Genomic DNA, 144,179 nt, shown 5'->3' on the forward strand with positions numbered 1-144,179 from the left:
ACAAAGGGATTCTGCAACTACACGTCTGTCTTATTGTGGTTGTCCATTACCAATCACCCAGAAAATAATAAAAAATAGTGGATTTGTCGTAAGGAAAATGTTAGTATGTAGTTTGAGTTTGTTTCCTCACTTTAATTGCTCATATATTTTATTTTATTTTTTGTTTTACTTAATGATTAAGGAAGTGGTTTTTAGTGTATTGATATATATTTTTTTATTTTTTAAAAATATTAAAAAAATATGAAAAGAAAAAAAATACAAATACAAATTTGTGCTGGCTAGCATGCCCAACGGCAGCCTAGCATGACTCTTTGTCATTATGGGTTTATTTATTATCTTTTGTCAATTAGAGACTTGTTAGATGAAAAAATAAAAAATTATTTGAATCTCTCTCTTTCCCTTAACTGGGTTTTGTTTGGGTTCGAGTTGGACGATGACCTATTAATTGGAATTAGACCTGCTGGCAAGTAATTCTAATAATTTCTATTTTATTTTTTCCTTTGAGAAGAATATATATAGTATGTTACTCAAATGTGTTTCAGATTCGATTGATACTTATCAACATCATCATCCTCATCATCTAATAAGCACTTTTACTGTGCATATTATCATCATTATTAGTTTTATTTTGGAATGTGGTGTTTCTCTTTGGAGCTTTTAGTAGGCAAAACAAACTATGCCCTCTTCTGGGTATCCATTTGACACAATTATAAAAAGATCAAGAAAAAGGTGATTGCATTGGAATGTTGATTGAAAATATCAACCTCAATTCATTTTTGTTTATGTAAAGTTCTTACTCATTACTTTCATCTTTCTTGCATAATATCATTAGCTAGCTGTGTAAAGAATCATATATATATATATATATATATAAGGAAATTGCTGCAGTGAATTGGAAGTTGTGATTCAACCTACTGAAATGCTGCAGCTTCCTTTTTGCTATTCATCAGCCTGAGTTGTAAATTGGCCGTCTGGTTTGATTCTCTAAACCACAGTGTAATTCTCTCTCTCCCTCCCTCTCTCTAAGCATACTGATTCAGTACTTAAGAGTTTGGTTAGATGTTTCACTAATTTACTTCTTAAACATTAAGTTCAGGTCATTCTGACTATGTATGCTTATATGGTGCTACTTAATTGGTGCATTCCCATCCTAACATTGTCAAGCTGTTGGGATACTGTTGGGCTTGAGAGGATAAAGAGTTACTCCTTGTTTGTGAATTCATGCAAAAAGGCAGCCTAGAAAGACATCTCTTCAGCAGTAAGAGCTTACAAATGGAAATAAATTCAAATATCACCGTCCATATGTGCAAGCAATGTGCCCTAGCTGCACGAGTTTGATTGACCCATGTAAAACAAGTTTATTTGGTTCACCATATACCACATCTTTTTATTTATGCAAGTCGAGCTTATACGAGTTTGGTCACGAGTTTAGACTGAGTCGAATCGAGTTAATAAGAGTTTTGCTCGTTTAATATTCGAACCAATATTAATGTTTACGAATATCTCATTTATTAAATGAACTGAGTATTTACGAGCCGAGCTCGAACTGTTTACAAATTGCTCGTTTATTTACAACCCTTGTATAATATTGCGGTGGTGACTAGTATCAATTGAGTGAGAGTGTTAGCAGTGAAACAATAACCATGTATGATGTATGTGGTAGGTTTAGTGACTTGTGCAATTAACCATACATGATTGTCCGTGGTATTAATACTATAGAAGGAAAATTGATTTTTTTTTTTAAAAATAGATGAGGTCACATGTCCAACAGTAACCCATTCCTAATTTTATTAAAAAATCCTCACTTGTAGTAGATGCATACTGTGGAAACAAAACAAATAACACCTGAGAAATTACAAAAAATAATCATAAGAACAAAACTCGGGTGCCAAAAACCCAGATTAGACCAAAAAGACACAAAAAAACCAAGCCACGAAACCAATAATCCATTAACGTTTAATATAAGGAATGCTGAGTTTGTCCATGCGAATAATTCACCGAATAGAACCTTGTATGGAATTCTCGCCACAAAAATCAGAATTATAACCTTGAGTCCCTTGTTTCGCCTAAAAATCTGTGACTATATTAGCTTCTCTAAAAATATGACGAAAGCAAACATTAAGTTCACAAACAATATCTTTAACTTCCTCCCAAAAATTCCGTAGAAGGAAAATTGATAATGCATTGTTTATCAAAATAATAAACTCTCACCCTAAAGCTCTTTCTCCCGTTTGTAAAGAGTATTCATCTGTCATCATATATGGTTGTCAATAAAATTAGAGGTTGAGTCTCTCTTTTCTAAAAAAATAATAAGGCCTCTTTAGATTTTTGAACTGAGCTCAGCTCAAAAATAATAAGGTCTCTCTAGGCTCCGTTTGGATGTACAAAGCAGTTGAGTACACTTCACTTTTAAGTTGCTTTGGACATCCAAACATATAAATGAGTGTAGTTCAACTTGAACTCGTTGGTTGCGCCCATGTAAATAGCATCGGCAACTACCAAAAGGGACTTTATGGTTCCCCAGACATGAGCTGACAATTGACATCGGCTGAACGGAGCATTTCAAGTGCATTACTCATTGACATGTGTTGTTGGGCCCCACAACTCAAACCCACATGACATTTGTTCCTTAATCTTTGCGCCAGAATGAAGTGTAGAATTTTTTTTTTTTGCAGGTTCGGCGCACTGTGGGCAGACAATAATGTCAGTAAACGGTATATATTTATGATGGGTCCCAATAATTTTATAACTTTCCATAAATATATATAAACTCATCCTAACATCAAAACATATTTTAAACTCATCTCAAGTGGGTCCCACAAAATCACCTCAACTCACTACTATTCATAAAGAACTCATATCAACTCAGCTTAGCTTAACATCCAAACATAGCCTTAAAATTATTTGTCTGAGTTGAGTTTATTTTTGAACTGCCCTCAACATCCAAACAAATGTTTTGATGCAGACTGAATGCACTCTAATTTTAAACTCATCTGAGGGCCCCACAACTGACAAACCTGGTTTCAAGTATTTGAAAGAGGCATTTCACTATTCTCATTATACATTTTGTCTCATTTTTAAATAAAAAAATTTATAATTAAAAAGGATATATGTATAAAATAAGTGGTCAGCAAGCATCTACGTTGGCTTTCATAATTTTTACAAGTTTTTGTTTACAGGCTGCACCGATTGTAACACAAGATGTCAGGTGAATAGTGATAGTAGTACCCATATATTTTATAACTTCCCATAAATATATTTAAACTCATCTTAACATTCAAACACATTTAAACTTATCTTAGATAAACTCCACAAAACGTACTCCATTATCTCAACTCACTATTATTCATAAAAAAATTCAACTCAATTTAACTCAATTTAGCGCAACATCCAAATGCAACCTAAATTAAAAATAGTGCATTTAATAAGTAAGTCACAATTATTAATTTTTATTAGAATGTTTGTAGAGGCTATGCAATAAAGAAAGAGGTATTGCAAAATCATGTAAAATATAAAAATACATATTACAAGAATACGAGGGGCCAAATAATTCCCATCACTCACCAGTCATTGTCAAATAAAAAATAAAAAATAAAAAATAAAAAATAAAGGGAATTGGAGGGTTATGTTTTGTTTTGTTATGTTTTTTAAAATATCGAGTTGCTATGACGAAACAAGTCGTCTCTAAAGCTCATACACTTCGCCTTTTTATGACCCTCTCGGTTAAAACGCGTTACCAATAAGGTGATTCAAAGCGAGCCTTGTCACTGAAAATCTGAAACGGGTTTCTATATAAACTCCGTCCCCACCCCCGATTCCCGCTGAAACATCCTCGCTCTCTCTCTAATGGAAGCTGGCGAAAGAACATTCTCAAGATCTCATTCCCTCCAACTAATCTGCATCTTATTGGTAATTGTCTTCTATTTTTTAGGGTTTGCACGCCACGGATCGACGCCGATCCTTAGATCCTTCTATTTAATTATCTCCAATGGTTAGCCACGGTTGTAATCAGTCCTCTGGTTTGATTCTTCAAATTTCATTGCACCTAATAAAGAAGAAGTTTCTCACATTTATGAATTTGATTAATGAAAACCGTCAGTTGAATCAGTACTAAGTTTTATAATTATGCATTCTCAAAGTCTTTTCTATTTATGCATCAGTTTCTGTTAGATTATTGTTAATTTTTTAATCTTTCAATTAGGTTGTGTGCCATATCGCTCTTGTTGGATCAGATGTATTGGATACTTCAACTATGTAAGATTAGTCTTTGACATGAATATTTTTTTATTAGTACACTATACTTCATTTTGGGTCTTGTTTATTTTTTATTTTTTTCTGATTGATAGTGGTCTTTATTGCAATGTCTGTTATTTATTTCAGTCAAAGAGAATTCAAAGAGTTCCGGCCCTTGTATGACTGTGAGCAGTGCCGTTTGAGGAAGGTCTTGATCTCTTCTTTCTTATTTCAGTTTTATAATTACGATATCCCTTTCTATAGCTATTGATAATTTGATAGTCACAGAGCTACTTGGAGGTGTTTCATATCTTTGTAACTCTATTGCCATAATTATGTACCGCGTGGTATAATTAACTATTTACTATAATTGGCAACGTCCTAGAGGATGCTTGGTTTGGAAACCCTAGAAAACATAAAGGAAACAAGATGAAATGTAGTTTCTCCGTTTTTAAAACCTCAGATTTGGTTAAATAGTTAAGTATTCAAACCATCACAGAAGTTGGAGTTTTGGAATTTATTGCAGAAGTTCCATTTTAGTTCTTGATGAGATACAAATTTTACGAGGAGTTGGGGTAATATGTTTTGTTAAAACGTATGGATGTTTTCAATGAAGTGCAATGATAAGGGTTTGTTAGGTTGTCCTGTGAATCTCATATGATTCCATCTAAAATTTTATAACAACTGAACACAAACTCATGACCTCACTTTGAACCTTTTATGGGACAGCCAAATAGGCCTCTGAGGTTTTAGCTGCTACATGAGAGAGATCTGGAAAAGAGAACCAGTGTCTGTTGTAGTGGAATAAGAGTTTCTATCAAGTGTAAATGTCTTTTTTTTTTTTTAATAAGTAAACAGTAGTATTAATAAGAATAGGCATAACCCAAATACACAAGAAGGTATACAAGAGATAAGACCTATATTATCTAGGTCGCTAAAGAAGAAACAAGAAAATCATGTACATTTAGGCCATTAAAGTCTACAGCTATAGCCCAAAGAAATAAGGTGTGGAAAAATAAGGCTCGAAGCTCCTCTAGTGTCTGCTCCTTGTCTTCGAATGTCTGCTTGTTATGCTCTTGCCATATGCACCACATAATGCAAGCAAGGACCATCTTCCACACAACTTTGATTTGTGGACCACCACTCGGCGTCACCCAACTGGCCAATAGCTCAACCACTGTAGCAGGCCACCCAGTTTAACCCTATTCGACTGAACACTTTGCTCCACACAGCTCTAGCTGTCTCACAATGTAGCAAGAGATGATCCACTGTCTTGCTAGTATTCTTGCACATACAACACTAATCTGAGATAATTACTTGGCGCTTTCGCAGATTATCGGTAGTCAAAATTTTACCCAGGGCCACTGTCCAAGAGAAGAAGAGTGCTTTGGGGGGCGCCTTATTCCTCCATAGTCTTCTCCATGGGAAGTGAGTATTTGGTAGGAGTGTAAGGGACTTGTAGAAAGAACGAACAGAGGAAGTACCCTTACTTGTAGGTGTCCACCACAGTTTATCTTCTCGCAATCCATTCAGTTTCATAGAGTACACTAGGCTAAAAAAAAGCCTCGAAACTGTCTATCTCCCAATCTTGGACTGCTCTACTAAAGGTGACATTCCATTGGACTTGGTCTCCTGAATGAACCATGAGGTCCGCCACCAAAGCTTCTTGGTCACGTGCCACTCACTCTGAAACGGATGGGAAAGAGTCCTTTAGAGCCTCCTCCCCACACCAAATGTCCTTCCAGAATTTTATACGAGTACCCTCCCCCACCATAAACTTAGTGTGGCGCGTAAATGCCCCCCACCCTCGTCTTATTTGCTTCCAAACCCCGACACCATAGGACCCTTTCCCCTCTCTAGTACATCAATCCTCCCATAAACTGCCATGTTTGCAATCAATCACTAATTTCCAGAGGGCTTCCGGTTCCATATTCTATCTCCAAGGCCATTTCCCAAGAAGTGCCTGATTAAACGTTCTCAAGTTCTTTAACCCAACCCACCTGATTGTATTGGGCTACACACCTTATCCCATTTGACTAGGTGAAACTTTAATTCATCCCCCATCCCACTCCATAAGAACTTACGATAGAGTTTTTCAATCCGTGCCGCCACGCTAGTTAGAATTGGAAATGCAAATAGAAAATAAGTTGGTAAGTTAGAGAGAGTACTCTTGATAAGAGTCACCCGACCTCCTTTCCACAAATACAATCTCTTACACCCTGCCAATCTTCGTTCTATTATCTCAATAACTGTATCCCAAATAGATAAGGCTAATGATGCAGCCCCCAACGGTAATCCCAAATATGTCATAGGAAGAGAAGCGACCTTACACCCAAGTGTGTTTGCCAATTGCCGAGTAGTACTTGACGTTCCCAACTGGCACTAACTCTGATTTGTTGAAATTCACTCTCAAACCGGACACTGCTTCGAAGCATAGAAGAAGCGCCTTCAATGTCCTAAGTTGGTCTTGCTTTGCCTCGCAAAAGATTAGTGTGTCATCTGCAAATAGAAAGTGGGAAACCGAAATAAGGCATCTACTCGGCTCACCCACTAAAAATCCAGCCATAAAACTGTTGCTAACCACAACCGATAACATCCTACTCAGGGCCTCCATGATGACGACAAAAAGAAGAGGGGACAAGGGGTCTCCCTGTCTTAGGCCTCGAGAGCTGTTGAAGAAGCCCCCGGGGTTGCCATTGATCAAAACTGAGAATCTTGCCGTAGAGATGTACCATCTGATCCACATGCACCATTTCTCTCCAAAGCCACATCTCTTCAGTAGATAAAGGAGTAAGTCCCAGTTTACATGATCATATGCTTTTTCCATATCTAGTTTACAGATTATCCCTGCAATACCAGACTTTATTCTATTATCTAGGCATTCGTTGGCTCTTAGGACATAATCTAGAATTTGGTGACCCCTTACAAAAGCATTTTGTGGATTTGAAATAATCTTACCTATAACCGCCCCTAACCTACTAGCAAGCACCTTGGAAATGATTTTGTATACCCCATTTATGAGGCTAATGGGCCTAAAGTCCTTCACTTCCGATGCTCCAGTCTTCTTCGGGATCAAAGCAAAAAAGGTAACATTCAGGCTTTTCTTGAACTTCCCCGCCAAGAATAACTCTTGGAGCACATCATAATGTCCTCTTTCACTCCCTCCCAACATGTTTGAAAAAAGCCCATCGAAAAGCCGTCTGGACCTAGTGCTTTATCTTTCACCATTTTTTTGACCACATCATATACCTTCTCTTCCTCAAAAGATCTTTTCAACCAAGATGCTGATTGTGACTCAATAGAATCAAAACCAAGTCCATCTAATTTTAGCCTCCAACCCTCACCTTATGTACATAAATGTTTATAGAAACTCACCACATGTTCCCGGATCACGAGAGCCTTTGTGCACTCTCTACCATTGATTTTCAGGATCAAAGTGTAAATGTTACTGCATTGATAAGGAATTTCTTGAAGGATGCATTCGGAGGAGTAATGCTCCCCTCAAGGTTGCTTTCTTTGGTTGGCTGGCATCTCATGGGAAAAATATTGACTATCGACAAGTTGAGAAAGTGCGGCCTCTACATAAGAGATTGGTGCTTCATGTGCAAACACAATAGTGAATAAGCGGATCACCTCCCTCCTTCACTGTGAAGTAGTTAAGGCTTTATGGGATGAAATATTCACTTGGCTCGGTATTGCATGGGTAATGCCTAGGAGGTGATAGATTTATTGTCATGTCGGAGTGGAATTCGGGGCAATCGTCACATCATGGATGTTTAGAAGATGGTGCCTCTATGCTTAATGTGGTGCACATGGAAAGAGAGGAATGTTCGTTGTTTCGACAATAGGGAGCGCTCACTGGAAGGGTTTAGGGACTTTTTCTTTCATACATTGTTGCTTTGGGCATCATCTATTGTATTGAATGGAACGAGTTTTAATGACTTTTATGTTGCTTTTTGCAGTGCTTAGCTCGTAATTAGGCTCATTTCTTGTATTCTTCCTATGTACCTTTGTCATGTCTAATTACGTGGATTAATAAAATTTCTTTTTACTTATAAAAAAAAAAATATTGAAGGAAGGTGAATAAGGGTGGGGAAGATAGTATTATATAACTGAAAAATATGATTCTGAGAGCAGAAGTATGGCTAAAACCGTTTAATGTGGCTGGTGTACACTCGAGTTTTAGAAGTGCAACAGACAGATATTATGTTTTACATGCACAACCCTTCTTCACCTGCGCACTCACCATTATTCTGATTTTATTTTTGATCAGTAACAAAACATTACCTTTATGCAGAAGTTGTTACATTATACAAACTGTTGCATTTTATTGACCATATGGCCAAATGCTGGCTTAGCAGGAACAAGTTAATAATTCTGCTACAGGAGTTGGCAATCATCCAGATGAAAAGGTAATTTGTAGAGTTTTTCTTTTCTCAGTAGAAATAGTGGTTCTTATATTTATACATTTCACACAGGATATTGACATCATAGCAACATACACCGACACCTCTGGTGCTGTTCGAGTTAGTAGCGTGAAAATGAGGGATCTATCTGCGTCCTGGGTCTGGGAAAAACCTATTGATTCTAATCATGGTCAGTCAAAGAGTTCTCAGGTACTGCTATCTCATTTAAACATTGATTCTTTAAAAATGCATGTGGAATTACTCTATCATACTTAGCTAAAACAGTTTGAACAATTATGAGAACCACATGAATTACACATACAATTTAATTCCACGATGTTTTCCAACTAAGAGAAAAAACCATTAACTTCTCCCTTCGTTTCTTTTAAGTGGCTGACATAAAAAATTGAATTATTATCACCTCGTTACAGTCTCTGACTGACCATTTCCTTCTGATCCTTAATTTCAGAAAATGGAATATTCGTTTCAATCTGAGATGGGATCTGGAGAGAATGTGGAGCATTCTACTGATGAACATCAAGAAGGTGGAAGCCCATATCCTCAGATGTCATCAATGAGCCCAGTGAAGCTAATGCGACGGGTGAACTCAAGTGCTTTTGTTTTGTGTTCCCTAAATATATTTTGTGCAATCGATGTTGGTTTGTAACATGTCCTAGCCTTTCAGAAAATGCGGCAGGAAAGGAGGGATCTTCGAACTGCTCAGTTAATTCAACAAAATAAAGAAACTGACTACCAGATGGCAGCAGCAGCAGTTGAACGGTCGAAAAGCCTCGACACCACTGTCAAGGGAAAGTACAGTATATGGAGGCGAGATTATGATAATCCAAATTCTGATTCAACCTTGAAACTCATGCGTGACCAGATTGTAATGGCCAAAGCATATGCATACATTGCCAAGTCTAAAAATGAAAGTAATCTTTACAATTCTCTCACGCAACACTCCAGAGAAAGTCAGCGTGCTATCGGAGAAGCCAATTCTGATACTGAGCTTCACCCAAGGTATTTCTACTCTCTTTCCACTATTCTGAATACCAGGTGTAAGTGCTTGCTCTTGGTTTTCATGCAGTTTTTCTCACTGTTCCTATTTTAGTGCACTTGATCAAGCAAAAGCAATGGGCCATGTTCTCTCCATAGCTAAAGACCAACTATATGACTGTGCCATGATTGCAAGGAAGTTTAGAGCCATGCTTCAGTCAACAGAAGAGAATGTGAATGCCCTGAAAAAAAAGAGTGCATTCTTGATTCAGCTAGCTGCGAAAACAGTCCCTAAAGGACTGCACTGCCTTCCTCTGCAGCTTGCAGCAGAGTATTACCTGCAGGGTTATCATAAGAAACAGGACCGTGACAAAGAAAAGCTTGAAGATCCATCTTTATACCACTATGCCATCTTTTCTGACAATGTCCTAGCAACATCTGTGGTTGTCAATTCTACTGTGCTGCATGCAAAGGAACCTGAGAAACATGTTTTCCACATAGTCACAGATAAACTGAATTTTGCTGCAATGAGAATGTGGTTTCTTGTCAACCCTCCTCCAAAAGCAACTATACAAGTTGAGAACATAGATGATTTCAGGTGGTTGAATTCCTCTTACTGTTCCGTTTTACGTCAACTTGAATCTGCAAGAATTAAAGAATATTATTTCAAGGCAAATCATCCTTCTTCCATCTCTGCTGGGGCTGACAATCTTAAATATAGGAATCCAAAATATTTGTCCATGCTGAATCATCTTAGATTCTACCTTCCTGAAGTCTACCCAAATTTAGACAAGATCCTATTTTTAGATGATGATATTGTAGTTCAGAAGGATCTCACACCTCTCTGGTCCATTGATCTGCAAGGGATGGTAAATGGTGCCGTGGAGACATGCAAGGAGAGCTTCCACAGATTTGATAAGTATTTGAACTTCTCTAATCCAAAGATTTCTGAGAATTTCGATCAAAATGCTTGTGGTTGGGCATTTGGCATGAATATTTTTGACTTGAAGGAGTGGAAAAGGCGAAATATCACCGGAATATACCATCATTGGCAGGATATGGTACATCTTCGTCTCTCTTCTTCCTTCATGTCTCAAACAAGACTCCTCTTTCTCTTTTCATGTTATTATCATTCGCTCTCCATGTAAATTACTTATTCTATGCATTTCATTTGTGATAATAACTTTTAGTCTTGAAGTCGTGTATACAAATATCATGGTGATGGTAGCCAAAAGTGTGCAATATGCTTGTAATGCATTGGTATCTTTCGCGACTAAGGCTTGCAACTGATGTAGAAGATTTTTTTTTTTTTTGCAGAATGAGGATAGAACTCTTTGGAAACTTGGCACCTTGCCGCCTGGACTAATCACTTTCTACAACTTGACCTATCCGCTTGACCGGGGTTGGCATGTCTTGGGACTTGGCTATGACCCAGCTCTTAATCAAACAGCGATAGACAATGCAGCTGTCGTCCATTACAATGGAAACTACAAGCCATGGTTGGACTTGGCTGTTTCCAAGTACAAGTCTTACTGGTCGAAATATGTAATGTATGATAACCCCTATCTTCGATTGTGCAACATTAGTGAATAACATTTTTTCTTTTGTCCTGCTCACGCTCTTTCACTCACTTACACGTGTAATATTTGATCTAAACAAGAAAATAAATGCAAAATGCCTTATTGCTCCCATAGAATTCATCAATGTTCTCTTTTGTGCTATATGTTTCAGAAGTTACAGTGCAGTTTGCCTGAGCCATCTCATAAACATATATATATATATATATATATATATTTATATATATATTGGCTACATGTAACGCCTTCATCTGTTGTTTCCCAATTTCCTCTTAAACAGTATACAGGTGTTAAGAATAATGGAAAAGGGTTTGAAAATGGCTAATGAGAGGAAATTGATCCTCAAGCATCTGGTTCTCAAGTTCCACGTGTCGTGTCGGGTCCATGAAATGGCAAAGCAAACCTATACTCTGCTTACTATATGCTTTTGCAGCTATCCAGTGATGATGAAATCTCATTTCGACTATCCACAACAATGCATAGTGCTCACTGCGTTTAGATATACTGACTTCGTTGGAATATTCACTCGTTTTATTGTCAGGTCCATGAAATGCCAAACCTCATTAATACAAATATAAGAAGTGCTAGATTCATAAAATGATCTATTTTATGATAAAATGAATTTTACAACATCAAATTACGTCAATTTATTTCTTTAAAAGTAATACTACTCCTAGTACTGCTAAAATAATAATCATGCAACAATACTTGTGTGGCAAACATGTATTTGATGTTATGATTTGATTTTGGAATTTTCAAATTTTTTTTAAAAGACTAATACGTGTACTAGATTTGCTTGTTACACGATTTCATGCTGAGGAAATTACAAGGGGTAACACTCAATATGTAAATTATTTAATTAAAAATAATTAAGAATCTAAATTATTTGGAGGATTTTATGCTCCTCAGACGAAAAGTTAAAAAGATGTAAAGAAATTGGATAGGCTCCACCAGCAAAGTACAAGAAAAGTTCTGGAGAGGATATTCTCATCTGGACTTTGACAACAAAGGTTCTGAGTAACAACCCCGAGCCCCCATTTCTTCTGCCTTGCATGTGACTGAACATAGTGCCCGGTTTCCAAAACACGTCATCAACAAATTCGTCGGCTACTAAATACTAACTGATTATGAGAATCATTAGCGACCGTTATATGGAACAAACGAACGGAAGCAAACTCACCAAAGCTCTTCTCAAGAACACTAACAATCCCAAACTAGCATGGCACCTCTTCAAGCGCATTCTCTCCTCTCCCTCTTTCTCCAACTACTGTCTTCGATCCATACCCGTCATCGCTCGTATCCTTGTTCGTGAACAAATGCACCGCGAAATTGATAGCCTTCCCGAACTCCTTGACTCGCAACCCGTCGAAACGTCTCACCCTTGTCTCCTTTCCCTCGTGCGAGTCTTGGCCCAATCGGGTCTTGTTGATGAGGCTGTTTCCCAATTCAAATCGCTTCGAACCCGGTTCCCGGAAAAGCCTCCTCCCATATCTTTGTATAATTTGCTTCTTCAGTCCTCCTTAAAGGGAGACCGTGCGGATTTTGTGTCATGGTTGTACAGAGATATGATTGTCGCTGGGATTAACCCGGAAACATATACTTTTAATCTTTTGATACGTGCACTGTGTGACTTGGGTCTTATGGAAGTGGCTCGGGAGGTATTTGATAGAATGTCTGAGAAGGGTTGTCAACCAAATGAGTTCACTGTTGGGATTTTAGTTCGTGGGTATTGTAGAACCGGGCTTGCTACACAAGGCTTGGAGCTTTTAAATAAGCTGAGGAATTATAATGTTTTTCCCAACAGGGTTGTGTACAATACTTTGATATCTAGTTTTTGTAGAGAAGGTAGGACTGATGAAGCTGAGAAGTTAGTGGAGAAAATGAGAGAGGATGGTATCCTTCCAGATGTTGTTACTTTTAATTCTAGGATTTCAGCCCTTTGTGGGGCAGGGAAAATCCTAGAGGCTTCTAGAATTTTTAGAGATATGCAAATTGATGAAGAATTGGGGTTGCCTCGGCCAAATATCATAACTTATAACTTAATGCTCGAGGGTTTTTGCAAGGAAGGGATGTTGGAGGAAGCAAAGACCCTGTTTGAGTCTATGCAAAATGTTGGTGATTTTATAAGTTTGGAGAGTTATAATATATGGTTGTTGGGTTTGGTTAGGAATGGGAAGCTGTTAGAGGCACGATTGGTTCTAAAAGAGATGGTGGATAAGGGCATTGAACCCAATATCTACTCATACAACATTGTGATGGATGGGCTATGCAAAAATGGGATGCTCTCTGATGCAAGGATGGTTATGGGCTTGATGAAATGTAGTGGTATTCCCCCAGATACAGTAACTTATGGTACTTTACTACACGGGTACTGCAAGAAGGGGAAGATATCTGAAGCCAATAATATTCTTCATGAGATGATGAGTCGTAGTTGTTTCCCAAATACCTATACTTGCAACATTTTGCTGCACAGCCTATGGAAAGAGGGGAGAACATCGGAAGCAGAGGAATTACTAAAAATGATGAATGAGAGAGGTTATGGCTTAGATACTGTGACATGCAATATCGTGATTGATGGTCTGTGTAATATTAAGAAATTGGACGAAGCAATTGAAATTGTGAATGGGATGTGGACTCATGGAAGTGCTGCTCTTGGTAACCTGGGGAACTCATTTATCGGCCTAGTTGATGATAGTGGTAATGGGAAGAAATGCATGCCTGATTTGGTCACCTACTCAACAATAATTAGTGAGTTATGCAAGGCTGGGAGGCTTGATGAAGCTAAAAAGAAGTTCACTGAGATGGTGAGGAAAAACTTGCTTCCTGATTCTGCAGTTTACAATATTTTTATATATACTTTCTGCAAACAAGGAAAGCTATCATCCGCATTTCGAGTTCTAAAAGACATGGAGATAAATGGCTGCAACAAGACCCTTCAAACTTATAACTCATTGATCCTGGGCTTAGGAAGTAAAAATCAAATATTCGAAATATATGGGCTGATGGATGAGATGAGAGAAAGAGGAGTTTCTCCAAACGTTTGTACTTACAATAATATAATCAGCTGTCTCTGTGAAGGAGGGAGAGTCCATGATGCCACCTCTCTTTTAGATGAAATGATGCAAAAGGGCATCTCCCCTAATATATCTTCATTCAGAATATTAATCAAAGCTTTCTGCAAGCTGTGTGATTTTGCATTAGCAAAGGAGATATTTGAGATTGCTCTGAGTATATGCGGCCACAAGGAAGCCTTATATAGTTTGATGTTTAATGAATTACTTGCTAGAGGTGAAGTTGCCGAAGCTAAAGAGCTGTTTCAAGCTTCTTTGGATAAGACCTTTGATGTGGGAAACTTCTTGTTTAAGGATCTTATTGGCAAACTCTGCAAGGATGAGAAATTAGAGGATGCTAGTGAAATTCTTCATAGGATGATTGATATAGGATATGGATTTGATCCTGCATCTTTCATGCCAGTGATTGATGGCCTGGGTATAAGGGGAAACAAGCACGAAGCTGATGAACTTGCTGAGAGGATGATGGAAATGGCTTCAGCAGGTAGGGTGGAAAATAAGGTCTATCGAAATCAGTGGCAGAGAGTCCGTGGAAAACCCAAGAAACATGGGGCAAGTGATTGGCAGACCATACTTCACAGGTAAATGATTGGATAAGACTCATTTGTAATTTATTTCTTCTTTCTTTTCTTCTTTGATCTCATTGATCTCGTGATTTATTTGCACTAAACTTGGGTCATGTTCAGTTCATTTATTCATTTTTTAAGAATAAGCTTTAAAAACTGCTTTCTGCACTAATTTACCAGATTTCCTGTATTAAGGAATCCATATTATCTACTCATATAAAAACTTATCCATATTCGTATGAACAAGTACATCAGGGCAGTGTGATGGTCCATGTAGCTCCTATTTTGCAACGACTGCATGATGGTGTTTATCACCAGCTTGCATCAACATGTGGTACATTTGATTCCTTGGTTACTGATTATCAACATGTGCTCCAATTAGATGATCTGCAATTCCAAGCTATGAACACACTTTTTTTAAAAAAAAAAATCCAAGTTACGAACGTTACGGGGAAGTTAACACCCACACATGAATTCTGAATATACTGATTCTAGCAAACCAAACAAATATTATTATCTTAGAATTTCAATCTTGTTGTGATGGAACTAGGTTTAACTTACCCTCTCTTATCTTAAAACTACCTTTGAATTCATTGAGCTTGCTGACTTTGTATCTGCTTTGTATTCTTTCACAGAGATGATGGCAGTGCAATTACATTGAAAGCTCTTAAGCGGGTACAGAAAGGCTTGGGTCAGGGTAGTATATCAAGTTTGCAGCCCCATAAAAATCAAGTTCTTGATTATTAGGATGCTGATGATTGACTTTAACTCTTGGGGGTCAATGGTGCAGATTTTAAACTAGATTATAGGAGGTCTTTTCTAGACACACTGGACTCAAGGTGGGGGCGGATGGTTCCTTCATTAAATTTTGGCATGACATATGGTGTGGAGATATAACTTCGAGGAAGCTTTTCTAAATGCGTATAAGATTGCATGTGTGCAGAAGACTTCAGTGGCCTATCTATTGGGATCCTTTAGTTGCTCCCCTCAGTGGAACTTCAATTTCTTCAAAGTGGCTTATCATTGGGAAGTTGACTCCTTCACAGAATTTGTTAATATATTGTTCTGTGCTAGATTAAGTGATGGAAGAATAGATAAGACCCTTTCGAGGCCTTCTAAGAAAGGAAGCTCACTGTCTGCTCAATTTATCCCAGTCCTCACAACTCATGATTGTAATTCCTTTCCTTGGAAGAGTATTTGGAGGACTATGGTGCTAAAAGCATCTTTTTTGGCCTGCCAGCTTATTTAAAGAAGATTCTCATCTTGAATAATCTAAGGAAATGCCAGATTATTGTAGCTGATTGGTGTTCTCTGTGTAAAAGTGGTGGGCAATTTGTAGATAACTTGCTACTGTATTGCGAGATAGCTAGAACTCTTTTTGTTAGAGTTGGGTTAGCATGGGTTATGCCTAGAAGCTTGGTAGACCTTCTTGCAAACTAGAGAAGATTATATGACGGTTCACAACTTGTAGTAGTGTGTCACCAATATGCTCACTGTGGTGCATTTGGAGGAAAAAAGGAATGATAGAATAAACATTAATGGACTAAGTTTCCATGATGTCCTTATATGTTTTTAAAATTTGAAATTACATATTCCCAGATTCTATATAATTTTGAGGCTGGCAAGTATTTCGTATAAATAATGGATGTTCTCATAATGGGTGATAGGGTAGTGCAAGCTGTGTTATTTAAAAACTTCAGGGGCTAATGGAAGCAAGTGATAGTAGTTCATGGATGGAATTGTATTCTGGCATGATACGATTCATGCTAAGCCCCAAGCAAGTGCTTAAAATGGTACTAATAATTTCATAGCTCTTAATTTATTCCATCTAGAATACCCATAGATCTTAAAAAATAAGATCCAATATTGGTTTAAAAACTAAACAAAGAAGTGAACAGATTAATGTGATCATCATCAACAATCTCCAATTGATAAGCCGCTGTTCTAACAACTTAATTAGAACCCAAGAATCCCTGAATAACCTCTTATATATGTTCCTGAAAAACGACATAATTAAGTAGCTAAACGGATCGAAACTGGTGATAGTGTTCAAGACAGATCACTGCTACCAAAGGGACTTCCGAGATATGGATTAGAAGCATGCTGAAGGGAGAGTCTGAGTGTGTGACTTTGAGATGCTCTGAATATGTGTATGCACTCCTGAAGATCAGCATCGCATGCCAAAAGAACCCAGTACTCACGATCATCGTCCAAATATCTGAGATCCACTCTACTGATATAATCTAGATTGAGTCTCCTTGCAATCTCTAGCTGCAAATCTCCAAAAGTCCAATTTGGTTGGAATCTAAACCGAATTTTTTCATCACCAAAAGTAACTTTAACTCAAAAAGCACCAGTACCGCCATCTCCAGAATTATGGCTGCTGCTTTCTAGTAAAATGGGCAGAGTCTCAAGATCAGGAAGCCCGCCAAAAGATTTGAGGCATTCGGCTGCGGGGAGAAGGTTCTGTTCGTGTCGATTCAAGGTATGTAAGTCTGCATCACTGCAAGCCATAGGCAGCAATCCACCAGGCTTCTCTCTCATTAATGTATCTGCATTACTCAAAGCATTGATGGGTGTGCTATGTTGCTGTGCTGCAGTACTAGCACAAAAGCTACTGGGACCAAAGGTCTGGCTGCATGAAGAAGGCAGGGATTTTGAGTGAGTACCGGACCCATGGTTAAGTAAACTACTCTCTGGTATAGGGTTTGATTGCTTTGAGCCGTCACTGATCATTTTCATTGACGAGAAAGAGCCATTTCCAGGGGAGTTAAATTCTGGGAAGTTAGTGTAGAAAGACCCGATTTGAATTGCACCCTCAGCTCCTGGAACCGAGTCGATTACACTCTGGAGTTTCCTCAGAGAGTGGCCTACCTTCTTGATCTTTCGAGATGGCCATCGTGTAATCCCATGTTGCCTGCATATCCTTTTCAGGGTAGTCGGGCACACTGCAACCCAAAGAAAATGCTATATATGAGCAACATGTATACTTAAACTGGCAGATACATATTGAGTTGATCAAGGTTTAGAGTTCTTTCGTGTTACAGCTTAAATTCTAGTGAAGACAGCTTAAGAAAATTCTATAGAAAACTGGATCACTCCTAATGTTTTTTCATTAGAAATTCAAGTAATTTCAGTTCCATTAATTGCATCATAGAAATTAGAAATAAAACAATTACTTCTGACTTTACTAGTGATGGATATTTTCCTACCACCAATACTTTTAGCAGCATCTTTTAGGCTTCCTGCAAAGTATTGCCGGAGAACTGACAAGCTTATAGTCTTCTGTGTCTTGGTCCTCCTCTTCTCGCCTGTTTTTCTACCACTTGATGAACGCCGCCCGCCATAAGAATAAGAACCTCCACCACCATCAACACTACCTTTGGACCCAGAACTTTGCTGAAGTTGCCCAAATTCTGACAAGCCCTGCCCATTGAGCGAGGCCCCCTGAGTGTTATCCCAGTGAGTTGTCACCTTGAATTCCTCCTTGGGATCTTCTTCTTGGTACTCCAAGGAGATAGAGACACCTTTGCCTTTCTGCTGGACCTCCTTCATGTGGGCAATCCATGATGACTCTTTCGAACAGGCTTCTTTCAGAGGGGAAGATACTGATTTCTGAGGTTCTTCTTTCTTAATTCTAACATCATCTGAAGCAATAACCACTTCCTCAACTGAGTATATGACTTCATCCTCATCGAGTACTACTTTCTCTATTACAGCATGCAAACTCCGGCAAGCCTGTTGTAGCACAATGGACAATGAGTTGAGCATCTGATTTTGTTCTTCAGTATCATGGCAATCCTTTGGTAAGAAAAACTCCAACACAAAATCAGCTGAGCCGGTATAGAGGCTGCGGAAGGGGATTGCTACAGCAGCACGCAATCCAAACATCCTAGCATGGTGAGAGAGAGGATATTCTATCTTGCTAAAGGCAGACATATCAGTTGCAAAACATGGTTTGGTTGTGGTGAATGCAGTCCCGACGGTTCCTTGACCTCGAAACAGGTGGTACTCGGAGCAGGCTTCATGGAAGCCCAAAACTTCTGCATCAGACACAAAGCAAGCCGTATCCACAGTTGAAAGACAATGAGCATAATTCTCATCAGAATGCCGGCATCCACCTTTACCTTGTTGGAGACATGGGGCCCAAGTTAGAGCTAAAGGCAATCTATGTGTCTTGCAAACAGTTGCTAAAACCTCTACTATCTCGGCCAATGCTACTTGGTACAACTCGTCATAATTATAAGCCTGTTGAAGATTTATATAAGATCATGGATTCTGGGAATAATTTACAAAGTTGAAATACTCGAGAAATGCTGTTCATGTTAATCGATACCGCTCGTACTCTTACCTTTACACTTGGAGGGCTGAAGGATTGATAACTCCGAAGATCAACATTAGCCTGCAAAATGAAAATATATAGTACTACTTGTAAGAAGATAAAATGAAAGACATGCATTTACATCAATTGCAGTTACTCATCATCATGCATTAAATATTGCTCTACTGGTTGCTAGGTAGAAGGAATAGAAAACATTAATTATAAATGGAAGGGTGGTGCTACGTATCCAGTACTACCGATGGTGGCACCAAATGGCAATTTTTTTTTTAAATGTTTTTTTAAACCCCTTGAACATTTTAAAAAAATAAAAAAAATTCAAATTCATTAAAAAAATACTTTCTTAACTATTAATTAGTAAAAATAAATTTTAAAAAAAAAGGATTTATCTGTAGGTTTTGTAGGTGGGAGTAGTGTTTTCATTCCTGCACGATGATCAGATAGCATAAACGTTCTTGAAAGATATTATTTTAAGCTATATATTAAATAGATGATTACTTATATTCACAGAAGATCATAATTATAACCATTAATCATGTCACTACAACAAATATGGAACAAAAACCACGTACAGTTGGAAGCTGCTGATCATGTGCAATCAATGCAAGGATGCATGGCTTCCATGCAAGTGCATCTTCAAACAGGAAAAGCTACGAATTAAAATCATTTATTTATAATTATTGTAGATATATGGTGCAGTACTAGTAGATCTTGGTTGGACATTAAAAACCCAACCAACTGATCTTAAATCATTTGAATTAAGCTAGAATTAATGTCGTTTAATATAACAGGGACGTACGTGGCTTAATAATATATATAATTTTGTTTCAACTTAGTGCTACTTATAAATTAATAATGGATATTATATATATATATATATATATATATATATTAAAAAAAGAAGAAGGCCAGGTAAGAATTAGGAGAATGGAACCTGATCAAGAGCTTGGCAGATCACATTTTCAAGTTCTGGGCGATGGACGTTGATATTTTGATCAGCAGTTGTGACAATCTCAACAACACCCAAGCAAGTTCCACTCCCTCGTTCGAAAACAGGAAGGGCAAGAAAGCCTCGAACGCCGCGTGAGTACTGCTCATCATGTGCATAGTTAATTATATCATGTGGGTATTCGTCTCTTTTGAAGAAACGAACAATATCAGGAGTCCAATATTCAGGCAACTGTTCCCAGAAAACCTGATCTATATCTTCCTCAACTGCAAACTCATGATCATATGCCCTAGAAACATCTCTGTAGTTCGCAAGGCTCTTGCAGTTAGCTCCAAAGGAGTATGGCTGATCCTGAGTGGTGAGGAAATTATATCTGCCTCCCGATGATCTCCAGCTTATTGGCACCCATATCTGAATAAGCACATTCATGTTCTTTGTACATTCTGTCAAGTATCCAACGGCCATCATTAGTCTCTCTTTCACTGATGAACAAGGTCCCGGATTAGCCCAGCTTGGCCCAATCCACCATCTCCTGATCATCCCAAGTTCAGTGCCTTCTACTAGAATACCTTCAGATTCGGGAAAAGTTCCTTCGGTGGATTCTTGGTAGATTTGCTGGCTGTAGTACTGGTTGATGCTGAGATGACTGATAGAGTTTATTTCCAAAGGAGGCAAATAATGATGTGAAGGCCGGTACTCATGATTGAAAGCTTGGGCGGAAGCTGGTAGGGGGCCTGGAGGGAAAAGGTTTAAGCCTAGTCCAGTGGTCTCCAACCAGCATCCTTCAATCAAAAGTTCATCCATGAAACCCAATTCTGTGTTACTGATCATATTATTCTCAGAGAAGTTCCCGTATGTGGTGGAGTTGGACGTAAAGGCACCATATTCCATGTTAAATTCCCGTTCGATTTCCATATCCGGCTGTACGTACTTGGTTTGAAAAGATTCACGACCCGATCGATACACGTAAAGATGAAATACAGAAAGATCAGGAGCTTCCAGGAAATTAATGTTACTTTTGCCAGCTGATCAGTCCCAGAAACATCTAGCTTTTTCTTAAATGGAAATGATAAACCAGATGCAGAGAAGGCTTCAAGTTTCAAAAATCAATTAATCAAGACCCAACTTAATTAATGATCATCATCTCATGTACTTGTGATGACTAAAAATTAAGTATATTTTATGAACAATCAAGACACAAAAAGAAAATAGAAACAAAAAATACAAGAAGTGACGAAACAGAAAAAAAGAAAAGAAAAAGCTACTCACAATATTACTTTGTCGAACTTCTTGTAAACCTCGATCGGTCTTTGATCATCATGCTAGCATGCATAGAATTAATATGTGTCAGGCCGCCAGTACTACTTCTACTATATATGCGCGCCCCGTCGAGTCAGAAGAATCTAGCTAGCTAGCTAGCAACACGTACATGATGATGATCAACAACAAAGATTTTGGTAGACTGATCATCAGGAAATTAATTAAGATCAGTAGTACGTACGTATGTAGTATATAGTACTTGTTGCATGTCTTTGTGGAAAAGGAAATATGCATGCAAGCTGTTCTCCTGCTCGATCTAGTTTTGGTATCAACTACTAATAATGCCTCAAGCTAATTAAGTGATGATCTGTGCGTGTCTTGAGAATCTCATACCAGAAATTAGACATTAATTAAAAGAATTTCCTGTGCTGTTTACTTTAATTGGATGGTTCAAACACTTTGTCATGATGAATTTCTGTTAATGACAATTATATAAATATATATATATATATATATATTTATGAATCAAATATAATATTTTATGGACTTAAAAAAAAAAGGACATATATATATTATATTGCAAATCAAGATTAATAGTGCTCGATTGGATTTTGTAAATATAATAACAACGTCGATAGTTAGTTATTCATGTACATCGATCAATTCTAAAATATTAATCCGTGCTTTGATCATCATAAACGTAAAATATCAGGAAATTCATAAATTTTTTTGAGTTGTGTATTACTCAAAATATATCTTTCATCTTCAATAATGGTCTATTATATCAAGTTAATGCAGTTTGAAAGGGATATATATATATATATATAATTATTATAGTAATTAAGCAATTAATTTGATTAGTCATTGAAAATGACATCCAAATTATATATATTTTTCAAATAAAAGGTATCATGACTAAACTAATTATATATATATATTTAATTAACTCCCCATTAATTCATGAAACTTGCTAATTAAAAAGTGTTAAATTCTCTGTACTGATCATCCCGGCCACCACTTTCGTGCATATATGCATCATTGATCATGTCATTGATCGTCATGTACGTACGTAATATAAGCGGCGAATTGTTATCACAAATCAACCTAAATTATAGACTCACTTGCGTCCTCGATTACACACAAAAAGTGACCTTAATATATATATATATATATATATTGAATATATATGTTGAGGCTGACCCTAAGCGCATCCTCTTTCATCCTCCATACATATGTTTGATAATGAACGGCCAATTTATAATGATTTCACCTCTGATCTGACGTTGGTGTCTAGTCAGATACGATGAATTATTTGCAGCTAATTGACATTAATAGGCCGGGTCTTGTGTGCCAGAGGGAATTGTTTTTGTTTCTTGGTTTTGTTTTTCAATGTTTTCGAGGATAAATTTGGTCCCAGCATTGATTTTTTGAAACCAGATCGATGCAGAAGGCTTCAAGTTTCAAAAACCAATTCAAGACGTTATACCCAACTTGATCATCTGTTCATGTGATGTCTGCAGTCCGGACTCTAAACCACGACTAAGATTAAGTATATTTTATGAACAATCATGACATAAAAAGAAGGGAAATGTTATGCATTAACCCAACACCAGCACACACATGAAAGAGAGTTTCTCATTCTTTTATATATAAATATATATATATTTATATATATATATATATATATATATATATGAAGAAGATATAGAAACAACAAATACAAGAAGTGACGAAACGGAGTTGGAAGAAAAAGCATCTCACAATATTATTGGAGAGACTCTTTTATCTTCACCAGAGTTGAAAGACCGCGGGCATACCATACACTCGCCACCATGAGATCCCATCGTCTAATGAGATTAATATGGTAATCATTGCCAATCAAAGATATCTACTCTTGAGAAAACATCGAGACATTTGTAATATTTGTCATCGATATGTTAATCCTTTCATTATTCTTAAAGTAAATCTTGAAAATTTGATAATTGAATCCCTGATATTTGCGGAAAGAATTGAACTATCCTTATTAGCAATAATCCACGTCTATTATATAAAGAGGCAGTATTAGAAATCCAAGGTAACTTTTGATCCCTTATTACAAGGCAATTTGTATATATTTCTAACTTAGGCATTAGAGATGCACTAGACACAACAGACCACCATATTTTCTTGTCACAGATTAGTTGTCGAGATCAGTTGACGGTGAAATACGTACGTCCGAAACAATTACTTTATCTAACTTTCTTAATTGTAAATCTCGATCGGTTTTTTTTTGTTAGTAATTTTTTTTAAGAAGAGAATGATATTTCAATTTTATTTATAATCCTCACTTATGACAGATGACATTTATCGGTCTTTGATGAAGCATATAGTATTTGGATCGTGCTACAGCCCCCGCTGGGGGCTGTAAGTATATATTGTATGTGTTTTTTTTTTAAGTTATTTTTTATATAATATTTTTTAAAAATTAAAATAAATTTAGAACATCATTAAAAACACTTTCTTAATTAAGAAGTAAAAAAAAAAATTTATTAAAAAATACTTCCTTAATCACGAAGTAAAATAAAAAATCATAAAAAAATATTTTATATTTTACTTCGTGATTAAGCAAGTATTATTTAATAATATTATAAATTTTTTTATTTTTTAAAAATATTTAAAATCATTAAAAACATCTATATAAAAAAAATTAAAAAATACACATGATAAAATACACTAGAGCTCCAGCGGGAGCCCCCAGCGGGAGCTCCAGCATTATCCATAGTATTTATATGTCAGGCCACTACTTGATCTACTATATATGTATGTATATATGTATGTATGCATGCCCGCCCGTCGAGTCAGAAGAATTAAGCAATAGTACATGATGATCAACAACGTCAAATATTATATTTGAGAATCTCTTGGTGATCAATGGTGCGTACTTAAACATGATCCCAGAAATTAAACAACGTTAGAAGAAAGGCACAGAGATTAATCTCTCCGGCCTGTTTACTTTTTGCATGGTTTAAACAGTACTAATTAATTTGTCATGATCATGAATTTCTGTTAATTAATGAAAATTATATATGAATCAAATGAGCAATGCTAGATACAGTCCCCATTTGGGGACTGCAATACAAGTATAGGCAATTTTATCTTTAATTTTTTTAAAAATTACAAAATTATCCCTCCTGAAATGATGATTTTTCTCATTTAATAAAGGGCCTGCACATGCAGTCCCTAAGTGAGGACTGCAAATAGAATTTCTCGAATCAAATATAATAATATATGGACTATTATATATATATCTCAAATCAAGATTAATTAGTGCTCAATCGGATTTCCTAAATATAATATTAACATCACGTCGATCGTTAATTAGTTATTAATGTATCCATATTGTGGTTACGTACATCATTCTCTCTCTCTCTCTCTATCTTCCTATTACTTAAAAGCGTGTATAAGATGAACAGGAGTGAATAGTGCCGTCCAAAACCAAAACCAAAACCACGGCAAAATCAAGCAAGACCGCGTCCCTCTCTCACACGGCAAAATCGCAAAATCACACGGCAAAATCACAAATCTCGTCACAAATCACAAACCGAAGCAAAACCACAGCAAATCCTCCATAAAATCATCACAAAAATACACGGTAAAATCATAAAATCATCGTAAAATCTTCATAAAAATACCACAAATTAACAAAATCACCACAAGGCAAAATCACAAAACCGCAAATCTCGTCCCTCTCTGCATCCTCGAACGAAAACCACAGAGACAAAACAAAAATACCACAAGGAGATATTGGCGTCCGTGAGGCCGGAGGATATGAGCGTTCGTGGGAGCAAACGGCACGGAGATGGAGGCCGAGCTCGCTGGAGGGGGATGGCCGGTGGGAGACGAGACTACCATGGAGGTGGTGGCGCCGGAGGATGGCGTACGGCGGCGCAGCAGTATCAAACTCATTCGCGCTGTGCACAGCCGAGAGAGAGGAAGAGAGAGCGTGAGAGAGGGAGACCGGTGTGGGAAGACTCGCCGGAGTGAGGTGGTGCCGGTGGAAGAGGCGATGAGGCTCACCGACGCACGGCGGCGTCGGGCTGGGCAGACGAAGATTCGGCTGGGAGGAGAGGCAGCTTACCGCGTACGCGTGAGCCGAGGGAGGAGAGAGAGAGGGGAGGGAAAAGTGTGGGAGAAAAGAAAATATATAGGAATTTATTCACTTCTTTCATTTTGGGATCTTCAAAATGATTTAACAATAAAAAATTAAAATACTGATTAAAATATACATAAATATTAATTTAATTAAAAATATTGAAATAAATTAAATAAATAATAAAATTTTATTAAATATTTTAAAGAAATTAATCTCAATTCTTCATTTTAAATTTTTAGATTTGATCTAACAATAGAAATTTAAACATTAATTTAAACTAATTTACTAAATAATAAAATTTAAACAATAATAAAATTTTACTAAATATTTTTAAGACATTAAAATTATGTAAATAATTAAAATTTTAACATAATTTAAATATGATAATATTCTTAATTAATTAAATTAGACAAACGTGCGTGGGGAAAATGTTAGTTTTTAGGTTTTAAATTACAACCCTTCATCTTTATTCTTCAGATTTAATCTAACGATAGAAATTTAAATATTGATTTAAACTAACATAAAACAAATAACTAAAATATAAATATTTTACCATACACTTAAAATTAACTTTAATTTATAAAATATTAATTTTTCATCATTAAGTAAAAGATAAAATTTTACTGAATATTTTTAAGAGAATAATATTATATCATACACTTAAAATCAATTTTAATTTATAAAATATTATTTTTTCATCATTAAATAAATGATAAAGTTTTACTGAATATTTTTAATAGAAAAAAACTATATAATTAATTTAAATTTTTAATATAATCTAAATTCCATAATAAATGATGAATATAAATAAATAATAATTTTATTCATATATATTAAATTATTTTAATATTAGAAATTATTATTTATTTATTTATTTATTTAATTAACCAGACATGGCAAATGTGCTTTGCACGTTAGCCACCACTAGTATATATATATATATATCAAAAAATCTATACAATCTCTTACTATTCACACAACCTCCACACACAACACTTTGTTTAATTTTTATTATTTTTTTCTTTTATCAAATATTTAATATATGAATAATGAATAGAAAAATTAAATTAGTGTAAAAAGAATAAACTCAAAAAAAGTTTTAAAAAAATATTAAAAAATTAAAAAATCTTAAAAAAATGTGGTGTGTGGAGGTTAAGAGATTGTGTACCATTACTCTATATATATATATGGAACTTTGCTAGCTACTCATCATTCTCACACACCACACACCATACTTATTTTTATTTATTTAAAAAAAAAGTATGGTAGGTAATGTCTAAGGATGATGAATATAATTTTTCTATATATGAATCAATATTAATCTATGTTTTGATCATCATAATTAACTCGTATAATATCAGGAAATTCAAAATTTTTTGAGTTGTGTCACAATCTTTCATCTTGATCAATAATGGTCTATATATTATAATGAATTATACCGCGTACACTATCAAGTTAATACAGTTCGAAAGGGATATATATATATATATATATATAGAGAGAGAGAGAGAGAGAGAGAGATAAATATTTTAGCTACAAATGGATTACACAAAAGTAAACCCACAAACTGATATGGTTTGATTCAGTACGTCAAATTATAAAAAATTATTTTTATTATAAAATAAATCTAACTGATCACATGAAGCCATGCACATCAGTTTGTAAATTTATTTTTGTGTACTTTCTTTATGTATGTAGCACTTCTCATATATATATAATTATTATTATAGTAATTAAGCAATTAATTTGATTAGTCATTGAAAATGACATCCAAATTATATATATTATTCAAATATAAGGTATGATTACTAAACTAATTATTAATTTATGAAACTTGCTAATTAAAAAGTGTTAATTCTCTGTACTGATCCGCCACAGTAGGCCACTTTCGTGCATATATGCATCATTGAATATCATGTCATTGATCATCATCATGTAATATACGGCGAATTGTTATGTACAAATCAACTTATATATATATATATATTTATATATATGAAAAATGCTACTTGCAAGCGCATGGTGTAAAAGGCTTGCAATCAGCATAGTCATGTCAGTGTTTTCATTTTCATTCTCTCTTAATTTCGTTCTATCTCTTTTTAGAAATTTCGTTCTATCTCCCTCTTCTCGCCTCCAATCGACCGACCGATCCCTCTCCTTTCTCCTCCAACCGACCTCTCTCTCTCTCTCTCTCTCTCTCTCTCTCCATTTTGTTTCACTCTCCCTCTCTATATAAGCAGACAACCATCATTCTAAACAAACTTTAATTACTATTTTTATTTCTTCTTTTTCGGTATTTCTTTGTTTGCATTTGCACATAAAGTAACTAAAAGACTAGATTTTGTTTTGCTTTCTAACATTTTGGTATTTAGTATTGGATTTAAGGGAGTGAATGCGAACTCAAAGTTGAAAGAGCTCTCGATTTTATGAAGTTTCTCTAACTTTTCTTAATTTTAGGTTTAGGCTTTTGGACTAGTTCTATGAGTACAAGTGTCTGAGATGGGGGAACACCGAAAAGCACCCAGAGAGAGAGAGAGAGAGAGAGAGAGAGAGAGAGAGAGAGAGAGAGATGGAAAATGCGAGAGAGGCAGAGCTGGAGGCAAGCTCCATTCTAAAGCTACAACTCCTTTCAGTCTCACCCATGATGCAGTCAACAGATCCTTCTGGGATGCAAACCCCACCACTCCACTCCTCAGCCTTAGTCCCATTTTGTTGGGAAGAACCTGGCAAGCCCAGCCCTGCACCACTCTCACCAACCTCACTACCAAGTGCTTGGAACTTTCTCCAAGGTTGCTCTTCTATACAAAATTGCATTCCCTCACCATTGTCTTGGAGGGTCCTTTTGTGGGCAGGTCTCAATTTCAGTCTATTTCCTTTAAAATCACTTGTGGAGAGTGTGATAGAACAATCTTTGAATGTTGTGAAGTCCATAGGAAGAAAAAAGAGAGAGATAAAGAGAGAGGTTTTATTTTTCTTTCTTGCTTTTTATTTTATTTTTTTATTCCCCGTAAGATCCGATTACTTGCCGCTTGCACGCTCCCCTTGTACCCAATAGAACTGTATATATAATATATAGACTCAGTTGCGTCCTCGATTCCACACAAAAAGTCTTGTATATATATATATACACGTTAATTAATCAGAATCTTCATCCATATATATTTTATTTTATTGTACATCTAATTATTATATATAATATTGAATATGTTTGAGGCTGACCCTGCATCCACTTTCATCCTCCCCATATATACATACATACATACACGTATATATATATATATATACTAGGTCGGAACAACGTGCAAAGCACGTTTGCCTAGTTTGGTGAGACATCGATATTTATAATACATTAGTTTAGAATATAACATAATCCAACACATATTTATAATATCGATAGTTTTAGCAAAGTTGTCTCCAATAAGTTTAATACAAAACTAACAAAAATATCAGTTTAAAATATGAGTCCATTGATATTTTTACTACGATGCATCATTCTTGTCATCTTGTACTGCATCAATAGAGACGACGTTGAAATTCTTGTGTTGCTGTTGGTTGAGTCGATTGGGGTCTACCAAAAGTTCAATCATCCATTCTTTTTGTGAAACTTCTGCTACGAGATTTTCTATATATGGCAGATGCTCCTGCAAAGAAAATTTTTAATAGGCTTCCGTGATTAATAAAAATTTAAAAAATAGATGTGCTAAAAATTGATGTCTTGTAAATTAACACAAATCTTTGAATGCAATGTTCTTAATTAAATTACTATGCATGTTATAAATAAAAATAAAATTGGCATAACAGATAAGTATATAAAAATCAATTTAAATAATTTTTGTTATAATTTGTTTTTAATTGTTTTTTCGATAGGAAACTCAATATGCTCATAAATAATGTAGTAAACATGTCAAAAATTCTAAGATAGATTTTTTTACTCACAACAATAAAAGCAATGGAAAACAAGAAAACATACATCACCAGTATGATTCATCAGTTCAACTGCCGAACAACCAAATGCTTGCTCTACTTTGAGTAGGTCCAATAAAGCTCACTTTCGACTAATAAAGATATGTATTCTTTGCCTCTTTTTTAGGTTGAGGAAAAATTAAAGGATAATAATCTTGGCTCCAAATAGATAAGTTACACCTAAGTCATTTATAAAAAAAAGTGAACCATATTAAAAATATAATTTTTTTAGAATATATATTTTTTTATAAAAATTTAGATAAATTTATCTATTTGATACTCATATATAATTTATCAAAAACAAAACATGAAAGACCAAATCCAATTAAGTAAAAGTAATATTATATATAGTTATGACTGTCTAAACGTAATGTAATTATTTTATATAAGAGTAAGATCTGTTATTAAAAACTTAATTTTTTTATATAAATCTTGTAATTATTTATTATTTTTTTAAAAACTGCGAAGTGTTTTTTTACTTTACAATTATAAATATAATTTGTGATAGTCTTTTATATATTATTGCCTTTTATTTTGATTTAATTATTATTATTGTTGGTATTAATTTTTTTTTTTTTTTTGAGTTTGGGCTTTTTATAGTGGTTTTATAATTATCCATTTGAATTGGGCTTTGTGGGTATGATTTTATGCCCAGCCCGTATGAGAGAAAGGGGAGCCCAACCCGTATGAGAGAAAGGGAAGCCTAGCCCTTCTGAAACGGCGTCGTTTTCGCGCAGGTAAAATGAAACCCTACGTTTTCACGAGCCCGAGCCCTCCCATTTCTTCTTCTTCTTCTTTGTTCTTCTTCTTCTTCATGTTGCCGAAACCCTTCGGAAACGGCGCCACACGAATCCTCCCCTCCCTTCTGCCATTTCTTCTTTCTTCTTCTTCTTCTTCTTCCGCTCTCTGATGCGCCGCACGAACCACCCAGTCCCTTCTCCCATCTTTTCTTCTTCTTCTTTCTTCTTTCCTCTCCACGTACCTAAGTGTTGTGGTTGAACCTTGCGCCGCCATTCACCCACCCTCGCGTGGTCCATCGGCCTCACCTCACCCTTTGTCTTCGATTCATGGTAAGTTTTTTTTTTTTTTTTTTTGTGTTTTTAAAATACTTCAAAATCTAAATCGGGTTGATGAAAAAACCCTAATTGTTTTATTAGGCTTGCGCCACCATATCCATCTCCCGGAACTCACCCACCCTCGCGCGGACCGTCGGCCTCACCTCACCCTTTGTCTTCGATTCCCATGGTAAGTTTTTTTTTTTTTTTTGTGTTTTTAAAATACTTCAAAATCTAAATCTGGTTGATGTGGTTGATGATATTATGTAATTGTTTTATTAGGGTTTTTAATTTAAGATTTTTGTGATTGTGTTTGTGTTATTAGGATTTTGTAATTATTTATATGTTGTTAACTGGTGAAATCTGTATATATAGCCATTAATAGAAGAATATCCATGAACATACAAATACAGCAAAAGCAGTACCAATTTGTGTAATACCCTAACATTTAAAAAGTGCACTTTGTAATTTTTTTCAAAACTTGGCAACAATTTGGTAGTTGTACAAATGTAATAAAGTTCAGTAAACAATCTAGGTTGTTAAGTGAAGTGTATAGGAATTCATGATGCTGAGGAGAGACAACTACAAATTCAAAAATATATAAGCAGCAACTACCAAAAAATAGAATGAAAAAAAAAACTAATATTTAAATAAATTGTTTATAAACTGCATGACAAATGAATTAAGTACAAAAAGAAAAGGCCTTATGAGAAGTCGCAAACTCACCTTTGCAGTACTGGCAGCTCACAATCTCCCTGCCAATATTAAAAACAAAAAATGGATGAATAAAAGGAAACAAGAGGAAATGAAGTCAATAACAATAAAAAAAATAAAAAATAAAATAAAAATGGCAAATTATGCTGGAAGCCTGGAAGTGATAAAATGTTTAATAAGATGACAGTATGCATGAACAAATAATTACTTGGCTAATCTTCAGATTAGCCAAGCCATGTCAAGGCATCCTTCAGAAAGACTCGGCAGCAACTAAAACCTGGCCAAAGTTGTTCAATCCCACTGCTTTTGCTATATGTTTTTTTCCTAAGAAATCATCATTTTCACTTATTTCTACTTGTTTACCCCAAGATAGCAAATTAGCAATGCGGTGGATTGAACAACCAACAAGTGAAATCTATTCCCTTTTTAAAATTATTTTGACTGAAATACTTCTACTAAATTACAAAAATACGTATCCCAAATATATAGAAAGAAAGAAATAATACCATACACTTACTAAGATAAGAGCTAGAAATGTGCAGTTGATCCTCACCCAAGAACACCTCACAGAACTGGGAAATCAGCTGAAAACAAATCATCACCAGTAAAAACCAGCAGTAAACATAAAAAAACAGTAAAAGGAAAAAATGGTAGAGAAGAGAAGACCAGAATCTGCTTGATCCTTATTCACCTTAGTAAAGATCAGAATTTGTTTAGTTGGAAGTGAAGTTGCATGAGGAGCAAAGATCAGAATTTGTTTAGTTGGAAGTGAGGCTGCATATATGTGGTTGGGTTTGGTTAAGTTTGGCCTCTCAAAAGACATTATGTTTATAAACTGCAATGTCTCGTCTCCTCCCATACGACCACTCCAAGACCAAGTAAAAACTGCAAAACCAACCAAGCCAGACACAAGGAAAAAAACTCTCAAACCATATATGGAAAAAACTATCAAATATGCATGGATATGTTCTTTTGTTTTCAGCAAGAGTACAGTTTTTGTGTACATTTTTATTTTACCTTTCTCCTTAAAAATCTGTCTGACATGTATTTTTTTTTTTTGAAGAAAGTATGGCTGCCTGATAACAGCACAAAATCACAACGTGCAATTTTTTTCCTGTTGGCAGTTTTTTTTTTTTTTTGTTAGTCCAGAGTATTAGGTTATTTTGTTTTCTTTGGCAGCTTCTTTGGCAGCTTTTGTTTTCTTATCCACTGAGTATTAGGTTATTTTAAGTTTATTATTTTTCACCTTTATGTTTTGACAGTAATGTCAGTCCACCACTTTCATGTTTTTCATATCCTTTAGTCAATTTTGCAGTTATCCTTTAGGTTTTGACAGTTATACCAGTTGACTATTTTCATGTTTTTTTCGTTGTATGTTTTTTATTTGGGTTTATTATTTTTATCCTTTATAATTTGGTAGATATGTCAGCACAACATTTTGATGTTTTCCTGTCTACTTTTTCTGATCTGCAGGTTGAACCTGCTTTCTGATATGCAGCAAATTTGACAAGTCCCTTTCAAATGCATAAACTGCAGTGCAGTTGGGTTCCATGCATGTTTATTAAAGGTAAAGCATGATCATGAGGACACGACCTCAATCATAGTATATGTACATACTCATGATCATGATCATGCAAAGAAACTACTCATATACTGATATTAGCTAGGAAAAAGATTCCATATCAGTATGTACATATACTGATATGGAATCTTATATGAGTAGGAAGCATACTAATTTGGTCTTTATTAACAAGCATGCTACTTGTTAATAAGTGAGGCTGGTACCCTATTCATTTGGTCTTTAAGCAAGCATTGTTTATGATGGTTAATTGATTTAGATAAGCTTAGTAGTTTAAAATATGTTGATTATCTTGAAACTACTGTGACATATGAAAGTGGTGAAAGTGGTGCATATACTGTGACATAGGTAGTAAAGATTTGATTTAGATAAGCTTAGTTTCAAATAAATTATTTTTACTGTGACATAGAAACTACTCATATACTCATGTTAGCTAGGAAAAAGATTCCATATTAGTAATGTATTTGGCGTGCCACACTGCCAATAAACAGACTTCAAAAATGCTAAAGCTCAGTTTTGTAGTTTTTCACATTATCCATTAAGTATTAGATTATTTTGAGTTTATTATTTTTCTGCTTTCAGTTATGCAGTCCAGCACATGTATTTTCGGTGCATGCTTTTTATTTGGGTTGAACAACTTTTTTTATGTTTTTCTGTGTACTTTTTCTGCACTGTTAATGACAAGTCCCTTTCAAATTTTCGTTGCATGCTTTTTAACACTGCCAATAAACAGACTTCAAAGGTGTGAAAGTTCAGTTTTGCAGTTTTTCACATTATCTATTGAGTATTAGATTATTTTGAGTTTATTATTTTCCTGCTTTCATTTATGCAGTCCAGCACTTTCACTTTCATGTATTTTCGTTGCATGCTTTTTATTTGGGTTGAAAACCTTTTTCTCAGTTTCCTGTGTACTTTTTCTGCACTGTTAATGACAAGTCCCTTTCAAATGCATAAACAGGAATCAGCTGTAAAATTGGAGAATGAGGACTAACGATGCAGCTGTAAAACTGGAGACTGAGGACTAACGATGATTTAACAGAGCACTAACGGAAAACAAGAATTTCCGTTAGGCTCCGTTAAATAGCCACTTATATATATAGAAGATATTATATTATGTTTGATAATGAACAATTAATTATGATTTCACATCTGATCTGACGTTGGTGTCTAGTCAGAGACAATGAATTATTTGCAGCTGATCATTGACAATATTGGGGTCTTGTGGCGCCAAGGGAATTGTTTATGTTTTTCAATGTCCAGTTGAAGCTGCATAGGTCGATCTCACACATAATATTGTAGTACTGTCATTAAAGTTTTAAACCACTATACAGGTTCGAACTTAGGCCAGTTTAGATATAAAAATTATTTCGCGATATTATCTCATTTTATTATTATAATTTTTTTAAATTTATATAAAATATAATAAATAATTAAATTTTTTCAAATATTATAATAATATTATTATTATAATAATATTTTATTTAATTTTTAATTTTTATCTCTACTCACTATCTAAGTGGCACCTTAATTGCGTGGAGAAAATAAGGTCGTCATACACGAACAATTCTAACCTCAAAATAGGGGCTACTAGAAATAATATTTGCGGTAATAGAATGTGCAAATATCGCACAATCTCTTTAAAAAAAGTGAGTAAATACGATACCTACATGAAAAAAAAACTAATTTATTAATTGTGGATCTCGCTTTTTTTCAAAAGGATTGCACGGTATTTGTGCATTCCACGACTATATCTAATATTACTCTATCTCATCTTTGTGTAATTTTTCTATAAGTAGAGATCAATGCTTTGTATTCGAGTATAATTCAAATTATATGTAGTCCTAAAATATTCTGTCTCGTACTCTCTTCTCTATATTCTTTCCTATTATATTATATTTTCTATCATGTACCAATTGGAAATTTATTAGAGATGGATGCAGTTCATGTTTAGCAGCTAAGTACTATTTGTTCTTAATCTTAAGAAATGAAACATTAAGTATTTTTTAAGCAATAAAATATAAGAATTAGATTTAACCAGTCAAAATTAAAAGGTTGTCATTTATATTTCTACGTATGTACTCATGCATTCTGATAAAGATTATATATTTCTATATGGTTGTAAATCCATTTGAAATAGTCTTATATATTATAAACCATGAAGGTGAGAAAGTTTTTCGTTTTACCAATTAATTACAGATCACTATCGAATTATAAATGATCATCAGTAATAATCACATCACTTTGATGTGGATTCAAGATTTTCTTTTTATTTTGTATCTTCTTTTTTCTATTGGTGACTAATGTGTGAGGTCTGGAAAAATTCAGACTTATTTATATATATATATATATAGAGAGAGAGAGAGAGAGAGAGAGAGAGAGAGTTAGATTGATGGTGACAATTATAAAGGAATGAGATGTACCTCTTGATTTAATTTGGGAATTAAGAGGCTCTAATATTGCTAGTATGTCTGAAAGAAGGAAAACATGATTATCGGATCATGCTCCTCAATTTTATTCTCAGTAACCTATACCAAGATATTCATGGATATGATAGAAAGACTATTCATAGTTAGATATTCTTAAATTCACTTAATTACGAGAGTAATGTTAAATATAATCATATGGTGGAGCAAGCCCCACGTGCTCTCTTTTAAAAAAATTAGAGTCCGCCATTTAAAAATAAAATTTTTCATGTAAGTTTCATATTTATCTATTTTTTTTAAAGAAAATTTATACATTCTAGAACTGCAAATATTATTTTTCTATTTCTTATCTATACAATGCAATCCAAGGTGTGACAATAACTATATTAATGTAAAAAATTCTATGTGTGATCAACCCATACTCAATCTCATAAATATGTTTAAGATTTTGTGAAAGATCTAGTATCTTGAGTTAATTTGCCTGAATTTGGTACCACTCTTGCAGCCTGAAAGATAAATAAAAAAAGAAAAAAATTTTTCATCAGTCACTATTTATTATCTCACACCCCACACCCTATGAAAAAGTTATAGGTGTGGGGTATGAGAGTGAATGATGATTGATGCATTGCATTTCTCGTTAAAAAAATAATAAAAAATACAACCCTTGCAGCAGTACAACTGGTGTAGTGATGTGTCCACAATACTGTTCTCTGCGTCCATTCTAAAAATAAACATACAGGGTATGATGTTGAGTACCATAAAACATTCGAACGTGTCTTTCCTAATATCAATAGATTTTAGTCGGATTGACAGTTCACGATCCAACATCTTGAAAAACTGTTTGGCAATCGATGCAAAGTACATGAACAAAAAAGATTTTCTCTACTTGGGATCACGTACTCCTTTTTGACCAATGTAAAGTGGATCCCATCTTCCATGATTCTCTGTCTGTGACATTACTTTTTTCTTAATTTTCCTCGTATAATTTATAAAAGAGACATGGCTCGTTCTATAGCAGGGCCATTAATATAAACATCATGGTTCAACAAATACGGTTTGTGCTTGCTCAGTTCTTGTATGGCAGGTAACAGAAGTCTTCTAGAAACAAATGGTTGGAGCACTTTTCAAAGCAGACTAGGAGTTTGAAAATATCAACTGTAACTAGTGTTAACTAAATTAAGGCACATGAGGAAGTTTGATCTTAAGGAAAGTTGGTATAAAGAGAGAGAGAACTGGGGGAAACAGGCAATCAACATGATTCCTTGAACCAAACAGGAAATAAGCTTAATGACTAGAGAAACTGAAACTTGAATGACGTTCTCTGCCATAGTACAGAGGATCTTGCCATAGCTTCACACAATCACTATCAAGAATCAGATTATTCCAAAACAATGAAGAAAAATTATATAATAGTTGTGATGCAGAAATGTGCTTCCTGGTGATTGGTGACACGACTCTGAAGAAGCTTTTGAATAGAAAGACTAATCTAAAGTAGCTGAAGCACTATAAAAGTTATAGGGAACTGAGTTCACTGAAAATGAGTTACTGAGATAATTGGGTTCAACCATGTTTTATTTTGAGATGTGAAATCAAGTATCAAGTTCTTGACAGTTCCTTTGAATTCAGATGGATTAATGGGAAGCCACGAACGTGTAAAAAGTGGCATATAATCTTGTGTTCTCAAGAGCTCATTATCACACTTGTAAGAGATTCATGGAAGGGTTCTGAGTATTCCTGTGCAAGTGGCATAGAACAAATATAGAAGCAGAGAGAAAAGGCAGAAAAGATGGAGACTTAAAATATAAATTTGTAAGTTTTGAATTTCAATTGGAAAAGAAGATACATAAAAAGTTAACAGACCTCAGCTCCTCTTCGCCTGAACATCATTTCAGGTCAATAATCTTCCGCACCCGCATCCCCTTTTTACTGAATAAAGAATCTGTTTTTGGGGGATCATTGCTGGTTGAAGTGTTTTCCATAAACTTTATGTAAAACTTTTGTTACTTATCAAGACAAGATGATCAATGTTGATCTCTAGCAGTGTCAACTAACACTGGTTTCTGGAAAAATTTTCCAAATTCAGTTTTAAGATCCCAGCGGGACTGGTATTTGGAGGAGAACCCATCTTGGTAAAGCAAGGAGGTTGTTAGTTTTGCTTTGACACAACTTTTGGCACAACCACATAATAAAATGTTGATTTGTTTAAAAAATCTTTACTATTTAGTATTTTCTTCGACAGCTTTAGTGTTCTAATTTCAAAACAATAGTTGTATATATATTAGTTGTATCCGTACCAGCACTCACTTGAGGTGATCAGCTGGCTGCGTATCACTGACATAGGAGACCTGACTAATAAACCAAAGAAATGCTATAGACGATCATATGGCTTGTAACTCAGAATCCATGTGGATCAAGAGCCAAATCCGAGGTCAAAAGGCCAGACCTTACAACTTGGGGGACTGCGTCCCTAGAGTTGGAGCTCAAAATGAAAGAGATCATGGGCCCAGCAGTAGTAGTTAAAACTCGAAACCAGAGAGATGATATCCATATGATTTACATACCCAACAATGCAAACAAAAATAGAAAAAAGATCAAACTAGATGAGGAAAAATGTGTTCCTCCTTGATAAAGGCATTGCATCAACAGAGGGGATAACTTAGGCTGGAAGGCATTGCATCAAAAGAGAGAATAACTTGGGCTAGCTGGACCACACTTGCAAAAAATAGAAGAAAGTTATAAAGTAGAGGAAGGTTAGAGACAGGGCCACATATCACCATCCTTAGTTTTTGCCTTCTTGGTAGGATATTTTGTGGTGGGTTGCTTGGAAGCAAGCTTAGGGTACAGCTATATAGTGGTCATGAAAAGGTTATAGATTTTTGTCAAACCTATCCAAATAAGATAAGCACGACATTTTATGCGATCAAGGAAGAGCTGTGAATTTATATGAGGAATATGGATAAGGTTGCATGAGAATGTGTAAGGTTGAATTGGAAGATGGAGTGTTGTTGAACAGGGATGTTGATAGCTAGATAGTCAATATATCTAGGTAACTAGAATGATATTGGTGAAGTTGATGATGGCTAGGTGGTCAACATAGGTGATTCAAATAGAATACAAGATGGTGAGATGGAATGGCTCAAGAAAGAGAGGTTGACATGTGTCATCCTACATGTGCAAGCGGGTCCTACATACAACATAGAGGCTTGCTCCCCGAACACTCAATACCTTCAGTAGCTCATTGCATCAATCAAAGCAAAACAAATTAAGAACACTTATTACAACTATGAATTCTAGAAAATACTTCAAAATCTAATGCAAATTCCACGAAATGGGACTTGCATGCACATTATAATGATTTAAGGAACGTACCCAAAACATAGGGTAAGGACCGAATTGGTCAGTGTTATAATTTGCTGATGCCATGGCAAGGTTGTGGGAAATCTCTGCTGGAGCAATGGCCAACGGAAACCTTATGTTATGTGCAGCGACAATTAATCATCCCTGCAAACATGTTGAAATTAACCATCTTGCAAGGAACACCGTACATAAATGTTTCAAACACGCGCCCAAATCAAAGTATTAAGTGGAAAAAATGTGCATGGCATAAGCTAAAATGATTCATCAACCTCAATCTAGCTAATTAATAATCTCGGTGAATTTAGTGGTAATAAGATGTGTCTTTCCATATGTTGTTTGCATATGAAATACAAATTCCTGTCTCCCGATTGTGGAGCCAAAACAAAGACACATTTTTTCCATCAAGCCAAACACCCTCAATGTTAGAGAAGATACTAGCCCTAGATTACAACATATATATCAGTTTAGCAGAGAACCCAATTGACGTTAGAATCTGTACTCTATCATAGTCCCAGCCTTAAATCCAAAGTCAATCCTGAAGAAGCATAAGAAGAGGAGGAACCTTCTTCCACTGGGGCAGGCATATTCAAATCGAGGCTAGAACCCAGCTCCTTTGTTCCAGAAGGGCTGAGATCTTGTTGGCTTAGCATTGATGGCTCATCCCCTTTCTCCCAATGCCACCTCTTATGCCCACCCAAAGCTTGCCCACTTGAAAACACTCTCAAACAAATGCTGCACTTGTGCCCTGATCCCAAAACCATCACCCCATTGTCCTCCCCGCTATCCCTTTCATCGTGGCCATGGTGATCCTCAACCCTCTGATCACCATCGCTCCTCGTTATGGCGAAACACCCTTTCACATTCTTGTGACTCGCCCTGTGACCTCCTAACGCCCGGTGCGACCCAAATACCTTCTTGCAGCTCATACACTCGAACCGGCAGCTTGCCTCCTCGGCCGCATCCTCCTTGAGAAAAGACCCACCTGATTCTTGAACCCCATGATGATAACTACCAGAAACACTCTTGCTCTTACTCTCAATGCCCCCATTGGCCATCATTAACAAGCACGCTGCAGCTTCGTAATCCTCTTCAGTCATCATTACGGGCCGTTCCGAACTACTCACTGGCGGCGGTACGGGTCTGCGAAGATTCTGCGGGGGATTAATCCCGCGCCACTGTCGTTCCGGGTGGCACCGCATGTGCCCGAACAAGGCCTTCCACGACCAGAACTTCTTCCCGCACTCGCTACAAGGCCGCATGATCTTGGGCGCACTTGACAAGTCTGGTTTCTTCCCATGTTTCGGCTTCGAAACCACGCCGCTCGAGCTCAGCACCATCACTTCATCAATTCTAATCACTTTCGAACGCTTCTTGCGGCGGGTTTTGTCGTCGGAAAGATGTGGGGAGGAGGGAAAGCGGAGACCGGAGTCAGAGGTGTTCTTCTTCATCGAGATTTCCTGCGCGCCAAATTGAAAGGCAAAGGAAAAGAGAAAAATAGAAAATGTCGGAGGGATTGTATATGTAGGGTCGGCGGTTGCTATAGCTCTGCGAGGCTGAGAGAGAGAGAGAGAGTTGAAATGGGGCAGTTAGTTTCAGTTGGGAAGTGATCGAGTTTAGTGGTTATGTGTGCTGCATGGGTACAAATTACAGGGATGCCCAGGCGGGAGTGGTACGTGGGATTGAAACAATCGAGGGCGAAATAGTGAATTGGTATTGCTTTCTTGGAGGCAAAGGAAGTTCAATTCTGTACGGCCCTTCCGTGGATCTGATCAAAATCAAGTGTTTGAGACGTGCTCACTCTCAGACTCACTCCCCTGACCATTCGGATATCTATCTATATATAATGGAAAATTATATATGTTACCCTTTTTTTTTCACAAAAATAAAGATTGCCTTATTAAACCAACCACTTGAGGGTAATATTTTTGAATTCAGATAAAGCTATTATTATCATCTGTTAATTATTTGAATATCTTTTTTTTTGGGGTATGAAGTTTTATATGTATTGAGATTTTTATTTATTTTTATTTTATTTTTTTAACGTATGGTGTGTGACATGTCAAGTCAGAGAGACCTAATTAATCTAGAATAAATTGAATAATGCTATTATGTCATCTCATTTTGGCCTTTCATTTTGGCTACTCATGCATTTAGTTTTTTTTTATATTTATTTCTTTTACTTACTGATTAAAGAAGTGATTATTAGTGTACTGATATTTTTTTATATATTTTTAAAAATATTAAAAAAATATGAATAAAAAATTTTTTTTACGACACGCATAGCGGTCACTTTTGGGGAGACGCTTGTAGCCGATCGGGTGTTATACCCATTTTTACACCGACAAATGAGAAGTTTCCATGTATGGGTTTCAACAAAATAGACAATAGGCCTGCATAGCTGATCACGTTTTTATATTCTCTGTGTGCCCAATCTCTTCCCTTCCTCCCCCGTCTCCCACTCTCTCTCTCACACTTTGTGTAAAATAAAACTCCATTCGGCATGTCTTCTCCTCCCCCACCCTCGTCGGCCTCAAAACCTGATCAATACATCATCGGCTTGAGATTAAATAGAATGAAATTTCCAGTTCCCAATTTAACAGACCTTATCTCTTACACTTTGTTGTATCTGAAAAAACTCAGGTCAAAGGAGCTTAGAAGTTGTGGTCCTAGAGACTAAAGAAGCTAGATTCTTCCATTTATCTTGTACCAAAGTCATTGCAAACTAAGGTTAATCAATAACCGTTATAGCATGCTCCATCTTCTTCTTCCTCTCGCTAAAGCTACGGCATGAAATCAAGCTTGGAAGACAACACTGCATAGGCGTAATTGGTTTCTCATTTTTCTATTAAAAGGTCTCCATTTGGGGTTCTTTCACTATTACATACAGAGTTAGTTCCATATGGAGTATCATGTGTTGACTTTGGAGGGAGGTCAAGTACAGTTTGTTTAACTTTTATCTTTCCCTTGGAAATGTTCTGATTACCTGAGATGTTTTGGTCCTCAACATCTAGGTCTTGCTAGATGCTTTCTCAGAAAAGTTCAACCAATTTTTTTTTTGGGAGATGGCTTTGAAATGGAACCAGGAGTTATGTCCTCTAAATGCGCTTTGTTGACTCGAGGGGTCCCCGCAGAGAAGTTATGATGGACTGGAGTGTTGTCACGGGAAGGGGTAAAATCTACAAAACAATCAATGAATACAACAAATTTGATGGAGCCAATAAACTTATATTTCTACATGTCTATCTCCTACATTCTTTATTCCTTACACTTATCGCCAGAAAATTCCAGTTCTTGAATCATGAGATTCGTATCCACCACACATCGCCACAGAGTGAACGATGCCCTCCGTTCTCAATTCTCCAAATGATTTCTTCGTTTTCCGTTTGGTGCAAACTCAAGTCATCCTCGCCGATCTAACAGTCCCATCTGATCAATCTCCACGCCTCCTGCTTCTACGAATTGAAGGTCCCCCATTCAATCTGCTTCATTTACCATTTTCTTTCCCCGTTGGGATCTCTTGAAGGAGACGAAGATGGGTTGGAGGGAGATGGGAGAATGGACGTGCACCCACCGTAAGTAGGGGTGAAACCCGCATGGTGACGGGGGGCGAGGAAAAAACTCCATCCGCCCCGCCTCCCACCTAGGCCAACACATTGTATTTTAAAAAAATAAATTTGATTTAAAAATATTTTTTTAGATCTAAATTATAATATAATTTAAATAATAAATTAAAATTTATAAATATAAAAAGAACTTAAACTCATTAGAGTTAGATTTTGGATTGTCTTAGCCTCCTAGACTAACTTTTATATAAGAGGTCAAGGTAATACAATAGTCATCTTTAAGCAATGTGGGACTTACTACGCAATCCAATGACTTGAATATAATTTTAAATCTTTAATAAATTGTATATATCTATATACAATGTATTTATTTATATATATATATATAAAATTATATATGTGGAGCGGGGGCAAGGCGGGGCGGGGCCCCGCTGGGGTCATCCTGCCCCCCACCCCCGCTAGGCCCTCTCCATGTGGGGTGGGACGGAACCCAAGGGGGGGGCGCCCGCTGTCCACCCCTAACCGTAAGTCCAGTAAGTCTACCACGTGTTGCAATTTTATTGGCGGGTGTAAAAAGGGAATAGACAGCGGCTTCAAGCTTTTTCCTAAATTCTTTTATTATTATTATTATTATGTTGGGAACCTCTCTAAGTCAGGACTCTTCGGACCCACCCCTATAGAGTAAACCACAGTCTCGTGCACTGCACCCTCAGAAGTTTCCCTACACAGAACTGGTTAAATTGCTGGCTTTTCATCAGGAGTGTGGCCCGAAAGATTGTTTGCATCCGTGAGGTGTTGAATCTTGGACCTTGAAGGAAGTGATACATCAAGACCAAGACTTTCACCACTTGGGCCAACTCTTTGAAATTTTTCCCTAATCTTTGAACAATCTTAAAACCAAGAGTCAAAATTTCAATTAAGAAATACGAGTAAAGAGGAGGGTGTAGTCGTAAATAATTTTTACAAATGTACACTTACAAACTAGCATGACTGTACTTGAGATGTTAGATCTATTTTATAATAAAATAATTTTACAATTTCAAAAAATAAAATAATTTTACAATCTTGCGTACCACATAAACTCACATTAGTTTAGATCTATTGTAATAAAAATAATTTTAACATTTCACATATCACATCAAACCAGGAGTCGAAATTTCAATTAAGAAATATGAGTAAAGATGAGGGAGGGCGTAGTCGTTAATAAATTTTACAAATGTACACTTACAAACTAGTATGACTTTATTTAAGATGTTAGATCTACTTTATAATAAAATAATTTTACAATCTCGCGTATCACATAAATTCACATAAGTTTAGATCTATTGTAATAAAAATAATTTTAACATCTTACATACAACATCAAGTCACGTCAATTTGTTAATTTACTTTTATTAAATTTGTTTATAGCGAAAACATTTCTAAGAGCAAATTGATTTTGTGGCAAACTACGTAGACTAATTTTGTATTTATTCAATTTTAATGGACAAATGTTGGTGGTAGGGAATGGTGTTGGATGCTCGAAATTTCTTCATAGAAAGACGGTCAAAGCAGCAACCCTCTACAAGTTACTCCTTCGCTCGCCGTTATAATGGGAAAACAAATGAAAATGGAAGGAACAGAAGGGATTTCTAATTTTGTCTCAGAATATTCATATCTCACTTCATTTGGTTAAGGAAATATTATCTATATATATTGTATGTACATGAAATTGCCAGCAAATGCAACTCTAAAATAAGAGGTGGTATTGCCCATGCATAGTCTTCCTCATATTTTGGAGTCCAATTTTGAATATATAAATATATATTTATATAGACACACACACACACACCTCAAAAGCTTGGTTCCAAAATATTTTTACAAAAAAAAAAAAAGATGTATTATTTTTTAGACCTCGAAGGTGTCTTTGTTCCATCCTTCCTTGGTCTCTTCAACTCCTTTTATCTTTTTCCTACGCGGAACCAAGACAAAAAAAAGTCTTGGGTTAGAATATTGAGGAACTTTTTAAATTTATTCAAACAAAAAATGGTTGACATGACAAATATTGAAAATCCAGGAGGGTTTTGTGAGCGCAAAAATCCAAAAAATAAACAACAGGCAGTCACATAGAAAATATATGTAAATTGTGTGTATGTACACGAGACACAGACAGTGGAAGGGCACCAAAATAATTCGGTACAGCAAATGCTTGTAACTCACAATCTCACGGCTCTATCATAGCGTGTCCTCTCGCTTATTAACACGCTCAAAATGGAATGTTTGTCTGGACATCGAGTGCCTTTACAAAGGCTCTCGTCCAAATTAACGATTCTTACAAAGTCCAAATGAGCTTTATAGCCCGGAATTCCCCAAAAGTCGCTCCACCGCAGCATGGACATTCCCCGCCGTAGCACGCAGTGCCCTGATATTCTCCTGAGTATCAAAGAAACCCATTTCTTGGAGCTGTGAAAGTTGAGTTGCATACAGTTCCTCCGGGGGTACTACAGAAGTATAAAACAAATATCAGTGGCAAATTAACGGCTAGAATACCTAAAATGTGGTAAATGAAAGAATTCTGACCATCTGGGTTATTTGGAACGGTCAAACTCCCAGCTCCAAGACCTCCAAACATGTTCATCATCAACTCCAGTGCAGCAGCATTATTCGGTGCTCCTGTTAAAAGGCAAGAACATCAAATCAATGGAAACTTAATTGGAAAGGGAAAACAAGACATTCTCTTCTAAGTTTAAGTTCTTGTCTTCTGAAGTACCTGGAGTCCCACCAGTCCGAGCTTGATCCCTGCGAGATAAAAGCAAATCATATGTAAGGGCCAAAAACGGCATGATTTGATGACTGCTAGTCAACATAATGAAGAGAAACCTCTAAGAAGCACACAGGCTAAAAAGCCTAAAAATGCATTTGCATTTGGTATGTTCGATAAGTGACAGAATTAAAAAAGTCCAAGGGGATCTGTGTTAGCATTTGGAAAAGCGCTTACAAGTACCAAATCAATTATACTTGTTAAGTTCCTATAATATTCAGAAGGAAAAGGAGTTATCATAAGTAATTAACTGCATCTCTGGTAGGAAAGCCTTGATTTTGAACTAATCATCTGGAAAACAATCATGATTATCCATCAATAACTGTCCGGGAGCACAAAACCAAATAAACCCCTCACAACCTTGCAGCAAGTAAAGAAATGGCACCACTCAAGTAACAAAGAAATATACATCCTCACTTACAATGTTGATTGCTGTTGATTAAGCCGAGACGTGAGTGATTGCTGTAAAGCTAGCATTTGCTGCAAAGAGACACACAGAACAGAACAAAATAAAAGTCGTCAAGCATGGGTGAATCACCGTTAAACTTCATGGTGAACCCATTTGTTTTTTAGACAAGTAACTTCATGCATGTCACCAAATTCAATCAATCCCATATTTCTTAGCAGCAAAAACCTGTTATCAAGTAAAACATGATTGTCTCCCACCATAATTTTCTCTCACCAAAATGGTTTGAAAGAATATACCACATATAAAGAATTTGAGCATATCACACACAAGCAGAGAGAATGAGATTGAGACCATGTGGGTAAAGATGAACCTGCATTGTCTCGGGGTTAGTTAATTGACGTAGAAGATCTGGGTTTTGCATCATTTCTCTTAATTGAGGGTTTGTATCTACCATGCCACGTAATTGCGGGTTGAGGCTGAGAATCTAACATTCAAAAAAGCCTATTGAATACATGAAACAGCACAAATCTCAAAAATATGATCCATTCAGCCAAGATAATATTCTGTGTCATAGTACCTGATTCATATATTGGGGATTAGATAGCAAGCTTTGCATCATCTGTGATACAGCTGGGTTTTGCAAAAGCTGGTTCATTATAGTAGCATCTGGCATTCCATTAAGCATGTGCTCCATATTGGGGAGACCAAGCCCTCCAAGACCACCAATACCAGGTGCCCTTGCATCCCCGGCAGGATTTGGCTGCGTAGTTGTTGTCTGCGTACCTCCTGACATGTTATATGAATACATATGACAATTTACAATTTGTAATAACATCTTCAAACTATATTGAACAATAGGAACATAAAAGCACCGATTTTCTTTCAGGAAAGTAAGATATTCTATTCAAAGTAGTTATTCAAGTAATTAAATATTCTTGCAATATAATATAACTGAGCATGCAAGTAACAGAAAATTATTCTAGATTGGTGCAAGTAGATATGCATACCACATAGATAAGACCAAAGGGACAACCGTGGATAGTGGCATTAGCAACTAATAAATTGGTACCGATATGTCTATCAATCTCATAAATAAAATTCTTGTTTTCTGATAAAAAAATGGTACTGATATTCCAGATCCATAAATCAAATTTGCAGAACCTTTTCTTTTTGGGTAACAATGTCTTTCTTTCTCCTCTATAATGCTAGAGAGTACATCTGAAAGAGTAAGCAAGGGCAAAGCTCACCGGTGGTATTGTTCCAAGGGTTAGGGAGTGGGTTTGTATTTGGAGAAATAAGCCCACTGGTTGTTTCAGAACCAGTAGTCGAGGGGTTATTAGCACCATCCCTGACTTGTGTCCCACCTTGATTTCCGAAAAGTGCTGCAAACGGGTTTGAACTCGAATCATTTCCAGCATTTCCACCCATAGTTGTAGCATTCAGAAATGGTTCCTGAACATTTTCATACATTCTTCTGAGCATGTTAAATCCCTCTGGGGAAGATTCAATGTTGCTCATCGCCCTGTCAGTGTTTCGCATCATCTCACGCATAAGCTCAGGGTTCCTTGCAGCTTCTACTGTCTGTCGCAGAATCCCAGGGTCATTAAGTACGTGAGCAAGCTCTGGATTACGGTCGATGATCTCACGCATCTGAGGATTGTTCATAATCAAGCTGCGCATTAACTCAGGGTTGTTCATTAGGCTCTGCATGGCAGGCATGTTCATTATTTCCCTCATCATGTTTGGATTCTGAGTCAATTGTTGCTGCACTTGTTCAAACTCTGGCAGTCCAGCTCCAAACAAACCAGGAGCCTCCCCACTGCCTAGGGCATTGAAGCCAAGTCCAGGAAATAAAGATGCACCAAGATTTCCCAATCCCCCACCTTCATTTGAACCAACACCACGTGTAACACCTGGACCGTTGTTGGGACTTCCAGAGTTACCTGTAGAAGTTACGTTTGCAGCAGCAGCAGGAGTTGATCCAGCTGAAGCAAACCCACGAACCATGTGAATAGTGTGTTCTGCCTGCAAACCTTCAACAAAAAGGGGGGAAATGATTACCCTGAGGAGAAGAAAGATCCGTATAAAGCATATTGCAAATTCTTCTAATGATTCCATGTGTATAATACAGGAAATAAGGCTCAAATAAATTACTAAGAAACCCAATTTGTTTGATTGTGTAATTCAAGCAAGAAAAAAGAAAACAAAAAGAAAATCTCCTGCAGCTGTTCAAAAAAATATGGTGCAAACAATGATGGGTTCACATTTGCCTCCCCCTGACTCTGCCACCAAAAGAAATCGTGTCCTCAAGGTGAAATTACTGAAGATATCCTCAACATTAAAAGGCTATGCTTCTATCATTTATTATACCAAACCCAATATAATAGACCCCCAACGCCACATAGTTAAATAAAACTCCGTACCCTTCTCTATGATAGTCTACAGATGCATCTCAATCGAATCATAAACTTCAACAAACTTCAAAATCTCCGAGAGTTTCACAAAGCTCATTCAAGAAACGTAGCACGAACCAAAGAAAACAAACATCAGCAGCTCAAAATCTCAACAAAATCCACTTCACTTTCCTACCAATACGGGCATTCTACAGGAAAACCATTGACTAAAAATCTAAAACTAAACAACTCAGATAGAATTCTCAGTGAACTAAAAGAATTGATAAGCAATAGAAGATCTTATTAATAAGTGAACTAATAAAAAGGAGTATCCAATACAATGAAAAGTTGAAATTGAGATGACTCAACACAAAGTAAAATAAAAATTAAGCTCATCGATTCAGCATAAATATCAGGAACAACTGCAACCTCCAATCAAATTAAACTCGAGTAATAAAATAAAATAAAATGAGGTCGAAAGTCAAAACTAAAATTCTGACGAACATATCAAGGAATCGAGACACGTACCATAGCTTTCTAGGGTTTGATCATCTTTCAAGATGCGACCTTTGTAAATCAACCTCTGCTGATCAGCTAGGACGTCGCAATTCTGAGCCAGAACCGCTTTGAATGCGCTAACGGTGGACTGGAGGCTGGTCCTCACAGCGAATTTCGAACCGTTGGAGCACCGGATATTGATCGGCACCACTTGTTCTTCTTCACCACCACCACCGACTCTCGGCTCACTGGAATCACCCACGCCACCCATAGTAATCGATCGTTTAAAAAAGGTGAAAGCGAAAACACAAATCCGATGTGAATCAAAACCCCCCACCCCACCCCCCCAAAAATGGATCTGTGCGAGTGCGAGTGCGCGCGCGCGCCCTGGTGCAGAAGGAAGAAGTGGTATTCCCGAATGAAAGTTGTTTACAACGTTAATGATTATATGAGAACAAAATCGACGGAAAATATTAAAGAGTCAGAGAAAAACAAATGAATATTTGATTTTTCCCAAAGAAAAAAGACGGTAAGATTTGAGGCGGGGGGGAGGGATCGCTTTTATGTGGGGTTTGGAACTTTGGACTTTGCGTGCCCAATGCGAGAGAGACTGCTCTTTTTTTCTATCTTTTTCTCTCGAGAAACTAGTAATCGCAATGTTAGGAACACCACCCGTATCAAATATCATTTCTATTTGAATGGCTCAAAATTGGAGATTTTAATTTTCATAACACAAATCAACGTTTCAATCTTAATTTTATGACATCTTCGGCTGTGACATAACTTGACTGTTGTTAGGAAATTGTATAGTTTATTTTCAATTGAGAAATGATTTGTACAGGTCTCAAATAGACAAGCCTCATACAAGTCTTTGTAAAAAAGTAGACCCCACTTTAAAAAAATGTAAAAAAAATTATTCTTTATTAATGGGACCTATTGTTTTACAAAAAGCTTGAATGAAACTGTCTATTTAAAACTTATATCGAACATTACTCTTTTCAATTTCATAAGTTTTAACTCTTAATCCATTAATTTTAATTAAAAAAAAATAATGCTAGGTACAAGCATAAAATAGTCAATCTATGTTAAAGCCCTTTAAGAAATTGAATTCACTGTAAAAATAAATAAATAAACTAATTTACTTGAGTTCAATTTACTTTGAAAATAAACTCATTCATCACTTTACATTGTTTTCTATTGCTTTAGGGCGTTTGTTAGGAAACCTCACCCCGTCTTCATTTATCATATTTCTAGTTTAATAAAGTTAATTTGCTTAAATAATAATAATAATAATAAAGAAAATAAAATAAAGAAAAGTTGATTTCACTAAATTTTCAGCCTTCTAAATTTACAGAACCGAGTTTTCTGCATGATACATGAATAACTGATACTTATAAGAATTATCATCCTGCAAATCTCTCAAAGCTGTTTGCTTAACAACTACAGACAGTTGCTTATCAAGATTAGGCAAACTCACTGAAGTCTCAAGAGTCTATTTTTTGTTGAACCATCTAAATCAATGTAACTTCTTGAGAAATTCCAAATATAAGACGATTAGAAAACTATGGCTCAAACAGCAGAGAGTGAAACTCGTCAAAATGAGTGCTACTCCAACAAGGCTTGGCAGATAAAAATGTGTAGAGCAAGTAAAGCTTCTACCATCACCCAAAACAAGAACAACTAATAATCTTTTATAGGACATTAACAATAGAACTACATGAATATTAATGGAAGTCAGCTTGATAATATTTAGAAGAATTTTCCAAGAACATGTAACATTCCAGAATTCGAATCAGAATATGAAAGCATTGGCTATGCAGGACAATAGAGGTACAACATAAGAACATAGGGCAAAACAAATAAACTATGCAAGTTTTGGCTTCTAATTGAAGAAATTGGCTATGCCAGGTCTTTTAAGTTTTAACTTCAAATATGGTTTTGAGAAGCATTAGGCTATACAGAAATTACACGATGAATTTTACACGTTGACATGACTTAATATAATACATTAGATATAATTTACCATAAAAAGAGCTTTAACAATCTGACCAATAATCTTCAAGCACGTCAATTTGTAAACTTCTATAAGATTTATGTGAAGGCCAAGCATTTCGATAGGATGTCCATGTGGCATGTTATTAGTTGTATGGAACTCCATTTTCCTCCATTAGGCATATACATCAACCAAGTTACCAAAGGCATAGCCTGCCGAAGGGGTATTCACCTTGCTTTGAAGGACACTGCATAACTGCGTATAGACCAGAATTCATACATAGGAGATTTGGAATAATCTCCATTTTCAGTATCCACTGAAATCATATTAGGAGCTTGATATACATGAGTCATGACCTTGTTTCAAGTAAGGTTGTGCAGCATTTCTGATGCCTGCTTTGCTTTCCCAGTTCATTTATGTATTGGAAAATGAAAATCCAGGTGGGTTTCGTGAGTGCATACAAGAAAATCCAACAAATCAACAAGAGGATAGTCTCAGAAAATATTTGGAAATTGTGTATGTACATGAGAGACAGACAGTGAAAGGGCACCAAAATAATCCGGTACAACAAATGCTTATAACTCACAATCTCACGGCTCTATCATAGCGTGTCCTGATTAACACGCTCAAAATGGAATCTTTGTCTGGACATCGCGTGCCTTTACGATCCACTAGTCCAAATTAACTACTCTTACAAGTCCAAACGACGGCTGCCCAGAGTAACCATTAAAAAGGAAAAACCCAATAAGTTTATTGCCCGGAATTACCCAGAAGTCGCTCAACCGCAGCATGGACATTCCCGGCCGTAGCACGCAGTGCCCTGATATTCTCCTGAGTATCAAAGAAACCCATTTCTTGGAGCTGTGAAAGCTGAGTTGCATACAGTTCTTCTGGGGGTACTACAGCAGTAAAAGACAAATATCAGTGCCAAACTAACGGCTGGAGTGCCTACAATGTGGTCAATGAAAAAATTCTGACCATCTGGGTTATTTGGAACAGTCAAGCTTCCAGCTCCAAGGCCACCAAACATGTTCATCATCAGCTCCAGTGCAGCAGCATTATTCGGTGCTCCTGTTCAAAGGCAAGAGCATAAAATCAATGGAAACTTAATTGGAAAGGGAAAACAAGACATTATCTTCTAAGATTAAGTTCTTGTCTTCTGAAGTACCTGTAGTCCCCCCAGTCTGATCTCGATCCCTGAAAGAGAGCAGCAAATATGTAAGGACCAACAACGGAATTGATGACTGCTGGTCAACATAATGCAGAGAAACCTCTAGGAAGCACACAGGCTAAAAAGCCTATGACGCATTAGGCATATGGTATGTTTCATAATTCACAAAGAATCACACAAGTCCGATGGGATTTATGTAGAGCAGTGGCACTATAACCTCTAATTAATATCGAGAAGTGGCCCTTTCAAAGTCCAAAGAAAATAATCTACCCTGAACAATAGTGTGGTTAACAAGCCATGGAGAAGTGGGCACTTCTCAAAATCCAAGAATATCTTTTTTTGATAAGTAAGAAGAATTTATTGAACCACATAATTAGGCTTGGCTGAGATACACAGGAAGTATACAAGAGATGAACCTAATTACAAGCTAAGCGACGTGAAAATCAGCATAAAAGTCATGAAAACTAATCCCATTCATTATAATCGCCGAAGCCCAATTACAGCCTAATTACAATCGCCGAACCCCAAAGTAACAATGTATGAAAGAAAAAGTCCCTGAACACTCCCATCGATCGTTCCCTATTATGACCATTCCTTTCGTTCCAAGTACACCACATTAAGCATAGAGGTACCATCTTCCAAACAGCCGCTATTTGACGATTACCCTGAATTCCTCTCCAACATGACAGTAAGTCGACCACCCTCCTAGGCATGACCCAGGCAATACCAAGCCTAGTAAAGATTTCATCCCATAAAACCTTAACCACCTCACAGTGAAGAAGGAGATGATCCGCTATTTCTCTGTTTCTTTTACACATAAAGCACCAATCCATTATAAAAAGACCGCGCTTTCTCAACCTATCAATGGTCAAAATTTTCCCGTGAGAGGCCAACCAGCCAAAGAAAGCAACCTTAAGCGGAACATTACTCCCCCTAAGTTATGAACCAAACCAACAGAAACCATTTCAGATTTAGATAGATTCACCTCAAGGCCGAATATCTTTTACAAGTACCAAATCAATTATACTTATTAAATTTTGATAATATTCAGAAGGAATAGGAATTAGTAGCCATCAAAAGTAATTAACTAAGTTTCTAGTCAGAAAGCCCTGATTTGAACTAATCATCCGAAAAACAATCAATGATTCATTTTACTTGTAACAAAAAATCAATGATTATCAATCTTAACTGTATGGGAGCACAAAACAACAACCCATCACAACCTTGCACCAAGCAAGCAAATGGCACCACTGAAGTAACAAAGAAAGATACATCCTCACTTACAGGGTTGATTGCCGTTGATTAAGCCGAGACGTGAGTGACTGCTGTAAAGCTAGCATTTGCTGCAAGGGAAGCATGGAAAGGAACAAAAGAAATGCCAAGCATGGGTTAATCAATCATTAAACGTCATCATAAAAACATTTGCTTTTTTTTTTTAAATAAGTAACTTATGCACTTGTCACAAAATTCAATCAATCCCATATTTCTTAACAGCCAAAACCTGTTTATCAAGGAAAACATGATTGTCTCTCACCATGACCATGACTTAGAAACTCAGTCATAATATTAAATGGCATAAATTAATTTTAAAGAATATACCACAAAAAAAGAATTTGAACATATCAGACACATACAGAGAGAATGAGATTAAGACCATGTGGGCAAAGATGAACCTGCATTGTCTCAGGGTTGGTTAATTGACGCAGAAGATCTGGATTTTGCATCATTTCTCTTAATTGAGGATTCGTATCTACCATGCCACGTAGTTGTGGGTTGAGGCTGAGAATCTAACATTCAAAAAGGCCTATTAAATACATGAAACAGCACAATCTCATAAATATGATCTATTCAGCTAAGACAAAGTCCTAGTCGTAGTACCTGATTCATATATTGGGGATTAGAGAGCAAGCTTTGCATCATCTGTGATACAGCTGGGTTCTGCAAAAACTGGCTCAGTAGAGTAGCATCTGGGATGCCATTAAACATGTGTTCCATATTGGGGAGACCAAGCCCTCCAAGACCACCAATACCAGGTGCCCCAGCATCCCCAGCAGGATTTGGTTGTGTAGTTGTTGTCTGAGTACCTCCTGACATATTATATGAATACATACGAAGATTTTAATAAAGTAAAAGTTATAATTCACAATTTCTAATAACATCTTTGAACTACATTGAAAGATAGTGGCATAAAAGCAGTGATTTTTTGCTAGGAAAGTAAGATATTCTATTCAACATGGTTATTCAGGAAATCAAATATGCTTGCAATATAATAACTGAGCATGCAAGTAATAGAGAATAGATCCAAACATTCGAGATTGGTGCAAGTGGTATGTATACCACATAGATAAGAGAAAGGAGGCTCTTCCAACAACTATGGATAATGGCATTAGCCACTAATAAATTGGTAATGATATACCCATCAATCTCATCAATAAAATTCTTGTTTACTGATAAAAAATGGGACTGATCCAGATCCATTAATTAAATTTGCAGAACCATTTTTTTTGGGGTAACACTCCTTTCTTCTATAATGCTGGAGAGTACATATGATTACCAAAGCTGGAACATAAAAGCTTTGAAAGACTAAGCAATGGTAAAGCTCACCAGCAGTATTGTTCCAAGGGTTAGGGAGTGGGTTTGTATTTGGAGAACTAAGCTCACTGGTTGTTTCAGAACCAGTAGTCGAGGGGTTATTAGCACCATCCCTGACTTGTGTCCCACCTTGATTTCCGAAAAGTGCTGCAAACGGGTTTGAACTCGAATCATTTCCAGCATTTCCACCCATAGTTGTAGCATTCAAAAATGGTTCCTGAACATTTTCATACATTCTTCTGAGCATGTTAAATCCCTCAGGGGTAGATTCAATGTTGCTCATCGCCCTGTCAGTGTTTCGCATCATCTCACGCATAAGCTCAGGGTTCCTTGCAGCTTCTACCGTCTGTCGAAGAATCCCAGGGTCATTAAGTACATGAGCAAGCTCTGGATTACGGTCGATGATCTCACGCATCTGAGGATTGTTCATAATCAAGCTGCGCATTAACTCAGGGTTGTTCATTAGGCTCTGCATGGCAGGCATGTTCATTATTTCCTGCATCATATTTGGATTCTGAGTCAATTGTTGCTGCACTTGTTCAAACTCTGGCAGTCCAGCTCCAAACAAACCAGATTCGTCCCCACTGCCTAGCGCATTAAAGCCCAGTCCAGGAAATAAAGACGCACCAAGCCCAGCATTTCCCAAGCCCCCACCTTCATTTGGACCAACACCCCGTGTAACACCTGGACCGTTGTTGGGACTTCCAGAGTTACCAGTAGCAGTAGAATTTGCAGCAGGAGTTGATGCAGCTGAAGCAAACCCACGAACCATGTGCACAGTGTGTTCTGCCTGCAAACCTTCAACAAAAAAGTACAAAAGAAGGGGAAAATGATTAATCTGAAGAGAAGAAAAGACCCTTATAAAGCATATTGCAAACTCTTATAATGCTTCCCACAAATTAGTTACTGGGGATAAGGCTCAAATAAATTACTCAGAACCAGATTTGTTTGATTAAGCATGAAAAGCTAAGAAAAAAGGAAAAAACTTCTACAGCTGTTCAAAAAAATATGGCCCAAACAATGTTGACTTCACCTCTGCCTTCCCCTCACTCTGCCACTAAAAGAAAATCGTGTTCTCATGGTGGAATGACTGAAGATGACCTCGACATGAAAACACTATTCTTCTATCATTTTTTATACCAAGCCCAACATACTAATAGACTTCCAAAGCAACACAGTTTAATAAAACTTTGTACCCTTCTGTATGATAGTCTACAGATGCATCTCAATCAAATCATACAGTTTAATGTACTTCAAAATCTCCGAGAGTTTCACAAAGCTAATTCAATAACGTAGCATGAACCAAAGAAAACAAACATTAGCAGCTCAGAATCTTAACAAAACCCACTTCCCTTTGCTATCAAAACGGACTTTCTACAGGAAACCCAGTGACAAAAAATCAAATTAAAAAAATACTACGACAGATTTCTCAGTGAACTAAAACATAGTTTTTTTTTTTTTATAAGCAGAACTAAAACATAGTTATGAAATAGAAGATCTTGTTAATAAGCGAACTGAAAAGAAAAAACCAATATCCAATACAACAAAAAGTTGAAATTCAAATGTCTAACACAAGCAAAGAAAAATAAAAATTTAGCTCGTCGACTCCGCATAAATTTAAGGAACAACTGCAATCTCCTATTAAACTAAACTTAAGAAATAAATATTAATTAAAATTCTCTCGTACATATAAAGGAATCGAGGTACGTACCATAGCTTTCTAGGGTTTGATCATCCTTCAAGATGCGACCTTTGTAAATCAATCTCTGCTGATCAGCTAGGACGTCGCAATTCTGAGCCAGAACCGCTTTGAATGCGCTAACGGTGGACGCAAGGTTGGTCCTCACGGTGAACTTCGAACCGTTGGAGCACCGGATATTGATCGCCACTTGTTCTTCTTCACCACCACCGACCCTCGGCTCGCTCGAATCACCCTCGGAACCCATAGTAATCGATCTTTCAAAAAAAGCGAAAGCGAAAACACAAACCCTAAGTTAATCAAAAGCCCCCCAAAATCGATCTGTGATGGTGTGCAGAAGGAAGAATTGGTATTCCCGAATGAAAACTGTTTAATATGTTAATGATTATATGAGCACAAAAAATAAACGGAAAATATTAAAAAATCATACAAAAACAAACGAACGTATGATTTTTCCCAAAGAAAAAAGACGGTAAGATTTGGGAATGGAACAGAGAGAGGGGAAGGGGTGACTGGTGAGAGCGCTTTATTTGGGGTTTGGTCTTTGGGTGCCCAACGCGAGAGATTGGTTTTTTTTTTTTTTTCATTTTCATTCCCTTTTTGTTCTCTCGCGAAACTCTCACCCTAAATCCGAGATTAGTCAAAGCTTAATTTATCATTTAGTTGTCAATCTTAATTCCTTTATTTGGCCGTGACATAAATTACCGAATATTAAAAAAAATGATATTTACAATTTCGAAAACCTCAACAAGCCTATACAAATTATTTAATTAAATAGCTTAAACCTCTTAATTCATTAGTTTCTAGATTAAAAAAAAAAAATCATTAGTTCATGTGACAATTTGAACTTAACCAAGTCTTCACCTGTCTTTTGTCACCATGTTATATTTAATTTTGGGTTGTGCCAAAGGTATAGAGTACTTAGAAACCTTGGACTTTAGTTAATTATTTATTTATCTTGGTACATTGAGCATCTAAACCCATAAGAGAGGTCCAGTAGGCCTTAGGATTTCGGCCAACCCTTATTGTGCTAAAGCCTAAAACCCTAGGGGAACAAGGGGCACACACCCAACACACCAAATCCTTAGGCCACTTGTCACGCATTCAAGGTCCAATAAATCAAGACAAAATTGTGAAAATAAAGGGTGAGAGACGAGTTTCGATAACTTAAAAATCCTAGCACGCCAACCATGACAAAGGAGCAATAGATTTTGTATAACATCCTGGCCCAACACCGAGCTCAAGCCAAGCCCATATAAAATAAATCTTTTTTATTTTTTTAAGAAGCCCAAAATTAGATTAGTCGGGTAATTTTTGAAAAGATCCCGAACTCATAAATTATTATGATAAATTATAAGAGTTCTATTGGGCTTAATATTTGGATAAAAGCCCATTTAATATTTATAGACTAAGTGAGTCCTAATTAATTAGCAAGTAACCAAAGAAGTTCTTCTAAAAGCCTAGAGATATTATTGGACAATGGATTTATTTTAGACATGAGGATTAAGGTCCAGTTTGTTTACGAGAATCCCACCCATGATTTGTATTTGAAATGTTTGTTATCAATTGCAAACATATTAGGGTTACAACAATGGCGTCTCATTCTCATTAAAATTCTTAAACCCACAGCCCCGTAGATTGTGGTGGGTCTTATTTGTTTTCAAACCCTAATTCTGGTTATCCTTCACCATGTTCACCATGCAACATCATTCTCCCCCACGTTGCACTCCCTCCTTCACACCAAACCAAACCCTAAGCTGCCATTACATACACAGGGATCATATATATGGAGAGAGAGACTCGTGCATGTTGAGTAACATTGTTGAGCTCTCCTGCACGACGGAAGCCGCCCACTGCCTCAAACCTCCATCTCACAAAGCAATCTCCCTGCCCAGACCTGTGCGAGCCCTCTGTCGTCTGCCATACAACACCGGCCACCACCTCATCACATGAAAATCTACACATCTGCAAAACCACATTAAAACAACATTTGTTCTACATAACCAACCACTAGAATAGCTGCCCAACAAGCCACGACCACCACCCTTGCAGAAATCGTAAACCAACCTGCACCATGTACCAAAGCCCACGCTCAACCACAACAAGTCACCATCATTGTTTCTTTTCTCCTACCCACAGGCACCATGAGGCACCATTGCACCACACAGCACCACTGCATCGCAGACCCACAGCGATGGAGACCACGGCTTAAGCCCATAGGGAAAGGACCACACTTGACACAACCTCCAAAGACAACCCAGTGCTGCACCACCGTCCCTGTGCACTGCCCAACCAACGGCTAGCCACCATGCTACTCCTTCCATCGATACAAGATAGCCCCTGTTTCACCACATAGAAACAGAGCACAACTTCCGTTAAACACAGCTTCTCTACAAGCCATCCAGTCACTTGCTGCCCTTACACTGTAGCTAGGGGTATAACCAGTCCGATTCGGTCTGATTTTAGACATATTTTAGAACCCAACCGATATATACCGGTTTTGAGATTTGAATAACCGATTCCGCACCAGTTACAGCTCTAAACCAGTACTTCCGGATTTACCAGTTCCGGTCCAATTTTTTTGATATATTATATAGTATATATAATATAGTATATATATATTATAATATATAATAATATAGTGATAATATATTGTAGTATATTATAATATATAGTGATAGAGTATTAGTATAACTACTAATATAATAGATTATAGTGATAATATATAGTTATTTATATAAGATTTTAAAATTTAATATTATATTAATTAGTAATATCATATAATACAAAATTATATATAATATTAAAATTAAATATATATGAACCGGTCTGGTCCAATGTTTGAAAATGGAAAATCGGAACCAAACCGGTTTTGAGAAAAATGGAACTGGTACCGAACCGGACTTAATCCGATACTGAACCAAACCCACCGGTTCGGTCTAGTCCACCGGTTCCCAGGGTTTTTTTTTCACCCCTAACCATAGCCCAGCCATGAGACACTGCCCAGATCGATCACCATTACACCATAAGCTGTTCTCTCTCTCTCTCTCTCTCTCTCTCTCTCTCTCTCTCTCTCATAGTGTCGTGCTATCGCGCTCATGACCACCAATGACCTCAACCCAGCTCCCCACGCCGCTGCGTCTTTCTCCTCTCAGTGAGCTCTGTGACCAAACATATCTTCCTTTCATGTTTTCCAGCCTTGCGTGCAACCCGTTAGCAGTGTTTAGAAAATGGTATATTTTTTAAGTTCAATTACCTTGCTACCCATAGCGTGTAGGTCATGACAGAAAGCATTCTAGACTTGGACTAGGCTTTGTTCCGTGTGAGTTGGTATAAAATATGAAATGCATTTTTTATTTGGACTTGGTTTTATTGTAATGAGGAGTATAGCATTTTAAGTTGGGCTAGGCTGAAAAGAGATTTTCAGTGCAAATGCCTTAAATATATGTGTTTGGAAAACTGAAGTTGAACTTGTGAATATTAGATTTATGACTTTAATGTCAATATTATGGAGCTAATATGATTTTAGGAAAACTTGTCAAATTATTTGGAGAAATTATATGAAAATCAAAATATTTTGGAAAGGGACGATTTTTTTTAGGGTTCCGAGGTTTTTTTTAGTACATTAAGGGAATATAGATTTTTATATCTCAGGTTTTAATTATGAAGTATGTGCTCTGTTGAAAAATTTACACAAGTTATACGACTATTTTATAGGTGACGGTTTATTTGCCCAGGTAAGCTGGGTTTCTATGCTAAACTTTGCATAAAAGGAAAATGAACTGAGATTGATTTTATAAAAAATGTGCATGATATATTTTGAAAAGAAACATAAAAACAATCTCGGTTATGTGTTCTGCATTACTCATGAAATATGTATAAAAGAGAGTATTTTCTAACATGACTGGTGTAAACATGAGCAACATTTTGACATACTGTTTCTGAAATGTGCAAAAGAGCGAATATGCAATATGTGAATTTCGTACATGTTATATGAAGATGCTATGAATCCGTTTGATTATGTGAAAGTGATATGAAAATATTTAGTACTCTGTTTGATATGATATGGTATCTGAAAAATCTTTGGCATGACTTTCTGATTTGTTTTGATTTGCATTGGTCGAGTGATCCTTGTCTTCCCTAGGCATCTCATGATTGCTTTCTTCTAGAAAATCCTCCTACCATTCTTCGTGTATGAAAAGTGTCAAAATGTAATGTCTCAGTCCCGGATGGATTGAAAAGTTACTTCTTATCACTTAAAATCATATATCACATTATAGATAAAATCTCAAATCATATCTCACAGTATAGATAAAATCTCCAACCGCCCACTCACCAACCACCCACGTTTTTCATGCAACTTGTCAAAACCATGTGAGTTCCAAGAAAATTTGCATGAGAAAGTGGCTCATGGGGGAGCTCAAGAGACTAAGGCACATTCTACCAAGAGATTATGGTTTCGGCCAAAGAGGGGTTCACGCCTACCTAAGAGGTTCCAACCACCTTTTTACCAAGTGTCGTTCATGCAAGAGACTTTCTAGAAGATGGATATGATTAGAATTAGAATAGGCGCATTGGATAAAACAAAATCCCCGTCCTTAGGTTTCGGCCACCACACCACTCTCCCTCACACATGCCACAAGTCACTCACTTAGGATTTCTAAAATGATGTTCATGGGGAAGAGGGAAGGATGCCTAGGAAATGTTCCCCCCCCCCCCCTCCCCATAACTTATTTAGAGAAGCGGAAAAGACTTGTGGGAAATTGAGATGGGCGGCCAACCAACACACATGCCCTTACCAAGTGGCAAGCATGCTTACACTCACTCTCCCAATGATGATTAGGGTTTAGTGAAAAGGCTCTTAAGTCCCAAATTTTCATTGAACCTAGACATAGAAGAAGGACTCAAAGAGGCATTAGGGTTTCGGTTTTTGGAGCCCAACACGCCACTTGTCAAGAGACCTTTGAGTTTCCAAAAAAAATAAAGATATGGGAAGATGAAGAAGGGATTCGGCCAAATGATGAGGGAATGACACTTGGTGCCCATGTTTGAATTTCATCCATTTTCAAGGTGAAGTGTGAGAGGAAACTGAATGGGGCATATAAAAGATAGAGGCTTACAGTTAGAAGGCATTTTGGATACCATTTGTTAATGCTTTGCAATATGTTCACCTCTCACACGCCCAAATCCACTTCCTTTCCATTTTCTCTCCAAACAAACACCATTTCTCACTCTCTCTTCTTAGTCACGAGCAAGAAAGAAGGTGACAACCATGTTGTTAAGGAACACGTCACACGGTACCACTCTAACTCTCACTACTCACAAGTCACACTCACACACATGGGTGATGGGGTCATTAGGATTTCATATCCAAGGAAGACCACCATCATCATGCCCAGGTGTTCAACCTTTCTTTGAGAGAATTTCTTGAGGAAAAACTAGGGTTTCCCAATAGGGGAAGCCGAAACTAGGAGAATAGATTCCCATCTTGTTTCTCAGAAATCTCGACCACCTTGCACAACACGCACTTCACCCTGCACTCATACACACACCTAAGACCTTGCCGAGGTCAAGAAGAAAAACACGACCACCTTTAACCAATGATCTCTAGGCCGATTGCTTGGAGTTTCACCATGAGCAAAAAGAAGCCCTAGCACGACCACCCACGTTGGATTAGATTACGTCTTTTTGTTTCTAATATTTTGAACAAACACTTTTTATAGCTTGCTGGATCACATTTCATTACTTTGAATTTTTATAAGTAGACTCTCAACCTACTTTGGATAATATTTGTATATGTTGTGTAAACTTTGCATTCTTATGTGCTATTATATGAACTAATTGATTGAATATAATCTCTTGCTATGTGATGCCTTGTAATCAGATTTGCATGAAGTTTTTGCTATGTTTACTTGTTCATGATGTTTCAGATATACTTAGAGATATTAGTTCAAGTTACTTGTTATAACATGTTTGTGTAAGCCTCAAATGATTCGACCATGCATATGCATTCGGGTTTAAGATATTATTCTTTTTACTTTGGTATGTCTCGAATGTTATTGCCTTTGTTTGTGAATTGAGTATTCACATATTATAATATTTTTAAGCGGTAACATGAAATGTTCAATGTTGTATCATATGGTTATATGATTTTCGGCATTTACATGTTCACATGATGTATTAAAAGAAAAGTGTCACAAGTTTCATGTCACATATATTTGGATTGTGTATTCTTTTCAAAGAAAAGAGTTTATAGACGTTTTATCACGACTCCAAATGCTAGGACGGTGGAATGTCCTAGTGGAACTCCTATGTCCACTCTAGAGTGCGTAAATTAGAGTGGTAGCCCTTAGGTTGACGAAGTACCGTTGGCGAATCTCAAATAGATCCTTGTAGAAGGGATACTGGAGCTGCGTAGCACCTAAAACTAGTGGGTGCCACATGTGTTATATGTGGTGAAGGCGAAATGGCGAACTGACGCATAGTAAGGACTATGACCTAGTCACCACGATCAAGTGATTCGTTGGGTGATGCAGTAACTAACGGGGATCAACGATGCACAAGGGAGTCGTGAAGTGTCCAAATTACATGTTACAATACGTGAATAAGACAATGTGTTATATGTAACTGTAAAATGTGCTAATGACAAAGATATTTTATTGAAAGGTCAAAGGATCAAAGTTACATGTTTTTTAAAAGTTAAATTACATGAATTAAGTTTTGTGTCAAGTACATGTTAATGCATTCATATCATGGCTTGTCTTTATATACATATGTTATCTGTAGTATATTGTTTGTTTACTTATAGAGAGTTTTGAAATACCGTGGTAGTTTCCACTACCATTCTCAACTCGGAATGGTAAAAGTTGTTACAGGACAAGAGACCGGATATGGGGAAACGCAAGAGGCAGCACCCCCGATAATCAAAGAGGTCCCAAAGAGCCCTGAGCGCTTGGCAGAGCCATCCTTGGTGGGAAAAACTAGAAGCCGCTAATCAATTCATAACTGAAATGCTACAACTCTTTGAGGAATTTAGGAAGATAATAAAAAAAGACAAGGCGAAATAGAGAAGGCCTTATAAGATTTTGAGATGGATCCTAAAATTTGTAATTAAAAGAGGGAATGGTTTGAGTTGTTATCCTTTGGACCCTCTTGTATTTTGGGATGTTCAAACAATAAAATATTTTTGGGATATTTAAAGCTTGTTTGAAAATAGATCTTATTCTAAAATTCTCATCTCATCTCATCACATTTTCTTCTCAAACATGATTCAAATACAAAATTTTCAAACTAATCATTACAACATTTTCAAACTAATCATTACAATTTTTCCAAACTTTCAAATAAAAAATAACAAAAAATTCAACTTTTTCAAATCTCAAACAAAAATAATAAAATAAAACTATATTCTAATAATACTTTAACTTTATAATATTTTTTATTCAATTTATCTTTATTTTTCCAAAATCCAAAAAATACTCAACTCAAACTATCTCACTACTATTCACAAACTATCTTACTACTATTTAAAAAATTATCATCTCATCTCACTCCCCAAACGAGTTTCTATGGTACCATGATATTTTGCAAGATTTCTAAAAATCTTAGATTTACAAAAATTTCTACTGCGATTTATTGCATACTGCTAAAATTACATTAGGTGCATTACAATATAACTATCATGTACACAAATATATAACCTTGAGTTACATGTCCCGACACTTCAATTACCGTCCAATCCCAAGCGAGAGTTGGAAACGTCCTAGTTTCGTACAAGATTCACTTGTTATAATAAAAAATTATAAATTATCGATACAATTACAACTTATTCCAACTTTAAAATATTAAAATAATAGTTTTTTCTCTTTATGACTTTTTTTTATTTTTACAACACTTCTCAACTTATTTCAATTCATTTCATCTAATCATTATAACTTTGTCAAATTTCTAAACAAAATAAAATAAACAATTCAACTTTTTTAAATCTCAAAACAAAAATAATATTAAAAAAATATATTTTATTCAACTTTCACAAAAACAAACTTGATCTTAATTCAAACACATAATCTCACAACTCAACAGTTAAAATAACGGAAAATACCTAATTTTTAAACAAAGTTCACATTTTAAGGACGATTTTCCATACAAATAATAGAGTTGCACTTTAACATAACTTGCTCGTTCAGTTAAACCGAGATCCGAAGCTCATCATCCCAAGGCCTGCCATCCAAAACCTGAATTCATTTGTCATTAAAAGGAACCCGAACCAAACCCAAGAAACAAAGCACCACTTTACAAAAAATGGGAGAGAGAGAGAGAGAGAGAGCAAATAAACCTTGCTTCCATAGTTGCAATGCTTCAGCAGCTTCTGCATAATACATAAATAACTGATACTAACAAGAGTTATCATTCTGCAAATCTCTCAAAGCTGCTTTCTTTACGGTAACAGGCAGTTGCTTATCATGATTAGGAAAGTCACTTCCAGTATTTCCCATACCATAGAGTCTATTGTTTGTTGAACCATCTGAATCAAATTAACTTCCAAAGAAGGAAAATGGGAAATTGCAAATATAAAACGATTAAAAAACCATGGCTCAAAACAGCAGAGATGAAACTTATCAACAGAAGATAACTTTTATGAGATACAGGCTGCGTAGCATGGAACATACATGTTATTGATATTGGTTCCTATGAAAATGAGTATCAATTAGAACGTGTATTATTCCCACGTGGCTTTGCAGAACAAAATATCTCATAAGTAAAGCTTCTACCATCAAACAAGAACATGCACTAATCACCTTTTTTAAGAGGACATTAACATCGTAACGATATGAAAAATGCACATCACCTAACAAATTGAAACGGCAAAAAAAGTGACAGAACTTGATTGGGCAGCTTTAAGAACATCTGCGAACTTTTTTTTTTATAATTAATAAGAAGAACATCTGCAAGCTAACAGCATAAAGCTTTGCTACATATTAGTATGGAAGTCAGAGTTTGATAACAGTTAGAAGAATTTCCCAAGAAGCTTGTTTTGACAGAACACATAGCATTCCAGAATTCGAATCAGAATTGATACAAATTTCTCTAATTATATTCACAAGAAAAATCCAATAACAGCAATACTGTCAATTGAAACATAATACGTCTTGATTAAACAAGAGCATATTAATTTCTTGAGCAGAACATATTCCATTGCCAAAAAAAGCCAAATAATTTTCCCCATTGAAGTATCTCTAACCTTCATTTTAATATTTCGCTTGCCTAATTATGTAGTTCAAAAACCTAATGGAACAACTACACATTTTAATAATTTTTAAACAAATAAAGGAAGTAAAAGTACAATTAAGGAAACAGAGTATCTGGCATAGTCTAAGCACTTAGCATTACACTGACCAATAAACTGTCTTACCTTTTATGCTCAAGATGTTAAAGTGGGTTTCTACATTATCAAATGAAAACGAAGCACAAATACCTCACTCCTACCCACAAGGAAATCCCTAACCAACAACATCAAAGTGTTCTAGCTCCTGCCTATTGAACCCTTATACGCTCCAATCCACCAATGCAATAATATTTTCAATTCGATTACAATAAAAATTCCATCAATATGTTCAAATCACGTCTAAAATTAGCATTTTCCACACAAAAAACACCAGATTCACATGCAATCAATATTTTCTTCATTTTCCACAAAAAGGAAAAAAAAAACACCTAAAATTAGCATACCAACAAAGTGAAGCAACAATCCAAATGGGGAGATTTCAACCCAGAAAGCAAGACTCAGATTGAAGAAGATTTCGAATCAAAGGAGAGAGGGAAGGGCATTGTTGTTACCTTAGCTCATTGCAAGCACCTCTGAGAGAAATTGAAGAACTGGCTTCAAAGCTGGCAGCATTTGCTCTTACTAAATGAGAAATTTAACATATACACCCTAGAAAATGATAGACATACAACCTTTTTTACAACTATGTTTCAAATGAGGAGCATTTTTATAAAATAACTTTAAAAAGTAACATCACTTTACATAAATACCCTCATTTTAAAATATGGTTGTAAAAAGGGTTGTGCATGTATAATCACTCGCTCCAAGAGAGTTTTTTCAGCGCATACACAAAAATCCAAAAAATCAACAAGAGGTAGTCTCATAGAAAATATTTGAAAATTGTGTATGTACATGAGAGACAGACAGTGAAAGGGAACCAAAGGTACAGCAAATGCTTATAACTCACTATCTCACGGCTCTATCATAGCGTGTCTTCGCTTATTCACACGCTCAAAATGGAATTTTTTTCTGGACATTGCGTGCCTTTACAACCCACTAGTACAAATTAACTATTCTTACAAGTCCAAATGACTGTTGCCCTGAGTAACAATTAAAAAGGGAAAAATCCAATGAGGCTTATTGCCTGGAATTCCCCAAAAGTCGCTCAACCGCAGCATGGACATTCCCAGCTGTAGCATGCAGTGCCCTGATATTCTCCTGAGTATCAAAGAAACCCATTTCTTGCAGCTGTGAAAGTTGAGTTGCATACAGTTCCTCCAGGGGTACTACAGAAGTAAAAGACAAATATCAGTGGCAAACTAATAGCTAGAGCCTAAAATGTGGTCAATGAAATAATTCAGACCATCTGGATTATTAGGAACAGTCAAGCTTCCAGCTCCAAGACCACCAAACATGTTCATCATCAACTCCAGTGCAGCATTATTCGCTGCTCCTGTTTAAAGGCAAGGACATCAAATCAATGGAAACTTAATTGGAAAGAGAAAACAAGACATTATCTTCCAAGTTTAAGTTCTAGTCTTCAGAAGTACCTGTAGTCCTGCCAGTCTGAGCTTGATCCCTGCAAGACAGCAGCAAATCATATGTAAGGGCCAACAACAGAATGATTTTTTTCTATAAGTAAGAAGATATTTTATTGATATAGAAATAGGCAAAGCCCAAGAACACAAGAAGTAAACATGTGATTACACCTAGTTAGGAACTAGAAACGGTTACCAACAACACCATGAATTGATGACTGCTGGTCAGCAATAATGCAGAGAAACCTCTGCACAAAGGCTAAAAAGCCTATGATGCATTTGCATATAGCATGTTTCATAAGTCACAAAGAATAAAAAAAGTACAAGGGGATGTGTCTTAGCATTTAGAATATCTTTTACAAGTAGCAAACCAATTATACTTAATAAATCCCTATAATATTCAGAAGGAATAGGAATTAGTCGCCATCAAAAGTAATTAATCTCTAGTAGGAAAGCCCTGATTTTTAACAAGTCATCTGGAAAACAATCATGATTATCCACCAGTAACTGTACGGGAGCACAAAACAGCATAAACTCATCACAAACTCATCAAGCAAACAAATGGCACCACTCAAGTAACAAAGAAATATACATCCTCACTTACAAGGTTGATTGCTGTTGATTAAGCCGAGACGTGAGTGCCTGCTGTAAAGCTAGCATTTGCTGCAAGAGACATGAAACGGAACAAAATAAAAGCCAAGCATCAGTGAATCACCATTAAACTTCATGGTCATTTGTTTTTTCAATAAGTAACTTCATGCCCGGAATCTAGCATTTGCTGCAAGAGACACATGAAATGGAACAAAATAAAAGCCAAGCATCAGTGAATCACCATTAAACTTCATGGTCAAAACATTTGTTTTTCAATAAGTAACTTCATGCCCGGTCACCAAATTCAATCAATCTCATATTTGTTAGCAGCCAAGACATGTTATCAAATAAAACATGACTGTCCCTCACCAAAATAGTTTGAAAGAATATACCACATAAAAAGAATTTGAACATATCACACAGATACAGAGAGAATGAGATTGAGACAACGTGGGCAAAGATAAACCTGCATTGTCTCGGGGTTAGTTAATTGACGTAGAAGATCTGGGTTTTGCATCATTTCTCTTAATTGAGGATTCGTATCAACCATGCCACGTAGTTGCGGGTTGACGCTGAGAATCTATCATTCAAAAAAGCCTATTGAATACATGAAACAGCACAAATCTCGTAAATATAATCTATTCAGATAAGACAATATTCCTAGTCGTAGTACCTGATTCATATATTGGGGATTAGAGAGCAAGCTTTGCATCATCTGTGATACAGCTGGGTTTTGCAAAAATTGGCTCAGTAGAGAAGCATCTGGAGTGCCATTAAACATGTGTTCCATATTGGGGAGACCAAGCCCACCAAGACCACCAATACCACCAATACCAGGTGCTCTTGCATCCCCAGCAGGATTTGGCTGCGTAGTTGTTGTCTGCGTACCTCCTGACATCCGATTTTAATAAGTAAAAGTTACAATTCACAATTTCTAATAACATATTCAAACTACATTGAAAGATAGTGACATGCAAGCAGTGAATTTCTGCTAGGAAAGTAAGATATTCTATCCAACGCAGTTATTCCCGTAATTAAATATTCTTGCAATATGATAACTGAGCAAGCAAATAATAGCAAATAGATCCAATAAGGTAACATCAGAGATTGATGCAAATAGATATGTATACCGCATAGATAAGAGCAAAGGGGTTCTTCAAACAACTACGGATAGTGGCATTAGCAACTAAAAAATTGGTACTGATATGCCTATCAATCTCCATAATAAAATTATTGTTTACTAATATAAAAATGGTAATGGTATTCCAAACCCATTAATTAAATTTGCAGAAACTTTTCTTTTTGGGTAACAACGTTTTCTTTCCATTCGATAATGTTAGAGAGTACATATGAAAGAGTAAGCAAGGGCAAAGCTCACCGGTGGTATTACTCCAAGGGTTAGGGAGTGGGTTTGTATTCGGAGAAATAAGTCCACTGGTTGTTTCAGAACCAGTAGTCGAAGGGTTATTAGCACCATCCCTGACTTGTGTTCCACCTTGATTTCCAAGAAGTGCTGCAAACGGGTTTGAACTCGAATCATTTCCAGCATTTCGACTCATCGTTGTAGCATTTGAAAATGGTTCCAGAACATTTTCATACATTCGTCTGAGCATGTTAAATCCCTCAGGGGAAGATTCAATGTTGCTCATCGCCCTGTCAGTGTTTCGCATCATCTCACGCATAAGCTCAGGGTTCCTTGCAGCTTCTACCGTCTGTCGGAGAATCCCAGGGTCATTAAGTACATGAGCAAGCTCTGGATTACGGTCGATGATATCACGCATCTGAGGATTGTTCATAATCATGCTGCGCATTAAGTCAGGGTTGTTCATTAGGCTCTGCATGGCAGGCATGTTCATTATCTCCCTCATCATGTTTGGATTCTGAGTCAATTGCTGCTGCACTTGTTCAAACTCTGGCAGTCCAGCTCCAAACAAACCAGATGCCTCCCCACCGCCTAACGCATTGAAGCCCAGTCCAGGAAACAAAGATGCACCAGGACCAGCATTTCCCAATCCCCCACGTTCATTTGAACCAACACCCTGTGTAACACCTGGACTGTTATTGGGACTCCCAGAGTTACCAGCAGCAGTAGCATTTGCAGCAGCAGGATTTGATGCAGCTGAAGCAAACCCACGAACCATGTGAACAGTGTGTTCCACCTGCAAACCTTCAACAAAAAAAGGGTAAAAAAGATCAACCTGAGGAGAAGACAGACCGACCCTTGTAAAGCATATTGCAAACTCTTTAATGATTCACATGTATAAGCTACTGGAAACAAGGCTCAAATAAATTACCAAGAACCTAATTTGTTTGATTGTGTAAATCAAGCACAAAAAAGAAAATAAAAAATATATATATCCTGCCGCTGTTCAAACAAATACTGTGCAAACAGTGGTGGCTTCACCTCTGCCTTCCCCTCACTCTGCCACCAAAAGAAAATCGTGCCCTCAAAGGTGAAATGATTGAGGATGTCCTCCACATGAAAAGGCTATGCTTATATCATTTTTATACCAAACCCAATGTATTTATAGCCCTCCAAAGCCACACGGTTTAATAAAGTTTTGTACGCTTCTCTATGATAGTCTACCGATGCATTTCAATAAAATCATACAGTTTAATAAAACTTCAAAATCACCGAGAGTTTCACAATGCTCATTAAATAACGAAGCAGCAACCAAAGAAACAAACTTTAGCAGCTCAAAATATTAACAAAACCCACTCCACTTTCCTATCAATACGGACATTCTACAGGAAAATCATTTACTCTGAGAGTCAATGATTTTCCACGAACTAAAAAAATTGATAAGCAATAGGAGATCTTATTAATAAGTGAACTGAAAAAAAAAAAACAAATATCCACCACAATAAAAAGTTGAAATTCAAATGACTCTCACACGCAAAGTAAAATAAAAACTTAGCTCATCGATTCAGCAAAAATATTAGGAACAACTGCAACCTCCAATTAAACTAAACTTTAGCGATAAAATTAAATTAAATGAAGCCAACACAAAAAATTTCACAAGGAATCGAGACACGTACCATAGCTTTCTAGGGTTTGATCATCTTTCAAGATGCGACCTTTGTAAATCAATCTCTGCTGATCAGCTGGGACGTCGTAATTCTGAGCCAGAACCGCTTTGAATGCGCTAACGGTGGAATCGAGGCTGGTCCTCACGGTGAATTTCGAACCATTGGAGCACCGGACATTGATCGCCACCACTCGTTCTTCTTCACCACCACCACCGACTCTCGGCACGCTCGAATCCCCCTCGGCACCCATAGTAATCGATCGGTCCAAAAAAAGGGAAAGCGAAATAAGCAAATCAAAAGCCCCCCAAAATGGATCTATCCGAGCGGGCAGAAGGAAGAATTGGTATTCCGGAATGAAAACTGTTTAATATGTTAATGATTATATGAGTACAAAATCGACGGAAAATATCAAAAAATCATACAAAGACAAATGAATATATAATCTTTCCCAAAGAAAAAAGACTGTAAGATTTGGGAATGGAACACAGAGAGGGGAAGGGGGGAGACTGCTTTTATGCGGGCTTTGTCCTTTGCGTGCTAAATGCGAGAGAGTACTTTTTTTCTTTCTTATTTTCATTTTTCACCATTATTTTTAAAGAGTTATTCCACACAAAAATCTAATACCTCTACGTACTATTTAAAAATATATAAAATATAAAAATAAAAAAATAAAATTATATATTTTTAAATAATGTATAAGATATTGAACTTATGTCTAAAATTTTTTATTTTTAAATGATATTTACATCATCAAACGTGTAAACGTTTTCCAATTTTTTAAAAATTTGAATAAATCTAAAATTTATATAAAAAATTTTAATAATGAATTATATTCTTTTTTAAAATAATTGTTAGAGGCTTGTGTACTCTACGATTATATATAATATTATTCTTCTTTTAAATATTTGATCCAAAATTGAAATTTTATAAAAATAAATGAGTAATGATACATATAATCGTGGAAAAAGTAAGCGTCGCACAATCGTTTTAATAAGAAGTGTGGTCTATTATTAAAAAAATAGCAATGCTAGGTACAGTCTCCAAATGGGGACTGCAATGCAAGCCTAGGCAATTTTAACTTTAAAATTTTTTAAAATTACAAAATTATCCCTCCTAAAATAATGTTTTCTCTCATTTAATAATGTGACTGCACATACAATCCCCACTTGAGGACTGCAAATAGAATTTCTCTTAAAAAAATTAATTTTTTTCGTGTGTCTCATATTTACTTATTTTTTTCAAAAAGATTACGCAGCGCTTGCACACTCCAATACTGTAAATATCATTTCTTAAAATAAATTTATAAATTAAAATAATTTAATATAACACTCAAAATTATAAATAGATATTTATTATATCAAACCAAATTATTTTTTATTTTAATCCATTCATTTTATGTTATATGCTGCCGTGATATAAGGTACAGTTGTTAATACCAAATATCGAGTTTAAATCATACTTAAGTCAATCTTAATCCAACTTATTTAAGTAAACAAGCTAAAGTTCTAAACCTTAAACTCTGTTTTATTACTTTGGAACGGGATTCATACTTCATAGGCCATTATAAAAAAAAATTATAATCCCTAATTTACAGTCTTGATATAGATAGAGAACAAAATGGAAACATAATGTACCTAATAAAATAGAGCCCAAAATACATTAACAAGAAAAGAGAAATGATTTAGCAACAAAGAAATTTCGTAAAAATAAATTCACGAATTGACATGGATTGATGTGGTACATTAGATTATAAATCTATTTTTATTGTAAATAAAATAGATTTAAAGTATCATATGAAATCATTTTAATTTGTAAATTGATTCTTATAAAAAAAATTTGTGACTGTATCGTTTGTTTTTAGAGATGAGTTGAGATTAAAGTTAAAAAGTTGAATAAAATATTGTTAGAATATATTTTTTAATATTATTTTTGTTTTGGAATTTGAAAAAGTTGAATTGTTTATTTTATTTTGTGTGAGAATTTGGAAAAGTTGTAATGATGAGGTGAGATGAGATGAAATGAGATGAGATGTTTCCTGAAAACAAACGAGTTAAATAAAAAAAATCTCTCTCAAAAAAGTAAAACTAGTAGGAGAGGAATAACTTGCTCTTTCAGCTCAACTGAGATTCTAAGCTCATCATCCTAAGGCATACCATCCAAAACCTGAATTCATTTGTCATTAACAGGAACCCAAACCAAACCCTAGAAACAAAGCCTTGCTTCCATAGTTGCAATGCTTTAGCAACTTCTTTGGGAGAACATATGTTCATTACAGCACAAGGATGTTTATAACGAACTATTTAACGGTTAATAACATCTTATAAAGAAATGTTCTTCATGTAACAAAATTTCCTGCTGATAAATTTACAGAACCGAGTGATCTTCTTCTGCATAATACAAGAATTCCAAAAGAATATAGAGATGGGCATTCCTTCAAAAGCCGTTAATAAGGGGTTGCTGTTGGTTCTGTCCTAAAGCAATGCAATATGAAGCCGAGCAGGAGCAGTGACACTTTGCCATTGAAGTGAGCAAAGCCTTCTCCAGATATTCAGCCATGTGTGCTTGAACCAAATAAATAACATACTCCAATAAATTACTATCACAAGGCAATCTGATTGGTCCATTGCTGGGTAGTCCATACTCCTCCTCAGACATTCTCAAGAGCTCCCTAAAGACATTCTTGCTGAGATATTCCAAGGGAACCACAAACCTTTTATTGTCAGTGGTGTATACAACAAAATGGCCTTTATTGGCCACTGAAGACTGCAAACCTACATCACTTTTTGGACATGAAATCCTCTTAGGCTTATTTGCAGCCATTCTTTGCCACTTCTTTGCCATTGGGATTAGCCTTTTTGGGTTGATCATGGCTGCAGCTTAGAGTGAGGGTTCTGAATAAGCAACAAGTAAGAGGAGTCCTAGAGGTGTGATGTTTCAGATTCTGGATCTAGTGCTCTGTGGGAAGACATAGATGGTTATGATATATATCCACCAGGTTAGACAGCACCAAACTCTGCTGTTTCCTTTATGTTCTACTGATATAACGCATAGCCATGTGATTATCAAACCAAACCGAAGGGTGGGATTGTTGGGGATGTCTGGTCCCTATTGAGCAATCAACACTTCAGGGTAGGCCATTGATGTTTATCGTTATTCATGCTGTTGTTTTCTTCTTCCAAATCCATGCAACCGCAGTTTGGGCCCCAGATAAAAGCTATGATCACTTGCACATTTGTGAAATAAACACTTTTGTCAACAAGATCCAAGACAGCATGCATGTTTGTTTCTCCATTTTCCTATTTTTAGTGCCCCTCTTTCTTCCATCTTCTTGTAGCTCATCATTCCTAAATTGTTAATGAACTCTCAAATTTTTAATTTCATGTAACCTTGGCTACTGGAGAGGCCAGGAATATTCCTACAATGGTGTATCTAAGCACGTCCTTAAATTAAGATTCGGGTGTCAAGAAGTCCATATTCCTGAATTGGGAATAGACCCTGCAGAAACCCAATAAGCCCTTCCCCGAGCCCAAGCTTCAGAGAGACCCCAAAAAGTTTGAATTAGCTCTAAAAACGTGAATCTCTCAAAAGTTGCTTATCCCATGCTCATACTTCAACGTATATAAACTATTGACGCCCTTTTGAAAATCAAAACCAAATCACTAGAGAGGAAGCCACGGAAACCCGGAAGCTCCCACACTCTCTGCACAGCACCAATAGAGGCAAAAAAGGCTCTAGTTGTGAAATCAACACTTCTTCTAAAAGTTTAAACAGATAAAAAGATGTAGATTTAATTATTTATATTATATTTTTAACATTCTTCTCATTTATGAGTCAGACTCTCACTCAATAGACCAAGAGTAGAGTATAGAGTAATTCAAAATCTCTGTTCTAATATTATGTGAAAAAATAACCTTATTCTAAAAATTTAAATTGATGAAAAATGATCGATCTAATTATTTATACTATATTTGTATCGCCCTTCTCATTTCTCCATTCAGGCCTGTCTTCCAAATGACCCGCAAATTAATGCTTTCAACTGGTACTTCCTTCTCCAAGCTCTGCCATTGTTTTTTGTTGTCTATCATAAAATTAAAAAAAAAAAAAAAAAAAAAAAAAAAAAAAAAAAAAAAAAAAAAAAAAAAAAAAAAAAAGAAGAAGAGTAGTGATAAACACAACATTTTATACAATATTTTTTCACAACATATATTATAAAATAAAAATATTTTTATAAAATGATGTTAATTTTATAAGATATTTTACAAAAATATCTCTCCTTTTAAAACATTATTATATAAATTGTTGTGTATTATCAATTTTCAGAAAGAAATAGTTAAAAGTATAGCTTTTTTTAAGTGTGAGCAGAGACTTCGAGCTTTAGATTGATTCATTAGCAGTAAAACCACATCCAAAAACTGTGATTTGTTTGCTTACTCGACGAGCTCGCTGCTGCTTTTGGTTCTTTGGCATGAAAGATTTTTCTTTTAATTTTTTTAATAATGTGAAGTTGGTGTTCTACGTATCCAATTCAATGAAAAATATAAGACTAAATAAGGCTGCGTTTGGACGTTGAACTGAGCTGAGTTAAACTGAATTATTTTTTAATAGTAATGAATTGAATAGGTGAAGTGAGTTACGTGGGACCCATCTAAAATGAGTTTAGATATGTTTAGATGTTAATACGAGTTTAGTATTAGTTTATGAAAAATTTAAAAATATTGTGGATCTTATATATAAAGATGTGTTGAGTTGAAAAAAGTTGTGAGTTCCACTTATAAGGAATTTTTAAGTTGAGATAAGTTTAATAATTTAAGAGTTAGGTGTTTAGATGTTTGACTCAGTTTAAAATTAAATTAAACTGAGTTAATCTCAGTTAAATCTTGCAACCAAAAGGGATCTAAAGGTTTAGCTTTTTTGGGCTCCATATTACTTCTTTTTTTTTTTTTTTGACAATTTATCGTCATTTAAGCAGTCCAATAAAAGACGAGGGTGAAGTTTTTTGCTATATAACATTTATTATAGTTGTATACACAATGTATACATTATAATTTACTAATTTCTTCTCTCCAAATAGATGGTTAGGATGATGCTACGTAAAATATGTAAAGTGGCTACTTCTAAACAGTAACTTCTCCCAAAATTATTTCTAAATATAAAGCTCTGCAATTGATGAAAGCTTTGCAGTGGTATACACCCAAGAGGCCATTAACGAAAAGCGAAGGATGATGATACCACGAACATCCCCGTTTTCCAAAAAGTTTTTAAAACTTTGACTTCAATGGAAACAGCTCAGAAAAACGCGTATAAAAAAGGTAGGTGGTGAAAAACAGAACCATATTGTTTGACATATACTCGGTGCAGATGCCAACTTTTTTTTTTTGGAGAAATGATTCTTATAAGTTTCAAATAAATAAGTCTTGAACCTCGTCTTAAAAAATATAGATAAAAAAAACTATCTTTTATTAGTGTGACTATTTTTTTATACAAAATTTATATGAAATTTATCTATTTAGATCTTCTACCTAGCATTACTTTTTTTGAAGTGTCATTCCTATGCGCACGTCCCTCCTGTAGCTAAAAGAAAGAATTGAAGAGATAAATATAAAGTCATTTTCAGCAGTCACCAAACTTTGAACATCTGCCTTGCTACTAACAAGGAGTCTCAACAGATTGGAGGATTAAGCCCCTTGTCAAGGATATCATCAACATCCTAAAGGAAAGGACTTCTCCTGCTGGTGTGCATAAAGTTAAGAAGTGCCAACCATTAGGAGCACAACCTCGCTATATGGATTGCCTCCAACAACATTATTGGATGCATTCTCTCATACTGAGAATCCCACCCCACTTTCATTTACCCTCAACCCTTGTCTGATCCCCATGAACTACTCTGTGTTTTGTTAATTCCCTTTTACTCACGGGAAAAAGTCAAGAGACCCATAGTTTACACTTTCGGTAGTGGAGGTCTTGAAGTTTTTCTTTCTTTTGTTGAGAAGTTGGGAAAAACAGAGCCCGGAAAAGTTGTTTTTTCACTAGTCTGAATAATTGATACTGTCTTACATGAAAAATAAATTGGGCATTCGGCTATGAGAGATCTTGGAATATGGCCAGTAAAAAGATGAACATCTATATTGATATAATAATTATTGGTATGCTTTGTGGCTACTGTGCTCTTGCCGCTGCTTTTATAATGTCCTGGTTACCGACAGCTAAATGAAAAGGATGGTCTAAGATAATAAATATGACAGAAGTTTCTATTGCCCACTATGGTTGTCCAAGTTTAGCATTATTAATCTTGCTTTACTTGTGGGGTTCGGGTAGACTTTGTTCTTATCTTTGCACCTCCCATTAACAAAGAATCCTCACATTCACCAAACTTATCTCAAACTTAAATGTTCTTTCCTTTTTGTTCTACCATACGCGTGAAGAAAAGCACACAAAATGCCTCTCTCTCTCTCTCTCTCCCCTTTTTCTTTTCTTAATCAATTGTTTGCATATTGCAACCCACAGGTCCCACACTGCTTGTATGGTTGTAGAAGCGACCATTTTCAAAAGCTAAATTATCAGGAGGGTTGAGTCACTCATGCACGACCCAATTGTTATATAAAAAAAGACTCAAAAACGATTGAAAAGAGGCACAATACTTTTGAGTACTTGGAAATCTATGTAACTTTTCTATTGATTTAAGTTTCTACTTACAAGTCTCGGAGTGTGAGAATCTGAGGAATAAAAAGGGAAGAAACATCTGGAAGTGCAAAGAGTATGTCCCCTTAACCATATCCATTTAAAGGCTCGGAAAGACACATAAATGCTCTCTCATAGCATAGCTGTGTTTGCAGAAGCAGAGAGTCGGTGAGAGTCTGAGAGACCCCACCCCCTTTTTCTTTGTCCTACCGCGTTTGCGCAAATGCTTTTCTTTCTCTCACTTAAAAGCCTTCCAACGCAAGCACGTTACAGTCTAACAAATGGATTCAAATCTTTGATCCATCTAAAAGAACTATCCTAGCCTTTATTGGACACGCTGACCTAAAGTCCATACTCATCTATATAGCCTTTACAGATATATATATACACCTCTTGCCTAGCTCCTCCTGCGTATTCATTTATCATAGAATTACTAACAAGATGGCTTCCTTTATTTGCTTCCTCTTCTTTCTTATTTCATCTGCCACTGCTTGTGATCGTTGTGTGCACCAAACTAAGGCTGCATATTTCAGTAAAGCTTCAGCACTTTTATGTAAGATGCAACCTTTGTTTTCCTCTCTTTCCTCTTGTATTATCGCGTTTGTTTGATCAAGTTCATTGTTACCAATATGGTACGAAATGGAAAAAAGTAAGATTGACCCAGACGAAGTTTTAGAGAAATATTAAGTGGGTCATTCTTGTTTTGTGGCTTTGATGCAGCTGGGGCTTGTGGGTATGGTTCCTTGGCATTGGGTTTCAACAGTGGACATCTTGCAGCTGGTATTCCTTCCCTTTACAAAGATGGAGCTGGTTGTGGAGCATGCTTTCAGGTCTGTATAGTCTATAGATAAACCTTATTTCTTTTGTTTGAGAATGCTTTTGCCTACCTATGTTTTGATCGGAGCCACGCTCGTTTGGCAGGTAAGATGCAAAAACACAACTGTTTGTCGCAGAGAAGGGGCTAGAGTGATTTTGACGGATATCAATCACAATAACCAAACAGACTTTGTCCTCAGCAGCAGAGCTTTCATGGCTATGGCTCAAGAGGGTATGGGCCAACACATTTTGAAACTTCGGATTGTCGACGTAGAGTACAAGAGGTAAGGATATCTCAGATAATCTCAGATATTTCAATATTAGCCACCACTTCTAGGCTAAAGAATCATAAACAATAGATGAATTAACTCCGGATGTGGGCCACCTAACACTACGGCCTCTGCAAAATGGGCCAGAAATGTCCCCTTAGACAAAAGCCGAGCACATTATTGTTCGTAACGGTCTAATATGTATTCATTAGAGAATCATATTGAACCTGCATCAGATGCTTTAGGGGGGAAAAACGCAGCACTAAAATCCAATCTTCTTGGTTGCATAAATCAGGATACCCTGCCAATACAAGAATCAGAACTTGGCATTGCGAGTGGAAGAATCAAGCCAAAAGCCAGATTACTTGGCAATCAAATTTCTGTTTCAAGGTGGCCAAACAGAAATAGTAGGTGTTGATGTAGCTCAGGTGAGCCAAAAAGCATAGCAACATGACTTTTTGTTAAACTAAAACTGTTCAAATGTATATAAATAACCATAAACTGATGCAACATTGCTGCAATGTTCCTAGGTTGGTTCGTCGAACTGGGGTTTCATGAGTAGAAATCATGGGGCAGTCTGGGACACAAGTAGAGTGCCATCTGGGCCACTGCAATTCCGGTTTGTAGTAACAGCTGGGTACGATGGGAAGTGGATCTGGGCTCAACATGTTCTTCCTGCTGATTGGAAGCCTGCAGGAGTATATGACACTGGAGTTCAGATCTCTGATATTGCACAAGAAGGTTGCTCTCCATGTGATGATGGGACTTGGAAATGATCAGGCAACTCGGCACGGCTAACTAGTGTGCATGCATTACTCTTGATTAAGGAGTGGTTTGGATTCAGAGAGGAGTTGTGAATAATAAAATAAAAGTTAAATTATTTATTATATTTTGTGTAAAAATTTGACAAAGTTATTTTAAAATTTGAAAAAGTTGAATTGTTTATTATATTTTGTGTAGAAATTTAAAAAAATTGTAATGATAAGATGAGATGAATTGAGGTGAGTTAAATTGAGATGTGTTAGAGCATCCTCATTAGTTTGGTCAAAATTGAAGGATGGTTAAGATTTAGATAACTTGTACCAAAAATACTTCACATTGAATTGAGCATCTCCAAAATAATTTAGATTTCTGATACAGTGATTGATCAAATATAGAAAATCATAATTGATTCACCAAATATAGAAAGTGAATGGCTAATCTAATGTAGAGATTGAATTTAAATAAAATAGGTAAATATAAAAAAATGTGATATTAATTAAATTTTAAAAATATATTTAACCAAAGAATGCTCTTACGAATATAAATTAGGCCTAATTAATTTAGGAACTCAGGGAATTATAATGCAAGAAAAAACGTTAGAGATAACTTTTAGACAACTACTGCACAATCTGTCTATGTGAAACAATCATATCAGAATAAAATAAAGAGTAATGATAGGCTGCTGCCCAGACCATTGGGCGTACTGATCAGACAAAATTCTTCATTTTTTTATTATTTATTTATTTTTCTTTTTATATTTTTTTAATATTTTTAAATATTTTAAAAAATATATATCAATATATTAATAGTTACATTCTTAATAAGTAAGTAAAAAAAATTAAAAAATAAATAAATATATAAACAGTCAAAATGAGAAGACATACTAACACTATTCTAAAATAAATGGCAGCGTCACATAGGCAGGTTATGTAACAGTTATGGTTCTATCATTTACCCATATTACAACTTGGAACTGCTTTCAATTAGTTTGGGAATTTTAATTTTTTTTTAACAGGACAGGTTTCCTGTCTCGCATACAAATACAATGTTGTTGATGTTGTCTAACATATTTCTTTCAATCTTGTAATAATATAACCGTACTCTCTCTCTCACGTAATCTCTCGATAGCCCAACATTTTAGGTGAAGAGAAAAGCTTGAGGAAAACGCCACGCTTGAATGGTCTCTAACAACTTTTTGCACCGGCCACCTTAAATTAAATTCATTCATTTATTGGTGTCAATTTCTTTTCCTACTCCAAAAGATATCAATTGATGCATTCCCATCGAGCATGTCTGTCTCTCTATCCCGCAATGTTTAACAGGGTAAAATTAAAAAAAAAACTTTTATAGGAATATAAATTAATGTTTTAAGGATAGGTGGTATATGAGATTACATATTATTTGAGATTAAAAAGTTATTGCTTTTTATAATATTTCAATAAGCTCCAATTATATGCATTCTATTGAGACAATACAAATAGTATCAAAATCTATTCCAATAAAAAATGTGAGACTTGATCACCCACGACGGATTGGCTCAACGAGTATGTCGGGAATATAAAAAGAGATGGACTGAGGCTGATTTATGAAAAATGTGCATGTTTTGTAACAAAAAAAAAATTGGAAAACAACCTCGATCATTTTGTTCTGCATCACTCATTGTATCTTAATAAGAAAAAAGAAGATATTTTTTTCATGACTCATGTAGACATGAACAAAGTTTTAGCATTTTGTTTCTAAACTGTGAAAAAATAGTGAATATGAAATCTGAAGATTTTTTGCATGATTACGAAAAAATGCTCTGAGTTTGTTTTGATTAGGTGAAGATGCTCTGAATCTGTTTTGATTACGTGAAAATGATATGAATCTATTCAGTACTCTGTTTCAATATGATGTGGCATATGAAAACCTTTGGCATAACATTCTGATTATGTATCTGGTTCTGATTCTGCTCTGTTCTGATCTTATCACGGGTGTAAAACTATGGTCTATGTTATATGGTTGGTACCAACTTCTCTGTCTCTAAGTGCACCTATTTTGGAAACAAAGTATTTTTCTGTGTAGTTTTTCATGTGTGCACACTTAGGACTCCGAGAATAATAAGGGAAGATTCACTTTTATCTCTGCCTGATTTGGCCATCGGGATAACACAACCCTACCACGGGGGGTTTAAATATGGCCTTTGTTCTGATATGACAATAATGTTTAGTTATGCTATGCTAAATTATTTTTGAATATGAATGTTTCCAAAAGTCTAGTAGGTTCTTTTATTCTTACTTCCGTAAATTCTAGTTGGTAAAGTATTTCCATAAAGCATCATTTTGACTTGTAACTCTCCTACAGTATTTAATTAATGTTTATTTTGAGATTATTACATATACACCCCTTAGTGTTTAAGAAATGACTGAATTATTTTTGGACTGACTATTTTTTCGTGGGCTCTTATCTACGGGCTTAAGTCTTATTTTGTTACAAAAGATTAACAAGTTATTTTTAAATTGGACTAGACTTCATGTTTCAAATTAGGCTTAGTTTAATTAAATAAGTATGTTAAACCATTAATCTTTATTTTAAAGAAAATATTATAAATTATTTATATTATTAAATATTAAATTTTTACTTGATTTCAGTAGTAAATACTAAATGGTTTAATTATATAATGAGTCTTATGAAACCAGTTTCATTAATATCTAATACATTTAAATACAATATGATTTCCTACTAAATTATAATATGTTATTAGTATTTAAGTAATTTAAATATTAGGATTTATTGATTATGGTATTAAACAAAAGATTTATTTGACTATCTTTTAGATTGTGAATTTAATTAAGTGGAATATTAGTACATATTATTCCTAGACAGATTTAGTAATAGTTAATAATGCGTATAGGTGACGAGTTACATAGTGAGATTCAAGAAAAAGCACAATAAGATAAGTAATTTGATCACAAATTAGAATCATCACAGTTCAGCTTATATATAAGTATTATTCAATCCAGTTCATCGACAACCATTATTTATGCACCACTCATGTCATATGCAAACATGTCATCCAACATAACATACGATTATGTCATTCCGCATCATGTTCAGATTCAGAAATTATAATTATGTATGTATTATGTCATGCGTCTTATGTGTATAAGACACGTAAGCTATATTAAATTCAAGTGCAAAATAAGATTATATCAGTTAATAAGATGGTCATTCAAATGCATGGTACCAATGCAGTTCAGTTTCAGGGTCGATGTGCAAGCCACGGGCTCAAGTGTGGTCCACCATAGTATGCTATAATACTATCAGCGGCTCCCCTTGCTACAGCGGGACGTGGGGCCAGTGTACAACCTTGCACACAGGGTTAAGTGTGTTAGTCAATCAGATCATTCAGTTAATTCAGATAAATCAGTCATGCTAGCATAAGTATCAATATGAACAGTCATGAATTTTAAGCTCTCAGCATGAAAACTTTTATGAAAACCTTATATTTATTATGTTTACGTTGTAATGGATTTCTTGCTGAGTTTTCAATTCATTTTAGTTTGTTTTCGTATTTGTTAACCACCCAGGTGAGAATGATGAATAAGAGCAGACATGCCAGGATTAAAAAGATCAATTGATTTAGTTTCAGACCTTCTAAAATAAAATTGTTGTTATGTCATAAATATTATTCAATTTATTCATTTAAGATCTTGGAAGATAATTTATTAGACAGTTTTTTTACAAAATAAATTCTAAGTTCATTTATTAAAAATGAGATCTCTTGTCGGGTTTATTTTATAAAAAATACGTGACACTCCTAACCTACGAGAATGGGGTGTTACAAGTTATTAGGATGTTTTGATGACTTTGTGGTGTCTTAGATTAATTATATTGGATATATGATTTGAAATAATGAGTTTTATGTTTTATAGAAAATTTGTAGTATATATATTATGTGGTTGGGAGATGATTTTAGGTAATAGTCCGGAAGGGTTTTGCTATACAACCTTCACCACACTCCACACTCCATATTATTTTAAATTTTTAAATTTTTTAATATTTCTTTTAAATTTTTTTTGAATTTATTCCTTTTAAATTATTTCAAATTTTTATTCATTATTAATATAATAAATATTTGATAAATAAAAAAAATATAAAGTGTTAAGTGTAGAGATGTTATAAAGATTTATTCTTTGATAAAATAGAATTTTTCATTCCCGTGATCAGATATGAGCATAAGCGCATACACTACAACTCTTTTTTAAAAAAAGAAAAGAAATTCTGACTACTGTGTCTAGAAAGTAATAGTTTGAATACCGGAAACAAAGTCATTTGCACGATCTCTATGATGGTTTCAGGTGCCGTATAAAACAGAACGATCTGTACAAATGTAGGAAGTAGGTATGAATCAATTGATCGAGCACCATTATCATCACTTTAAGCTTAGGTTGGTGGCAAGAGGCATAAATGTCGCATCTTTGACCAACTCAAGTTTTTAGTATTGACCCAAGTCAATAATTTCTTATATATTATTAGTGTTATTATTATCAACACCTTTATTGTGATGGACAGAGCTTAAGGGCTCGTTTGGATATAAAGATAATATTATCTCATTTCATTTCATTTTAATATTAAAATTTTTATATAAAATATAATAAACAATTCAACATTTTCAAATCTTAAAATAAAAATAATATTTTATTCGACTCATCTCACTATCTAAACTAGCGCTAAATTTATTTTCTCCTGTTATGAGATAAATTAATGTTCTTTATATGGTGAATCCAATAATTAATTTTGGCTTGCCTCCCAAAATTTCAAAAAAGCAATATAAATTGATTTTAGGGTTTTCTTTATTTATAAGGTAGACTTTGTAAAAATGAGTTCTCCCTTCCAAAAGCTATAATTACATCATATAGAAATAGATCAAATAACTTGCCAGTGTCGGGGAAATTTTGGATGGGCCTAGGTCCGGATTTTGTTTGTTGGGCCGAACAAAATTAAAGGCTTTTGTCTCTTCACAAATTAAAGATGTCTCTGTTGATGAAGATAAAGGCCCACTGAAAAATGATTAAGGAGAGGAGAAATTATTAATACAAATTTCGTGTAGTTCTTTTATAAAAAAGTAGACTCCATCGTATAAACGTGTAAAAAATTCAATTTTTTTTATGGGATTCATATTTTTATAAAAATCTTATATAAAATTTGTGTATTTAAAACTTGTACCTAGTATTACTCGAAAGAGAGCGCATGTGAAAGCTTTTGCAAGGGAGCCTTTTGGGCCTCTGAGTCTGAATACAACAATTAAAGACTTGTGTGAAAGCTTTTGGTATCAGCAACCTTCCGACCATACTCCGATCGTTCTTGAAATGGGCCAAATCTCATGACTAAACCTGTTGGGTAATCTTTATCTCATGACTTAACTGGTGAAACCAGCCCCATTAGCCCAATATGGGAACTAAACCAGTTATTCAAAAAGCACACTGACTTATATCTAAGGTATCTAATAGACTGATATATAGTACAATGGGGTGTCAAATCGTGTTAATAAGTTTTATTTGTATAATATCAAGATATGTATATTATATTATATAGATCAATCCGAACACGATCCATTAAACTTATTGTGTCAAAATTTCAAATCCTAACACGACCGATTAACATAACGGATCATATCATTTCAACCTGTTAATGAATACTATGAAATAGATTAATACGACACGAACCAATCCGTTTCAATCAATTTATGTAAATAGATTGAACATATCTGAAATTAACCCGTTTGACCTAATTAAATTTATCATAATTTTATATAAATGTTAAAATCACAATATCTATAAAAAAAATATTAAACTAATTACAAGTTTAAAATTATAATCCAAACAATAAAAATATCGAAATTAAAATTTAAATAATTTTACTTTTAGATATAAAGATATAATTGTAACTTTAACTTTCCTAATGAATCATAAGTGATTGATCCATTATCAACTCACTAAATAATCGTATCTTAATGAATTAATATTTTTTTACCCAAATTTATTAATACTAAACTCAAATTCGTTATTAGTATATTGTGGCGGGTTAATTGATGGTGTCAATATATGACACGTGTAAATACGGAATGTATAACACGTGTTAAACATATCAACATCCTTTTCCCTCTTTCAAAGACTCATTTACTGTTCTTACTGTAGCACTGAGCCTTTACACCTCACCCACGTGAATACGTGAAATTTAGGTAAATGTTATTTGCAGAATTATAGAGTAGCCTCGTGTATTTTTTTTAAATAATAAATATAAAATTTTTCATTTTTCATTTTTAATAATAAATCTCAATTTTTTTAAAAAAAATATATACCATTTGTACAACTTATAGGATTACTCACTTTTTATGTTCGGATATATAAACGATTTTATTTTATTTTATTATTATATTTTTTTAAAAGTTGTATCTAAAATATAATAAATAATCAACTATTTTAAATTATAAAATAATAATAATATTAAAAATAATATTTTATTTAATTTTTAAAAACAATCTCATTTCATCTCTCTCACTATCGATTAAAACATAAGAAAAGAACTTGCTAAAATAACAAACTCTAGTTTGCTGAAATAACAAAAATAGCTCCCTCTCTCTAGAAAAAACCTCTCTATTCTCTCTAACTTCACACAAACTCTAGTTTTAACGAAAGGGGTGGGAGCTTCGGTTCCTCCCCCTCTCTTTTTCTTTTCCCCTCCCTTCTCTTCTGTCCGTGCTAGTTTCTGTATAGGTTTTTTTAGTTTTTAGTTGTGTTTTTTCGGGTCAAACAAGGGAGAATTGCCATTTGGGTGTTTCCAGTCATCGGCTTTCAACACGCGCCACACCAGGATGATGCTCAGCAACTGATTTTCAAGACCACCGAATCCGACATCCATCGGAGTGGAGCGTAGCCCGCACGTGCGGAAAGAAGTTCTAAATCTCATCGGCGAGTGGCTATCATGCACCACTGAGGAGCCCTCTGTCGACGTGTCCTTCACGCGCCTCTGCCGTTGCACTGTGCACTGTTCATTCGTTTTATTTCAGTGTTTTTTATTTTATGTTTCTTGTTGTTTCGTTTCATTGTTTTGTTTTTTGTTTCGTTATTTTTTTGTTGACCAGAGTGAGGTGTTGAGTTTTTGGTTTGAACGTAATATGGGGCAAGAGCTGTTTGAGAGTGGCGAGCGATGCTACAGCCGGTGGTCGTACGGCCAGTGTTCGTGCGTAGGTGCCACCTGTTCAATGGAGGCTGTGTTTGTCTGTGCATGAGCTGGGTGCTCGTGCCATCAGGGTTCGAGATGCCGATGCTTGTGGTGGGCGTTTCGTCTGGGGTCACACCAATATTTGTATTTTGTAGTTGTTAGTGTGTTTAATTTGTAGTTTTTTGTTATTTTTATAGTTTTTTATAAATTAAAAATAGGCTATTAGATTTAGTGTCTATAATAGGATCATGTATTCTTCCTCCCTGTGCGGATAGAAGGGGCTTTTAAGTTTTGTTTTTATAAAATTATTTTTTCTATTAGGAGAGAGTTTGTTGTGAAATTAAGATAATATTTATCATAAAGAAATTCGTGTGTGAAGAATATCTAGAATTGATGCGTAATTAGTTTATGGTATAGTTTTTCATATATTTAATATTATAATTGTAATTTCGAATCATTAATAAAATGAATTTGTTTCTTAAAAAAAACATAAGGAAAGAAAGGAAAAAAATAGCACTGCTACATCTTTCGAGAGATGTAATTTGAAAGTTCACCGAATAGGTAAAAAGTTATTTTTTATTTCTTTTACTTCATGAATTTTTTTAATTATTATAAATATTTATAAAAAAATAAAAAATCTATAATATTATTAAAAAATACTTCTTTAATAGTTAAAAAAAAAAACAAAAACTCTTTTGAGACACATTTTCGAGAATTATGTTCAGGACATTTAGCATTTCTGGAATTTATTAACCGGGGCCTACCTGAATCTTTAGTTATCACCTCTCTTTACTCTCTGGTCAGGATGTGCATTAAATGGGAACGTGCTACATGAACGTGATATCCGGCCATAACCGGATCCGGATGTTAAAATCCGGGCGGTTATCCGCCCGGATTAATCCGGATTTAATCCGGGCGGATAACCGGATTCAATCCGGATATCCGGATTGTAACCGGATATCCGGATTTAATCCGGATCCGGATTATAACCGGATTTAATCCGGGTTTATTATTATTTTTTTTTTTTAAAAGACTTTAAAACTTAAAAAAATATTTTTATAGCACTTAGTTTTTTTTTTTTTTTTTAATTCTGATAATAAATTAACAAACAAAATAAATAAAAAAGCAAAATAAATAAAAGTGTAAAACAAATAATATTGTTGTTACATCACAATGCAAGATATAAATTTACAAAAAATAAAAGAAAAAATAATACATCACAACTAATTAAACTAAAATATAAATTTACAAAGAACAAAAGAAATAAATTTACAAAATAGACCAAATGCAACCCATATTCCCTTTGGATCAGCAAGCATGTTAGTGATGGCTGCATCAATAGCATCTTGATTTTCCTGTCTTGCTGCTCTGGCTGCAAGCAAGACAACTGTGTCTTTGTCCATATCTTTATTAAAAACCTGTGCATATATGAGTTACTGTTAGGATTATTAGAACAAATGAGGGAATTGAATTACTAGGATCTTCTTAGAGTTCCATGCACAGAAATTCAGAAGCTTCTTATTGAAATCAGAAAAGTGAATGGTAAATTGCTACGTTTTCCAATGGAAACCAATGAAAATAGCTAAATCATAAGAAAAAAAAAAGAAGAAATATAATAAAAATCAAATTTGAAATTTAGTTGAATTGTGAGAAAAGGCTAGAGGAATTAGGAAGACTTCTATGTTTGAGTTCTTCCAAAGCTGGACTGATATTTATTTGGTTTATTTTATTTTTTGGATTGTCATACAAATTAGTACCCTATGTTGGCCCGTTGGGTATATATAAGAGAAGTAGACACATTCTAGAACCAGCCTTTACAAACTATTAAAAACATATCCATCTTTATTTCAGCCTTGTAAAGGCAATACAATTAAAGCTGAAGCCATCTCAAATAAATAAATAAAAACAATTAATATGAAAGAAAATATAGGTTGATTTATTTTTGCACAAGGATTCCATATATATTCTTATGATACATGGAAGGATCTTAATTGAAATTTGGTTCTTTCTGAGATGGGAAGGAGGAGAATGTTGAACCATGGAGAACTGTGATGGGCTAAAAGATTATCTCGAGATTAGAGAAATCAAACCATAAGAAATGGGTCATAAAATCAAGATAGATTAATCGAAAGCACCCACAATTGATAAACCAAAAGTTTTAACGAGAGAATATACAAATCAAAAATCACAAAATTAAGAGAGGAAGAGAACCAATCCACTAGATCAGCACTCCTGTGATGCAAAAGCAGAGAGAGAGAGAGAGATGGGGGGACAAAGTGGCTACTGCGAGGAGGTGACGAAGCGTGTAAGAAAGGGCCTTCAGGGCAGTTTGTGAGATGTATACATAGGCTAATGAGAAATTGTAGGGTATTGGGTTGGGGGAGAAGAAACAGAGCAATAAAATTGACAAAATTACCTTTTAACGGTGACGAAATTCGCTGCAAGCGTATTACCCAGCTGCAGAGCTATTGTGTCGACCCAAGATCGCCGTGATATATCGCCCCAATGCGGTAAAAACATTAACCGGTCCAAACTTAATGTGACAACAACACATTTGACGCAATTAATTAGTTATCGTGACATTCTTATGATCGCCACACTAAAATGGTCAACTGCTTGCTGTTGCGTCAAACATACATGGCGCTACAAATATATTGGACGCAAAAAAGGGTAAATGTTGTAGTGAAAAGAGAAAAAATAAAAAAGCTCACACCACCCAGCTCCATGACATGACATAAACACGACAAAGTAACACATACGAGAGTATGATCATGTGTTGGTTGGCTATATCATCAACAAAATTATAATTACTGTGAGTTTTTCTTTTCTTTTCTTTTCAGAAACTCATAATCTCTCTCCTGCCTATCATTTTCTCTCGATGGTATAAAATTACTTATCAATTTGTGCTCTTTCACATGAATTTTGGACATCTAAGATGATCGCTAGATAGGCAGTGTATGTTACTACGTAGAGCACTTCCAAAGGCCACGTTTTGGGAGCTGTATCAAAAAGATACACACCAAATTTTTTTTCAAGAGCTAAAAACTGTTCCAATCGGCCAATATACCCAAGTTTTTTTTTCTTTTTTTTTTTAAAAAAAAGGTTTCATGCAAAGTACTGAAGAATAGCATCATAAATTCACAAATTGAAAGTTAATTTACTGGTTAAGTGTCCGAAATATCATAACAGCAAAGGTTATATATAAATATGAAATATCTTTTATACAACCAAACATATATGAGAAGATAGTAGTCCCTATCAAACTTGGGTGTTTTATCATGTTTGGTTTGATATTTTTTTCAAAATTTTTTAAAAAAATTTCAACTTATACCCAAAAACATCTTTTCATTAACAAAAAATTTATATTTCAAATTTTCCTATTTGCTTTCATCACAAAACTCAATAAACAATACATCTTAAAAAAAATTCAAAAAATCCTCACATTCTCAAAGCTTTTCACAACCAAAGATACCTTAGTGGGAGAATCTGTCACTTAGAAGGAGATAAAGGAGAAAGAGATTGGGAAGGAAATTGTACTCTTTAAGGTTTTATTTATTTATTTAGAACACAAAAGAATAGCCCACTCCTAAAGCAACCCAAAAGATTAAAACAACTTTAAATAACCTTTTTGGCCATTGTGTCATAACTTCACTAAGAGCTTTCAAGTCCAAACAATGCTAACTTTGATTCCTCTTTTCCTTCGTAGAGTCACTTAATCTCTCATATACACATACACATACACAACAGTTAATCTCTCATGTGGCATTTGTATGTGGCCTAGAACATAATTGAGTCTCATTATATGTGCTGTTATGTTCACTTTAAAAAATAAAAATCATGTGCCAGCTGATTCAAAGCAAGACTGTGGACAAGTAGTACTCATAAAGTCTTAGCTAGCTCGATCTAGATTCAAAGCAATAAATACAATTTATTCATACTCCTACATGCACTTACAATGAAATATTCATCAAAACCTAGAATAAGGTAAAAAACAGAGTATAAACCAAATCCCATGTGAAAAAAAGATCAAATGAAAAATAATATAAACCAAACAAACAAAGTATTACATAAAAAAGTGATTAAAACTAAATCTCATGTGAAAAACAAATCAAAGGAAAAAATCCACTAATAAGGTATCGAAATAAGCTTACAGAGCAAAGAAAAATACCTTAAGAGCTTACAGAGAGAGAGAGAATATGGATGGTAGCCTCCGCGTGTCTCACCTAGATGCGCAAAGTACTTCGAAGTTTTTGTTTCAGTGTTTCGGTGAGGTCGAAAGACTTGAGAGAGAACAGAGCCTTGAGAGAGAAGACCAGAACGGATTCGGGGATTGGAAAGACTTGAGAGAGAAGGCCAGAAGGGACTTCGAGACCGAGAGAGAAGGTGGATTCGAGAAGAATTCAAGACGAGAAGGCAGATTCCAGAAGATGTCGAGATGAGAAAGCGGCTTCGAGAAGACGGATTCGAGTGCAAACCCTAATTCGGATTCGATGCGAGAAGACGATAAACAAAGGGGCGGATATTTTCGTTTTAAATGACCCGGTTACGGATAACCGGGTCACATAACCGGATCCGGGATATTATTAACCGCCCGGATACACCCGGGTTTCCGGGTTCCGGACCGAACCGGAAAAAAAATCGGTCCGGATGCACACCCCCAACATGAAGTAAATGCTATGTGGAACCCACTCAGAGACCGACAGTGACAGATTGAAGACCAAGACAAACATATGTGGGTTCCATTCTCATGGGCAACAGCCAATCGTGTCTTCTTATTAGAGGTGAGGTTTCTGTGTGGATTACGATCATCCTTTGTGGTTCTGCTAGCCCCATTCTTGAAGGTAATGATACCCTTTCAATGGGTTTATTTTTCTTTTATTATTAATGTTATATTTTAAATTTTTTATTTTTTTAAAATATTTTTAACATTTTTAAATATTAAAAAAAGTTAAAAAAATATATAATTTTATTAATAGTCAGTCACTTGACTATTAAATAAAATAAAAAAATATAAAAATATAAATATAAAAAAAATAATAATAAAAAGAAAGTAATCTTATTATTTTCCTTCTTTTATATTTTCAGTGTTGCTAATCTTGATTTGATGCAGCGGGGCTCTGCACGTGTCCCAGCCGTCAGATTATGATTGCGTGCGTCTGATGAGACAGAAGACTCTGTAGAGGTCTGGCCCTCTGGGGTGGTGTGGATGGGAATTCTGTGTTGAATTCTTTTGGTTCATCAAGAATGTTTGTGTCACAAAAGTGAGAATGAAACCACTACGTTCTCCCACCAAATGCAGACACGTGTATTTGCAAGAGTATAGACTCCCCCACTCGGTCCCTATTGCTTTCTCCCTTCATGATTCATCCCTATCCATTCACAGTGCCCAGTGGTGCCTTTTCTCATTTTTTTCTTTTTTAATTTTGGTTTCCGTAAAGACTTTTCCTTTCTTTTAAGTTCTTACAATATTACTATTGCGGAGTCTATATATAGTGGCTGTTCCATTTCAGTAGTGGTGAAGCTTCCTCTACCAGTCTATCTTCGTTATATATTATTGTTGTGGTGCTTGCAAATTACCAAACAAGTGGCAAGGAATCCTGAGTGGGGGAAATGGAAGGAAAAGTTGTAAGTACAAGATTCAAGAGAGTTTGCGTTTTCTGTGGCAGCAGTACTGGGAACCGAAATTGCTACAGAGATGCTGCCATTGAGTTAGCCCAAGAGCTGGTATTTAATTCCCTAATGATTCATGAAACTGAATTACCCCTTTCTCTCTGTGATTTTGCATCTCTTCTGTTGTCTTCAACTCTTTCTGAGATGTTTTGGGCATGTGCATGTAAAGGTATCAAGGAGACTGGACCTTGTGTATGGAGGTGGGAGCATTGGGCTAATGGGGCTGGTTTCACAAGCTGTGCATCGTGGTGGGGGAAAAGTTATTGGGTACAATCACTTTACTATATCTTCACAATTTTGGGACGTTGGATGTTTGAAGTTAATCTTTATTGTTCCTTTTCACATAGCTTAAACTTTATTTTATTTTATTTTGGATTATAGGATCATCCCGAGGACTCTAATGTGCAAAGAGGTGCATAAAATTCCATTTTGGTTTTCTTTTGAACTAGTCAATGGGTTTTTCCTTTTCTTTTTCATGTTAATGGTTTAAAGTTTGGCACTTTCTTAAGGTTCACGGTGTCTCTAAAATTGTTTGCATAGTTGTAATGTGGTTTCAAAGTTCAGAACTTTTTGCGTCATGGTGCGTGTCTCTGATCAGAATTAATGCTTGTGTATGGTGGGGTGGAGCCACAGATAACGGGTGAGGCGGTTGGAGAGGTCAGGCCAGTAGCCGACATGCACCAAAGAAAGGCTGAAATGGCCCGCCATTCTGATTGTTTTATTGCCCTACCAGGTCCTCTCTCTCTCCTCTCTAACAAATACTAGTAGATTCAAACTTTCACTTTACCCTTTTTGTTCCCCAAATAAACAATGGAGTTTTGTGTCATCACATTGGTTTCAGGTGGGTATGGAACTTTGGAAGAGCTTTTGGAGGTCATCACCTGGGCCCAACTCGGTATCCATGACAAGCCTGTAAGCACACCCCTGATTAGTGATTACTATAAAAAAAAAACCCTTCGGTTGTTTGGCGTTCTTCTTTCAGACCCTAAAATTTTCAACTCCAATACCATATATACATAGGTGGGCTTGTTAAACGTTGACGGCTACTACAACTACCTTCTCACTTTCATTGACAAAGCTGTGGATGATGGCTTCATCAAGCCATCCCAGCGCCACATAATAGTGTCTGCTCCAAATGCCAAAGAGCTCGTTCAAAAACTTGAGGTGGGGATCGAGCTTCATTTTTTCACGTTGTTTAGGTTTGTGTCTGTTGATGTTGAAGCTTTTACACTGAAAAGACAACGGCCTGGCATTTAGAGGAGGAATCTTACTGTCTTGGTGTAAATGATGACAATATTTTGATGTGATCAGGAGTACGTGCCTAGCTGTGCATGATGGAGTCATGGCCAAGCCAAGGTGGGAGGTTGGGTTCCCACAACAGCAGCAGCAACAACAGGTGGAGTTCAATGCCACTGCTTTGAGACTGAGATAGCTCTATAGAGAGATCAGACGAGCTAAAAAAAAAAATAAGAATAGGATGGGGAAAAGAAAAACTGCTAGGCTCTTTGTTCTGCATTTATTTTGAGTCATATACCAACCATGCCGTGGTGATATGGTAAAGTTGTTTGATTGACTAAGGGGAGATGAAAATTAGAACCCAACCCATAAGGGAAAAAACAGAGAGAGAGAGAGAGAAGAGAGAGAGAGGAGGAAACTTTGACAAAAAAGTTGGGTATTTTTGTATGTTTCTTAGAAAGACAGGCGTAATCTGGCATTCCGAGTTAGGTTATAAGCATTGTTTTTTTAGCCTTACCAAGATAATATAGAAGGAACAAGAAGTAAGATCCAAATACTATCAGCAGAAGCAGCCATTCTTCCCATTTTCTTGTCCCCAGAGCATGCATGCCTCACTGCTGGGTGTTACAGTGTTTTTTTTTTAAAAAATTAAATGTACAAGTCTTTTATAAAGATCTAGACTCCATTAAAAAAAAAAAAAAAAAGTTTTTTAGTAGGATATTATTTTATAAAAAGTTATGCGAAGATTTATACATTTAAGGTTTATATATATCATTTTTATTATTATTTTTTTGTCTCTGCCAATTTTTAAGGTGGTGTTGTGGGAGCTAGGTGTAATGATTTATTTGGAAAAATAACAGGACACCAGGGCTTGTTTAGAATATGGGATTCTCATCCCCGTTCTATATCTTCTCATTTCAATTTTAAATATCGATTAAATACTTTTTAATTTCAATTTTTTTATCTAATATTACTTAATTATTATAATTTTTTTAAAATTTTTAAATAAAAGCACAAATAGTAATATTTGATTTTTTAAAATTTTAAAATAAAAATTATATTAAAAAATTACTTTTTAATAATTTCTTAAAATAAAATATACTTTTTTACAACAACTTAGCGGGATTTATTTATTTATTTAGATCTTGTACGATTTATTTTTTATTTTTTTATTTAATAATTAAAAAAATAACTATTAATATATTGATATTTTTTTATTTTTTAAAAATGTTTAAAAAATATAAATAAATAAAATGAGATTTAACCAAGAGCACGCCCAGCCGTACTGTTGAGCGGCACCCTACCCATCTTGAGCATATAAGTGGTGGACGATTGGCCTCCTTTTATCCAGCACAACTGATTTCACGAGGGATGAGAGGCTAGTGCGTACCACTCCTGCACATGGATTTTGAACTGTACCCGGTGGCTCATTTCTGGTGCTCCTGAAAAGGCACCACAAAAAGACACAAGAATTGGAGAGGGTATTGATATGCAAAATTTTACTCATTACTTTTACAATACATCATAATTTTTTATTTTTTCCTTTTATTAAATGTGTGATATATATGATGAGTAGAATAATGTTAACGTTGTGTTTCACGGGCTTGAGCAACTTTACGTCCCAGTTGTTACGATGTGAATTTTTTAAAGCTCCTGACAGTGTTTCGGTGCGGCTATACAATGGCAGTTCGTATGCCCATGGTGGTGAATGGGAAATAAGTGCAAAAAAAATAAACAGAAATGACACAAGATTTACGTGGTTTGATAATATGCTTACGTCCACGGGATTTGTGGAGAGAAGTCTCCAATATAATATATATATGTTTATAATCACTCATAGATCCTCATATCTCACAGTATAGAGAAGTTGGAGCTCTTCTTATCTATATATTTCCATCAATTCATTCGTTCAGATGGTCTCTTTTTCATCAGTTTAGAATAAGTTCCCTTTAATATTGTCTGAGCATCCCTTCTTATAAGCTTGTCTAACCCCCCGACTGTACATGCCAGCCTGCCTTTGGTAAATCTCCTTTGCGTGATCTCTTTACCTTCTCTTCTGACTCTCTGCCACTTTACAGTCCTAATATCTCTCTTATCCCCCTGACATGTGCAGTCTTCATGTCTCACTCATATCCCTTCTATCCTCCCTGACATGTGTAACTCTCTTTTTATCTCACTCACGTTCCTTCTTATCTCTGTATGGTCCTCTTTTTATCTTTAATAATATCTTGATGGGCTGAACCCAATTAATGAGCTAGTGCTATGGGTAAAATGCATATGTACTCATAGTACTCTTGATATATATAGGTGGCTCCACTCGATGGTTATGACGGAAAGAAATGACTATCTCATAGATCATTTGAAATCACCTGATCACGGAAACCTCCCCCGAACCCCTGATTCATGGGGCAGAAGCCCCGAACAGCCTACAAGAAGACCTACCTTAACCAACCATCAAAACATGCGTCTTCCAAGCTGTAATTAATGCCACCACAGTCGAAGAAACTCCAAAGCTTGAAGAGTTTCAAATCCAATTTTCTGATCCGCTTATTATATACTTCGTCCAAATGGCAGTACTGCTTTTTAAAAATTATTTTATTGATCAGTTTTGAATTATGGTTAATTCAAAAGCCCATCAGTTGGGTCTTTTCGGCTCGATATTATTTCATGTACACCAAGCTAAGACGAACATAAATTAGCTGCTCGATGGGACGAATCCTGGCTTTCTAAAGTTCTTGACTTTGTCCTTTAATTAAAAAATAAATAAAAGTCTATTTATAATACGCCAGCTTATTGACACATCAAACATATAATACGGAGCTATATTTATATTTGATGAATAACATGATCATGAATTAAGCTTTATATTTCTAGTTCGAGTAATGTTAGAGAGAAGTCACTATAGCAGTGCACATTTTGTACTCACTGCATAGTTGCTTCTAGTTGATTGTTCATAACATTCACTTGGAGAGATATGTGGTCTAGATGATGTCAAATTATGTGTGTAAAATAGATGCTCTCAATAATAACTTCTATCTATATTTATTCTTCTAATTCTGATCATTTTATAACTGTAACGAATCCCACAACAAGTAATACATTAATTAACATGCACACTAACTTGCAAAGTTTTGAATTTTGTTTCATATTAATTTTCACCAACGATACTTTTTTCTTTATAATGTTTAATGGATGACCATTAATTAACACGTGCAATTGTAGCTACACAACCGCATTATATATTGTTCCAAACACGGTTCTGTTTGATAATCATCGTGTCTTCCCACTAGACTTAAGACATATTACCCTTTTTTTGTTTTTTAATACATTTAGAGGGATGATGATTATGTCAATCAGGCCACAAACTTTTGACCTAAAGTCACATTACAACTAATGAAGTTTCGTGGATAATAAAAATATATAATGGCTGGTGGAAGGGGTATTTATGGCCTCAAAGGAATAAACTCATGTGTTGGAAGGCCCAAATCTGAGGCCTTAAGAATCGAGTCAGATTTGTAAGCCCAGAGACTTAACTTATGACCACGTGGTGAATAATATAGAGAATAAATAACTAAGCCGATGGATTAGGAAAATTATCTTACCAATTTATTCGAGGGTATCTAAGATAAACTCTGGACTTAGTCGTTATCAATAATACATTTATACTCCTATAAATAACACATAAATGTAACGTATCTGTCATTAATTCATACATTTATATTGAGAACACTTCTCTCTAACTTTGGCATCGGAGTTCCACCATGCATCCCGCGCTGCTATCTCATCTGTTACAGATCATCCGTGCAGCTGGTATTGTAAAACTAGTCATTTACAATGGGTAACTTGGCTTTCTCCTACTAGCCCTAGAGATAAGTGTGGGATGGATGGATATTCATGGTGTTTCTATGTACCAAGCATCCATGGTGTTTCTTCGATAATGTGAGCACAGTTGGTGCCTACTTTCCTTTTGGTGATCTTGGGTTGGTCACTACAGTTACTCCATTCCCTTGGCCAGGGCATATGATGACACATGGAGGAGTACTGCGCCCGCCATTGAAAGCTTGTCCTAAGGCTGTGTTAGGGTGACTATTTAATATTTTATTATTATTTTTTATTACTATTCGTAAATCATCAAGATCAACTCACTATTTAAATATAGCCTAGACACACTCACAGTTAAGGATCAAATGCGACAGTTGGATACTAAAATAATTGAGTTATTTCACTGTTCATCCATACAACTTATTATGGAAAAAATAAAAAAGATGTTGTATGTGATATACGAAAGAAATGATAAGTAGAGTTATTCATGCTCAGAGCATTGGTATTGAATTATGTAAATACAAATAAAATAGATAATTTAGTTAATAGAAGATAAAAATAGCATGTATTGAATTATGCAAATGTAAATTAAAATGACTTTTAGCTACAGTAAATCATCTCTTGTGGTCATATTTGACCTTCACTGTAGCTTAGCCAAATCTATTAAACAATTATTTTTTCGGTCTGATCGCTCTCTCTCTTCCCACTACTAAATTGTATTTTAGTCGAGAAAATGGTCTACACCCATGTGCGTTCTGGTCCCATTCATTTGCTGGCAAGTATTAGTTCTATCAACCAGCCAAAAAACATAAATAAAGATCTACGGTTCTAACTTGTGCTGCAATTGAGTAGGGATTTTTTTAATTTTTTATATTTATACCTTGTGCTCGTCCCAGTTTTTTTTTTTAGATGAAAATGTAATAGACGTGTTTTTTTCAATAATATTGTATGAAATATTTAGAATGTATTTACTGTACTCCAAGACCTATCCACATATTTATCCAAATCTCATATTGTATAATATTAATATTTTCATATAGCTCTTAATTTTTTTTAAAAAAATAATAGAATAAAAAAAATGAAAAATATTATTAAATTTATAATATTTTATTATTTTTTTAACTAATATATAGATAATTTAATATGAGAATAAATTTTAAATAAAATAGTTAAATACAAAATTATGTCATATTATATAAATTTTATATTTATATTTACATAATTTAATGCTAATGCTATCGGGCAATGAGACTATATATTTCAGAAGGTCTAGAACATGATTACGTGTATAATCAAATAGTAGGCCTACAAAAGAGGTTCAGAGTTCATAGCTTTAGCCAGAGGAACTCAGCTTTCTTCAAACATTTGACCAATAATTATTAATTTCATTGTACTGAGTTTTCAAAGGCTCCCATTGAGTTTCTGCATGAATATGGTTTCTGTTATATTCTTAGAGAATTGATAATGGATTAGTTAAATGTTAATATAAATCTAAATTTTAGTTAGATATAAAAAAAAGCCTTCATATTGGATTAATCAATGGTCCAAAACTTAAAATTTGATGAATAGTAAATCTTAAGTCTTCTTCAAATATGACTAGCTACTATTCACAATAGAAATCAATATTTAATTATTTCATCACTTCCCTCTCTCTTTGAATGGTAAAACATGCATGACATGCATATTATTTCTAGTGATTGATAGAGTAGACACATTATTTCTACAAAACATGAAGATCTAAGAAATATATAAATTGTATTTACAAATAAAAAAATAAAAAAAATAAAAAATATTATATTATATTATTATTTTAATTTTATAATAGCTAGTCCAATGTGGACTCACCTAGTCAAAAATTGATATTATAGTCAAAAGTTAAAATTCTAACTAAATTTTAGACTTGACAATAACTAGACTATTGCCAATACTCTTACTAAAGTTCTGAAAAACTTCATCTGGCTTTTGGTTTTCCCATGCATCAATGAGTGAGGAGTAGCTTACCCTGACCAAAACATCTGCTAGATTTGACTGTTCAAGTGAGATCAGCTGGTCTGCAATAACAACTGAATCTCACTCAACCATGAATGATCTTTTGGTATCTGTAAAGTTGGAGACCATTTTGTTTGTGCTACAGTCCTAACTCCTAAGAACATTTTTATTGATTTGGTTAAAATTTAATGATAGCTAAATTTTACCTAATATGTATCAAAAAATCACTACATTAAATTGGGCGTCTCTATAAAATTTTAGACTTCTGCTACAATAATTCTCTAAATTTATAGGTGAACAGTAGGTTAACCAAAAATTAAAATATTCAATTCTCATTTCTCTCACAAAATATTTAGATATTATTTGTAATTAAGAAATTTGGTTCGATTTATTATTATTAAATATAAAATGTGATAAAAATAAATTAATTAGTTAATATTAATTAGAATATTAATTATTAAGTTAATTATAATATAATTATTATTAATATTAATTTAATATTTAATAAATGTGATAAATATTAATATTAATTTAATTAGAATATAATTATTATTAATATCAATATTTAATGTTAATTTAATATTTAATAAATGTAATAAATATTAATTTAATTTAATTAGAATATAATTATTATTAATATTAAATTGATAGAATTATAAAATGTGATACAAATAAATTAAATAAAAAAATTATTAAATTAATAATATTTTATTATTATATAGAGAGTAAATGATTAATCTAATGTGAAGATTGAATTTAAATGAAATAAATAAATATAAAAAGTATGATATTAATTAAATTTTAAAGATAAATTTAACCAAACTACTGAGAATGCTTTGAGCCTGTCACTACAAACCAAGTGATTGAAAACCTAAGATAAAAGGATGCAAATCACAGGCTCTTCCTCGTAGCTAGCCAAATAGCCCCCAATAACTCCCATGCTAGGGGCTTGTGTTGCTCAAACAGTATATGCATATAGTAAGGGAACATGATTGGCAGACTGATCTGATCAAGAATCCAATAAAGGTAAATTTAAGTTCAGATTGTTTTACCAAGTTCAAACGAGTTTGAAATGACTATCTTCTATAAGAAGAGCATATGGTAGACAAAAGTTTAATTAAAAGTAACTTTTTTTTCATATTTATTAACAGCATTTTTAGACAAGATCCTCATCATAGATAACTTAAAATAAGATTGAGTAAAGGTGTTGGACTAGTATTATGTGTAAGAAGCATAATTAATCAGTAGATCACTTATTTTTACATTGAAAGGTGGCCCGAACCTTGTGGGATGGTTTTTTCACGAGAACTAGATTGTTATGGGTCATGCCTTTTAGATAGTGGATTTCCTTGTAAGTTAGAGAGGCCTTTGAGGCAACTCACAAGTGGCAACGATATGAGAAATGGTTCCTAAATATATATATATATATATATATATATATATATATATTAGTGTATTTGACGGGAGAAAAATGAGAGAAGTTTGGAATATTATGAGAGAACAATGAATGAGCATAAAAGCCTTTTTTTTTTTCTTAAATGGGCAAGAATTATTGTTTGTAATGGACTAATGTCCATCATCTTCTTTTTTCGACTGTAAACTCTAAATAGATTATTTTTGTGTATATTTGAATAAAATTTCATGATTACCATAAAAAAAGAATGTCGTTCATGAGTTTTGCTACACCACTTCCATCACACTTTATATTTTTTTAATTTTTAAATTTTTAATTTTTTTTTAGTTTATTTTTTTAAAATTATTTCAAATTTTCTATTCATTATTCATATAATAAATATTTAATAAAAGAAAAAAAATTAAAATTAAAAAAAATGTGGAGTGTGGAGTGTGAAGTGTGAGGAGGTTACAAAGATTTAAAAGTTTGGATTCAAAATCCACCTCAACTCATCATTACAATTTTTTCAAATTTTCTACAGGACGGTGCTACTTCCTTGTAGGGAGGTCACCGAAACACTAAATAAGTAAAAATAAAATTATATTTGTTTTTTTATATATTTTTTTAATTCATTAAATATTTTTTAAGAAAATAAAAATCAAAAATTTATTTTAAAACATTTACTTAACAATTAAGTAAATAAATAAATAAAAATTCAATCCGTGAACACTTCTTACGTAGAAAAAGCATTTCCCTTTTCCGCAACTCTCAAACTGATCACAACACTGTTGTTGCAGTTCAAATAGTGCATGTAACTGTAAAATTCGTTTCAAATTTTGTCTCCCAATTTTAAAAACATAGAAGGTATTTATAATTATGAATTATATAATTATTGTATAATTATTTTTAAAAAAATAATAAAATATGATATATAAATAAAAAAATTAATTTTTTAATAATAAATTTTACTTTTTTTTAAAATTATTACACGACGTTTAAGTATTTCACGATTATATATAAAATTATTTTATTTTTTAAATATTTTTAATTATTTATTAAAAAAATCACAAATTTATTAAAAATCATTTACTTAATTGTTAAGTAAAAAGGAAAAACCAATCTCGATCAATTTGAAGGACACCATTCTAGAGCCTCAACCCCGTCATTTTCCTTTTAAGAAAAAAATTATAAAAAGGTGCATTTTTCCGGTAGACCCATAGGTCTTTGTACAAAGGTACATTTTTTATTTGGAAAAATATATGCATCTGCTCCACACCGGCACACACTCAACCTATTGAGTGTAAAAAAAAAAAAAAAAGTGATGTAAAGTGTGTGCCGGTGTGGGGCAGATGCATAGCATTTCCCTTTTTATTTACTTTCTCTCACTTAATCATATTCGGTTCAGGTTGGTTTGTTTTATGGGCAACGCTACTATGCCTCCCAGCGGTAAACGCTGGCCGTACCGCTCAGGTTTTTTTTTTTTTATATAAATATTTTTAAAAAAATATAACAATCTATTTAAAATCACTTCTTTAGTTACTAAGTAAAAAAAAAAAATTGACCAGCATTCAACTAAGGTGGTACAACTGTGAGGACAGAGTAGTGTTTTTCTTGTTTTATTAACAAATTTAATTCATCTCAAATTAATCAACAATAGAATTTACTATTTTCTTATCTTCTCATGACAAAATTTAAACTCATTTCAATCCAAAAATTTAAATTCATCTCAATAAAATTCATACAATACTATTATTTACAATTCAACTCAACTCATATTAACATATAAACGTAGCCAATTGGTAGTTTCTTAAAGAGAAATGCTTGGACTACCAAGATTGGATCCCAAGAGTGTTTAACACTTTTTTAACTTAATGATTAAGTAAGTATTTTTTAATGATGTGTGATTTTTTTTAAATGTTTAAGTATATAAAAAAATGTATGAAAAAAATAAAAATAAAATATTTAGCCTTCTCGGGAGAATTTATCGAGCTACACTATGATACTCTATATGATATGTATAAGGGTAGGTGATGTATGAGATCATAGATTGCTTGAGAATGAGAAATTATTGCTCTTTTTAAGGTTCTAAGGGGGCTTCAATTGTATCATTGACTAGTCATTTTAAAGTATAAGTCATGTGATTTGGACCTTCCATTGGGACGTTACAAATGGTATCAGAGATTATCCCAACAAAAAATATGGGACTTGAGCCGTGCCACCTACAATAGATAGCCCCGACAAGGACGTCGTGAATTTAAAGGGGGTAGATTGTGATACCACATAAGATATGAATAAGGGTAGGTGGTATATGAGATTTTACATTGCTTGGGAATGAGAAGTTATTGCTCTTTATAAGATTCTAATGGGGCTCCAATTGTATCATTAGCTAGTCCTTTTGAAATATAGGTCTTGTGATTTTGACCTTTAATTGAGACGTTACATACATCCTCGATGGGTGTAGTACTCTTTCTTAAACGAAAGGTATGCTACGGCTACGATGCATCGGATCAATAGTGTTTTTTTATTATTAAAAAAAAAACACCCAAAGCATCAGTACCCTAAACATTTCTCATCTTATATAGCTTGATAACACTCTCATTAATGTTCATTCCTTAGAGTTTTACTACAAATCTGTAACTGTTTACATCACACACTCCACACCTATAGATTTTTTATAGGGTGTGAGAGTAATGTTTTCATAGGATGTGAGAGTGTTTTCATTTTCATAAGGTATGAGAGTGTTTTCATATGGTGTGAGGTGTGTGATAGTGAATAGTGACTGATGAGAATAATTTTTATATTCCTTATGATCTTTCCCCTTTCTTTTTTCTTCAATTCTTTTCCTTGATTTTTCTCCTATTTTGTTTGCATATATTGGATCTCATCCCTCTATTTTAATTAGTTTTTAACTTTTTCTCTATCTTTCAATACAAACATGTTTTGAATCACAAAGAAAATTCTCAATCTCTCAACATAATTGTCATCTAGTCAATAATGAACTCGAAAACTTTCACCAAAAAAATAACATAAAAATATAAATATATTTAGACAATAATAATTATATTTAAGGCATTTACACTAAATACCATCCACATGGCATAATATAATTTGAAAGATTAATTTTAAAATTTAAATATTACAAATCAAATTATATTATATAAATTATGTGCGGTGTAGTGGTAGAGGTCATTTTACTCATAAACTCCATTTGAACAAATCAAATTATACAATACCCAAGAAAGTTCATTCTCAAAACTTTTCTAGCTAGTTTAAAAAAAACTCCATTTGAAAAAATTTAGTTTTGCTAGGAAAATATATTATGCCCATAGCTTCCGGACAATAATTAACGTTGAACGTCTTTCTGTTCTTAAAATATATATATATTCGACGTTCCTACATCACACATCTATTTTTTTTTATTTTTTTTTATTTTTTCTTTAATAAATGTGTGATGTAGGGTTACTGAGTAGAAGAACTAAAAAAATACTCATACTTTCAATTATTTTCAATTTGGGACTTGAAGACTAATCCTCATCCTTTCTTAGTAATTAACAGAACAGCAAGACTTATGGGTCTTAATTTTTCACTCTTAATGAACCTCTATGCAGGATTGAGCTTGCATGCATATATTATTTATTGCCATTAATTAATGCAATCCTTTACCTTGTCAAAGGCTTACACTTTTGGTGTCGAAAATACACATCCTTCGTGTCGTTGATATCTCCAAATTTAATTTAGACAATTTTTTTAATTTTTTTAAAGATTTAATGTGTAGTGTTTGGCAGAAGATAGCTGTCTATTTTTTAGTGGGCCAAATAAATTATGAGTTGGACTAATTCAAATGCGGCTTTGTCAAGTATTTAAGAAACTTCGATGAAATTGCAGAGAAAGCATCTTCTAATTAGTTACAATTTCGGCGCAAATCGAGCCGGAGACTTAAGACATGTTAAGGATTTCATTCTTATCTCTTTATATTCCATCATTAAAATCATTCCAATTGGGAGTGACAATCCGTGTTTGTGGGTCATCTTTTGTATTGTGTCAAATCATATACTTTCAATTATATGGATAAATTCGAATACGATCTGTTAATTATCTAAATAGGTCAGATCTTCAAATCCTAACACAATATATTTAGATAACGAATCGTATCGTATTATTCATTTTAAACTATTTAATAATTAATTAAAAATGAGTAGACATGAAACGACTCATTTAAACATGTTTCATGTAAATTAGTTGAGCTAATCTTCATAATCAATTTAACTTGATTAACATAATTTCACATAAAAATTAAAATATACATTTATTTGTAGCCACAATAAGACCATCTACTAACAAAAAAAATATCAATATTTTTCAGAATTTAATTTATAATAAAACCAATATTAATGCCTAAAGTCGCACAGCAGGCCTAAAAGATAGAAATAGTCATCCCGACGCGCTATGCTCGAGCTTTGATCAGTATGGTTTGAAGCCCCTGACGATTGGTCGGTGTGGCTATACCAGTACGGCGTCCATACATGCATCCATGACAATGAATAGGAGATAAATATACAGGAAAAGTAAAAGAGATGGAGATACACAGATTTATGTAATTCGGTATAATGCCTACGTCCACGGGTCATTTAGGGCGATCCACTATAATATAATTGTTTTATAGTCTCTCATGGTCTCTCATCCTCGCTGTACAATAGAAATCTGAAATCTATTTTCTGGAAATAATCTCCTTTCTGGAGCTCTCGTCTCAAGGTTGAAGAAGTTGAAGTATGGAACCCCCTCCATCTGCTCATCGTTCATTTATGTCACACCTCATCTCCTTTATATCACATCCCGTCCTTTCCTCCTGACACGTTATCCTTCCTCATCCTTTTGTCCGTTTCTTTCCTCCTCTCTCACTTCGTTCATGATGAGATTCCCAACCTTAGATTGGCTTGGAAAGTCACTTTGAGTCTGTGATATTTTATCTCATTCAACCCATATTATAACTCTAACAATAATAAATATGAGTATAGTTCTAAAATTACAATCTCAACAATAAAAATATAAGCATATTAAGAAATAACAATGTTACAACCCAGCAATAATACATTTGAAATTTTAAAATTTAAACACGTTATTCCATGTAGATTTCGGATTAAGCGAGTTTACATGTTTATTAATCGTGTTTTAACAGATCAACTTGTTTTAACCCGAACATATTTATATCAAATCCAAATCTGCTAGTTTCATGTTATATTCGTGTTACGTATTATCATCCTTAATTTCAATAGAGAGTAATACTAGATAATACAATCTTAAGATGTGCAAGTCGTACTTCTTTTGAAAAAGAATGTGATCTACTATTAAAAATAAATTTTTTAATATAGATCTTATCGTTATTCACGTTCTTTTAAAAAAGACTGTATAGAATTTGCACATCCGAAAACTGCATTTAGCATTAGTACTCTTCAAACAATATTAAACTTTATTTTGAATTTACTGTCTATAATCATACTCATTGATATGCTCTATCATTTTTTTTCGCTTTATAAATCGATTACTTACAATGTGACATGTCAATTAATATAACTTGATGATAAAATTTAAGATAAAAGATAACAAATTTCTTTCTCAAAGATAATCATAAAATATGTATAAGATTGCGTTTGAATGTTGAAATAATTTCAGATAATTTGAGTTAATCTATCAATAATAATATTTTGTGAACCTATTGATATATATTTGAATATAAATAAATTGTGATGCATGTCTAAATTAAGATAAATATTAACTTTTTATAAAAAATTATCTTTTTTAAAAAAAGTTAAGTTTTTATAAATAAAAAATTAATTTCATAAATAATTAATTTGAGCTGGCTCGAGAAAGACTGCCAAAACATCCTAGACGGATATTGGAATTTCAAGTCTACAAAGTATGAAAGGATATATCATATACCTCTCATGCCCATGTGTTGCGAATCCCAATGTCCACCGAATTTGTGGAAGTTGTTTTCTGTTTTTTTTCCAAATGAAAAGTATGTTTAGACGCAACAGAATCTTTCGAAATACCATCAATTAACAGCATTATTTTCTTTTGAAAAATTCTTCTCATTATTTATTATTTCTTATTTCTTATTTCATATTCCACATTTTATAAAAAACATCCTCACATTTTATAAAAGAAAAAAAATTATACATGTAGGGTATAGGAGGAAACAATCATTGATGTATAGAATTCTTAATTTCTTTTGTATCATTTTCTTCAATAATTTTAATCACTAAAATAAGGTCAAGAGTCAAGATGATGACCATGATTGACCCAACAAAATCGAATTTAAAATAATATTATTTTATTACATAGTTGTGTACAATCTGTTATTTAGTAGTAACTTTATCATTTCCCATGTTTTAATGCTCGAATTATTGATAGGTTGGTTTGGCATTTTTTCACTAATGCTATTTATAATTGTAAAATATGTAAATATTATGTAATTATTTTGAAAAAGAGTAAAGTTTATTATTAATTAATTAATTTTTTTCAAGTGAGTTCTGTATTTAATCATTTTTTTCAGAGAGATTTCATCGAACTTGCGCACTTTACGATTGTAAATATCATTTCTCTAAGCATAATATAACTCTTATTTTTTTCTATAAAAGAAGTGTTACGGCCACAAAAAAAATATATAAAAGTAGACTTGCAAACTGACGTGATTTCATATGATCAGTTAGTTTTAATTTACAATAAAAGTAATTTTACAATACGACGTACCACATCAAACTATGTCAGTTTTTTAATTTACTGTTATGTAGTTTTTTTTGTGACTAAAGTATTTTTCTTTCTACAAAATGTTTGAAAAATTTCATCATTCATGTAGGTATGAAAAAAGAGTAATGTTATGTACAATTGTTTTAAAAAATAAGAGTTTACTATTAAAAAACGTGGGTCTTATATTTATTAAATTTTTTCAAAAGAATTACACAGCGCTTACGCACTCTACAATTATAAATATTATTTCTTAATAATGTAATATGAAAACAATTGAGAGGAAAAGAAGACAGAAGAACGTGGGAAGTAGATGAAGAAGAAATGAGGAAGTCTTTTTGTTTGTTTTTGTTGTATGGTGATGCCTATAATATAATATGATTGGGAAAGGAAGGAAAAGACTGAGGTCTAGGGGGCCGGGGAAGACTTGCAAGTCAAATTACCCATCAAATGCATGCCATTAAAAAACAGTCTGTTCTCTTGAGATCAGTGGAGATCGAAGAGAGAGGGCTGGGTCTCACAACGCGGAGTTGCCTTCGAATTGACACCTCTGGAGAATCTCTACACATCTGTGTTCTTTTCGGTCACTAATCATAGATATTTTTATAAACAAATTAAAACCCAAGACCAATTCTTAAAGTGCTTTACATACAAACAACACAGACGTACGTCGGGTTGATAAAAATCCACTCATTATGCACATCCAAGGTGATTTCCTCCGGGGTGTTTCGGTAGTACTATTACTGCTACGATATTGAAAAATCTTATTAGAACCTGTTCATCAGTATATCAGCGAGAATGAATATATAGATGTTTTTACCTCAATATTATTAAAATTCAAGATTCAAAAAACCATATATATATATATATATATATATATCTAAACAATCTTAGGTATTAGAATAAATAACTAAAAAAGCAACAAAAGAATGAAGAAAAAGGGGTTTGGTCATAAAGGGAAAACTTTTAGAAAACTATTCAAAAAGTGGCTTCGAAAATAATGTTCAAGACCCTAACAACCCAATTTATCTTATCTTAAATGAATAAGATAAATTGGGTTTAATTAATTTGAGATTCAGAAAACTTTGCATCAATTTGCTTGATGGAGATGTTTCATGAATATCAACTAGATAGTTCACATTAGGGGTGCTACCTACACCCTACGGAGTGGGGTTGTCCCCATCCCACCCCCCGCCCCCACATATGCTTAGGGTGGAGTTTGCAGTACCCTAGCAATCTGCCCCCGTTATGAAGATTGCTGATGGGGGCGGGGCGAACCTCTCATCCGTCCACCCCCCATTCACCACCACTCACGACTGTGAGTTGTCCCAGTCGAAAACAAAATACACATAAAAAAACATTTAAACACAACAAATTTACAAAACTATCTCATATCCACAATAATATACATCAAAAACCAAAACTAGCAACTAGATCTGACCAAAAACAACTAGAAATTTAAGGATATGAGGAAAGAAAAAAAAACTTCATCCACAAGACCGCGCTGCCAAATAGGAAAGAGAGGGGGAAGAGAGAAGATTGAGACGTGGGTCATGCCGTCGTGACAACAGTGAGAGGGAGAGAGGGCAGCAACACACGGCAGAGAGGGGCTCAAAACGGCGCATGGAGAAAGAAGGGGAGGGAGAGAGAGAGAGAGAAGTGATATGCAGAGAGGGGGAAGTGGAACCCCAAACCACCCTCCCCCCCAAAAAAAACGATGCCATTTTGTTTTTAAGATTTCATTACCCAAGCCCAGGGTTCGCTTGACCACTCTTCCCATGCACATTTCAAGTGAAAAAAAAATATATGTCTTATTTTACTAGAAAATGTCTTACCAGATTTAGAGTATTGGTAGTAGCCTCAATAAATTTTGACCAAAATTTGATTAGAAAATTCACTTTTACAAATTTAGCTAACTATTTTTTAACAACATTAAATAATAGGCTCAACAAATCTATCACTATTCTATTAAAATATTGATTTTGAACTTTTTATTTATTTTAATTCTAACTTATATATGATTGTATTAAATAATATATATTACATCACTAATTTAACAAATCTACATTACACATCATTTAATACAAAAATTATTTATTTTGAAAAATAAGGCAAAAAGGAAGGGTTCGGTGCAAACTGCAGAAAGAGAACTTAAAATTGGTTGTTGCCCAAGAGTGAGGAAAGCCATTTGTTAAAGCATGAAATGAAACTGCGCCACAAGTGAAACACACTAAACGAGCAGAAGTGGGATGAGAATTTTTTGTGCCAAAATATTATTTTGGCAAGTAGTTGGGACTTAATAGATTTGGCCAATGAAAATGTTGAAATCTAAAATTACTGTAGTTTTGGTGAGTCTACTATAGCGCTTTTTGTACAATTTAATTAAATTTTGACTTTGTCAAACTTACTACTAGTGCATGCTTTAAAAGGTATCTATGCAACCCTTGGTGGACCAAATATCAAACTAATTTTAAAATTTAAATTTTAGAAATTAAGTTATATTATGTGACTTGTGTGTGGTGTAGATGTCTTAAAATAATATTTTTCTTCATTATAATAGGACATTTTTCTTCGTTTGACTCTCGTGGGAGTCTAACGAACTTCAATGTGTCTTAAATTAATTTTCCAATTTCGCGCGAACTTACCTCCAACTAATTACAACTTAATTAAACTAATTTTTGTGATTAGAATAGGACGATACAATTATATAATGTGTCCTCGACAAGTCAAAATGAACGCATTTGCGATGAACATAGCTTTAGCAAGGAAATTCTCCATCATGAAACTCGCAATATTGGATTGAAACACAATGATTCAATTAATTGAAGGGGGGGGTTCAAACTTCATTCCAAGAAATAACGGGCCGGAGACCCCATTAACAAGACTGACTGAAATTGCTATTACAAGAATGAGAAGTCCTCGATCGCATCTCAGACTTGCTGACCACTTTATTGCCTTTGAAGCTTGAAACTCTCATTAGTGCTATATATATCGTTGATCATATATATGTTCAGAATCAAAAACTAAAATCAAATGGATGTCCAGAAGCTTTACTTGGAAAAATCTGGAATTTCCTGGTAAAAGTCCAAAACCGATAGAAACAAAAATTTCAAGGAGCACAAAGGTGCGTCAATGTCAATATTCATCAGTCTCTGGTGACTTTATGTCATGAAGCCGTGTGGGTTCCATGGCGGATTTTTTTAAGGACTTTTCTGCCCCCCCTCAGCTTCGACGACTCGGTCGTGATCACAACCCTTCTTTATAATGAACCAATCCCTGTAAGTCATGCACCAACACAAATTTATATCCCCTACCTTTATGAATATCTATATATATTCTCCGATGATGCTTTGAGCTCGTATCTACGTAATATCAAAAACCTTCACACAACCTTACAAAGATCAGAAGAGTAGGGAAACAGTGACCTGCGCGCAGCCAAGATGACAGCCACTGCCATGAATGAAATGACACCGGAGCTCGAACTTCCGGGCTTCCGATTCCACCCAACAGAAGAAGAACTTCTCGAGTTCTACCTCAAGAACACGGTGTTTGGAAAGAGACCTCGTTTTGATATCATTGGCTTCCTCAACATCTATCATCATGACCCTTGGGATTTGCCCGGTACGTAAATTTGCTGCATGGCTGGCTTTATTATTACCATCTTTAATTTCTTGCTTTGCTTGGTTTCTTTCAATACGATCGAGTAATAATATATCATTATGCTTACTAATATGCTGTATTATATATTATGGTTGTTGAAATCACAGGGATGGCGAAGATTGGTGAAAGGGAATGGTACTTCTTCGTACCGAGGGATAGGAAGCATGGCAGTGGTGGGAGGCCTAACCGGACCACTGAAAATGGGTTTTGGAAGGCCACCGGTTCAGACCGGAGAATTTTGAGTTTATCGGATCCGAAGCGGATCATTGGCTTGAGAAAAACCCTTGTTTTCTATAAAGGAAGAGCACCTAGAGGAACCAAGACAGACTGGGTGATGAACGAGTATCGCCTCCCTGATTCATCTCCATTACCTAAGGTTTGCTACTTTTCCGGCATGGTAGCTTTACTTCGAAGATGATCAGTTCAACTGTTTGATTATTCAGTTTAAAGAACATGACTAGAACTTGCTAGGGATATTTTCCGATCGGGCTAATTTGCTCGTTTCAGAAAATGTCTGTAGTACTTTGGAAAGGAATTTTCCAAGTCCACGGATACTAAGTTCCAAGAAAACAACATCTCTCTTTCAAGTATCAAGTATATATCCCTCAAGATCATTTGAATTAATTGCTATTTGGGAAGTTTCCATGAAAATGGTTAGACTATTGCATGGAAATATTAATTAGTCTATTATCCATTGATCAGCTCATGATGCACAGTTGCACACCATGCCGAAATCCTAGTTTCCTTTGTTATTTTGGTATATATGGAAAACATCCTAGGTCCCACTACGTACTGGTAGGTAGGTAGAACTTAGAAGAGAGTCGGAAGTAGTTAGTCAGGTAGTTAGGAGTTTTTATTGTTTAATGTTGGGCCTAGCATGATAAATATCTCCCATGTGTTGGAATCTCAGTAGTTGCAAAAGTTTAATCTCTGATCTGTTTTCAAATGCAGGAAATAGTACTGTGTAAGATATACAGGAAGGCAACTTCTTTGAAAGCCCTAGAACAAAGGGCAGTTATGGAGGAACAGATCATCATGAAGAACTTTCATTCTTCCCCAGCTTATTCATCTCCACCACAATCAACATCAGTACCACAGCTTGAAACCGTCTCGTTTCTAGCACAACATGAGGAGGATCAGTTTTTGGCACCAATTCCTCATGCAGTACACAACAACATTGTCTTCAAGAAAGAAGCAGAAGAAGAAGTACAGGCCGTAGCAGCAATAGAGGATCAGGCGGAGGAAATGGCCGGAGAAAGATCACAAATGGAAAGCGGAGTATTTTGCACACCACTGCAATTTCCATTAGGGAAGGACAACTTACCAGAACTTCAAGTTCCAAAATTGATGATGGACTGGACCCAAGACACGTTTTGGACTCAGTTAAACAGTCCTTGGCTTCAAAGTCTGACCCCTTATGCCAACATTCTCAACTTTTAATGCCCTTTTAATGTTAATTATGCACTACCCTAGCTAGCTAGGATACAATAAACTTGGGTCTTGTACAGAAATTCTGTGCAGGAACTTGGGTACTTTTTTTTTATCAGTCAACCGCACTTCACGCTTTAAGGAAATTCTTGCCCAGTGTTTTGTTATTTAGGTGGCTGGCCATGAATCGGTTTCATCCTTCCCAGATCATGTTTTCCCGTTCGGGTTAAAGAACAATTGGAAAACTTGAGGAAGCGCGGAGAATTGGGTTATAGCTAGCAAGATGATCGATCTCTTGCTTAATTCCTCGACAAGTTATCTCAGTGCTAAGGATAGGAATGGATTCTTCTGAACAAAGGGGCTTTTCTTCAATGAGTCTTGTATTGAAGAGATTGCCATCAACTCTTTGTCGTTGTATTTCTTTGTTTTTTTCTTGGACGAAGTTGGAGGGAAAGCTTGTATGGAACTCCATTTTTTTTTTTTTTTTTTTTTTTGTTGTTGTTGTTGTTGTTGTTATTGTACATTTTGGATCTCGAGTAATGACAATAAGAAAAAGCAGCAGCTTTCGTTTTGATTTTGTTTGGGATAGGGATGGATTTCATTTTCTGGTGATAAATCTAGAACTCAGATTTCTGTCTGTCTGGAATGAGATGACTGGGTCAAGTGGCCACAAGGTCAGGGTTTTACGCGTAGGAGGAGGCAATAGTATTACTTACTGGTGCGAAGAGTAGGTATGTATGGAGTCATGGACCACACAATAATGTTCTGCAACTGTAGTTCAATTTTAAGGCTATTCAGCCATTTATTTTTTTTTATTGTTGCTTGCTGATTGTAGATACAAATCAATTGGACGGCATTCTTTGACGTGTTACTACTATTCTATGTGATGTCACGTCATTTATTAAAACAATTAAAAATATAAAATATAAAATAGATAGAAAGAATCTATAATTTCAATCTATTTTTGGTTTGAATATATATTTTTATTTTTATTTTTTTAATAAATCATGTAACACTGCGTTGTGGTGTCACGTCAATGATCATTTTAGTTAAAAGTTTCACACGGCCAAAAATCAGTCGTAATCGACCTCAGGCAAAATAGTGATAGTGATTCGTGAAAGGATTCACACGTATTTGAAAATTTTGGTCACTTCGGCATAAGATTGAGAGAGATACACATTATAATATCGAGAGAAATTATAGACTTATTTCTGTATTACAATTTGTTTATAACTATGTTATAAAATAATATTATTGTAAATTTTTATTTTCCTCTTACTCATGATTTGATGGGTTTAAATTTAGGAATCGTTTAGATTTAAAATTCACCTCAACTCATCTTATTTCATCATTATAATTTTTCTAAATTCTCACACAAAATATAATAAACAATTCATCTTTTTCAAATCTCAAAACAACTTTCTCAAATTTCCATACAAAATATAATAAATAATTTAACTTTTATTCTATTATTTACAAACCATCTCAACAACTCATTTATAAATCCAAACCACTTATAAAAAATATTATTATATTTAAAATCGTATATAAATTGCGAATAAGTTACAAGGCTATGACTACTTTTAATTTGAGCCTCGATTGTTTTCGTAAATGAGATAAGATAAAATAAATTGAGATAAAATTTAAAAATTAAATAAAAAATTATTAAAATATATTTTTTAATATTATTTTTATTTTTATATTTAAAAAAATTAAATTATTTATTTTATTTTGTGTAAAAATTTAAAAAAATTATAATAATTAAATTAAATAAATTAATAAATTTTGAAAAAACAAACGAGACCTTATTCACAATCATAGCCTTGAGGTTCACAATCATATAAATTGTGAATAATCGTTCTCAGCTTCTCGGCGCAATTAGCTGCGAAGAAAGGATCGGATCTGTCGCTAGATACGGATTGCATTAGCTGGACAAGGATCATCAGCCATTTGTCAATTTCTCACTCCTCAATCAGCTGCATCTTTCTCTAATCTCAGCAGAAAATTCTTCTGGGTAAATTCCAAAACAGCTCTTTATTAAAGGTACTGCTCTCGGTTTCAGAAGTCATCTATATACATGAATACAATTTACTTCTAGAGGAAAACTTAACTTAATAGAACAACTTTGCATTGGGTTTATCCGTGACTTGCGTCACCCTAAACATCCAGGTTCCCTATTGCTTAAAAAACTTGATTCCTCTTTCAAAACTGGAGGGAGAGGAGATTCCCTTGCTTGAGCAATCTTTACCTTTCCAACAGAAGCTAACAGGATGGGACATTGCTCATAAGTCCAGATGATATACCCAATTCCACTGCTTGTTTCTGTACATAATGCAGTGAGAATAGCTCATTAAAAAAGTCCTATGAGCAAACACAGATTTGGCGGGGCGGGCATCACACTCGCTTTACAATCGAACTATGTATTGTGTCATCAAACAACTGCAGTCGCTCAAGTCAGTTTCCTAATCAGCACAAACTTGCCTTGTATAATTGGACCGGTGAAGTATCAACCAATTGCATTGGTCTGCCGATTATGATTTAGAACGACTGGTATAGAACCCAGAAGAGTTGGCAATGCAATACCTCCCTGATCTGGGGACAAAAAACATGGATTGCCTTACCAAATATTCTCTAATCAAGTCTTTTCTCTAAGTGACATGAACAGCCAACCAAAGCAGTCCATTATGGGCCACGGCAGATGAAGTAAATGATATCCAAAGATAATAGAAGGAACACGTTAAAACTCCATGTCATAAACTTCCCCAAAAGATCCTGAGCTTCAAAAGATTCTATGAAAGGGCTGTAGCTGCAGATATTAAACCAACATAACAATGCAAAAATATCAACGCTTCTGTAAAATACTCAGCCCTGTGAAACTCTATCACGATCTTGGCGATCCCTTTGTTCTTCACAACGTTGCAAAAGTTCCTCATAAGCTCCCATGGAGTTAGCTGTGAATCTCTCCATGGCCTCAAAAATTTTCTGCAGACTTGCCTGCAGACTACTATTGTGAGTGTCACTCTGATAGACAATCTCTCCAACTGAGAGACCGTTACCATCCCCAGAGACCAGAATCATTTTCTTGTCAAATGTCTGGATCTCCTTCTGTATCTTTTGGTCCTCTCTATCCAAATTCTTAACTTTCCTCTCCGGGTCCTTGTTAGCCATCATCATCCTTTGGCGCATTTCTACCTTATCTTGTTCCCAGATCTGAATCACAAAAACACGCAAAGAGTCCTCCACTTCCTTCTCAGATATTCTCTCCAGAGCTTGTGACCACTGATTACAGATTACAAAAACAGGCGGTGCACCAATCCTACTGGGTGAGAAAGGAGCTACCCCATCGACTGTTTCCTCAGGTTCATACAGAAGACATTTCAGAAGCCAATTATTCAAGGCTCTCACATATCCCTTCTGGGCACTTATCCAACTAGTGAAAGTGACAGTCCACCGAATAAGCTCATGCCCAAACTCCAAAGTGGCACTAATATTACCATCACCAAGCTTCTTGCCTGATCCAATCGGACCTAAACCTTTGGCTTCCCTGATTGCTTGGCACTGACTACGATGGCATTCAAGCATACTTTTCCACATTCTGGTTAGCCTGAAGGGAAAGAACTCCGCATTAACCACCATCAAGAAAATAACAGCAACCGTAGATCATATATACAAAAGCATATGGACAAGGGCGTCAGTGCCCAAGTTCCAAAGTAGCATTCATCAAGAAAAGGAAATGCATGAAGAGAATACATAAACATATACATATATACATATAAAGAGCAAAAAAACAAAAAAAGAATTTGATGTCAATGTTTATAGAAAAAAAGAGCCCTCATCTGTGTTCTAACTGAGGTAGTTTCCTGCTTCCCTAATCACCACATAATTTTATATACCCTAACCAACACACATTTTTAGAAACGTACACACACTACTTTCTTTGGCTTCCAGCCAGAGCAAACAATATCTCCCCAAATAACATTATATAAGCTCTCCTTCCATAATTTGAATGATGAAGTATCAGGAAGATCATCTGATACCATTCTATATTTGGGCAGCATACGTCCATGACTAGCTCAACCTTGGCCATCTATTTTTGTCAAAGGAAATCAATAAACAAAAGTTTCAACAGTATACAACTGGCCCTTCAAAATTAGTTGCAAATAACAGGTTACAAATTTCTATAGGTCCTATCCATCAAATGACTTGAATTTGGATACCTTCATGAATGTCTCTCCTCAAACGCCTAAGGTATATGACATGTTGAAGTACATCATATAATTGATACCTAAATTAGTGTAGAAACTGAAACAGAGCTAAAATCATATAAGTTAAATAGAAATAGACCTACCATCTTAGCATACACTTGCAAACATTTTAAACAGGACCTTGAGCTAGGACCCATTAACTGTTCGGTTCAATTTTTTCTCCTTGTTCTTTAGTAAGTATATAATTCATTGAACAACACAGGCAAAGTGGCCCAATCTTAGAGAATAAGTATCAACTCCAGTGAAGAACTATGATGCCCCAAGATAAAGATAAAAATAAAAAACAGTGCAAATATTTACTAGTAAAGTTAAGAGATACTAAAAATGCCATAAAACTTACCTAGCCAACTAGAAACTTAATTTGCACAATAGCCAGGCCAAAGTTTAATTTGCACAATTCTTTTACCTAATCGTGCGTGATACTTTATTTCGACATCTAGGTGCTGGGGGGTGCTATTATGTGATACCTCCTACTAGGCCTACAATTCCTCAGTTTTGCTCTTTATTCCTCACCCTGGCTTCAAAAGTCACTGATGCGAATAATAGCAATGTTTCAAAACATCCTAAATCCAAAGTCATATCCCTCCTCAAACAATGTGAAAGAGTGACCACTGATCCTACCTAGGCCATGGACCAAGTATAAATGATACCCCAACCCGCCCCCCAACAAAAAACAAAATCCACAGGGGTAGAGCATTTGAACTTCCAAATATCAGTAAGACAAATCAAGACAATTAAAGACTTTTTATTTTATTTTTGGTTAAGAAGACAACTAAAGAATGTTGATAGTGATCTATCAGATTTGACAGTATAAATAAAGCATGCGATAGGAAACATGCCACTAATAATAACAATAATTAAAAGAAAATATAAGAGAAGATAAACATCCATAAAAGCCATAAAATAACTGTGACATAACAAAGTAACACAAATAAGAGATATCAAAAGCTGCAAAATACGATTGCTAGATTTATAATCCACATACCCTTGAATTAATTCATTTAGTTGTGGCCACAGCTCTTCATCCCTAATCTTACTAATTGTCACAGATATCTTATCAACAACCTGAATTGCCATTCTTATTTTTGCAGACAGTTCCCTTATTAAAGTACGAGTTGTATCAACCTTGTGAACCTCGGCGCCCCTTTCATCTAAGCGCTTCAGCTTATCTACTTTCCTATCATAGATGACCCGCATCTTTTCCTCAGCCTGCAAAACAACACAATGTTAATAACTCAGAGAAAACACAAAAGAACAGAATTAGGATCCACGCAAAACTTTGGAACATAACCGATGTCATATTATTGATCAAATCCACCAAAAGGATCAGGACTCATATGCTTGGTACAGCACACTGACTGAGACTCAGTATAAAACACACAGGTACATAACATTGCAAAAGGATAAGAATTTTAAAGTGATCCCAACTTAATCGCAGAAATCAACATGATCTAAAACACACCCATACCTTAACTTCGTTATAGAGTTTTTTTTCCCAAAGATACAGCTTTTGCAAAGTAGACGAAATATTTCTAGATCTCAGCCCCACGACATCTTCATCCATGTCCAACTGAGCTGGACCACCCTTGTCAGTACCGGCTGACGAGTCGGCACCCTTAGAAGTAGGAGGCTGTGAGGATACCATGGACATCGAAGGAGTAACCGCGTGCAACTTCTTGGAAGAAACTGGTTATGCAAAGATGCATCAAATCGACATTTAAAACAACAGATAAAGAAATCTAACTCAATCAGGCCGAATATATTAGAAACCCATTTCACATAAAGAGAAGCATCTTTATGATCCATAAACCATCGACGCACTCTAATTCGTCACCAAAATCAGGATTAAAAATGCAGATCAAGCAAGATAACAGCAATTTTACAATCAAAAGCTTCGGAGAGCAAAACTTACAACATGAATAAAAAATGGTACCTTGATAAACACTATGTTTACGGTTATGAGGAAGCTTTCCCACCTCAAGCATTTTCGCAATCTCATTCCCCGATTCGGAAGCTCTCTCAAACTGAATCTCGATTTCCTTTGCCACTTGAACCACACTCAGAGGACCCTTAAACCTGGCCCTAGTCTCCTCGGATCTCTCCTCGTCACCAGCAACTTTGTCCTCCATCACATGAACGTCATACTCCCTTGCATCATTTTCCATTGCAGCACTCGGTCTCGTCTCGTATAGCAACGTCGAGGTATCAGTGTCGTCCACCACGGCCTTGGAATGCTTCCCACTCCCACCACCACCACTTCTACCCGCATCAGCTACAAACTTCTGATCCCCGTGAACTTCCTTCACCACCTCGTGCTGGTAATCCTCGTCCTCCAAGTCAGGAATCCCCTCCTCCTCCCTCAGCTCCTTCGAGTCATTGCTCGGCGTGTAGGCCGCGTAGTATTTGTCGTAACTCTCGAACGGGTTAAAGAAATCCCATGCCGAGGATTTCGGCGGCGAGGGTGGAGGGGGTGGTGGCTTCTTCGAAGACGTATCCGCTTCATTTAGCGAATTAGAATGGTAACCACCACCATAATTATTATAATTGGAATTGGGGGGCGAAGCAGACCCATAATGCGCATACGCACTAGAACTAGGATTACTGTTTCCATAATAAAGAAAAGGCCGATAACCAGAATAAGCAGAAGAAGATTCACCCATGTGCACCGTCCCTGAATCAACCGGCCTCTGCTCGTACACCACCGAAGGCGGCGTCGGTTTATTCTGCATATAATTCATGTGCATAAACACGCCGCCGCCACCGCTACCACCACCTGGAAATAAACCTTGAAACTGATACGAACCTAGCTGTCCTCCTCCTCCTTCTATTTGATCCGTATCCATGTATTCCATACGACCATGTTGGTGAAAAGGCGACGAGTCCCCCGAATGGTGGTGGAGCGAGCCCAGATCGTTGTCTTCTGAATCCGAGCTGGAGTTGAAATCTAGGTGACCCGGGTCTTCGTGATGAAGAGGAAGCGGGTCGCCCTTTTTGTGAGGCGGGAGGTTGAGCTCGGGGGAATGTGGTGAAGTGGAGGAATTGGTTAAATCTTGCTGGATGAATCTGTGGAGGGAGTGGCCGATTCCTTTGAGGGAGAGAATGTAAGCGAGGTGGGCCTCGGCCAGAGCGTAGCGCTGGTGGATTGCCTCGTCCAGGAAGGTAAGCCGCTCCCGGCAGAGAGCCACCGCAGGGAGATCGTCCACCTTGGAGCTGGAGCACCCCATCCAAAATATTTTATTATGAATAAAAACTGAAAACCTCAGTGGAAAGTATAAAATGAAAGCCCAACAGCAAAAAACAAAAGAGCGAGGTAATTTACGACTGGGAAGAGAGAGAGGGGCATGAGTGAAGATGACTTTGATTGTGATAGTGGGAGTAGGTGATTAGGGTTTGTAGAAGTAGCAGTAGAAGAAGAAGATAAGGGAAAAGCAGAGGAAAGGGAAAGGAAAAGAAAAGAAAAAAAAAGGACAGGGAGAGGGAGAGGGGGAATCTTATGCCAGCGCGAAGATTTTGTCGTCCGTTTGGTTGTCGCGGCTAGAAGAGAGTGAGTGAACATGAAAAGCACGAGAGAGAGAGAGAGAGAGACAGAGAGAGAGCAAAATATGTATCAAATCTGTGTTCGTGCTGCGTCAGTGAAAATTTAAATTTTTTTTTATAGACAGACGCAGAGAGAGAGAGAGAGAGAGATGGAGAAGAGGGGATGGTGTTTGGTTTGTCGGAAAGTTTTACGACTACGGCAGCCTGCGAAATTTCCGTCTAAAAAAATTCATTTCCCCATCCATCATTATTTTTTTTAATTTTTATATAAAATATAATAAATAATTTAATTTTTTAAAATTTTAAAATAATAACAATATTTTATTTAATTTTAAATTTTCATCTCATTTCAACTCATTATTTAAAAAATACTTAAATTTCCATCTTTTAAATTTTTTGTGCTGGGTTTTAATTTCTTTTATTACTAATTCTTATTCCAAGAATTTGAAATTAAATTTTTATTACAAAGTTGAAATTTTAACAACAATTATACTGAAAAAAAAAACAACAATTAGAAATTTCAGGAAATTTATGAAGTAATATCTGAGATTTAAAAATAAAAGAAAATGTTAGCCTTCAACAGTAGCATGTTCTTTGTTTGCAGTGACAAAGGAAGGATGACATAGTCCGTCTTTTTTTTAATGGTAAAAAAAAATTAAAAATATTTTGGAGAAAGAATGTAGAAATCTAATAAATTATGTAAATTTATGAATTTATTCTTAAAAAATATATTTTTTATTATAACACTTTGAATAAATGTGTCCTATTTTTATTAAAAAGATAATAAAAACATATATCATTGATATATTATTGTTAAAGAAAAATTATATTTAATAGCCATATACCATACCGCTTTTTTATTTTTTATTTTTCTCAAACATGTGTGTGGTGTAAAGTTATTGAGCATAAAAACTCTACTGTCAAATTGTACGTGTTGATGAACAAACTAAAAAATTGACATTTTATTTCTAGAAAAATTCTATTCACCATTCAAACGCCACACATCTACTACTTTATTTTTTTGTTTTTATTTTTTTTCTTAACAAATATATGGGATTTGAATGATAAGTAAAATAATTTATTTAATTTAACAATAATAAAAAAAATAAAAAATCAAGTACAGTGTAAACTGAATAGAATAGTTCTATTTAATTATGAAAAATATAAACGCACATCATTTTTCACAATATTTTACACAATAATATTTAAAAAAAATTATTTTTGTAAACTAACTTGTAAAAATAATATAATTTTACTAAAATACTCATATAATATATTATAAAATAATATTATGAAATATATTGCGTGGGGTATATTTATTTTGAGTTTATGTTTTAAGCACGTTTGTCCATTTTTGTTTTAGGGTGGGTTTGGATGTTGAAGTGAGTTGAGTTGAGTTGAGATGATAAAATATTATTGTTTATTATTATTATTATTTTGAGATTTGAAAAAGTTAAATTATTTATTATATTTTATGTTAAAAATTAAAAAAATTATAATAATGAATTGAGATGAGTTGACTCAACTTTCAAACGGAAGTCTTAGGTTGTGTTTGGATGTTGAAGTGAGTTGAGTTGAGTTGAGATGATAAAATATTATTTTAATATTATTATTATTTTGAGATTTGAAAAAATTAAATTTTTTATTATATTTTGTGTTGGAATTTGAAAAAATTGTAATAATGAGTTGAGATGAATTGAGAGTATTTGAAGAACAAAACGAAACCTTAAAATCCTAATTGAGAGACCATGATGTCAGCATATCAGCTAGTCAGCATCAATCATGGCAATACAAGGCATAGATATTGTACACGTCACAATGTGGCATATCACGTCGCTAAAAAGCTCTTAAATATAAAAATACTTCAAAATCCCAAAAATAAAATAGAAGCATTAAAATTTTAAAAGACATAAAAATAAAATTAAAATTAAAAGATTGGAAAACAAGTTGAGATTAGAAATACAAATATTTAGGAAATAACATCTACAAAATATAAAGAAAATCAAACATAAAATAACCCACCCAAAAAATGTTCATTTTTATGACGAGCAATATTCCATTTAAAAAAATAATATTACAGTTTTAAAATGTGAAAATCTCACGTATTTTTTTAAAAACTAAATAAATATGAAAATTATATAAAAAATTATTATTTTTATGGTGAATTTTATTTTTTTTAAAGAGAGTATCCAAAGCTTACACATCCTAAAATATCTAGCATTATTCATGAACTATGAATTATTTGTGTTAGAAAAGAAATTCAATTTTCTCATGATTTAATGGTCGTTTTAAACCAAGTTTAGGTTAAATCTTTTGTGAAATAATCAAGAGAATATGTTAAGATGTCAACATATTCAAAGTCACGATCGGCCATTTGACCATGTATTGTTGTTGTGTTTGACAGGTTGTATTTCCTAGTATTGGATTTGGCTTCTTCCTGTCTTTAATTGCTATTATTAAAAATAGCCTCGCCTCGGCTGTCGCTTTCTTTTCCAAACAGCTTAATCTATAGGATAATGATAGGTATTCTTATTTTATTTTATTTTATTTTATTTTTAAGTTATATATTTTTTTAATTTTTTATAATGATTAAGAATATTAAAAAAATAATTTAAAAAAATAAACATTTCAAATATACTATAAAATAATAAAAAATAAAAATAAAAAGTAGTAAATCTTTCATTATCTTAATTTATATGTTGAAGTTTCTCGCATTTCTCATTGGTCTATTTTTAAGTTTACATTAAATTAAGATGTATAATTATGAGAGATAAACACATAAAATTGATATTATTGATAATTATTTTTGTTGTTATACTTCGAAATAACCTCAAGTGCTGCATTCAATTGGATGATTGGATTTAGAGAGAGATTCAGATTTAGATCTTTAAAATCAAAATCTTAAAATTTCTATTCGGAGTGGGATTTAAAATCTGGGTCTTTAATTAAAATTTAAATATCTTGCTATATATATATATGTAATTAGACTTTGACTAGATTTTAAACATGAATTTCAAATTATAATTTGAAACGTGATATTCATTTGCAGTCCAAATTTATAAGATGATTTTGTTTTTAAAAAATAGACTATTAGAGACTTACACACCAAATCTAATATCCTCTCGCGCGAATAATTTTTTTAAGAGTAACATATAGCTGTAAAGTGTACAAGCGTCGTAAAATCGTTTTAAAAAAAATAAAATTTATTATTATATATTAATTTTTTTCATATAAATTTTATATTTATTCACTTTTTATAAAAAAAAATTACGTAACATTTATATTATCCAATTGTAAATACCAATTTTCTTTTTTAAAGTGATTCGAACCTTTGAGTGGCTGAGAAGGCTGGCATTGTTAAGCAACAGAAACGGGAGGAATAGAAGCCGACTCACCGCTCATTTACATTACTTTATTCTCACCGTTTGATTTGGAATATTCAAATTCCAACGGTACAAGCACATATGGGTGTGAGATTGACTAATCAATCTGCCCATGCACTGACATTCCCATTTTGGAATGTTATTTTCATAATATATTATGCAACAATGGGTTCTGATCTAACTTCTAATACAATATTACTATATATTCACCATAAAGTTGATTCTGCTTTAAATTATTCTCTGAAAAATAAACTCATCTATAAAAACATTATTCTATTGCTCTTGGATCTAATTAATTCGATTATATTTCAACTTTATGTATATTTTAATTCCACTGATGCACTATATTCCTTTGGTGCCATCACTCTCCTTATTTATATCAAAGATTTGGTATTAACTAGGCTCGTAGTTGGTTTTGTATGGATGCATGCAAGTGTTTTTACTGAATAAATACTTTAATCACAAAGATATTTCATAAATATAAGTCTACAAACTAACATGGCTTAATATGATACGTTAAATTATAAAATTACTTTATTTGTATTGTTGTTTGGTAGTACATCATATATATCGTTGTTTTGATTTCATAGTAAGTAAACACACCAGTTTGTAAGTAGCATAAACTTAATATGATGCAATCAGAATTAGACGCCAAACGACTTCTTTAGTGTTTATCTAGTCCAGTTTAGATAGTAAAAGTATTTCATCTCATCTCATCATTATAATTTTTTAAAATTTTCACATAAAATATAATAAACAATTCAATTTTTTCAAATTTATAAACAATAATAATATTAAAAAATAATATTTTATTCAATTTTTAATTTTTATCTCAAATCATTTTATCTCATCTCATCTCACTATCCAAACCGTAACTAAAATGAATTTTGCTATTCATAAGCCCCACACACTACATATCACAATTTTTTTTTTTAATTTGTTTATTTTTTATTTTTTGATTTTATTCTTCTTAAAATAATTGAATTCTTTTATTTGTCATCTATATATTATATATTTGATAAGAAAAAAAAAATAAATAAAAATGATGATGCGTGATATACGAGACTTATAAATAGAATTTTTCAACTAAAATAGATATGATTAGTGCTGATTGAGCAGTTAAGCACGCTTTTTATTTTTAAAAAGTCTAACTTAAAAAATTGACATGTGTCCATTCATTTAAAAAACACGAACTTCTAGGTTAATTGGCTAATTAAACCGGCCATAATGGGAATTAGGAAGTTGTTGAAACCTGTTGGCTGGGATTCTAGATTTCTACCGTAAAAAATTATTAGTGTTTTTATTTAAAAAAAAAAAAAACCAATACTGAATATGGCATCATATAACATATTTAAACACTAATTTGTATACAATTAAGAGCATTCATGACAGCAATTTGAAACTATAAATTAACGAGATTTAATTTGGGATGGTTCAACCTTAATTAATCAAACAGTAGCCATATGGCCAATTAATTAAGTTAGTAGCTTGAATTTTTGAGAAATGATAGTTGTAGTTGTGTAATCACTTTGAAAAAATTGAATAAATATGAAACCTACATGAAAAAAAAATTAATTTTTTAATAGTAGATCCTACTCTTTTTTAAAACAATTGTATAATACTTATGCACTCTACAACTGTATGTAGCATTACTCTGAATTTTTTTCCTTGCTACTTCGCCAAACATAGGGTATTGGTCCAGCATAAAAAATATTTTTTCAAAGAAAAATACTAAATGTATTTAAGAAATATTTACAAAAAACTTATATATCTACGTGTCAGTTATTAATAAGTTGAAAATCATAAAATTTAAAATTTAAAATTTGACTTCAAAAGAAAACTAATAAAATGATTATTGTAAATAAAACTATAAATACATGTAGCAATACTCTTTTTCAAAATATTATTTAGATTTAAAGATTTTAAGTAGAAGGGGAAAAGACAATATCGAATTTGTTTTACACAATTTATTACTCGTTTAATATTATTTATAATATTTATACGAACAATAATAAATATTGTAAAATCTATTTAACTTATCTATCTCACACTTTAAATTTTTCCAAGAAAACTTTGATCCGTATAAACGCATCATTGTCCACTAGAACTTTAAGTCTACATCATTCAAATGGAGTTGAGAGAAAGGGGAGATGATCATGGGCCATTCAATGATCAACTTCAACTATCCAGAGTAGAGCATTAATATTGAAGTAAGCTGCAATTTTCAGGGGTGGTTGAACATATCGTACGTTAATAAATAGTAACAAATTAATATAAATTGTATTTTTTATTAAAAAAAAACCCTTTTTCAGATTATTAATAATAACTTCGTAATTAATTAGGTAAAAACAATGGAAATGGGTATTACCATCTAGAGAAAATATAAATATCAGCCTACTATTTATTGAAGTCGGCGCACACTCAGTGATTTGAGTGAAAAAAAAAAAAAAAAAATCTCTGTGTGGTGTATTACAGCTTCCGACTGATGCGCAGCACAGCCCTACCATCTAAACCAATATCCAAAACCCATCGAATGAGTAGGCTACTCTTTTTACCCGAAAAAAAAAAAGTACTGCTACTATTCATCGATCTTTTTATTTATTATTCTCTTATCATTTGATAGAATAACATTAAATGATTAAAAAAATAATAAAAAATAATATTTATAATTTTAGAATGTACAAGTCACGTAAATCTGTATATTTTTTTTTAAAAAAAATAGATAAATTTAGAATCAATATATCAAAAAAATATTTTTTAATAATAAATCTTATTTTTTTAAAACAAATATACATGATTTGCATATATAGGATTTTATTTAACATTATTAAAAAATTATTGCTTATATTTTATTTGTCTACCAATCTTTTGAATCATTTGATGCGACACGAAAAATATAAAAAAAATATGATAATGATTAACGATTGCTCATTGCACCAACCAATAATTTAATGTCATAATTTCACGTCATTTTCACTCTTTTTTCCTCCCTCTTTCTTGTCAAAATTGTTGTAAAAAATACCCAACTTCGTTTTCAAAGTTTCCTACCATCTCCTTCGGGCTTGTTTCCATGGGGCTTGTTTCCATGTTAAAATGAGATGTCCATCTCAACATTTAAATATTTAAATATAAATATTTTTTAATTTTAAGTTATTAACATTTTTATTAAATTATTATCTCATTATTAACAAAATTTAAATTTTAAAAAAATATAAAAAATAATTTAATTTTTTCGAATCTTAAAATAAAAATTATATTCTAACAATATTTTAACTTTATAATTCATTATTCAACATTTTCTTTATCATTTTTTAAAATCTAATAGAACATTTTAATTCAAATTATTTTATTAATATTTATAATTTTTTTTAATCTCACATTATCTATATTTCAATATCCAAACGAGACCTTAATTAATGTCTCTCGTGCAGCAACTTGTCACGATTTTATGCACCTACGGTATGGTTTTTGTTCCATTTTGATTAAAAATATATGTTGACTATTTAACTTTTCGATCAAGTAATTTGACTTAATAATTATTTATTTATAGGAATATTAAAGAAATTTACAAATCGATAATATTTACCGTAGATCTACTTTATAATAAAAAATAATCACATTATATAAATTTTAATCAATTTCTTTCAAGTTTAAATAATCGACTCTATGCATAGTTTTGATACCGTATTGATCAGATTAAACTATATGAAACATCGTTTTCCTATTCAATTATGCTTAATTAGCCCCTAACAAGAGATGTGACCATATACAATGTAGTTTATAATTTTATCACGTAGTTTATAATTTGCATCAATCTTAAATATTAAATTTTAACACATTACAATATTATTCAAACAGCAATATATCAATTTTGTTGGTCTATTTTAATTAATGAATGGTGAGCCTTTTATATATATATATATATATATAGTTATTTAATAAGTCAAATTAGTAACAGGATGTCAATAGATAAAAAATTGAAGGCGCGCGAATGGATGAGGATGTATAATTCAATGTCAGTACTGTTTCCTGTTATTAAACTTTAAATTCAAACGACAAGAAGCATAATTTTTGGACACGCATGAATACATGAAGGTACAAGTGCAACTATATATTAGCAGTACAATAAAAATCAAGCAGGCAAAATACAGCTGCATGTGATGAGAGCGTGTTCCACGTCAGTCTCTGTGCACTGTTTTTTTCTTTTTGTGTAGTATTTTTCTCTATAGCTTTTCTTTTGTGTAACTTAGTTTTTAAGTAAATAAAAATTCAAAAAAAGTAGTACTTTCGAACTTTGATCCGAGTAGAATAGTAGTCTCCCATCCGCGTTGACGGAATTTGGTGGGGTTTGTTATACCATATTCTGTTTAGTCGGGATATGAGTCTTTGTAACCTCTATCGTGGACATATGTGGTATTTTTTCTAAGATCTAGGTCTTTAGAGATTTACCGTCTGGATTAGACAATATCAATCACGAAAGTGTACTGGAAAGATACTAACGTTTGTAATTGGCTTGTTTTTTTAAGTCAATTTTGTAAGTCCTCTCTTAATAAAAGGTAACATCCGTTTTCATAAAAAATATATATATATTTATAGATTAATTATTCTCATCAGTCACTATTTACTATTCTACATCCTATGAAAAACATCACACACTATGAAAAAAAACTATCAGATGTAAAGGTGAATAATAATTAATGTATAGTAAAACCCATATTTGTATAAACTCTAAATAAACAAGTCTCGCTTAGGTCTTTTGGACCTCACCTTAAAAGTGTTAAAAAAAACTATTACTTTTTAGTCGGATCTATATTTTTAGAAAGGACTTGTACAAGACAAGTCTATTACTCCTCACTTAATATATTGTCAGTTGAAAAAAATAAAAGTGCCATTTTTGTAAAAAGATAATCTCACAAAATGAAATTTATAAATTGATACGACTTGACGTTATACTGTATATTTTCTTTATAATTTATAATAAAAATAAATTTAAATTTTTGAATTGAATTTTATGATGAAACATTTATATATAAAATAAAGTAAATAAAGGCCAGCCAAATAATAGATATAATGATCATCGTAGGCAATCATTTTGTTTATTATTGCGATATACGTGCCACTGTGGGATGGAGATTGGAGAGTACTTTAACGTTGCCAAGATTTTGTATGTTCAAGGGGGTTCTCATGTGTAATTGGAATTAATTGTTACACATGTATTCCTGAAAGAATAATGATAGAGCCTAGCTCCTGCTGGCTCTATGAATTTTTTTTATGTGTTTTTTTTTAGTTATCTTTTTATATAGATTTTTTTAAATATTTTTAAATATTTTTAAAAAAATAAAAAATATTTAAAATATTATTAAAAAATATTTCTTATTTCGTGATTAAGGAAATATTTTTTAATATATTTTTTACTTTATGATTAAGGAAGCGTTTTTAATAATATTCTAATTTTTTAAAATATTAAAAAAATTTCTATAAAAAATAATTGAAAAAAAAACATAAAAAAACATATACTAGAACCAGCAAAAACGACTAACGGTGGCTCTAGCAGTATTCATTCCTGAAATTCCTAATCTTGTAACTTTTTAACTGATATTAATTTCGATATCAAATCATTTTTGTTTTTATTTTTATTTTTATGAAACATTGGGTTGCTTTTGGACCTGAAATCAAAGATTGAAGAGGACCAGTAAGTATGTCATGTGACCTGATGATGATTAAATTCGACCAATTTATGTTTACTAATTTAAAATAAGATGGAATTACATTTATTCGGTGTATTGTACTTAGAGGCATTCATTCATTCATTATTTCACAAAAATATCTCACTGAGAGAGTTGTGATGTTTATAAGGGATAAATTAACCCATAATTAGAAAATGTCTCAAGAATTACTGGACCTTATTCGTAGACGGGTTTAAGTAGTACTTAAATCCGATTCATATTAAAATTAGATTCGTTGAACGAAAAAACATCGTTTATGTATTTAAAAAAATGATAAATATACAATATTTTTTATAATTAATATTAATATAACTATATTTTAAATGATAATTATTTTTATAAAATAACTTATAAAAATAATATTAATTTACATAAATAATCTCATTTTAAAATATAGTTATAAAAAGAGAATTATGCGTGTCTCGATTATTATTTTTTAGTTAAAAAAAAAAACAAAAAAAAAAACTTTTTTTGAACTGAACCCCAAACAGGAGATGTTTGGATTCAAAACCCACTTCAACTCATCTCATCTCATCATTACAATTTTCTCAAATTTTTACACAAAATATAATAAATAATTCAACTTTTTTAAATCTCAAAACAACTTTTCTAAATTTTCACACCAAATATAATAAATAATTCAACATTTATTTTACTATTCACAAACCATCTCAACCAATCTTAACTCATATCTGAATCCAAACCTCTCAGACAAATGGGCAACGAATGAATTAAATTTCCTTACAATTTGAAGGCCAGCTGTCGATTGAGTTAAGATAAATTAAACACAATATTGGCTGTTTAGATTCAGAAAGTGTCTCATTTCATCTCATCTTATTTTAATATCTTATCATTATAATTTTTTTAAATTTTTATATAAAATATAATAAATAATTCAAAATTTTTAAATCTCAAAATAATAATAATAATAATATTAAAAAATAATATTACAATAATATTTTTTTTAACTTTTATCTAAAACCATCCTATCTTATTTCTAAATTCAAACCAACTCTATATCATTAGGTCCCCAAACCTCCAGTAGTTCCGCCCCTGATGAGCAGCATTACTCTATTGGAATGCATAGAAATTAACTCTGTGGCGTTTCCATGATATTAATTACCATTATCGGCATCTTAATTCAACTGATCACACAAATGCACGGCTGGCCTTCTTGCATATATGGTACTGCAAGCCAGTATGGTTGGAATACCAAACAACCATTATTAGGAATAAAGTTGATTGGATCCAGCTCATTGAAACCTATCGTTAATAGTAAGAGAACAGATAAAGTCAGTAATCTAGCGAGAGATGGAGTCAAGAATTGAGCCAAGTTAGACTTCCAAAATGCTTCTAAAATGAGTTTTATAAAGTAAGATTCAATAAGAAAATATATATTTATATAGGGAGGAAATTTCTACAAATCTAACGAGATTTCTCTACGTATAGGAGACATTATCTTTAATCTTCTAAAATTTTAAATTTTTTTATTGTATTAAGAGATACGCGATATCAATTAATATAAATAATCTATTATAGTAGATTTTATCTCTAAATAATCATTGAATGTAAGTTTTTATATCTCTCTATTTATTTTTACATGTTTATTTATGATTTATTTTATAAATAAACGTGAAAAGCATTATAATAACACTGAATCATCATCATGAACTGGAGATAATTCTTTCATCCATTCTGATCTGTTGTGCAATTCTATGGACTGAACTAATTAGTAAGATGATCAAGCAAGTTTTGATGCAATTAACTTTTTTAACTCGATGATCGATTTGAGCTTTCTATCCAATCTGCTGCTTGATTTACCTCTGAAAGAAGAAAACAAAAACAAAATAACATTCGGTTGGACTTGTCACTTCTGAGTTCTGCCTCTCTGATCTCTCTCTCTCTCTCTCTCTCACACACACTGAGGATCGAGGTCCAGATGGAGGTTGCATTGGTCAAGTACTCGGTGAGAAGCAGGACATTGAGTTTGTACCTACTGCAAGTAAGACTCCTCCATCTGGGTAGTAACCACGTGACAAATTATTACAGTACTAAACACATGAATTGATATATATCTTCTTTGCAAGCAAAAGCTCTCTCTGGCTGACGAAAAGCTAGGTCAGATATATATATATATATATATATATCATATATGAGACGATCTAAAACAATCACCATCACTTTGATCTCTGATATCTGAACTCTAAACACGATATTACATCCATCTTTACATTCAAGTTGGGTTGCAAACTTCCTCCCTGCACCAAATCTAGTTGGAAAAAATATTAGGTTTTTGCCACTTACAATGATAGTAGAAAGCAGCTTGGAGTACTTGACATTCCAGACGAGCTAGCTAGCTCTACTAGTAGCAGTTAGCCCAAACACCAGAGTCTACGAAACCGAGCGAGCAGTTCCCACAAAAGCACATGAACGTACAACAAGACAAATCGATCCCCATGTTGCTATTTCGGTACATTAATGCCAATATATATGCCATGCATATATACATGATTCGTACGTAGGTTAAATTAATTAGTAATCAACCCAAGAAACAACAAAATATCCAAGACAAATGAAGATGCATCGATCTCAGTCATGGCTTTATTATATATATATATATCCAGATTTGGATCCATATTATTCTTTATAAAGATCATTTAACGTACTGGGATTTTATGCAGAAATCCTGAATAGGGAGGAGGGATCTTAAATTTTTTTTTTTTTAACATGATCACGATGAGATAGTGGTCATGAAGATTCCTTTAAACAATGCTCTTTAAGTAGGAATGTGGGAAAGTTTGAGAACACAGGATCGAGAATGTGAAAAAGGACACGAATTTCAAAATGCCCGTGCAGATGATATATATAGATTCTCTCTTTTGTTTTGGCCTCATGTTACGACGTTATGCACATTTCAAGAGAGTTTTTTCTTTGTAACCTTGCTAGTTAGCTCGATCTGGTACAACCGCCATGTGAGCGATCAATGCGCGCAGACACCACAAGAGTACACAAATTGCAGTTAACATAACGTGAAAATATTAATTATATATATATGGTCTGCTGGCGGCCTTTCTTGGCCATCCTCCCATCGTTTTTAGTTTCTTGTGCATGTTTTTGGATTCATTGCTTGGAAATCTGTGAACTTTTTGTGTTTCTGTAGCAGAAAATGGGGGAGAATAGAGTCAAAGTTGGAATTTGTGCGAGGATACGTCACCTCCACAAAATAGTAGTAATTAATAATTTATTTTACCTTTTTTTTTTTTCTTCAATACATGAGTTAAACATGTAAATTCTACGATAGAGTATTGCTATACAATTTTCATCACACTCTACATTTTATAATTTTTTAAATTTTTAATATTTTTAAAAATTTTTTTTTGAGTTTATTCTTTTTAAATTATTTCAAATTTTTTATTCATTATTTATATAATAAATATTTAATAAAAGAAAAAAATAATAAAAATTAAAAATAATATAAAGTGTGGAATGTTAGGAAGTTGTGAAGATTTTTTGTCTACAATATTTAATGCTATACACGCCAGATTTTCGATCAATATATATGATTTACAAAAATATATGATAGTATATATTAATTATCTCTTGAGATTATAAAAAAATATCAATTTATTTTGTCCCTCTTATGTTTAATATATAAGAAAAAGATTGCCATTAATCAGCAAGAGCATTAAAAAATTTTGATTACTTGAGATCGTTTTAGATCGAGCATTTTCAATGGTTTCTCTATAATACAAAAAATATAAATTTTTTAAAAAATTATTCAGAAAATGAGTTTCGTCTGATTAATATGTAAAAGAATATGTAAAATATAAATTGCTATAATAACCCACTACATGTATAGCGCGGATAATGTTCATCCTTCAAATAATTTTTTTATTATTTATACTTTATTTACTCCTTCATTTACTTTTACTTTTACATTTCAACACAAATTCATTTTATTGTTCCAAATTTAAAACCCCTCTATTTTATTTTTTATTTTTTGAAAAATATCTTGGAAATATTATTTATCCAATTTCTTCATATTTTGAATTTATTTTTAATTTTTATTTGGCTTATATATTTTATTTTATATATTTTATTTTGTGTGTATGGAACTGAATTATATTACATCGTATATAATAATATATTGCAAATATAAAAAAAATGAGTATTACAATTTTATTGGTAGAAAAAAAAATGTTTAAAAAGATTAAAAAATATTATTTAAATGATATAGAAAAAAAATAGTTAAATTGATATATGATATATTGTAAAAATTAATATATAAAATAAAAATAAATAAAACTTAATGATTGATGATGTATTTTAAAAAATAAGATAAAAAAACTATAGTGGTCTAACAAATTTTCGTTTTCATAACCATACACATCACAAAAACGAGAACAGAAGTACATGTTTCCATTTTAATCTAAAAAATAAAGAACATAAAAAGCGAAATGAGGATAAGACAGGCCGAAGAAAAGAAACAACCCTCTCTCTTTCCCAGCTCTATGATAGCTTGTCCTTGACTTTTACGTACGCCAATTGAGAACGATGAAATTATTTGATACAGATTTTGAAGTGAAGGGTAATGAAAATTGCTGAAAATTAATAATAGATGATTGGATCATTGAATTAGATCAGATATATAAATATATATATATATTTTTTTTTATAAAAAGAAATTTTTAATCGGTAATATTCCTCGACCCATGACTTCAAAATGATTCCACAAGTACAGACTTCGAACTGGCATCATGCATAAAATTGACATCACAGTCACATGAATTGGATCATTTTTCAAAGGGTAATGATAGAGTTACTGTCAATTATTACTCGTCTACTACTCAATTTTATTTTAAATTATTTTATTATTATTTTTAAGTATTTTTTAATATCTTTAATTATTAAAAAAATTAAAAAAATATATAACTTTATTTATATTCACTTTTTTAATCATTAAATAAAATAAAAAAATATAAAAAAATTAGATATAAAAAATAAAAAATAAAAAATAATAAAATAGTAATCCTATCATTATATTTTTGGAACTAAACGTATAAAAAAAAAAAAAAAAAAAAGTGTTTGCCTCATTATTGTCTTTTGACGACTGGTAGATATGCAGGTTGAAGATCAAGGTCCCGATGGCAAGTTTTGAAAGAAGATAAATGCTTTTGGGTCCTAATTCGGGATTTAAAAAATATATCGAAAGAATTTTTTTTATTAAATAATTAAAAGAATATTTTTTAATAATATTAAAAAAATTTTATTTTTTAAAAAATATTTATAGTGATTAAAAAAATACATAAAAAAAAAGATATTTTTAAAATCCCAAAGTCGGGACACATAACAGTACTCTCGAAAGAAAACGCAGTAACACCAGTACAACAACCAGCTCTAGTGCTACTGTCAACAGTACCGTACAGTCAGTGTTTTATATATATATTTAATTAAAAAAATTCTATTTATTACCCATCTCATATATTTTATTTTTTATTTTTATTATTAAATGTATAATATATTATTGATCAGTAAAAGAATTTAATTAATTTAAAAAAAAAGATATAAAAATATTAAAAAATAATATAATATGGTGTATGAAAATGATAGGTAACAAAATTTATTTAATTTTTATCCTGAAAAATAAAAACTTTGCCATTTTATACATGAACTGATCTAAAATGTAATGTTTTTATTTATTTATTATCTTCTCATCATATTGTAATGTGACATAAATTAAATGCATGGTTGAAAAACTATTTGTGATATTTCGCTTATTTATTAATTATTTGATATTACATTAAGACATGTTAAGAGAAAGAGAATAAATAGGGAGAATCTCTATAGTTATAAAGTATTTTTGACAAAGAAGATGAAGATTAACATTTTTTAATATCAACCACCGGACCATGATTTGTAAAAATATCACTCGTCATATCAAAGATATTATACATAAGTGCCAATTTTACGAGGCAAACGCGAAAACCCAATTAAATGATATCTTTAATAAAAATCAGGATTAATTGCATTATTTCCTTTCTTTTTCTTTTTTGTTTGTTTTTTTTTTTAAAAAAAAAAACCCATATATAAGCAAGCTGGTTTCCAATCAAGACTTGACAACTCTAGTAATGTAATCATTATAGGGTTAGTTTGGATACTTTTTTGGTTTATTATTTTATTATTATTTAATATTTTATTAATATTTTTAATAAAATATATAAAATCACCTCACTGTTCAAACACAATCTTAATAACTAGGCATGAAAGTATGATCATATTCCAAGCTGACTGGCCCTACACGTTCATGGTTCATGCATATGAATTATTATTGATTTAGTCATATGTTCAAATTGATAATCATTTAAGTCGCCTTTCTTTTTTTTAGGCTCCATGACACGTGGGTTATCATGTCTCGACTGATATTCCAACATCATTTTATGAAAATCTTGGGGAGTGGAGATCAGTACGTAGGAGCAAATACATGTGCAAACGGTCATTATTTCATAGAATTGATGAGGCAATCAACAAAAGGGACCGACCTATAAAGGTTCCTACGAGTGATGCACATCGGTGTGTACGGTGGTTGAGCTGGGCCAGGCCACCGAGTTATGTATAAAAGTATTGCATGAGTATGCAAATCTCATAAGATCGTTTTAAAAAATAATAGAATTTATTATTAAAAAATATATATATTTTTATATAAGTATTGTATTTGTTTATTTGTTTAAAGTGATTGTACGATATTTGTACACTCACGACTGTACCTATCATTTCTCTATGTATAATATTGTATGGGTTCGATTTCACAACCACCACTTAAATTGCTTTCGATACACTTAATAAAATAAGTTACAAAATTATTATATAAAAGTAAACTCACAAACTGATATATTTTTATGCAGAACATAAAATTATAAAGTTATTTTTATTATAAAATAGATCTAATTAATCGTATGCAACTATATCAAATTATGAGTTTATTTTTTATATAAACTCTATATGTATCGCACTTACTTCTCGTATAATAATAGCTTCTCAAAAATCTTCAACATAAGGCTTTCATCATCTTATACAAAAGACAACCACCATTTCTTCGAGTTATGTGGGTCTGATACTTAAAAATTTATATTCAAAAACTGATGTGGACTCGTGGAGGACACATTTTTTGTAATTTTTTAATAAAAAAGAAGATGTATTTAGGTATTGGTCAAGGTTGGGCTTGCTGGGGCCTGTGACTCTCGCAGTTCTTGCTTTGGGTTATAGTTTGATTCAACATCCATCGGACCCATAAACTGCGTCGGGTACAGCAGTGGACATGGGCTGGGCTGATTGGACTCGACTTCAGTCTTCAATTGATACTTGTTTCTTGTCTAATAATACATTTAGGATAGGTTTGAGGGGTGAGATGAAAATTTTGTATTTTATTTTAAAATTTAAAATATTAAGTTTTAATATTATTATTGTTTTGGGATTTGAAAAAGGTGTATTGAGATTTGAAAAAATTAAATTGTTTATTATATTTTGTATGAGGATTTAAAAAATGTGTAATGATGAGATGAGATGAGATGAGAATTTTGTATTTTGTTTTATGCCCCAAACCTACCCTTACAATTACGAAATGGTCTTTCAATTTCTTGAATACGTTTGTGTAATAAATAATCTTTAAATTTTTCTCTACGGAAACTCTATCGGTTGACGTGGCACCAAATGAGTGGTATTGACGTGGCATTTTAAGGATTACTTTAGCGGTTTATTAACGAAAATATTAGACCAAGAATAGAATAAAAGGTTCAAAATTAAAATATAAAAACTAAATTATCTGAAATACAAACTAGGATACTATTTTAGGATTTTTTTTTTTAAGGAAATATAATTCTATTAATTCAAATCAATCAGTACTTGGCATCTCAAGCAAAATAGCAGACATGACTTCAGGAGAACCATCTTCAATCCACATAGACTTAAGTTCTAGATATATGCCTAACTTTGCTGCAATATAAGCAGCCTTAACTTCTTGGAGCATAAACCACAATCAGAGCCTCACCCCTACTGTTCCTTACCACAATGCCAATACCCATCAACCTATTTTCAGAATCAAAAGCAGCATCAAAGTGTAACTTGTAGAAAGGATCAGATGGACTCCATCCCATATCAGCAATCTGTCGAGGTATTCTATTTGCATCAGTAATTAAGCTCAGATGTATTTCATGAAAAATTTCTATGGCATTCAATGTTGATCTAACTAAAGCAAGTGGACTATTAAATTTGTTATTAAAAACAAAGCAGTGTCTTCTAGCCCAAAGCTTGTGTAGAATAGTAGCCACTTGATCTAGCTGCACATCATCCAATCTACTAAACAAGTCAAACTACAACAATCTAAAGTCCTGATAATTAGAACTCTATTTGTTGAGAGGTCTATCTTTCTCCACCTAGACATCCATGGAAGCATGACAATTTCAAAGGACATGGATAATAGTCTCCTTACTTCTTTGACGAACAGGACATAGTTCGTCCTCCACAATCAATTTTTTCCTTAACAACTGCTTTGTAGGTAGAATATCATTAGGTGCCTTCCATATAAATTGTTTAATCTTCCCTGGAACCTTTATCTGCCATAGTTTCAGGGAACCTTTATCTGCCATAGTTTCTTCCATAACACATCAGCTACCTCTCCATTCGAAGTCTCACCTACAGACTGTTTTCTCATTGAGCAATCCAGGAAATAAGCACTTTTTACTGAGAAGACACCCTTTGCATTTATGGCCCAAATCAATTTTTCACTGACATTCCTCAAGCTGATAGGGATACTACAGATAAATTGTGCCTCTTCTGAGTTGAATACTTCCACTTTATATCAGTCTTCCACTTGAAATTAGCAGCATCAATTAACTCCGCAACTGTTGAGTTTGCAGACAACCAATTGATAGGGGTTTGAACTTTATAAGTAGTAGGCTGTGGGAGCCATTTTTAGGATCTATTAATCATAAAAATCAATTGTATTATTTTTAATTTTATTGATAACTTTCACTTATACTGTATCTACATTTTGTTTATAAGCCTTGTCACATAATTACAATACCATTGTTGCATTGTAGACTTATTGCATTGACATAATTGACCAAAACATTCTTCGTTTCTTACGTAAAAGCTAGAAGAATAATCCGTGCTTTTATTTATGAGTCTTATTGATACAGCTCAGGAGATAGAAGGGAGGGTGGGGAGCTAAATAAATGAAATGCAACTCAGGTGTATACTACATTAAACGATTCAAATCTAAGAAGATGTACAAGCATTGAAGCATAGTACACACGGAGTCTTCTGTCGCTTTTTTTTTTTTTTTTTATCTCTAAAAGAAAGTAGAGGTGAAGTGGGGCCCACCAAGATTCTAACTGAATCAGTGGAGGTTGAGGACTAATTTTTGTCGTTTGCAAGGGACTGAACTGGTGGTTACAGGGCAATTTTGGTGGTAAGAAAGGATTGCAGTGGTGAGTGGACAGTGGCGAGAAGGATATGGAAGAGAGCTCAGGGGGCGGGATGAAGAGTCTGGAAGCTCAGTGGGAGAGTTTTTGACTTACGGAAGAGGAATCGGAAGTAATAGAAATTGGTGATGAGGAGAGGAGATCTGGGAACATGGGGACAGGAGCATAATAGGGAAAATCTGTTTGGATAGAAGCATCAGAGTGGATGTTATCTCCGCCACAATGGGGAAAATATGAAGGGTAGGTAAGCCAGCAGTGTTCAAAGAGGTTGGGGTGAACACTTATGTGATAACTTTCAGGAACCAAGTAGATAAGTTGCGTGTTATGGACAGACGACCTTGGTTGTTCGATAATCACCTATTTGCGCTATAGATGTTCAATGGTTACGCTCAGCCAAATCAGTGGAGGTTTGATCGAGAATTATTCTGGGTCCAAATACATAATCTACCAATGATTTATATGACAAAAGAGAAGGGGATATTGTTTGGTGAATCTTTGGGGAAGCTAGTAGAGGTGGATGTTCCTACTGATCAGATTGGCTGGGGAAAGTTCCTACAGGTCAGAGTTGAAATCCCTCTGATGAAGCCAGTAATGAGGGGACGCTTGATCAAAGTTAATGGTAAGGAGGTATGGGTGAATTTACAATATGAAAAGTTGCCTAGGGTGTGTTTTAAGTGTGGTAAAATTGTTCATGGTGATAAGGGGTGTGAAATGAGACTTGAGGGGAACATTAATGGGAGGGGGTTGAACGAACAATTTGGGGTATGGCTAAGAGTTAATCCTTAGCTTAGGAGAAAATATTATAAAGGGTAGGGGGCTAAGGGGGCGGTAGGTGGAACAGAAGGGGGAGGATGATGAGAGTTCTAATAATGCTAGTGGGAGGAAAGATCTGAGAGAAGGGGGTGGTGATAGGAACGAAAAATGGGGAGGGGGAACAGTGTGTTGGGGATGAGGTGGAGGGGGTAAGGGTGATGGTGATGAGGTGGTGGAGAGACAGTATGTTGGTGATGGGGAATTTGGAAAGGGAAGGGGGCAGGAGGAGACGATGGTTGGCGAGAGAAACAAATTGAAGATTATGCAAAACAATGAGGAAGGGAAGGTGGATGATAATGTGAAAGAAAAAAAAAAAGAGAAGGTGGAATGCAAAAAACCTCGAGCTTAGTAATGGAAGGGGTGGGGATTGGGCTCTCAAAGGAGGGGAATGGTTTAGAGGGGAAAAATATTAATAATACAATGGTTTTAAAGGGGAAATGGAAAAGAAGAGCAAGAGAGATTGGTAAGTCTGAGGGTTTGGAGGGTAGTTTTAGTGAAAAAAAAAAATTGTTGGTAGGGGAGGAAGAGGACGGTAAGGCAAAGGTTAGGGTGATAAAAAAATCTAGGTTGGAGTGAGGGGGAGAGGAATCAATTGTCGTAAGCATGAAGGCGGGAGCTGCTGGACAGCCCCACAAAGATTAATGCAAGTAATGAGTTGGAACTGCCGAGGGCTTGGCAACTCTTGGACAGTTCAAGTTCTTGGCAAACTTATCAAGGAAAAGCAGCCAGACTTAGTCTTTTTAGTGGAGACTAAACTTCGATCTAATAAAGTGGAGGTTATACAGAGGAGAGAGGGTTATAAGGGTTGCATTGTGGTGGAACCAATAGGTTTGGGTGGGGGTTTGTTGATGATATGGAAGGATGTGGAAGGGGTGGAATTATGTAATTACTCTCAATGGCATATTAGTGTTTGGGTGAGGAATGTAAGGGATAATGAAAGGTGGTTGTTAACTCGGTTTTATGGAAACCTGGATGCCTCTAAAAGGGATGGGTCTTGGGAGCTGTTGTCAGCTTTAAAACCTTATCTTGAGATAGGATGGTGTGTGATTGGGGATTTTAACGAAATTGTGTCTCAAAATGAGAAGTGGAGAGGGAGGGAAAGAAGGGAGGGGTAGATGGAAAAATTTAGGAGTGCATTGAATGGTGGGGGTTTGTTGGATCTCGGATGGATAAACAGAAGACTTATGTTGAATAAGTCTCAGAGACTTATGTTAAATAAATAGAAGTCTTCTGTTTATTCAACTTATGGGGATCACAATACCAAGTATTTTCATGCTTGTGCAACTCAGAGAAGAAAAAAGAATACCATTGTGGAAATTGCAAATGCTCAAGGGCAACTGATGAAGGGAAAGGCAGATATTGATGAGGCTTTTTGGGGATATTTTTCTGAGCTCTTTACAACAACTCACCCTTCTATGCAAGAGATTGAAGAGTGTATTTCCTTTACTAACTCGAGGATTACTGAAGAAATGAGATGAGAGTTAGAAATTGATTTTATTATTGAGGAAGTGGAATGTGCTTTGAAGCAAATGTCAGCATGGAAGTCCCTAGGTCCCGATAGTTTTGGTGCAGGTTTTTTCCAAAAACATTGGGGTATAGTGGGAAAAGAGGTATGTTTGGCTGTGTTGAGTTTTCTAAATGGGGGGCCTATGCCTAAAGGCCTAAACCATACTCATAGAGCTTTAATCCCTAAGGTGAAGGACCCAAAAACGGTGATGGAATTTAGACCAACTAACTTATGCAATATCTTGTATAAGCTAATCTCGAAGGTGCTAGCAAATATGATTAAAAATGTGCTGAATTTGGTTATATCTCATAATCAAAGTGCATTCATTCCTGGTAAGCTTATAACTGATAACATTATGGTGGCTTTTGAATTACTTCATAAAATGCAGACCAACCAAAAGGGTAAAACAGGTTACATGGCCATTAAGTTAGATATGTCAAAGGCCTATGATATAGTTGAATGGCCTTTCTTGCAAGATATGCTCAGAAGATTGGGTTTTGGTAAAAAGCTGACCAGTTTACTTATGAGCTGTGTGTCTTTTGTTAGCTATTCAGTTTTAGTAAATGGAAAGCATGGGAAGGTTATTGTTCCTTCAAGGGGGTTGAGACAGGGGGATCCTCTTTCCCCTACCTGCTCTTGGTATGTGCAGGTTGAGCCACTTATTTCTAATAGCAGAAAGAGATGGTGTAATAAGGGGGACAACAACTGTGAGAGGGGGTCTGAGGGTCAATCACCTTTTATTTGCTGATGACTGTGTATTTTTGGAAGGGCTAGAAAGGAAGAATGGGCTAGCATCTATGCAACTTTTGAATGCTATTAAAAGGCCTTGGGACATATGTTGAATAAACAGAAGACTTCTATCCTTTTCAACTCAAATACAAATGAGCAGGTGAAGGGGAAAATCTTTAGAGAGGCTACAACTGTGATCTGTGACAGATATGAGAAATATTTGGGGTTGCCAGCTGTAGTTGGTAGGTCAAAATATAATGTTTTAAGAAGCATAAAGGAGAGAGTATGGCATAGATTACAAAATTGGAAGAATGGTTTCCTTTCTAAGGCAGGTAAGGAAGTGTTGATTAAGACTGTCCTACAAGCTATTCCTACTTATTCTATGAGTGTTTTTAAACTGCCTCGGAGGTTGTGTCATGAGATTGAAGCTTTGTTTGCAAAGTTCTGGTGGGCACAACATAAAAAGGAAAAAGGGGTACATTGGTGGAAGTGAGACAAAATGGGGTAGAGTAAGGGAAGATGGGGTATGGGATTCAGACTGTTGGAGGATTTCAATAAGGCTTTGCTTGCAAAATAAGGGGGAGATTGTTAAAAGATCCCTAGTCACTTGTTGGGAGTATTTTTAAGGAAAAATATTTTAAGGATGCTCATTTGCTAGAAGCTCCTTTGGGCAAGTCACCCTCATTCTTATGGAGAAGTGTTTGGTCTACGATGGTTGTATTGAGAAGAGGGATGATATGGAGAGTAGGGAATGGAGAGGAGAAGATGTACAAACATTGATGCACATAATTGTCATCTTTATCCAAATCTCCTAACAAAACATGATTCATATTGCATCACTTTGGGAAACAAAGATATGAACTAAACATTTCGTATACGCACTTCCTTGAAAAATATGTGGAAAAATAATAATTTTTAATAGGAATAAAGAAAAATTCTACTCATTATACCTACACCACAAGCCACACATGATTTTTTATTTTTTATATTTTTCCCCTAACAAGTACGTGTGTAGAGATGATGAGTAAAACTTAATTTGTTTAGCATGAATAAAACCAAAAAACAAGTGCGGTGTATGGAATGATGAATATCAAAGCTATTAAAAACACGTTATAAATCCAAGAAAAAGAAAGATCCACAAGAGTTAGAGCCATTACGAGTTAACTTATGATCAATGGATCAAACAAACAGAACACAATGCCTTGAGAGAGAGAGAGAGAGAGAGAGAGAGAGAACCAATTATACCAACCTTCCAAATCCAATCAAGAGCTTCTCTCCTAATACTCAAGTCTAAATCCCCACTACGCAATCTCTTGAGATAATCATCTCTCATCAAGGATTTGGATCTAATTATATAAAAAATTTGTGTCTAGGGAGGGGGGGAGGGTTTCGGTCAAGGGAGTTTCCCTTAAGGAGAGAGAGAGAGAGAGAGAGAGAGAAGGAAGACGGGCGTGAATGTAAATTCTTTTTCTTCCTCCGCAGTGGCCAATGTGGTCGCATGATTGAGAAAATGTGATATCTACGTGGTAGACCTCTATTGGATGCTGTTATTTGGAGGAAATTAGGTGAACCGGTGGGAAGATATTCTCATACTAGTAATATATTTGGTGCGTCAATAAACAAACATATGAATTATATATAAATATTCTTATGTCAAAATAGCTATTTTTTGATGGGCTAACAAAATTAGCTAAAATTATGAGACTTCAATGTTTTTTTAAAATATTTTTTTATATCTATGATGATAAAAATCAAAATAGGTGAAATATTTTGGCTAAATAATCGTAAAATTGAAAATGTTATTTGATAAGAGAATTATATATCCATTCACAATATTTTGAATGCGCAAAAATCTAAAGAAATTTTCGTATAATTATATTGGTTTACGGAATATGGTTTGGTGGAATACTGACATTTTCACCCTTACCCGAAATAAATTAAATAGAAAACAAAAATTCTACTTACAACTGTTTGGGGAACCTCGGCATCACCGTGTCCTACGTGGCACGTTTAAAAAACGGTGTCATTCTAATTTAATTAAAAAACGGTTGAATCCCCTCCATCCCCCGAATTTGAATCCCCATCCATCTCAGTCGAAACCCTCATCCACATTCCCATCGTCTTCGATTCTCTTCATCTTTTCCATTCCCATCGTCTTCCCCATGAAGCCAGCCTTTTCGTCTTCGATTTCGCACCCAAGAGCCACGAACCCAGCAACCCACGAACCCACTCGTCGGCTTTGTCTTCCTGTGTCTTCATCTTCTCCACGAAATGGGTCTTCGTCTTCGATTTCATTCCCAAGAGCCCGAACCCCTTTCATCCTCCCACAGAGCACTAAAACCCTAACCCTAAAAAATCAGGTTAGTTTTCTCCTTTTTATGTGTTTTGATTTTAGTTTCCAACATACATTCTATCGGTATGGTATAAAGGATTTAGCAATCTATTTTGGAATCTTAGTTCTCGGTATCAAATTTTTTATCTCTTGCTTTGTATTAACCTGTTTGGGTTATTTGTTGGGGTTCCCCTCCTCTGCTGTATTATTCTTTACTTAATATAATTATTATCATTTTATCGTCCACACCATTGTCATCCTTTCCATTGTTGTCATCACTAGTTACCATCTAACAAAAAATAAAGAATTACTTCCTTCTTTTTAGAGATATGAAAACGGCAAAAAATATATGCTTGGTTTGAGATCTCTCCTTTGGAATTTACATATGCTAGAGCCTATTATTTGCCTTACCTCTCTAAGCGAGTATAGATATGACAGTTTTTGTAATAGGTTGTCTAAGAGAACTGGAATTGCTGAGCTGTGTAAGTTTAAGCCAATAATGAATTCATATTGGACCTCTTCTTATCCAAATTCATTGTTGGATTAGATAAACATCACTTCTTGCATGCAGTC

At 34.2% G+C, this 144,179-nt stretch overlaps 11 protein-coding genes, 1 long non-coding RNA gene and 1 pseudogene across 15 annotated transcripts; 6 read left to right on the forward strand and 7 right to left on the reverse strand.

The window, feature by feature from the left end:
* The first annotated feature begins 3,738 nt into the window (after positions 1-3,738).
* On the forward strand, positions 3,739-11,331 carry LOC109006652 (probable galacturonosyltransferase 3). Of its 3 annotated transcripts, none has more exons than XM_018986006.2 (9): positions 3,739-3,909; positions 4,202-4,254; positions 4,381-4,441; positions 8,595-8,645; positions 8,712-8,849; positions 9,109-9,240; positions 9,325-9,659; positions 9,751-10,696; positions 10,953-11,331. In XM_018986006.2, the coding sequence occupies exons 1-9, from the start codon at positions 3,847-3,849 to the stop codon at positions 11,226-11,228; spliced, it is 2,055 nt and encodes a 684-aa protein (XP_018841551.1). In that variant the 5' UTR covers positions 3,739-3,846; the 3' UTR covers positions 11,229-11,331. The 3 variants fall into 3 exon arrangements, with proteins under 3 accessions (XP_018841551.1, XP_018841550.1, XP_018841552.1); XM_018986005.2 differs by having other exon boundaries at positions 3,761-3,909; positions 8,592-8,645; XM_018986007.2 differs by lacking the exon at positions 3,739-3,909 and having other exon boundaries at positions 4,217-4,254; positions 8,531-8,645.
* An 880-nt stretch (positions 11,332-12,211) lies between these two features.
* On the forward strand, positions 12,212-16,396 carry LOC109006650 (pentatricopeptide repeat-containing protein At2g17140). Its single transcript, XM_018986003.2, has 2 exons — positions 12,212-14,864; positions 15,485-16,396. The coding sequence occupies exons 1-2, from the start codon at positions 12,340-12,342 to the stop codon at positions 15,594-15,596; spliced, it is 2,637 nt and encodes an 878-aa protein (XP_018841548.1). The 5' UTR covers positions 12,212-12,339; the 3' UTR covers positions 15,597-16,396.
* A 796-nt stretch (positions 16,397-17,192) lies between these two features.
* On the reverse strand, positions 17,193-21,052 carry LOC109006487 (protein NLP2-like). The gene is made up of 4 exons (XM_035686237.1): positions 20,123-21,052; positions 19,201-19,251; positions 18,062-19,097; positions 17,193-17,797 (listed from the first exon to the last, which is right to left on the reverse strand). The coding sequence occupies exons 1-4, from the start codon at positions 21,050-21,052 to the stop codon at positions 17,193-17,195; spliced, it is 2,622 nt and encodes an 873-aa protein (XP_035542130.1).
* Positions 21,053-30,269: 9,217 nt separating this feature from the next.
* Positions 30,270-34,149, forward strand: LOC109006509. Its single transcript, XR_004798542.1, has 4 exons — positions 30,270-30,562; positions 30,650-30,737; positions 32,735-32,828; positions 33,799-34,149. It is a non-coding gene; the product is annotated as an uncharacterized LOC109006509 (long non-coding RNA).
* A 4,737-nt stretch (positions 34,150-38,886) lies between these two features.
* LOC109006506 (zinc finger protein ZAT3) lies at positions 38,887-40,101 on the reverse strand. Its single transcript, XM_018985796.2, has one exon. The coding sequence runs from the start codon at positions 40,066-40,068 to the stop codon at positions 39,124-39,126; it is 945 nt and encodes a 314-aa protein (XP_018841341.1). The 5' UTR covers positions 40,069-40,101; the 3' UTR covers positions 38,887-39,123.
* A 4,186-nt stretch (positions 40,102-44,287) lies between these two features.
* LOC109006649 (ubiquitin domain-containing protein DSK2a-like) lies at positions 44,288-48,908 on the reverse strand. Its single transcript, XM_018986002.2, has 8 exons — positions 48,314-48,908; positions 46,640-47,425; positions 45,970-46,178; positions 45,763-45,876; positions 45,405-45,463; positions 44,933-44,961; positions 44,743-44,835; positions 44,288-44,663 (listed from the first exon to the last, which is right to left on the reverse strand). Exons 1-8 carry the CDS (start codon positions 48,552-48,554, stop codon positions 44,515-44,517), a joined length of 1,680 nt encoding a protein of 559 aa, XP_018841547.1. The 5' UTR covers positions 48,555-48,908; the 3' UTR covers positions 44,288-44,514.
* Positions 48,909-50,750: 1,842 nt separating this feature from the next.
* Positions 50,751-56,314, reverse strand: LOC118343675 (ubiquitin domain-containing protein DSK2a-like). Its single transcript, XM_018985999.2, has 8 exons — positions 55,751-56,314; positions 54,052-54,837; positions 53,326-53,534; positions 53,121-53,234; positions 52,732-52,790; positions 51,445-51,473; positions 51,255-51,347; positions 50,751-51,175 (listed from the first exon to the last, which is right to left on the reverse strand). Exons 1-8 carry the CDS (start codon positions 55,983-55,985, stop codon positions 51,027-51,029), a joined length of 1,674 nt encoding a protein of 557 aa, XP_018841544.1. The 5' UTR covers positions 55,986-56,314; the 3' UTR covers positions 50,751-51,026.
* Positions 56,315-65,858: 9,544 nt separating this feature from the next.
* Positions 65,859-70,700, reverse strand: LOC109006648 (ubiquitin domain-containing protein DSK2a-like). 2 transcript variants are annotated; one of them, XM_018985998.2, is made up of 8 exons: positions 70,172-70,700; positions 68,511-69,299; positions 67,806-68,023; positions 67,599-67,712; positions 67,146-67,204; positions 66,554-66,582; positions 66,367-66,456; positions 65,859-66,289 (listed from the first exon to the last, which is right to left on the reverse strand). In XM_018985998.2, the coding sequence occupies exons 1-8, from the start codon at positions 70,410-70,412 to the stop codon at positions 66,141-66,143; spliced, it is 1,689 nt and encodes a 562-aa protein (XP_018841543.1). In that variant the 5' UTR covers positions 70,413-70,700; the 3' UTR covers positions 65,859-66,140. The 2 variants fall into 2 exon arrangements, with proteins under 2 accessions (XP_018841543.1, XP_018841545.1); XM_018986000.2 differs by lacking the exons at positions 65,859-66,289; positions 66,367-66,456; positions 66,554-66,582; positions 67,146-67,204 and adding an exon at positions 67,213-67,319 and having other exon boundaries at positions 70,172-70,684.
* A 1,834-nt stretch (positions 70,701-72,534) lies between these two features.
* LOC109006507 (auxin-responsive protein SAUR64-like) lies at positions 72,535-73,092 on the reverse strand. Its single transcript, XM_018985797.2, has one exon. It carries the CDS (start codon positions 73,028-73,030, stop codon positions 72,596-72,598), a length of 435 nt encoding a protein of 144 aa, XP_018841342.1. The 5' UTR covers positions 73,031-73,092; the 3' UTR covers positions 72,535-72,595.
* A 4,042-nt stretch (positions 73,093-77,134) lies between these two features.
* LOC109006647 (expansin-like A2) lies at positions 77,135-79,057 on the forward strand. Its single transcript, XM_035686303.1, has 5 exons — positions 77,135-77,393; positions 77,561-77,670; positions 77,762-77,940; positions 78,221-78,353; positions 78,456-79,057. The coding sequence occupies exons 1-5, from the start codon at positions 77,282-77,284 to the stop codon at positions 78,699-78,701; spliced, it is 780 nt and encodes a 259-aa protein (XP_035542196.1). The 5' UTR covers positions 77,135-77,281; the 3' UTR covers positions 78,702-79,057.
* A 12,340-nt stretch (positions 79,058-91,397) lies between these two features.
* LOC109006646 lies at positions 91,398-93,454 on the forward strand (annotated as a pseudogene).
* A 16,598-nt stretch (positions 93,455-110,052) lies between these two features.
* LOC109006645 (NAC domain-containing protein 22-like) lies at positions 110,053-112,407 on the forward strand. Its single transcript, XM_018985994.2, has 3 exons — positions 110,053-110,368; positions 110,515-110,783; positions 111,359-112,407. The coding sequence occupies exons 1-3, from the start codon at positions 110,188-110,190 to the stop codon at positions 111,845-111,847; spliced, it is 939 nt and encodes a 312-aa protein (XP_018841539.1). The 5' UTR covers positions 110,053-110,187; the 3' UTR covers positions 111,848-112,407.
* Positions 112,408-113,651: 1,244 nt separating this feature from the next.
* On the reverse strand, positions 113,652-119,736 carry LOC109006643 (protein ALTERED PHOSPHATE STARVATION RESPONSE 1-like). Its single transcript, XM_018985993.2, has 4 exons — positions 118,034-119,736; positions 117,569-117,786; positions 117,086-117,309; positions 113,652-115,439 (listed from the first exon to the last, which is right to left on the reverse strand). Exons 1-4 carry the CDS (start codon positions 119,322-119,324, stop codon positions 114,698-114,700), a joined length of 2,475 nt encoding a protein of 824 aa, XP_018841538.1. The 5' UTR covers positions 119,325-119,736; the 3' UTR covers positions 113,652-114,697.
* Positions 119,737-144,179: the final 24,443 nt, after the last annotated feature.

This window comes from Juglans regia, chromosome 16 (assembly GCF_001411555.2).
Source record: "Juglans regia cultivar Chandler chromosome 16, Walnut 2.0, whole genome shotgun sequence".
Lineage (NCBI taxonomy): Eukaryota > Viridiplantae > Streptophyta > Magnoliopsida > Fagales > Juglandaceae > Juglans > Juglans regia.

Bases quoted from the DNA above. Each gene is read 5' to 3' on its own strand.
- LOC109006652 (XM_018986005.2), top strand. From the start codon at position 3,847: ATGGAAGCTGGCGAAAGAACATTCTCAAGATCTCATTCCCTCCAACTA. The intron at 4,442-8,591 runs GTCTTGATCTCT...ATGCTGGCTTAG, and splicing joins AGCAGTGCCGTTTGAGGAAG to CAGGAACAAGTTAATAATTC. The intron at 8,646-8,711 runs GTAATTTGTAGA...CATTTCACACAG, and splicing joins GCAATCATCCAGATGAAAAG to GATATTGACATCATAGCAAC.
- LOC109006650 (XM_018986003.2), top strand. From the start codon at position 12,340: ATGAGAATCATTAGCGACCGTTATATGGAACAAACGAACGGAAGCAAA. The intron at 14,865-15,484 runs GTAAATGATTGG...ATTCTTTCACAG, and splicing joins TGGCAGACCATACTTCACAG to AGATGATGGCAGTGCAATTA.
- LOC109006487 (XM_035686237.1), bottom strand. From the start codon at position 21,052: ATGGAAATCGAACGGGAATTTAACATGGAATATGGTGCCTTTACGTCC. The intron at 19,252-20,122 runs GTTCCATTCTCC...TTCATTTTGCAG, and splicing joins TCTGCCAAGCTCTTGATCAG to GCTAATGTTGATCTTCGGAG. The intron at 17,798-18,061 runs GTAGGAAAATAT...TTTGGGTTGCAG, and splicing joins TGCTGCTAAAAGTATTGGTG to TGTGCCCGACTACCCTGAAA.
- LOC109006506 (XM_018985796.2), bottom strand. From the start codon at position 40,068: ATGAAGAAGAACACCTCTGACTCCGGTCTCCGCTTTCCCTCCTCCCCA.
- LOC109006649 (XM_018986002.2), bottom strand. From the start codon at position 48,554: ATGGGTGGCGTGGGTGATTCCAGTGAGCCGAGAGTCGGTGGTGGTGGT. The intron at 44,962-45,404 runs GTAAGTGAGGAT...TTTATCTCGCAG, and splicing joins AATCAACAGCAATCAACATT to GGATCAAGCTCGGACTGGTG. The intron at 44,664-44,742 runs GTCAGAATTCTT...ATACTTCTGTAG, and splicing joins CGTTCCAAATAACCCAGATG to TACCCCCGGAGGAACTGTAT.
- LOC118343675 (XM_018985999.2), bottom strand. From the start codon at position 55,985: ATGGGTTCCGAGGGTGATTCGAGCGAGCCGAGGGTCGGTGGTGGTGAA. The intron at 53,235-53,325 runs GTACTACGACTA...TTTGAATGTTAG, and splicing joins ATCCCCAATATATGAATCAG to ATTCTCAGCCTCAACCCACA. The intron at 51,474-52,731 runs GTAAGTGAGGAT...GCTCTCTTTCAG, and splicing joins AATCAACGGCAATCAACCCT to GGATCGAGATCAGACTGGGG.
- LOC109006648 (XM_018985998.2), bottom strand. From the start codon at position 70,412: ATGGGTGCCGAGGGGGATTCGAGCGTGCCGAGAGTCGGTGGTGGTGGT. The intron at 67,713-67,805 runs GTACTACGACTA...TTTGAATGATAG, and splicing joins ATCCCCAATATATGAATCAG to ATTCTCAGCGTCAACCCGCA. The intron at 66,290-66,366 runs GTCTGAATTATT...TTACTTCTGTAG, and splicing joins TGTTCCTAATAATCCAGATG to TACCCCTGGAGGAACTGTAT.
- LOC109006507 (XM_018985797.2), bottom strand. From the start codon at position 73,030: ATGATCAACCCAAAAAGGCTAATCCCAATGGCAAAGAAGTGGCAAAGA.
- LOC109006647 (XM_035686303.1), top strand. From the start codon at position 77,282: ATGGCTTCCTTTATTTGCTTCCTCTTCTTTCTTATTTCATCTGCCACT. The intron at 77,394-77,560 runs GTAAGATGCAAC...GCTTTGATGCAG, and splicing joins TAAAGCTTCAGCACTTTTAT to CTGGGGCTTGTGGGTATGGT. The intron at 78,354-78,455 runs GTGAGCCAAAAA...CAATGTTCCTAG, and splicing joins TAGGTGTTGATGTAGCTCAG to GTTGGTTCGTCGAACTGGGG.
- LOC109006645 (XM_018985994.2), top strand. From the start codon at position 110,188: ATGACAGCCACTGCCATGAATGAAATGACACCGGAGCTCGAACTTCCG. The intron at 110,369-110,514 runs GTACGTAAATTT...TTGAAATCACAG, and splicing joins TGACCCTTGGGATTTGCCCG to GGATGGCGAAGATTGGTGAA. The intron at 110,784-111,358 runs GTTTGCTACTTT...TTTCAAATGCAG, and splicing joins ATTCATCTCCATTACCTAAG to GAAATAGTACTGTGTAAGAT.
- LOC109006643 (XM_018985993.2), bottom strand. From the start codon at position 119,324: ATGGGGTGCTCCAGCTCCAAGGTGGACGATCTCCCTGCGGTGGCTCTC. The intron at 117,787-118,033 runs GTACCATTTTTT...TTGCATAACCAG, and splicing joins TAAACATAGTGTTTATCAAG to TTTCTTCCAAGAAGTTGCAC. The intron at 117,310-117,568 runs GTATGGGTGTGT...GTTGTTTTGCAG, and splicing joins AACTCTATAACGAAGTTAAG to GCTGAGGAAAAGATGCGGGT.